Source organism: Mesocricetus auratus, unplaced genomic scaffold, assembly GCF_017639785.1.
Source record: "Mesocricetus auratus isolate SY011 unplaced genomic scaffold, BCM_Maur_2.0 Super-Scaffold_4256, whole genome shotgun sequence".
Taxonomy (NCBI): domain Eukaryota; kingdom Metazoa; phylum Chordata; class Mammalia; order Rodentia; family Cricetidae; genus Mesocricetus; species Mesocricetus auratus.
The window spans coordinates 48,407,758-48,532,891 of NW_024429182.1; the positions used below are offsets into that span (position 1 = coordinate 48,407,758).

General features: G+C 45.5%; 4 protein-coding genes and 2 long non-coding RNA genes across 11 annotated transcripts in view; 5 read left to right on the forward strand and 1 right to left on the reverse strand.

Moving 5' to 3' along the window:
- The window catches only part of Ms4a8 (membrane spanning 4-domains A8), an 18,949-nt gene extending 13,042 nt beyond the window's left edge, over nt 1-5,907 (forward strand). Inside the window, exons 6-8 of one of the 3 annotated variants that reach the window (XR_005877827.1) lie at nt 474-587; nt 1,225-1,398; nt 5,764-5,907. Coding sequence is in view for 2 of the 3 variants with exons in the window: in XM_005063272.3 (XP_005063329.1) it covers nt 474-587; nt 1,225-1,329 (219 nt within the window). In the remaining variant the exon portion in view is untranslated. Of the gene's footprint in view, nt 1-473; nt 588-1,224; nt 1,727-5,763 lie in introns of those variants that run through there. The other 2 variants (XM_040747401.1, XM_005063272.3) reach the window with 2 other exon arrangements.
- A 13,610-nt stretch (nt 5,908-19,517) lies between these two features.
- LOC121140880 lies at nt 19,518-66,909 on the reverse strand. The gene is made up of 3 exons (XR_005877830.1): nt 66,674-66,909; nt 66,049-66,185; nt 19,518-19,607 (listed from the first exon to the last, which is right to left on the reverse strand). It is a non-coding gene; the product is annotated as an uncharacterized LOC121140880 (long non-coding RNA).
- On the forward strand, nt 28,598-34,871 carry LOC106022816. The gene is made up of 4 exons (XR_005877829.1): nt 28,598-28,778; nt 31,555-31,649; nt 33,468-33,637; nt 34,731-34,871. It is a non-coding gene; the product is annotated as an uncharacterized LOC106022816 (long non-coding RNA).
- Ms4a18 (membrane spanning 4-domains A18) lies at nt 54,610-72,048 on the forward strand. 2 transcript variants are annotated; one of them, XM_005063273.4, is made up of 7 exons: nt 54,610-54,761; nt 56,317-56,787; nt 58,965-59,081; nt 61,208-61,264; nt 67,356-67,466; nt 68,658-68,771; nt 71,666-72,048. In XM_005063273.4, the coding sequence occupies exons 2-7, from the start codon at nt 56,329-56,331 to the stop codon at nt 71,849-71,851; spliced, it is 1,044 nt and encodes a 347-aa protein (XP_005063330.1). In that variant the 5' UTR covers nt 54,610-54,761; nt 56,317-56,328; the 3' UTR covers nt 71,852-72,048. The 2 variants fall into 2 exon arrangements, with proteins under 2 accessions (XP_005063330.1, XP_040603349.1); XM_040747415.1 differs by having other exon boundaries at nt 56,317-56,772.
- A 4,358-nt stretch (nt 72,049-76,406) lies between these two features.
- Ms4a15 (membrane spanning 4-domains A15) lies at nt 76,407-93,443 on the forward strand. Of its 2 annotated transcripts, none has more exons than XM_013112094.3 (7): nt 76,407-76,797; nt 84,407-84,645; nt 87,636-87,758; nt 90,170-90,226; nt 91,027-91,119; nt 91,450-91,563; nt 92,387-93,443. In XM_013112094.3, exons 1-7 carry the CDS (start codon nt 76,731-76,733, stop codon nt 92,501-92,503), a joined length of 810 nt encoding a protein of 269 aa, XP_012967548.2. In that variant the 5' UTR covers nt 76,407-76,730; the 3' UTR covers nt 92,504-93,443. The 2 variants fall into 2 exon arrangements, with proteins under 2 accessions (XP_012967548.2, XP_040603375.1); XM_040747441.1 differs by having other exon boundaries at nt 76,739-76,797; nt 84,471-84,645.
- Nucleotides 93,444-96,697: 3,254 nt separating this feature from the next.
- Ms4a10 (membrane spanning 4-domains A10) lies at nt 96,698-111,660 on the forward strand. 2 transcript variants are annotated; one of them, XM_013112557.3, is made up of 8 exons: nt 96,698-96,769; nt 104,083-104,259; nt 104,591-104,710; nt 105,669-105,725; nt 107,326-107,457; nt 108,406-108,516; nt 109,078-109,162; nt 110,461-111,660. In XM_013112557.3, the coding sequence occupies exons 1-7, from the start codon at nt 96,725-96,727 to the stop codon at nt 109,117-109,119; spliced, it is 684 nt and encodes a 227-aa protein (XP_012968011.3). In that variant the 5' UTR covers nt 96,698-96,724; the 3' UTR covers nt 109,120-109,162; nt 110,461-111,660. The 2 variants fall into 2 exon arrangements, with proteins under 2 accessions (XP_012968011.3, XP_040603392.1); XM_040747458.1 differs by lacking the exon at nt 104,591-104,710.
- Nucleotides 111,661-125,134: the final 13,474 nt, after the last annotated feature.

Here is a 125,134-nt window from a genome sequence, read left to right on the forward strand (position 1 = left end):
TGATTCCCACTTTGTTTCCCATTGCAAAGTGGATCCTAGCCACTGCATCTGTCACCTCAGTCACTATAACAGTCCTCCCCTGCCCCGCCCCCGCCCCTGCCCCTGCCCCTTCCTCTGTCCCTGCCCCCCACCCCCTGCCACCCTGTCCTCCTCAAAGCTCTCTTCAGCATGGCATCCAGCCTGATCCCTTTGACATACAAGGCCATGTGTATTCTCTACTCAACCTATTTCATTAAAAAATTACCTCTGATGCAACCTTTTTTGACATTTCCTTAACTAATGACTCTCCCTCCCATAAAGGCTACTACAGTAAATGATAAATAGCCATTTTCCACCCACACTTTAGCCTCACAAAGACCTGGGACACATTTGCACCCATAAGGCTAAGGGGGAGAGGCTTTGCCAAGGACACACAGATTGTCCATTGCAGAGTCTTGTCAAAGTCCTAGCCCTCATATTTCTTCTGATTCTAGAATACAGGTATGGCTATTTCTGGTGTGCTGCTCATCTTCTGCCTCTTGGAGTTCTGTATTGCCAGTGTGTCTTCCCACTTTGGATGCCAAGTGACCTGCTGTCAGCAAAACAATGTGAGTCCTTTGTGGGTGGAAATATACCCCAAGATGATGGAAAACTACCAGGGTCTCTGTGAATTTTGTTCCTACTAAAGAGGATGAAGTGGAAAAATAATCTATAAGTGTTGGTGTTTGTCTTTAATTTACCTTTATTCCTGGGAGACCTTAGTCTACTTTCTGCTGTTATCAGTAGGTTGGGTAATTTATAAATAAAGAGGTTTCCTTGCCTCTCAAACCTAGTGGCTGGAGTATCTAAACAGCACACATCCCCCCCCCCCCGTAAATAGGTGAAGGTTTTAAGGACGTTTTAAGAAGTTGTCCTGGAGAACTTCTGAGCAGAGGCTTTCTCTGGGTTATAACAGCAGAGAAGGAAAAAGAATAGTGGCCTGACTGAGAAATGTTCAAGCATGTGGGGTAGCCTTGCTTTATTGCAACATCCTCTCATGAAACCTAGCTCTCTCCCTGAGTCAAGAATAAACCCATTCATGAAAGTAGTAATCACAGCCCAATCACGATCCCCCAGACTTCGCCTATTACAAATCCCACCAGCTGAGCCACACCATGCTGAAGTGTTGTCTTCCAGCAATGAACCTCCAGAGGATTCCTCTAGAATTAGTGAAGTGTGCATCTGCTGTGTGCCTTTGTCTTTCAGGTGGATGTGGTCATTCCAAATGTCTATGCAACAAACACAGTGGTCTTCCCAGGACCATCGAACCCAATACCAAGTTATTCCAGTGTAGTTCAAGACTCCGGATAAGTGAAGCTAAAGATTCTAGAAGAATCTTTTCACTGAGACCAACTGATGTCCTCCCCTGCCTAGGCTCCTGTAAGCTAGGTCCTTCCTTTCCTGACAAACTTGGGGAAATGTCTCTCTTACTGCTTATACTGTGGATTTGTGCTCCAATTCACCCTGGCAAGCCCTGCTGGCTCTCTGCTAGAGCAATGTGGGTGACTGAAATGGATTTCAACAAAGATGTCCTCTCAAGACCCATGCATTTGTATGGTGGTCAGATCTCTACATCAGCCTTGGTGTACACACATCTATGTACTCCCTGCCTAAGGGAGTTTTCATAATAGAGAAATAGCTACCTCATCACTGAAACGCCCCTCTGTCAGTCGTTTGATCATTTAATAAAAATGTACCATCAGAAGTACCCAAAACTCTATTCATGGCAGACATGAACATGCTATGGCTCTTGACCTCATGGATATGCAAACTGCTGGCCTGAGAAGGAAAAAAATCTCTGTTTTTGCTAATCTAGAGCAGTATGCAGGGGGAAACATGGAGATGGATGTGGCTTACTGTCGGTGATGTAAGAAGGAGTGAAGAGGCATAGAACCGGGAGACCTCTAGAGAGGGTCAACCCCTAAATTGCTGATGTCTTTGTACACTGGCACCACTGAGGTGCGTAAATTGAGTTTTAATATATGACTTTTGGGGGCACACAAATATTCAGCCTATAAGGCAGATTGTGTAAAGTGTGCTGACATGATTTCAGAGATCATGTATAAGAAACCAACATGTAAGTTGGGGGTGTCAGTTTCCAGCAATGAGGGCTGGGATCAGCAATATTAAAAGATGACTTGTCAGAATTGCAAGTGGAGTGGGAGGGACTACAGCATCTGCTGCTGCTAAACACCCACAGACCACAGCACACCCCCAGAGCAAAGAAGGCTCTGGCCCAAAATGGCAACAGTGCTAAGATTGAAAAATAAACCTTATCTTTTTTACAAAAACAACAATAATTATCTCAAAGGGCCAAGAAAGACTAGTTCTTCCAAACACACAACTATGCAGAGCCAGGCACCAAAAACAAACTATTAAAACAGAACAGATAGGAGAATCTACACTTCTTCAGTTGGGCCACATGAAAGACATACACAAACCTGATGAGGTCCAGGAGGCACCACCCCAAAATGCAGCAGAAGGCACTTGAGAAAAACCTGTAAGCGAGAAGGTCACTCCCAGCTTCCCTTATTCGTCCCCGTGAATATGGAGAAGCTCACTCAAGGGCCCTGTCCACTCCTAGAGGAAAGGCATCCTGCTGTCTAAGACACAGGGAAGACATTAGGCACACAGGTCATGTGAGGCTCACCTGTTCATCACCTTTGATCATCCTTTTTATTCTTTTCAGACGTTATTTGATTTTCTTTTATATGTATGGGGTGTTTTGCCTTCATTTATGTGTGTGCAGCAATGCATGTAGTGCCTGCGGATTCCACAAGAGGGCATCAGAATCCCCTAGAACTGGAGCTATAGCTGGTTAGAAGCCACCACATGGCTTCTGGGAACTGATCCTAAATTCTCTGGGAGAGCAGCCAGTGCTTACCCCCAGATCAATTTTTTTAGTCCAGTTCGTGACTATCCACATCTTCAACAAACCAACCACAACTGCTCCCATCATCTTGTCTTTGCCTCCCTACAAAGGTCAACAGAAAAATCATAGTTAGTAGATACATATGCTTTTCTCTTGTTCTGTCTTTCATTTCAGAGGCTTCATCCATGAACCTAGTGATGGGAGAAGGAAAGATAATTCTTCTCCTACCAATGGATAAAATTTTTATTTTGGAAAATAACGATTTTTTTCATTAAAGATGTTTATCTGTGCTGACATGAAATATACAGTTTTTTTTTCTTCTTTCTTTCTTTCTTTCTTTTTTTTTTTTTTTTTTTTTTTTTTTTTTTGGTTTTTACGAGACAGGGTTTCTCTGTATTGTTTCGGAGGCTATAGGTCCAGCCCGGCCTCAAACTCACAGAGATCCGCCTGCCTCTCTCTGCCTCCCGAGTGCTGGGATTAAAGGCGTGCGCCACCAACGCCTGGCGAAATGTACAGTTTTAATTCAACAACTAACAAGCACATCTTAGATGTCTCTGTTTTATTTACTAAGTGGTAAATATCAACAGATGGAATCCTCATAAGCTCTTTCAGAGTCTTTCGTTGATTTCCTACAATGCAAGATGTCCAGAGTTCCCAGAGTTTAAATACACTCATCTGCCGTGTTATCCCTACCCTGGTGTTTAAATACATTCATCTGCCATGTTATCCCTGTCCTAGAGTTAATATACACTCATCTGTCATGCCATTCCTATCTATGACAGCTCTACTAACCAAAGAATGAGTCTCCATTCTGGAGCCTCCCAACGCTGTCTAAATACCCTTCACTCCTCCTCCTCCAGTCAGACTCAGCAGCTCCTGAGTAAAACCCACGAGACTTAGTCATTTGCTTACTCCTTACACAACCACCATGCAAATGGCAACCAGGTCCCACTCCTAAGTGCTTGAAGGCTGGTGAGATGATAACATGTATGGTAACTGTGGTTCAAGGACACAGGACATGTCAAAGACACTCAGGACAGAATATGTGGAGGGAACAAGATTATGAGAAATGCATCCTCCCCTGATCCAGTGACTGTCCAGAGTGTAGAGTGGAAGTGAAAGCTAACTGCTCTCCCTAATCACATGGGAAGAATGTGGAAAGCAACTCTGCAGAGTCACCACTGAGACTGGAAGTGGGAAAACAAGGGAAGTCAAGAAAAAAAGCCACACGCACGCAAGGAGACCAGGTTACTGAGAAGAGAGAGGCTGTCCAGTTCTCTGTGACAGAATCAGGCAAGGGACCAGGATCTGTGTTGAGTGACAACTCTGTTAACCTGCCACCTGCAAACTTGGTTACCTCCACCTGTATTAGTTTTTTTCCCTATTGCACTGAAGAGAAATTATGACCAAATAATTTTTTTAAAAAAAAGCATTTAATTTGGGGGATCACAATTTCAATGAGTTACAGTCTATGATTATCATAGTGGGGAGCATGGCAAAAAGCAGGCAGATTGTACTAGAGCAGTAGTTAAGAGTCTACATCCAAATTCATAAGTTGGAGGCAGAGAGGAGTGAGAGAGAGAGACAGAGAGAGACAGAGACAGAGACAGAGAGGAATGCTGAGGCTTTTAAAACCACAAAATCCACCTTCAGTGACCCATCTCCTCCAACAAGGACACACCTCTTAATCCTTTCCGAACAGTTCCACCAACCAGGGACCAAGGGTTCAAATACATGAGTTGTGGGGATCACTCTCACTCAATCCACCACACCCTATGGACAGTTATGCTTTGCTGGGTAAAACTTTAGGAAAATCAGGAAGTAAATCTCCAAAGCCAAATAAAAAAAATGAAGATATGAATCTCTAATTTTTTATTTATGAATAAATAAAAGGCAGAATTACAATTTTGGACCCACTTGCACGGCCCAGGATAGCCTAGGATGGTGGCAATAGATTTTATGAGGATAGAGAAGTCTATCCCAGTTCTAGTGGGGGGTGGGGGGGGGGAGATCACTGGAATTTCTGTTACTTTCCTCAAGTGGGTGAGCTCAAAGAAACAAGTACAGACAAATACAATGGAAATCTGTTGTTGTCATGGTAGCCCCAGAGCCCTGATTAGCCTCTAGGAAAACAAGCGCATTTAAAGACAGAGCAGGGTGTCCCAGTGATTCTTAGAACCGGAGGCTGTGGCCCAAGGGCTTCTCCTTTGTTCCCCTGGGAAACACAATGACCTAAAAGTTGAAAAACTGTCCACAGGAACATTGACCATTGATACCATCTGCAGGCAGGTAGGAGCCTGAAAGTTCCTGGCAGAGTCAACAGACCAACCTCCATTGTCATTTACAACTTTGAGACATCATGGGGAACAAAAGCTACAGACAGTATCTTCCACCCCAGGTGTCCCCTTCTCTGCCCTGTAAAACCCCCAAGTCCCCCATGCCTCAGTGCACAACCTCCACACCTGTACAGCTTGCCCTCCATGGTTCTGATTAAAGGACAGTCTGCCTCTGCAAAGGGTTGCCCTGCTTCCTTTCAGTCACGTCACCTCCATCGGTCCCAATCTAACATGCTAGATGAATGTGCCAGCAGTGATTGCTACCCTGTCACAAACACTCTATGAGCTTTCTAGGGCAACAATAACCAAGTGGCACAAACAGGATACCTTATTAAATGGATCGTCCCTCAGTTCTGGAGACTAGGAGCCTGAGTTCAGGGTGTCACCAAGGCTGGGTCCTTCCGAGGACTGTGAGAAGAGTCTCCTCTAGGCTTCTCCTAACCTCTGACTTGGGGCAGTATCTAGTATGTTCGAGCATTACTCCAATTCCCACCTGCATGTTTAAATGGTGTGCCCTCCCTATGTTCACCTCTGCAGGTTCTCTAACTGCGACTCACAATGAAAACACAGGTGATGCACATCTAAGAATAAGCCTGAAGCCGTAACCTAGAAAGCCTGGAAGAATATCCACAGATACATGTACTCATGTTATTTGAACAATAAATAGGTATTTGGTGTAAAGCATTGAAATATGTCTGTTTATTCCCATAGTCAAATATGAAGCAATTGCCTAAGGCAGCACTGAACTGTTTTCCAAACAAGAAATTCCCTAGATGGGAAATGGCTACTTGAGGATGTGTTTGGGAATTTTCCTGTTTGCTTATGAAATAAGCTAACTAATTACACAAACTGCACTCAGACTGGGGATTTTTTTTTGGTCCACGTTAGCTTAACAAATAATTGTCCCAAAGCAGTTCATAAGGAAAATGAAAGTGACATCCTCAAACTTTATATAGAAACCCAAGGAGAAGACCAGAAGGCATCTGGCAGTCAACCAAGGTTGCAAGATATCTTCTGAAAGTACCTCTTTATAAGGGGAAATCAACAGTGGGTGAGTTGACCCATGGAGGGACTCAACCCAGTTTACTGGTCTTGGGGAGAATGAGTGTCATCTTCCAATATTAAAAGCTTGTATAAAGTGTATTATTATTTCTGAGTCTGTTCTTATAGAATGAATATCTCCTATCTGAGTCCACAGAGCTTGAGTCCAAGCCTGGGATGTAGGGAGGAAAAGGCACCAGGTTGGCATATGAAGGACCTGAGAACCACACACACACACACACACACACACACACACACACACACACACACACACACACACACACAGGAATTTCTGGAGAGAACTGAGCAAAGGACTTCAGCATAAGTTCCTCCTGGTCCCTCCTGGCTCTTCCTCTTTGGGATTACTTCACTGACTCTTTTTCTCAATCCAAAGTGAGGCCAAAAAAAAGGCCTTAAGTCCTTACCTCTTCAAAATAGCTCTGCCCCTTCCCAGAAGACTCTTTAATGATCTAGCTTTCTCCACATGCACAGAGCAATGGCCAGAAAACCACCCCCCTCTGTGAAGATGAGGTGTTTCGAGCTGAGCTCTTACTCTTCCATGTTCTCTTCATGTTGGCCTTGCTCCCCCCATGAGGCTCATGGCACCTCTTTCCTCTAACCGTCCCACTTTTCTGTTCTTGTCTGTAGCCTCATGTCCTACTCACTCTTACCCAGAGAAGCCTCTCTGTTTCACTCTAGGCTACAACTAAAGTTGTCAGGGTCAGAGTCAGGACTCTAACCATCCTGATTTGGCTATCAGTCCTTGATAGACCAATTAAACAAATAAGTAATAGTGACAGTAGAAAAAGTGCATCCATTGTGACCTCACTGAGAAGCATTTCACCTTTGGAAGCCTGGGTAGGGTCTGGAGCAGGTCTCTGAACTCTTATAAGGGAAAACAACACACATTTGTCAAAGGAAGAATTCACCAAGAGGATACTGCAACTCCAATCACATATTATTCTCAGAAATATAGGGGGCTTCAATACCCCATTCTCTCCAATAAACAGGTCATCCAGACAAAAACTAAACAGAGAAATGCTTTAGCTTTATAAACCAAATGGTCCAGGAACCCCCTGCTTGACCAGAGGCCAAGTCAGCCACCCAACTCTAGCCCCCAACTCTGAGGAGACCTCTTGTGTGACAAGAGGCCACACCAGCTGCCAGAATTCTAGCACTGCCCACCCTTGGATCTCTCCCACTCTCTCGGTGCCCCTTACCCTATCCCTAGTCTCCCCTCCCCTCATTGTCCCAGCCCCCAACTTGAGTAGAGACCTCCTGCACAACCAAAGGCCACAGTGGCTAAAAGACTAGAGAGGAAACATAAACCAAGGAACAAACACCCATGCAACAAAGACTAACTCAGAAATCAGCATCTAGACCTGTAATCACCCCAACCCACATGCCTAGACGGCAGCTTACCAACACAATCAACAGCAGCCAGAGCGATATGTCATCACCATAACCTAGTTATCCTACTATTATTTTTAACAAGCCCTGAAAAATCCCAACACAGCTGAAGCACAAGAAAAAGATAGTAAAACCGACTTCTGAAGATGATAGAGGTCCTTAAAGAAGAAATGAATAAATCCCTTAAAGAAATGGAGGAAAAGACAAACAAACACTTGGAGAGAATGAATAAGTCCCTTAAAGAAAGTCAAGAAAAAAAAAAAAAACAAGCAGTTGAAGGAAACCAATAAAACTGCTCAAGACCTGAAACAGTAAATAGAAGCAACAAAGAAAACACAAATTGAAGGAATTCTGGAAATGAAAAATATATGTAAGTGAACAAGAACTACAGATGCAAGCTTCACCAACAGAACACAAGGGATGGAACATAAAAGAATATACTACACCTTCTTCTTAGCACCTCACAGAGCTTCCTTCAAAACTTACTCAGTCACAAAGCAAGTCTCAACAGAAACCAGAAAATTAAAATAATCCCCTGCATCCTATCAGACCACCATGATTAAAGCTGGATTTCAACAACAACAGAAATACTACAAACTCATGGAAATTTAATAACTCTCTACCACTGGGTCAAGCAAAAAAATAAGAAAGAAATTAAAGACCTCCTGGAATTCAATGAAAAACGAATACACAGCATATCCAAACACAATGAAAGCAGTGCTAAAAGGAAAGCTCATAGCACTATGTGCCTATATTAAAAAATTGAGTTAGTCTCATGTTCATGGAGCGGTAGAGTAAACTTGGTGAAACGGCCATCTTACTGAAGCCATTCTACAGATTCAACACAACCCTGATCAAAATTCTAACACAAGTCTTTACAGACCTTGAAAGAACAATACTCAACTTCAAATATAAAAAAAAGGATAGCTAAAACAATCTTGTATAATAAAAGAACTTCCAGAAGTATCATCATCCCTGATGATGTACCACAGAGTTATAGTAATAATACCTACATGATATTAGCATAAAAACAGGCAGATTAAATTGGATTAAAATGCAGATATAAATCCACACACTGATCAACACCCAAATTTTGATAAAGAAGTCAGAAATGCACAAAGGAAAAGAAGAAAGCATCCCAACAAATGGTGCTGATCTAACTGGATGTCTGCATGTAGAAGAATGCAAATAGATCCACGTCTATCACCATGCACAAAACTCAAGTCCAAGTGAATCAAAGACCTCAACATATAAACAGATCCACTGAACCTGATAGAAGATGTGGCGCACGCCTTTAATCCCAGCACTCGGGAGGCAGAGGGAGGCAGATCTCTGTGAGTTCAAGGTCAGCCTGGTCTACAGAGTGAGTTCCAGGACAGGTTCCAAAGAACACAGAGAAACCCTGTCTCGAAAAAAACAAAGAAGAAAGAGGAGAAGGAGGAGGAGGAGGAGGAGAAGAAGAGAAGAAGAAGAGATCCTGGGGAATAGCCTTGAACACAATTACACAATTGGTAAGAAGACAACTTCCTAAACAGAACACCAAAAGCATAGACACTAAGATCAACAATTAATAAATGCAAACTCATGAAACTGAAAATCTCTGTAAGGCAAAGTGCTAGAGTCCAGCTCCAGCAGGGTTCTTGTGCTGCAGGAAGAATGTGTGAAATCGGTGAAAATTGAGGAGTCTGAACACCAGTTGTTGTTCAAACTGATGGCCTTGACTAACTCAGGCCATCTTTATTTATATAGGTTTTAATGCATTCAAGCATGAACAGTTTCTTTCTTTTGTTTTTTAATTAGAAACAACCTTACTTCAACTGTCAAACTCAGCTCCTTCTCCCTTCCCCCTGACGCCAGTCCCCCATCACCCCACCCCATCCCCCCCTCCAGTCCCCAGGGAGGGTGAGGCCCTCCATGGGGATCACATGAACAGTTTCAAATCATTTCTCTTTTAATCATTTTCCAAGAAGCATTAACATTTTAGTTTCTCTTCTTTCCCACTCCCTTGACAGCATTGACCTTTACCCCATATCAGTAGTATAGTAAGTCAAATGTTTTATATCTAGCTGAGTACATTTTATTCATACTGTGTCCTAGCCGGCAGAAAACATGTGGTTACAAAAGTAAGAGATTTGAGCCCAGTGATTAATTCTGAACAATATGAGGTCAAATGAGCATACTGTGATACATAGAGTATCATTTTTAGGTATATATCAGTTTCTAAGCAATCTGTATGTCAACTTTATTATGTGGATTGCAGTTATAATCCTACTCTTTATAAGTTCTCAAAATAGCAATGATTAATACCTAACTCTTTAACTATTGAGACTAAGTTTCTTTGTTCTTTCTGAGAATTTCTGAATGTACTTCTTCAAGAGGAACTAGGAGTTTTAGATTCCTTTATTGATTCTTTGTTATTGGAAATGTATCTGAGTGTTCATATCCTGATGCCAGAGAAATGTCTGACTTTTGTGTCCTATCTCTTTTTCCTTCTGTGCTCCTATAAGGTTTTTAATGTCATCTTTAAGAAACCGTTTTCTTGGCTCTTATGTTCTTTGAAATATATGTATTCTCTTTTTGGTATTGAATAAGCAATAACCATTAACCTTAGTGAGTTCCTCCTGCTTATTCAGGCAGGATGACTGCAAAGGCAGCCAGGGACAACTGGAGAAACTGGTTTCTGTAACAGATCAGAGAAATTTAGCTTTTTTGTAAAAGCTTTTATTCACAGTAAACCCAGGCATAATCATGACTAACAAGGCAGAACTAACAGTTTCCATAAGAATAAGTATAGCAAAAGTTAGAGAAGCCTGAAGCCCATGAGCTCCCTAAGGTTAGTGCAGGAGTTTGCAGTATTGTATCCATAGATTCTTGACAAATGGATGGGATTCTCCAAAGGGCCTTGCTGACTAAGGAGTTCCATTTATTAAAGCTTGCCTGAGGATTCAGAAAGCAAAGCCTGCCACAAGCCATAGAAACCAGGCACGCATCTTTAATCCCAGCATTAGGGAGGTATATAAGACAGGAGCAAGGTCTCAGTATCAAGCATTCACTCTCCAGCCACATTGAGGAAAAGAAGACATTCAATCTTCGGATTCTACAACCATGCTGAAGAGAGGCAGCAGAATCAGCCCATTCAGCCTGAGGTAGCGGTAAGAGCTAGTGGCCTTCTACTTTGCTTTTCTAATCTTCAGCTTGAAGTTGGAACCCCAATATCTGTCTCTGGGTCTTTTTATTTTTCATGCAACGCAACAGAGTACTAATATCCAAACTACATAAAGAACTCAAGAAACTAGACATCAACAAACCAAATAATTCAATTTAAAAAATGGGATAAAGATACAAAGAATTCTCAATAGAGGAATCTCAAATGGCTGAGAAACATTTTAAAGGTCAACATCCTTAGCTGTCAGAGAAATGCAAGTCTAAACTGCTTGAGATTCCATCTTACACCATCAAAAACACAATTAACAACTCATGCCAGTGAGGATATGGAGCAAGGGGAACACTCTTCCTTTGCTAGTAGGAGCACAAACTTATATGGAAATCAATGTGGCAGTTCTCCCAGAAAATTAGGAATCAATCTACCTCAAGACCCAGCTATATCATCCCTAGGCATATACCCAAAAGGATACGCCATTCTACCACAAGGACATGTGCTCAACTATGTTCATAGCAGCTTTATTCATAATAGAAACTAGAAACAATCCAGATGTCCCTTAATTGAAGAACAGTTAGAGAAAATGTGGTACATTTACACAATGGAGTATTACTCACCTATTAAAAACAATGACATCATAAAAGTGGCAGGCAAATGAATGGAACTAGAAAAAAATCATCTTGAATGAGGTAAAGGAGACCCAGAAAGAGAAATACAGTATGTACTTACAAGTGGATATTAGCTGTTAAGTAAATACTAATAAAGCTACAATCCACAGACCCAGAGAGGTTAAATCACAGGAGAGGTTCTAGGGGAGGTTCACAGACCTCCCTGGAAAGGGGAAACACAATAGATTCTGAGAGTGAACTGAGGGAAGGTAAGGATAGGAACAGGAAGGATCAGGTTGCAGGGAAGGATGGAGAGAGAGAGAGAGCATGGGAAGAAATGACTGGAATTGGAGTGCATTGTGGGGGTGAGGTGGAAACAGTACAGTGGACACTCCCTGGAATCCACGAGGGTGACCCTAGTAAAGACTCCTAGTAGTAAAGCCTGTGAACCCTGGACCATCCATCTTCTGTAACCAGGCAAGGCTTCCAGTAATCCATCCTCAAAACATCCCACCCACCTACAATTTGTCCTGCATGCAAGATGTACTGGGGCAATGGTGGCCTGGAATTTATGGGAGAAGCCAATCAATGACTGGTCTAATTTACGGCCCATACCATGAGAGGGAGCCCACGCCCAACATTGCCTGGATAAGCAGGAACCTAAGGCTGGTTAGGCCAGAGAACTAGGATCAAACCAAAACAGCTAGCAAAAACAAAATAAATAAATAAAATGATTCTAAATGATGTTCTCCTGTAGTCATAGGTCAATGCCTAGCCCAGCTGTCTTCAGAGAGGCTTCCTCTGGAAACTGATGAAAGTGGATACGGAGACCCACAGCTAAACAGTAGAGAGAGAGCTCAAGTTGGAGATCTTTATCAGGTCCCTCCCCCTGGAGCTTGGGGAACCCCATGTGTCACTATGGGGATGGGCTTTGAGTTCTCCTATTCTCCCAGCTGGGAGTTCTACATCTTAATCCTCAGGCAACAGGAAGTAAACTGAGTTCCACACTGAGAATAGCTTCAGAATAGGAGACCTCAAAGCCCACCCCCACAGTGATACACTTCCTCCAACAAGGCCACGCCTTCTAATAGTACTACTCCCTTTGGGGGCCATTTTCTTTCAAACCACCACAACCACACAGCATAACCAAAGTCCAGCCTGGGGGTCTGGATTAAGGTGGTCATTGTCGGCCTGGAGAGAAGCACTTCTCCCAGCACAGCCTCCAGTGCATCAAGGGGAGATTAGAACACACACACACAGAAACAAAAGCCGACATCCCTGTTGGAAAGGGAGAAGTAAAATAAGTGGTTTAACAGAAGCCAGAACTTGCTGTTAGCTGGACATTTTGACCCTGAGTTTCTAAAACAGGCTTGGGTGCTTTCCCATGGGACTTTTAACAGAGCAGATCGAAAAGGGAGGGAGCTCCAGCTAAGACGAGATGGAGGAACGCTTGCCTTGTTACACTCCCCACTAGCTTCAGTGGATGAGTCAAATCTTTCTTTAAAGAGTGTAATTGGCCCTAAGAGCCATTAATTTGACTAAACTATTCCTTTGCTTTACATATTGACTATGCAAATTATTAGTGTGTTTATACATTTAATGCTTATGAAATTTCCTGGTCCTGAACTCTTTTTTTGTTTGTTTGTTTTCTTGATTCTTTGTGTCTTTCATATCATGCATCTTTTTTTGTTTCTTTGTTTTTGTTTTTGTTTTTTGTTTGTTTTAATTTTTATTTTAATTTTAAATAGCTTGTTTTACATGTCAATCCCAGTTCCCTCTCCCTCCCCTCCTCCCGCACTCCCCTTACCCCCCTCCCTCCCACCCTATTGCCAAATCCTTCCCCATAGGGGATATCCAGAGTCTGTCATTTTACTCTTGGTAGGGTCCAGGCACTCCCCTAAGAGTCCAGGCTGAGAGAGCATCTCTCTTTGTGCTATAGGCACACGAAGACAGTTTGTATACCAGGGATAGACACTGATCCACAGCAACATAGGTTGCCCAGGCCTTCTCACTGACACTCACATTTGGGGGGTCTAGATCAGTCCCATGCTGGCCTCCCCACTGTCGGTCTGGGGTCCAAGAGCACTCCCCTGTTCAGATCAGCTGTCTCTGCTGGTTTTGCCAGCCCATTCTTTGCCAACTTGCTCATTGCTCCTCTCTGTCACTGGGTTCCTTGGGTTTAGTTCAGTGCTTAAATGTGGGTGTTTGCCTCTGCTTCCATCAGTCACTGGATGAAGGCTCCCGGATGGTTATAGACATCAAGTTCATTATCAGGAATGGGCATTCGAGGTGGTCTCTACACTATTGCTTAGCTTGCCAATTGGTGTCATCCCTTTAGATCACTAGAGGTCACTCTGGTGCCTGATCTGTCTTCTAACCTATGATTCCCTCTTCCCCCTATTCTACCCCCCCACGACCTACTCCCTCCTCCTCTTCTCCCCCTCTCTTCTTCCCAGCTCCCACTGCTCCACCCCCACCCCTCGCCATGTTCCCCATCTGTTCAGAGGATCTTGCCTCATTCCTCTTCTCTTGGGTACTATGTATATCTTTTAGGTTCTTTCCTGTTTCCCAGACTCTCTGTCAGTGGAAGTGCAGACTGGCACTATCCTGATCCATGTCTAAAATCCATATATGAGTGAGTACATACCATGTTTGTCTTTTTGTGACTGGGTTACCTCACTCAGGATGGTTTCTTCCAGTGCTATCCATTTACCTGTGAATTTCAAGAGTCCATTGTTTTTTTTTCTGCTGAGTAATACTCCATTTTGTAAATGTACCACATTTTTCTCTATCCATTCTTAAGTTGAGGGGCATCTAGGTTGCTTCTAGGTTCTGGCTATTACAAATAATGCTGCTATGAACATAGTGGAGCAGATGCTCTTGTTGTATGAATTTGACTCATTTGGATATATGCCTAAGAGTGGAATTGCTGGGTCTTGTGGTAGATTGATTCCCATTCTACATACTGCTTTCCAAAGTGGCTGTACGAGTTGGCACTCCCACCAGCAGTGGAGGAGTGTTCCCCTCTCTCCACATCCTCTCCAGCATAAATTGTCTTCAGTGTTTTTTATTTTAGCCATTCTGACAGGAGTAAGATGGTATCTCAGAGTTGTTTTGATTTGCATTTCCCTGATGGCTAAGGATGTTGAGCACTTTCCTAAGTGTCTCTTGGCCATTTTAGCCTCCTCTATTGAGAATTCTCTATTTAGTTCTATACCCCACCTTTTAATTGGATCCTTTGGTGTTTTGGAGACTTGCTTCTTGAGTTCTTTGTAAATTTTGGAGATTAGCCCTCTGTCAGATATGGGGTTAGTGAATATCTTTTCCCATTCTATGGACTGCCTTTTTGTCTTGTTGACTGTATCCTTTGCCTTACAGAAGCTTTTTAGTTTCAGGAGGTCCCATTTGTTAATTGTCTATCTCAGTGTTTGTGCCACTGGTGTTATGTTCAGGAAGTGGTCTCCTGTACCAACTCATTGAAGAGTATCTCCCACTTTCTCTTCTAAAAGTTTCAGTGTGGCTGGATTTATGTTGAGATCTTTGATCCATTTGGACTTAAGTTTTGTACAAGACGATAAACATGGACACCAAGGTCAGCTCCTTCACCTGTCCTAGGTGTTGATGGGAGGTGGTGATCTTTTCTTCACCCATTTGGCCATGTAATTTAAAGTGTAGGACCCCACTGTTAATGAAATCAGAAAGATAATTAGAGGCCCAGCCAATGCTGATAGCAGAGTAGTTAGCCAGGGGACCAAGAGAATAGAGACTTGTGTCTATTATCTGATTCATATCTCTCTCTGTCTCTGTCTTACTCTCTCTGTCTCCCTCTCTCTGTCTCATCTCTCTCTACCACATCTCTCTGTGTGTCTCTGTCTCTCTCTGTCTCTCTCTCTGTCTCTCTGTCTCTGTCTCTGTCTCTGTCTCTGTCTCTCTCTCTCTCTCTCTCTCTGTCTCTCTCTTAGGTTTTCCCCAAACATGGCAAGATTTTCTCTAATTACATCTGATCAATTAGCATGAAAACAATGGGTTTTTCCCAAAACCATACATAGTTCCCCTGTTCTGTGAGAAGTTAGTCTAAGCCTCTCTGGTTTTGTAGGACCACTTAAACAAGGGAATCTAACTGTTGTTCTAATTCAGAAACAGAAAGTTTTAATACCTCTAGGTCCTGTTCAACCTGTCTGCTTAGTTCCTTAACGTTCTCGTCTCTCCTGATAAAGGCTGACACATCTATGGGTATTGAGTTGACACTTCCTGCTCCGACCAGGAGTGGGAGGAGGACAAGCACGGTTCTTTGTTCTTTGTAGTCCAGGGTTCATATTAAAATGTATTCTCTCTTCTTCCCCACTATATCGGCTGTGTACCAAGATTCATAAGAGGGTCTTCTTAGTTTGAGAATGTACATCAGAAGAGGCACATACAGTCAAAGCATTAGTATATGCCCACCAAGTAGTTGTGGGGACCCAGTAATATTGCTGTTTTTCAGGTGAATTAACCCAAAGGCAGAAATCAAATGACATCAGAATAAGGGGAAGTGCATAGGGTAAAGGTTTCGGATATTAGTTTCCAGTCCTGTGTCAAGTCCTCTGACCCTAGTTTGGACTGTATCCAGTCACAATGAGTTTTGGCAGTCAATCAGTTGGCAGTCTGATTAATTCAGGGGCCAAAGGTCTAAGCACAACCAGCCATCTCAGCAGATTTCAGGCCAGAAATCATTAACTAAGCTGTGGATCTCTCAGCAAGAGTAGAAAATAGGAATGGAGATCTATCAGCTTCCTGGACAGCAGGAGGTGAGACTCTGGCCCCAAGTATGTTAAGCACTGTAGAGGGGAGATTTGGTCAAGGCCTCAGCAGAGGTAGGTGGTCTTTGTTAGAATCCAAAGATCTGGGGGAAGGGGCTGTCTCCTGCTAGTTTAAACTAAATTAAGAAGTCACTGAAGGACTGCTGCAAGAGCTTGGACTATGGAGTGCTGGTCGAGAAAGCCCCACTTTATACACTAGAGGCTGCTTATCTTGGCTACCAGCTAAGGCAAAAAGAGCCTGTCTCAAAGTAGGATCCCAACTACAAAGACTGAGTTCTTAGGTGCAGCTGGAATAGTTCTTTGGTGTTGCCACTGGGTACCAGAGTTTACAGAAATAGTAAGGAGGGGCATTGATCTCCAACCTGAACTGGGACTAAACAAAAGGCATTGAGGCTTTAAAAGCAGCTCTGACTTTGGTTCCAGCCCTGGCATTTCCAAGTATATCAAAACCTTTCCATCTGTTTTCCCCCAAGGCAAAAGACATTACAAAAGGGGCTTTAACCCAAAATGCCTGTGACACACCTGTCCAAATGATTGAACTCTGTAGCCCCAGGATGCATCATCTGTCTAAGAGCTATGGTGGCTACTGCTAGTCTAAAAAACAAAACAAAACAAAAAACTCTGGGTCAAGATCTTTTTATTATTGTTTTTCAAGACAGAGTTTCTCTGTGTAGCCCTGACTGTCCTGGAACTCACTTTATAGACCAGGCTGGCCTCAAACTCAGAAATGCACCTGCCTCTGCCTCCCAAATGCTAGGATTAATGTCGTGCACCACCACTTCCTGGCTGTAGGTCAAGATCTTACACTCATAGCACCCCACACAGTCAAGGATCTCCTCCAAGGAACACCAGAACTCTGGCTATCTGATGCCTGTGTGACGCAATACTGGGTCCTACTCCTGGATCATCCTTGGGTCCAGTTCCAGAAACCTACACCCATCAATCCTGCTACTCTCTTGCCTGATGACAGCCCACAGGTGCACATCCTTGATTGTCAGAAGATGAAAGATAAAACTAGATCCATGGGAGTTGTAATACTTGCTTTTACTGAATCGATTTAGGCCCACACCTTAGGTGCAGGTACCTTAACCCAAAGCAGAATTGATGGATCAGGCCTAGGCACTCTGATGGAAAAAGGGAAAGACCACTGCCATGCCCACAGATGGTTGCTATGTTTTTACAACCATGCATGTCCATGTGTAGAGAAAGAAGGCTTCTCACTAGGGGAAAGGACATTAAAAACAAAGAAAAAGTCTTGGGCCTCCTAGGGTTCATATGGCTTCTCCTACAAGATTTATCCTCCACTGCCAAGGACATCAAAAAGATGACACCCTGAGGCAGGAGGTAAGGAGGTCTCTGACCTGGCTGTTCAACAAGTGGCCCTAAGACCAGTGGAGCCCATTGATATTCTAGTGGCATAGCCACACCTGGTGTTGCCTGAGACACTATGGTACAGCCCAGAGGAAATAAGGATGCAAAAAGAAGAAAAGAAAGCTCAAAGCCACAGGTTGATGAAGGACACCAGAGGCAAAGATCATTCTCCCAGAAGAATAGACAGGACTCTGGTAACTGACCTTCAAGAGCCTACTCATCGTGGGTCCAAAAACTTTCTTAGTTACTCAGACCAAGGTATATTATACCTAGACTGGACAGCATGGCCTGGCATAGGACATCTCAGCACATGCCAGGTTTGTACTCAAATGAATCCAAAATAGAGAGCCCTTACCCAGGAAGGGATCTGAATGAGAAGCCAACACTCCAGCAAACTTGTGGAAACCAACATCACTGAGATCTGGCCTGCCAAGGGAGGATATAAACATTTGCTAGTTTTTATACATACCTTTTCTGAGTAGGTACAAGTGTTCCCCACCAGACTAAAATTGTTCAAATAGTAGCTTCAAAGGTCATCCAGGAATGGGTCCCCTAATTTGGCCTCCCCCTAACAATGGGATTTGACAATAATCTGGCTTTCATAGCCAAAAACTCTCAACTAATAGCTAAATTTTTAGACACAGATTTAAAACTTTATTATGCATATAGACCTCAGAATTCTACACTGGTAAATAAATAAATATGATGTTAAGGAAAAAGCTAACAAAACTCACATTATAGTTCAGTCAAGTGTAGATAGACCTACTTCCTTTGTTTTGTTTTGAGTTTTGGGCTCACTGAAGCACATATGGGGAGGGATTCACCCCCTATGAAACTATGTTTGGAAGAATTTCCCAACTGCTTCCCCAGCTCCGAGAACAGCAGTTGGAAAAAATCTCTAACCATTCCTTTCTCAAGTCACTACAGGTTCTCCAGTCCTTCATAAAGGTTATCCATTGGACTCTCTGGGAGATCCAGCTGACCTCCAAGGCCACCAACACCTTCCTCTTGTTCAAGCCCAGGGATACTGTCCAACCACAGAGACACATGCTAAACCATGTTTATTGTTGCTATATGTGGGGACACCAGACCTTGAGCAGAGACCCACTTCCCATTCAGCCTGGGAGTAGGCAGCTGTAAGACAATGTTTACTAAAAACATGTTTACTAAAAACAATACAATGCCGGGGCAATAAGTTCCTGGAAAAGGCCTGCCCACAGAAACCGCCCTGACCTCGACCTTGTCCAAAGACTAACCGCCTCTTCTGACACGCCCAGATCAGTTTGTGGTGTCAGAGAGAACCAGCCAGGGTAGAGGAGAGAGCAGAAGCTTTTCTGGAGGGAGCCTTTCTTAGGAAGTTTTCCTGAGCCTTTTTGGGGCCTGCTTAAAGTTTTCTTTATATCGTTGAACAAGTCTCTGTGTTGTCAATCCCCGACACCCTCCGCACGTTCTTGGACACAGGCTGCGCAGCAGGTGCGACAGCTATATTCAAAATAGTCAGAAATTAGAAGCAACCTAGATGTTCCTCAACAGAAGAATGGGATATTACTCAGCCATTTTTAAAAAAAAATAAAATAATGAAATTTGAAGGTAAATGGGTATAACTAGGAAAAATTATCCTGAAAGATCTAGAAAGACAAATATTTTAAGAGCTATGAGACCTGCTCCAGACCAGTTCCAGAGGTAAAATGCTTCTCAGGATTGAAGGAGGGTGTAGAAGATTTCTATAATAACTTCACATACAATCTGAGGGTCATGATCTTTATTTCGTGTCCCCTTTAATATTCTGTTTCTACTCTAATAATCCTGCTCTATTTCTAACTGCTCTCTTCTTCTTCTTCTCCTCCTCCTCCTCCTCCTCCTCCTCCTCCTCCTCCTCCTCCTCCTCCTCCTCCTCCTTCTTCTTCTTGTTTCTTCTACTACTCTAAAAACTCTTCTTCTTCAGGAGACTTGAAGTGGCAAAGAAGTTTCTCATTGGTCAAAAGCACATTCCTATGGGAAGCAATAAGGAGCTGAGTCATTTACCATGACAACACAAAAGGCCAAAGCCATAGGAGAAAACTGCACCCAGACAGGGAAGGCACAGTGCCCAAGGATAACTTCAAGACACAGATCTGTTGTTATTAGACTGACAAGTGAAGAATTAGCATGCTTTTCTTAGTAAGTTGGTAGACATCTGTGACTCTGGCCTTGTGCAAGCTGTAAAGCTTTCTTTTTACAAAATAACTTTAATCTAGCTTGAACTTGCTCTGAGGTATAAGTGAGCTAATTGTGTGTAGTAGTCTGAGCAAGAGAACGAGGCAGGCTGTTAAGAGTCAACAGTCCTTATGGGACAAATGTATGCAGTTATGAAGCATGTCACAGTACATATTCTATATAAAAATTATGTATCTAAGTGAAAAGTCATCTTCCATACCATGCACAGAATATGTGCCTAGCAAACAATTAGCACACTGTAGTGCCGTGGGGAAAATTCTCAAGCTGTAATGTGAGGGAAAAGACCTCCACACAAGAACCTGCAATGGGGACAACTGACACATTCAGAAGGCAGCATTCCTTATCATCTTGCAGAAAAGGTTAAGATCTGCATCTCTGATGACAATGTTCTTCATCACCTTGCTAAATGAGTTATGTCCTTCAAGAGATAAGCAATCTCTGATGGACTGACCCCTGGAGTATGTGCTGAGCTCTCACTGAAAAATATGATCAGTGCCTTGCTCAGCCATCATCAGAGAAGCTTCTTCCTGCATCAGATGAGAACAAATACAGAGACCCACAGTCAGACATAAAGCAGAGTGTGAGAGGCCTTGAAACAGTCAGCCCTAAATGGGATGTCTCCATCAAATTCCTCCCCTCAGAGCTAAGGGCATCCTGTGGAAAAGGAGGCAGAAAGTGTGTAAGGGCCAGAGGGGATGGAGGACACCAAGACAACAAGACCCACTGAATCGACATGAGCAAAGCTCATATGGACTCACAGAGACTGAGGCAGCACACAGAGAGCCTGCAAAGGCACACACCAGGTCCTCTGACAATATACTATGGCTTCCAGTTGAGTGGGGCTCCTGAGTTGAAAATGGGTGGGTTTAGCCGGGCATTGGTGGCGCACGCTTTTAATCCCAGCACTAGGGAGGCAGAGGCAGGTGGATCTCTGAGAGTTCCAGGCCAGCCTGGTCTACAGAGCTTTCCAGGACGGCCTCCAAAACAATACAGAGAAATCCTGTCTCAAAAGAAACACAAACAAACAAACAAACGAAAACGGGTGGGTTTGTTTCTTGTGCCTTTTCTTGCACTCTTATCCTTCTGTATGTTTGATTTGTCCAATTCCAAGGTTTTATTTTGTTTTACCTTATTATATTTTATTTTGTCTTATTTAAAAATTTAAACAAGATAAACCATCACTGTTATATTTTCATTAAGAAAGCTACTTAAGGAATTGATATGCAGTTGTGGCAGCTTGAGAAAGCCAGTGTGAGGAAGCTGTGAACTTACTATGCACTACACATAGGGCAGAGTGCAGAACGGTTTTCTCACAAGGTGGTCTTCTAGAAATAATTGCATAAACTACAATAAATGGATGCACTTGAAAGCAAGAACATGAAAGGAACGCCCTAGCATGTTCATATTTTCTCACGGTAAAAACAAAGCCTGGGAGAAATATTCTTGGATCTTTTCACATGAGCAAAGATGGTAGGACATAACACCATGTATATTGCCTCACTGAACTTGCATTTTCTTAAGCTAACTATAAGCAGCCCTTCATTGTTGTGGAATAATCTTTTTGTACACTGTACAGATGTGTCACTCTGATTGGTTTAACAAAAAGCTGAATGCCCAATAGCTAGGCAGGATCTGGGGGACAGAGAGGATGATGGAAGAAGAAAGATGGAGATGCCAGGAGATGCCCAGCAAGCAGGTGGGTACTATGGAGATGAGGTAATGAAGACATGAGACAAAAAGTAAATTAATAGAAATGGGTTAATGTAAGCTGTAAGAGTTCATTAGAAAAAAAGCCTAAGCTATCTGCTGAGTTTTCGTAATTAATAATAAGTCTCAATGTTGGTTTTTGTGAGCTGGAGGACCAAACAAAAACTAGTTATAAATGGTATGCAATGTGAGGATATGTATTTCCACATAAGGCCTGGGAACGCTTTTAAAAAGGTTTCAAACACACAAAAACAGAGTCAAATGTGGGTTCCTAGTCCCACCATCTCTTATGCAGCCCATGGTATGAATAGTGTCTCCAGACACTGCCTGTGGGATTCAGCCACCAGAACTATAAGCTGCACAGCAGTTTAAGGTTTTGGTCTTTCACACAGAAAAGGTTACAGATAGACAGTAAAGCAGTTTCAGATGAAAAAACAAACAAGCAAAAAACTCTAAACAGGTTACAGCATGCTTAGCAATGTGCATAGGCTTAAGGGGAAAAAAGGAAAAGGATATAGACAGCCATAAAAATAGTTTTAAAATAATAAAATTTTAAAGAGAGAAGTAAAATAATAAAAAAAGGATAAGCCACAAAAGGATGGGAAATATTATAACACGGGGAGTTTTGACTTTATATGGTGCTTTGTTCATTTTGATTTTTTTTGAATGTGTGTTTACTTGGGACTAAATGGCCATGGGACCAAGCTGGGACAGAAACTCTGTCTATAAATGGCACCCTCAATGTGGGGCAAGAATTTCCACATAAAACCCAACGAAAGCTTAAAAATGGTTCTAAACACACAAAAACAGAGGCGCACCAGAGCCGCACTGGGCTTGCTAGTCTCACAGTCTCAAGCAGGCTATGGTGCAGAGACTCTGTGGCACTGGGACTTGAACACAGCATGGTGGATTCCAGTCAAGGTACACGGAGGCTGTGTCCCCAAACTTCAGAGCATACTGCATGACAGACTTAGCTTTTACTCATTCAGACAAAAAGGATTTCTGGTCAGTGGGCTACAAGTTGCTTGATGGCAGCATAGACAAGAGTTGAGGCAATGAACGCAGCTCCCAGAGCTGGTGGCAAACTCCCCCCACCATGTTGGAAAGCCAGCAGCCAAAACCTCCACTTAAATCCTAGCCATGAAGTTTAGCAGATTTAAAGACTCATGTGGTCAGAAAAAGACAGAGATATGTGGTAAAGACAGATTCAGAGGGAAAAAACTCTAAACGATTTACAGCGCGTTTAAAAATATACATAGGCTTGGGAGAGAAAAGAACAAGGATAAAGTCCTTACAAAAGAAATAGAGTAGCGGGGTGTGATGGCACATATCTTTAATCCCAGCACTCTGGAGGCAGGTGCAAGCAGATCTCTGTGATTTCAAGGCCAGCCTGGATTACAGAGTGAGTTCAAGGACACCCAAAATTACACAGAAAAACACTGTGTTCATTTCAAAAAAATGAAAAATGAAAGTAAAAGAAATAGAGATTAAAAAACATATATGGAAATTACACAGAGAGTCTGGATACTGTATGTCATTGTGTTATCTTTGAATTCTTCGATTGCTGAGGAAGGAGCAACAGCTGATAAAAGACATTTGATTATAAATGCTGCTGGATTAATCCAACCTATATATTTTGAAAATTCATTGACTTCAAAAATTAAGTCTAAGAACATGTTACTTTAGAAAAGAGGTTTTGCTTTTGTTCCCGTAGATAAAAAGCTGTGGATTCCTTCCAGACTAATATGGTTTGATCAAACAAGACCCCCTGAAGCAGTGGCCCAGGTGATCCAACATTCAAATGCAGCCTCAAACTACTATAGCCAGGACCTGGGTTTTGTCAGAATCCCCTTGGGATTGACAGTGCCCCAAACAGCAGAAAGCTATTTGGAGAGAACTACACCAAAATTCCAAACATTGTTTATAAATATTTGTTTTCATTTAAATGGGGTTGGTTATAAATGGTTAGTGATAAAAGCCAATCTCTTTCTAAAGAAACAAAAGGAATATGATATAGAAATTAATACTTTGCATTGGTATGGATTTTGGTTTATTGATACAAATGTAGGGTCAATTCTGTTATAGATATATTTTTACTCTTGTTTAGATATTGTGTATGTACAGCTCTTTAAAAAATATAATGTATAATTAAACACAGGTTATAGATTGTCACCTATAACAGTCAAAACCTATGTTAGTTAGGTTTTCTAGATATCACAGATGTATTTCAAGTGAATAGGTATCCTTCAAAACCTGTCAAAGAACTTCAGAATGTGGCATTTAAATGGTTTATTAGGGTTTTTCATGACAAAGAGACACAACTGTTCCTGGCAACATCGATTACACCAGAGAGGAAGATGGACATGGAAGAAACTCATTATGGAGTTTGCCTTCGACATGGCAAGACTAGCCATTTGGGCAAGAAACTGCTCTTGCCTGCATTGTTTGACTGTACGCTGTACAAACTGAATATGCAGGACCCACAGGAAACTGACTTGTGAAAACAAGATCGGATCAGTCCTTCATGGTTTCTGCTTCATGGAACAGTCTACCAGACATTCTGAAGGACACAAAGAAAAATGACTGACAAACTGCCAATACAAGTGGGACAGTTTCAAATTTCCTGCTTTGCTGAGAAGTCTGTCAGACACTCTAGGCCTATAGGCTGAAGATAGATGCCCCAATGCTACAGAGGAACTTGGGGTGACTGTCTAGGCAGCGAGATGTCTCTGTCAATTCTAGAGTTTATATATTATCCTTCTGAGGTCTTTGACGAAGTTGAAGACAGATAGTTATGTTATGATTTTCCTTAGTTATGGTAAAAGATAAGTTACATACTTTAGACTCACAAAGATAGGATAGATGATAGAATATTTTCTTTAAATTTTACCAAAAGTTAATGAACTAAATATTATTAACTGTGGTTCTTACTTGATAACTGTTTTGTTATATATAATTTTACTATGTTAAAGTTAGAGCCTTTTTTTTATTTGGACAGAAAATAGGAGATGATGGGTGATATCCTTCTGTATATATGTTTCTCTTACTGATTGATGAATAAAACACTGATTGGCCAGTAACCAGGCAGGAAGTATATGTGGGGATACCAGGCAGGTTGAATTCTGGAGAGCAGGAACAGAGTGATTGAGACGCCAGGGAGATGTCATGTAGCTAATGGGAAGACAGGACATCAGGTGTTCTCCAGAAAGATAAAGCTATGTAGAAATACACAGATTAATAGTTATGGGTTAATAATTAAGAGAGCACTAGCCAATAAGAAGCCAAACAGTTTATAATTAATATAATTAATATAATAAGCCTCTGTGTGTTTTTTGGGACTAAGGGACTTCGGCACCAGGAAAGACAGAAAATTCCGTCTATAGCATAGATATTTACATCACAGTTTGGTTATGCAATCTAAATGAACTTATAAAGTTGACAGATGCCTTTTATCTGCTCAAACATAGAACAAAAATCATCGTTAACTGACTTGTGCACACCACATATTCCATACTTGTGGTAAGGCAGATATGTATGTTACCCTTAAAAGTTTGTGTGTTTTCAGAACAAGACACCAATGAAAACAGGTGGCCCAGGTGATCCAGTCTCTCGAAGTGCCTCTGTTGAAGTTCTGCATCCAGAACAACTTCAAGACTTCTTATTGAGATAGTCCAGCCTCACAGATTATTCCAACCAGGACTTCGGGTAAGCCTTGCATTATCCCATCACACCAAGACTGACTCCATCAGGACTTGGCCACAAATTTTTTTCATGGTTCCCTTGATATGGGATGTCCTTCTGTATACTGCAAATATGTGTTGCTTTTATTGGCTGATAAAAAAAAGCTACTTTAGCCCATGGCAGGGCAGAATATAGCTAGGCAGTAAAGCCAAACTAGATACCAGGAGAAAGAAGGGGGAATTGAGAAAGATGCCAGCAACTGCCACAGGAATAAGATGCCGGAGAACCATCAGTAAGCCACAGACCACTTGGTAATACAAAGATTAATAGAAATTGGTTAATTTATATGTAAGAGCTAGATAGTAATAAGTCTGAGCCATCGGTCAAACAATTATATTTAATGTTAAGCCTCTGAATGATTATTTTATAACTGGCTGTGGGACTAGGTGGGACCACAGAAAAACTTCCAGCTATATCCCCTAAAGATATAATCACCCCCAGAAAACAGGAAGCAGCCTAGAGAGCACAACACCCACATTCTCAAGAGGTGAAATGGGTAGTTTTGGGCCCTTCAGTGGATTATAGATATTTGTCATCATTTAAGGGAGTTGGTTACAAGTTGTTATTAGTAATGGTCAAAGAACATGCCCAAAGTTGTTCATTCATAGCTGCCTCATGGATAGAAAAAAATAAGCGTGCCCTGGTTTTACCTCACTGGCAGATAGAGACGTGATAACCTAAACTAATCCTGCAGTAAAAGATTCTCAAACTTCTTGCATATACCTTCATCCCAGTTTATTAACAAAAGATCTTAGCTCAGTGATTTACTGCTCCCTCCTGTTTCCCCTAAGAAGATAATGACAAGGGTAATCAGCCCTTTTGTTCATACTCAGGGAAAAGTAAACTTTGCTGAAGGCCTGTGCTGCCACTGAGGCCAGAGCACTGGAAGGTGCCAGGTTTTGTTTCTTGTGTGAATTAAACTTAGACCCTCTCCGTGACCAACAGCCCTAAGTAATTGTTGCAAAATTTTCTCCTAGCAGTTTTAGTTTATTGCTCTGTGTGTAAATCTTATCTGCCCTGCTGACCCTGAGAAACTCAACCCTGACATTGTATCGCAAAAAGAACTACTATTGCAAATGGTATATATACCTGGGGAGAACCAGAGGAAAAAAAAGACAAGAAGAGAGCAGAAGAAGAATAAGGAAACATGCAGCTTGACAGAGTTTAGAATCAGCTAGGAGATGGTTGGGTATTCCTCCAGGAGAGTCTGTGAGAACTACCAGAAAGGATCTAAGTGAGAAAGAAAATATAACTTAACTCTGGATAGAGTCATCCCATGGGGGGCCTCGGTGGAATTAAAAAAGAAAAAGACAGAGTGCCATCTGCATCCTGAGCCACCCAGATGCGAGCACTAAACTGACCTTTGGCTAGGAAAACTTAAAAGGTTAACTTGTAAATACTCCTGAGAATCAATGAGAGAGTTCAAATACTCATTTCTCTGCTTCACCAACTAGAGGTAAAAAAGCAACTGATGCAGGAAGACGTGGGAAGACAAGAAGAGTACCTGGAATAATTCATATTTTGTATATTTTGCATGACTCCTTGCCCTTGATCCATAAATAGACATGTATCCTGTAATAATTGAAATGGGTTCATTTTCTATTGGTATAATTGCTGAAACATACTAAAGAGTCTTTTAAACACTGTTATACATTTTGGTGTTATAACATCTAACTATGCTACAAGGGATGGAAAGTCATAAGGACAGTAGGAAAGGCAAGTATTCAGTTGCTTGACTCTTCAGATGTCTGGTGAGTGTGTATGATGGTTATTTAAGAACTTAGGTATGCAATCTAGTGGAGTACTGCGGAAAATACAACTGTCTTAACTCATAAATTAAGTCATCTTCTGACATTTTAACTTAAATATGTGACTTAACTAATACAATTCCATCTTCCTGTACTTAAGTGGAGAATTTTGTCTTTACCACAGATGTATACCAAGACTGAGCTGTTTGGCTAAAACATATACAAGTATCTATTGGTCCTGACTAAACGGTTATTGTGTTATTATATATATGCCTGTACATCAGGATAACTGTAATAACTAGCACTATTCAATAAATTTATAAGAGATATAAAATTTTTATTTCTGTCATAGTTGTAGATTTAGCCTTCTGAGTCAAAGCTTCTAAATCTTGTTTCAAAATTAGAAGCTTGGGCTGGAGAGATGGCTCAGTGGTTGAGAGCACTGGCTGCTCTTCTACAGAACTTGGCTTTGGTTCCCAGAATCCACATGGCAGCTCACAACAGCCTGTAATTCCAGTCCCAGAAGGACCCAATGCCCTCTTCTAGCCTCCAAGAACACTGCATTTGCATGGTACACAGACATACAGTCAGCAAATATTTGTACATAAGATAGATAGATAGATAGATAGATAAGATTTCCAAAAATAAATGCTTATTCATGTATTTTCTCTTTGCGTGTGTACACATGTGTGCACATGTACACTTTATTTACTTTGTATGCACGGGGGAGTATTTGCCATGGCACTTGCATGAATGTCAATGTTGTGCCCAGGTTTTCAGAATCCCAAAGACAACCCAAGGAGTTAACACTTCTGATGCAAAAGCAAGAGGTTTCTTTTAATTGTTCAATTTAAAGGGAAAAAAGGGAGGGGGAGTCCTGAGACTGAAAGTCTCAGTTCCCAAGGTTCCCATGGTTACAGAGATTACTTAGCACACAAAGTTTCCATGCAAGGTTATCATGAAACAAAGGGCCTTGAAGAAGGCAGTAACTGTCACCTGGTTAGGTAAAATTCATTGGCATATCTGTGGTCTAGGGGCTCATGACAGGAGCACATCCTGTGATCTAGAAGGTTGTAAAACCAGTAGGGCAAGAGGCTATCTGGTTCCCATTCCTCTGAAGGCAAGTGGGCAGTTGTTGACAAAGCTGCTGGAGGGTTCAAGCTTCCTTTCTTTCTGGGATCCATCTGTGGTCTCTGGTCAGAGGACCCTTGTTTAGCTAGGATCTTTTCTTATTTTTCCCACCACAGTCAAAAGACCATTTTTGAGAGTCAGTTATCTACTTCAGTCATGCAGGTTCCAGGGACCAAATCAAGTTGTCAGGCCTAACTGGGAGCACTTTTACCCGCTGAGTCAACTCAGGAGAGGCTAAAAACATCACAAGTAAACAAAGGCCAATGAGGCAAGTAGATTTGACTTTATATAAGCAGGAAAAGATGAAACTGAACTGTAGTCATTTCTTTTAAATGCTTCTGTTGGAGAAAAACGAAACTGAACCTCAGAGCCAACAAGAAATTTGATATTAGTCCCAAAGACAGTTCTCCACAGCTGATCAAGTTGTTTCATTTTGCATTCGTGTACTCTATATAAAGACTTCCCTTGGTTGAGTATCATCACTTTCTACCTCTTTTAGTTTGGTGGAATTGATTTCTGCTCAGCTAAACTTCTTAAAAATTTTGCTTTGTCCTAAACTTTTAAGGACATAAAAGAGCCAAACAGGAGACCAGTGGGTGCTAACTTCAGGATGCCTTTTGTAAGTATCTTCATTTTTATGGGGAAGTCTCAATGGGGTGGCTGCCTTTGGGAGGGATTCAGCTCAGTTTGCTGGTCTTAGGAAGAATGAATGCATACATCTAACTTCAAAACTTATGTGAAAATTCAGCTACTGTGCAGAAGTGAGATTCCCACAGGAGACAATGATTTCTTTGCAGAGTGGATATCTCCATGTGTCCACAGAACTGGATTATGGTCTGAGGTATAGGAAGGGAGCGACATTCATGTCTCAAAGGGAGCTGGATCTTGCTCTAGAAGTTGTGCCTGTCACTGATCCTTTTATGTCCCCTGTAATTGCAACCCTTCCACCTGCACAACCAACCATAACCTCCCCCATTCCTCTTCGGTGGCCACTCCCCACCCCTTTTGTAAAGCTTGCCATGTCACACACTCACACACCACACATACCAATCCTCTCCACACATGTCAGAACACACACACAATTTTAAACATATTCAGATGAGAGCATTGGAGACTTGAGAGAAATTTACTGACATTAGAAAGAAAAGAAAACAAGACAAGAAGGCAAGCTGAAGATCTTGGTAGCTGCTGAGACACAGGGCATGGAAAAGGAGAAAGGGACATGAAGTACCTAGTAAAGTACCTAACAGACACTCCTGGAAAATAGAGGCAGAAGCCTAAGGCCTTTTGTCCTTACATTTTACATTGATGTGCAGATTTGACCTCTTCTTAGGTGACATTGTCCTAGTTTTAGAGGACAAGACTGGGCCCAGATAGTCCTAATTAAGCTGAGCTACTGTCTTCAAGATGTCAATTAAGATGACAGTTGTGAAATGCAGAGAAAGATTTGTTCAACATGGCTACACTAACAAGAACAAATAAAGACAACCACCAAGTTCATCTTTCAGTTGTACATGAGATTTATAAATAAATGGTGTCTCTCTTTGGAATATCTTCTCTCCTTCCAGGTATGTGTCTTTGACCCATAAGTGACAGTCCAGCTTTTCAGGCCAACCAAAGAGGAAGTAAATAATCTTACTGTTTTGTTTGTTTTGTTTTGTTTTACACTTGTAGTCAGCTAAAAGTTTCGTTGTGTAGCCTAGAACTCAGAATTCTGCTTAAGACAGAATAATTATTACTCATTGCAATTGATTTACCTTTCACTTTTGTTAGATTTGGGTCAGGAGGGAATAACTGAACAGCAATGATTACTATCAATTTACATTATACCTTTGTTAACTTCTGCCATTAGTTCATCTTTACCTTGAGTGAGTAACAAACAGCTTTCAGATCTTTAGCACTTACTGAGATCCAGTTCAGGTCCATTTTCTAGCAATCGAAGGGCAATGCTTGAATATGCCTCATGAACATCTTGGAGATCTTCCATTATTGCTCTTGAAATCTGATCTCTCTTATCTTTCTTCTAGTTCCCTTTCTAGCAGGGCATTGCTGATAACTGGTCATGCCATTTGTCTCTGAGGACATATACTCAGTGGTTCCTGTGGCTTCAAACACCACTTCCATTGGTTTCCTGCCTGCCTACTATCAGGTTTACATTCCTCTTGTTCCCTCCTCTGCTAAGTTAGTTCAACTTAGGAATCACGTCATTGGATCTTTCTCACCAGCCAAAGGGAAGCCTCATGTAGGAACCCATCTTTGTGAGGCTTCAGTCAGATTCAGCCAACTTGCCTGGTTCATACCTGAGGGGGACAGGGTTGTGGATTGAGAAACACCAGGTAGAGATGCTAAGAAAAAGACAGAGATACAGAATAGAGTCAGGAGGGCTATCCACTGAACACTGAACACCTCAAGTTTATTTCTCATTTTCTAAGATACCCAAGTCAAAAGGGGGGGCAAAAAGACTTCTTTACCATGATACAAGGAACAAACAGACTTACTTCCTTAACTCTCCAAACATTCAGTAATCATACCTTAGACTGAATCTCTCATTATCTGGATTTGATGGTTAAGACATCTATACCTTAGACCAAACATCCTTCAGTGGCTGCAACTTAGGCCTTTAGGTCTTATGGCTTTAACCTTGAAAGAGTAAGGATAGTTTTGGACCTTAAGTCAAAATGAAGTAGAGCAATTTTATGGGCCCTGACAGCCTTACTTCTTCCAACTATCCCCCTCAAAATGTCACTGTCCCAAGTAGGCAGATTGTCTCAGGATCTGGCTTCATCTGGAGGTTCAGAGCAACAGTAGAGGTTTACATCAGGACCAGAAAACTGAAGATGTGGCACCTTAACAAACGTTGGAAGTCTCCCCTCCCTCATGAGGTTTTTTTCTGCAGGCCTCCTTTTCCTTCACTATTCTCTGTGTCCTTTTTAAAGATTTATTTATTATACAGTGTTCTGCCTTCATGTATGCCTGCATGCCAGAAGAGGGCACTAGATCTCATTCTAGATGCTTGTAAGGCCCCATATGGTTGCTGGGAACCAGACTCAGGACCTCGGAAGAGCAGCCAGTGCTCTCTCTGAGTCATCTCTCCAGCCTTTCTCTGTGTTCTTATACACAACATCAACACTATTCACTTCCTACACACAGCACTTTCACTGTCTCACTGACTCCAGACCACACTTCTCTACCTGAACAAACCAATGATACTCAGAAGTAAAATAAAATTTTAAAAAAAAAACTCTTTTCCACCCACACTGGATTCTCTTAAAGACTCAGACAGACATTTTCCCCCAATGGGACTGAGAGATAATAAGTCATAGAGACAGGTTCAAAATCAAATTTGTTGGTGTCCAAACTTGTTTTCATGCTCTTTCTGTTCATTTTTATTCCAGATTGAAAGACTGTTTTGGGAGGGACTTGTAGGTGGAATGATAACTCTCATCATACATGCTGTTTTGATCCTGGCCAGGCCTGGTAACACACATAGGTGAGTGTAGTTTAAAGGGGGTCTTTCTGTTTCTCATACCCATACAGAAGCAGGTAAAATCACACAATGTCTAATCTCTCTGAGCATGACCATCCTCCTGTCATTCAATGTTCCTTCTTGTGCCTGTGCTTTCCTGTGAAACAGATCCTGCCCATGACTCAAATAGAGCCCAGAAGACATATGGAAGCCATTCAAAGAAAAAATCACCCTGTAATTAAGCAAATCTAAAGATTCTAGAAGGGTCTCTCACTGAAACCCAAAGAAGTCCTCCTCCTCCTGGGTTTTCATAATCCAGGGTCTCTCTTCCCTTACAAGTGAGGAGATAACTTACCCATTGCTTGCACCTTGAATCTTGTGACTTGATTCAATTTGATAAATCATAGTTGATTAAATAAATAACATTTGATATGGGATTTTAGCCAACAGGTCTTTCCAAGGCATTTATAAATGTGTGGTGTAAGCATCTATTGAAAGGGAAAAATTAATAAAAGTCTAATAACTTAGACTCCAAAAGCCCAAATATAAAAGGAAAAACTCTTAAGCCTCTCTGAGTTCCCAAAAAGACAACCCAATAGATAAGGCTAAACAAAGAACTTGATACATGACTAGAGGCCTGGGAACAGACAGCACACCCCAACTATGTCAACATTTCTCTGTCCTAAAGGAGATCAGATGGTGGCGCACGCCTTTAATACCAGCACTCGGGAGGCAGAGGCAGGCGGATCTCTGTGAGTTCGAGACCAGCCTGGTCTACAAAGTGAGTTCCAGGACAGCCTCCAAAGCCACAGAGAAACCCTGTCTCGAAAAAAAAAAAAAAAAACTAAAATAGCTATCAATTTGTGGTTGTACAAGTCTCTGGCCAAGGAGATAATCAACAAATTTGTTTCTTCTACAGCATCCTGCTTAATTGCACCCTGCCTGAAATATACAGTTATTGTTTCATCCTATGTAACCATGAAAGCTTTGTAATCTCAAGACACTCAGTCTTTTGCACTTTCTCTTTAAAAACCCCCTCAGCCAAAAAGCAGCATTCTGCTTGTTCCTGAATGGGCAGAATCTGGGCTGCAGCTTGTAATAAAAAGAAACTTTTGCTTTGACATTAGTTGGATGGCTTCCTTGGTGGTGGATTTTGGGGGTTCCATGATCTGGGCATAACATTTGGTGTATTGGCTGGGAGCCCCAAAACCCCTCCGGCTTCTGAAGGTTTTGTCTTCTAACCAGTTGGTGAGTGTTCTGTGTTTGCTAAGTGTGTAAATGTCCTGTGTTGTCAAATGTGCGTTTTTTTATAGGTACAATAGTGTCTAGGTAAATCCAGGCTAACAGCTCCACCGTTCCCTTGACAGATGTGCATTATATGGGCAGGCCTGTGGGGAGCATGGGGATGTCCCTACTCCTCATCCAGGGCAGGGGTTCAGCCAGCTGAACTATCCTGCACTCTAGGAGGGGACCAGATCAGGGATCAAGTCGCCCTATATTTGGCTAGCCATCTGAAGTGAAGGTTCTTGCAAGATTCTGAAGATTCAGAAAGGGCCCCAGTCTGTGTTTGTACTGTGTTGCTCGTCCCAGTTTTTACTGTGTTGTATGTTTGTGGTGTGTGTTATTTTTCGCCTCAATCCTACAGACACAACCCCTGACTAGTAACAATGGAACAAAACAGCCCTTCTCCCCTAAACGTTTCCTCCCCCGCCCTGTTCCTTCCAAACCCCACAGACGCTGACTAGACACACCAAAGCACCCGCCAGAATCCTTCCTATCCTTCAGGGTTAAACAAATGAATTTAATATCTTTCCTCCCCTCTATTCTCCCCCACCTTCACAGGAACTCAAACCCTTGGAGCAGCCAAACAGGCAGAGCCGGCCAAGCACCCAACCAGGGACATGGGAGACCCTGAGCAAGTGTCATGTGGCCGCAGGGCGGCTACCCCTCAGACAGAGGCTGTAGACTTTCCCCTCCGCCCTGCGGAATCTCCGGATGCCACAGGGAACACTGTAAGAATTCAAAATTATGCTGGCCTGCCCCTGTCACCTGGCAGAATGCACTCAGGCACTTCCCTGGTCAGCCCAGGGTTCCATGAGTACTAGTCTGCACCCAGGTATAAAGACCCCTTTAAAAGAAAGACCCCCGCCCACTTATTTTCTCTTACTGTTCTTTCTGCTCTCTAGTTTCTCTTACTGTTCTTGATCGCTTGCTCTCTTATCTGCTCTTTCCGGCTCTTCTCTCTCTCCTCTCTCCTCTCTTTCTGCTCCTGTCCCCCTCTTCTCTTCTCTTCTCTTCTCTTCTCTTCTCTTCTCTTCTCTTCTCTTCTCTTCTGTCCTCCCTCTGTGTCTCTTTACCTCTTTTCTCTTTCCTTCCCCCTCCCTCCACTTTCTACTAAAACTTACTCCACCTCGGTCACCCTTGCCAGCCATGGAATCTGCCATGGTCTCCCCACGCAGACTCCCTTAAGCTTTATGCTTACCCTGAAACAAAAGAACAAAAAACACTAATGCCCACTTCCCCTCTACCTGTCCCGATCAGGATTACAACATCGCCCAAGGTAAAGAGAAACTTCTGGTCTATCATCAGACTCTGCCAGTGGGCCTCAGGGAGGCGGCACAAAAGCTGGCCAGAACGTTTAGGGTACGTGATGTTAGGCAGGGTCCAGAAAAATGTCCGTCTGAGTACCTGGAAAGGTGTGAGGAAGCCTTTCTCGGTTGCACCCCATATGATCCTGAGACAGGGAAAACGGAGACAACCGTGATACTGGCTTTCATCCATCAGGCAGCCGCAGACATTGAGAGAATGCTACAGTCAATAGAGAGACTAGGGAAAAAGAACCTTAGGGATCTAGTTGCAGTGGCAACTTCTCACAGGTCAAAAGGGACTCCAGATAAGTACACCCTTTTTTATCCCACCTGTCTGTTCCCGAGGATGGGATTTTTTTCTTCCCTGGTCTTGGTACTCCTGCCCTTCCTGATCACTGAAACTATGGACCTAGAGTGATCACTAAAACTATGGACCTAAGAGTTCCAATTAAGTACATAAATTCTAACTTCTGCTCCCAGTTTAAACATGTCTCAAACAAGTTTCTACTTCTGGCAGATGCAACCAAGCATCAGTTGAGACTACAGCCTGCTCCTAAAGACTACGAGGTCTGGACTTCCTGCGGATGTGAACACTCCCCTGTATCTTCAACAGAATCTGCGAACCAACTGCTTCTAATAAAATACTCCATTGCCTAAATTCCCTTGTTTTTTTTTTCTTTTCTTTTGACTAGCATTTCAGCCTGCTTGGGTCCCTAACAATGCCCCAAAATCAGCAAGAAGTAGAACAGGAAAGAATGCATCATCCCTTTTCCCCTGGCTAAGATGCTAAGTCAAAAGAAAACTCCCTTACATAGGAGACAGAAAGACAATAGGCACAGATGTCACATCCCTAGGAAAATCTGTTAGGTAAGGACTCTTAGGGCCTGTTACCACCCCTTTGAGCCCCTCCTTGGCCACCTTGATATCTGCCCTCACAGGTCCCCCTTCTGATACTTCTTTTACTGCTAACATTTGGGCCCTACATTGTTAATATGCTACTCTAGTTCATGGGGATTACTTAAGCACTATTCAGTTAATGGTTCAGAGATCCCAGGCCTACCAAGCCATGCCCGAGGCATCCCCAGAAGTTTTCAAATTACATGCCAGAAACAAAGGGATTGGTTTTTCATGCAGAGTTGGAAGGGGAAATTAAAGGGGAAAAGTAATAAAAATCTAATAACTTAGACTCCAAAAGCCCAAATGGAAAAAGAAAAACTCTTAAGCCTCTCTGCGTTCCCAAAAAGACAGCCCTACCTACAGATAAGGCTAAACAAAGAACTTGATACATGACTAGAGGCCTGGGAACAGACAGCACACCCCAACCATGTCAACATTTCTCTGTCCTAAAGGAGATCAGATAGCTATCAATTTGTGGTTGTACAAGTCTCTGGCCAAGGAGATAATCAACAAATTTGTTTCTTCTACAGCATCCTGCTTAATTGCATCCTGCCTGAAACATACAGTTATTGTTTCATCCTATGTAACCATGAAAGTTTTGTAATCTTAAAATACCCAGTCTTTTGCAGTTTCCATTTAAACACTCCCTCAGCCAAGAAGCAGCATTCTGCTTGTTCCTGAATGGGCAGAATTCAGGCTGCAGCTTGTAATAAAAGAAACCTTTGTTTTTACATTCAATGTGTCACTTCCTCAGTGGTGGATTTTTGGGGTTCTGCAATCTGGGCATAACACTATAAGCCAGTCATAGGGTACACATATGCTTGTATATGTGAGAGTTTATGGGTTGGAAGAACAAATATCTAGAAATGTGATCTGTAATCACTGTTTACTTAATAGCTATGTATTGAATGTTTATTTTATATGTTAAAAACTTTTTCATGGCAGGAGTTGGGTAAATATTTTAAAGATGACAATGTCCTTGATCTCAAGGAATGGAGCTTTGCAAAGAAGATACTACATGTTTTAGTCAGCTGTTCATCATTGTAACAAAATACAAGATACAGTCTAGTTATGAGGAAGAGAAATATATTTAGCTCACAATTTGGAGATTCAAAAGCATGGCCATGTATGTGCTCAGTCTAACAAAGACACTTCAGCAAATGGAAAACAGTAGTAATGGAAGTTCTTATTGAGGTGTGCCACAATTTGTCAATCCAAGAGTAGAGGACGGTGGGTGGGACAGACTGGCTCTTTTCATAACTGCCTGTAACTGTTAGAGCTTTTGAAAGGAAAGGCTTCCCCGTGGAGGTGTTACAGCTCTGAGAGGAAAACCTGCCGGGAAAGGTATCCTAGCAGTCAGGTGTTGGGCCCCAGCCCCACGGGGTCTCTGTGAGTTGCTGGTCAGCCTACAAGTGCAACCTGTTTTCCAGTCCAAGTGCTGCTTCCTGTTTTCTAGTCCTGGCTTACTGCCCCAGCCTTGACCCTCTGACATCAACATCTAGCAGGAGGAAAACACACTGTCTTCCACCTGGGGTTTTTCCACTGTGCTGTAAGCCTGTATATAAGACTGCTCCCTCCTACAAGGAAGAGACCTCTTAGCACTTGCAATAAAGACACACTCTCTCTCTCTCTCTCTCTCTCTCTCTCTCTCTCTCTCTCTCTCTCTCTCTCTCTCTCTCTCTCCTGGCAATAAAGGCAGCACATGCATTCTCTTAGTACAAACAGCTGGACGTCTTGTCTTTCTTTTCCTGATACCTTGGACTTGCTTGTGGAATGGGCGCCCCAATGTCAGGAGACAAGGAATACCACTAAGTCAGGACTCATAGTAATGAGCAAAGAAGTCAAGATCATGCTGGGGAAGCATACAGAAACAGCTGACCTGAGCAAGTAGGAGCTCACAGACTCAAACTGACAGCTGAGAACTACCAAAGGACCAAACCAGGATCCCTGAATGTGGGTATCAGTTGGGAGGCCAGGACTGTCTATGGGGCCTCTAGCAGTAGAACCAGCATTTATCCCTAGTGCATAGACTTTGGGAGCCCATTACCTACAGAAGGATACCCTTTCAGCCTAGATACATGGAGGAGTGACTAGACCCTGTCCCAAATGATGTGACAGACTTTGATGATCCCTCATAGGAGACCTCACCCTCCCTGGGGAGTAGATGTGGGTGTGGGATAGGGGGTTGGTGAGGGACATGGTAAGACAAGAGGGAGAGGGAACTGGGATTGGTATGTAAAATAAGATTGTTTTTTATTTAAATTTAAAAAGTATAATAAAAATTTAAAAAAACAAACTTCACACAAGAGATTTATTGGGAGAGACACAAGAAGATAGCTGCTTCTGCTCAGTCAAGAAGCAGCAAAGAACTGAGCAGGAGGCAGGCTTTATAGAGTGTCTGGGGAGGCAGAGCTGTCCGGGTGGCCTGGGATTAGAGGGACTTTTGTGGCTTGATCTTGGCCTTTTTTGTTGTTGTTGTTCTGTAGTGTGGGGCCTGGCCACTCTCCTACCTCAAGGGTTAGGATGACCTTTAGAGAAGTCTAAGGCATGGGACCTAGCTATCCTTGCCTCCAAGGGATTACTTTCTCCCCATTTTTTGTTTACTATTGATAAACAGTCAGGGGTCAAGAAAGAGAAAAGGAGGTGATGTTATCAGTAGACTATTTCCTGTTGAATGGGAGCATTGAAATCCTGGGGGCAAGCTTGATCTTTTTAGTGGGGGCTATAACGGGATGGGGTGGTTACAGACCTTTGGCTCAGGATCTAGGAGCTGGTAATCCTGTAATAGCAAATGATTAAAAGTCTGATTAGAAATCATTTGGATCTGTTGCTGAAGAAATTTAAACAAGAAGTTTATAAGGCAGGGTGAGACTAGTAGGATTAAGAAAAACAGAAGAAAGGGGTTTAAAAAGAGTAGTGTCCAGTTCCATATGAACTGTCAATGAGCCACTGGTCAGACAAACAAATAAGCTCTTTGTTTTTTGAGTTGTCAGATCTTAAATGAAGTTTTCTCATCTGGGCTGACAATGTCTCCCCCAAAAGCCATAGGTATGAGAGGCCACCCTTTGAATTGTTGGTCATGGTTGTCCAAAGATTCCCAAAACATTATAGGCTATTGATGTTGCCCTTGTTTTCCTCCCAGGGATGAAAGTTAAGTCCTTATTGCTGATGACATCATATATTTCAGACATAGAACCCAAAGATTCTGCGCTGAATCTAACCTAAAATTTTCCTCCCTTAAGACTATCTTACATTATAGCCAGGTGGTGCTAGTGCACATCTTTAATCCCAGCACTTAGAAGGCAAAGGCAAGCAGATCTCAGTGAGTTCAAAGTCAGCCTGTTCTACAAAGTAAGTTCTAGGACAGCTAGAGCAACAAAGAGAGACCCTATCTCAAGACAGCGAAAACAAATGAACAAACAAAAAGACTATCTTTCATGGTACCAGAAGGTTCCATGCAAGCTTCCAAGAGAGAAGAGCAACCAATAGTTCTACCCAGCTATGATGATCAACATGGCACCATAACCCTAAGGCTGTAGTAGAGGTACACATAGCTTGGAAGTAACCCAGAACACTTCTAAATGAACTTATGGTCCAGTCAATAAGAGGAAAGTTGTGCTGACACAGGAAACCTAGCCAACTACCCAAAGCTACTGAAGTGTGGGTCTTGGAGAAGAATCTACAACCACCAATTTGCTAAACCAGCACAAATTCTAGCTACATTCTAAATATTTGTGGTTTCCTACGACAGTCTCTATCTGCCACATTTCTTTGATGAGGGTGACACCTATACTTATCTGTGGGTATAAAGATAAATATTTGTGGCAGATAGAGACTATCGCAGAAAACCACAATCAAAATAAGTAATTGTGTGGAGCCCAGCCTCAACTAATACATCTACAACATAACTTTTATGCCTAAGGCTCTGGTATTACTGTGGAAGATGGGGTGGAAAGACTGTAAGAGCCAGGGGAACTTCTTTCTGTGAGATTATGTCTCCTAGAAATGTCAGGGAAGCTACACCCATGAAGTCTCACTAAGAGGGCTGCCTGAACAAGGACCACACCAACAGACAGGCTAGCACGGAAGGGAGAAAGCTCATGGGACCTCAACCCTAGACAAAGAATTATAAAACAACTCAGGACTGCTCAGAGTGAGAGAAATAGTCTTCCCTGGGAAGATAATGCCAATTGATTATCCAGTACCAAGTTATCAAGCCTGAAATCATATTTGTGCAAGTAATATTATATGGACTGTTCAGGATATGTATATAATATATATATAGTATTATGTACATACATGCATACATATATATGTTTATATATAAAGTGTGTATATATGTGTGGGTATATATAGTGTGTGTGGTGTGTATGTGTGTAACAACTTGAGAAAAGGAGGTCATATCCTGGGGGTTGCAGGATACATGACAAAGGTTAGAGGGAAGACAGGGAAAGGAGGAAAATGTATTTGTCTTAGCTAGTGTTCTATTGCTGGAAGGAGACACCATGATCAAGGCAACGTACAGAAGAAATCATTTAATAGGGGACTTGCTTACAGTTTCAGAGGGTTAGGCCATGAAGCACAGCAGCAGGCAGGCAGGCATAGCACCGGAGCAGTAGTTGAGAATTCACACTAATCTGCAATGTGCTGGCAGAGATAGACTCTGGGCCTCATGTGGCCTTTTGAAACCTCAAAGCCTACCACCCCCGGTTAAACACCTCCTCCAATAAAACCACTCCTTCTAATTCTTCATAAACAGTTCCCTGGTCCAGCCTTGATATGAGGATTTGTGCCTAGTCTTATTGTAATTTGTTATTCCACGCTCAGTTGATATCCCTGGAAGACCTGCTCTTTTTCTTTCTCTCTCTCTTTCTTTCTTTCTTTTGGGGGGAAAGGAGTGGATCTGGGGGAGAAGGGATGTGGGGAGAGAATGGGAGGAGTCGGGAGGGAGGGGAAACTACAGTTGGGATATAATGCATGTAAAAAAATAAAATAAAATACCTCCTCTACTGCTGGTGGGAGTGCTGAATTGTACTGCCACTTTGTAAATTCCTCAGGAAAATGGGAATCAGTCTATCACAAGACCCAGCAATTCCACTCTTAAGCATATACCCAAAAGATGCACATTCATACAACAAGGATGTCTGTTCCACTATGTTCATAGCAGCATTATGTGTAATAGCCAGAACCTGGAAGCAACCTAGATGCCCCTCAACTGAAGAGTGGATAGAGAAAATGTGGTACATTTACACAATGGAATACTATTCATCAGAAAAAAAACAACAGAATATTGAAATTTGCAGGCAAATGGATGGCACTAGAAGAAACCATCCTGAGTGAGGTAACCCAGTTACAAAAAGAGAAACATAGTATGTACTCACTCATTTATGGATTTTAGACATGAATCTGGAAGTGCCATCCTACAGTCCCACTGCCAGAGAGTCTGAGAAACAGAACCTTCATCCAGCGACTGATGAAAGCAGAGGCAGATACCCACAGACAAACACTGAACTGAACTCCTGGAATCCAGTGACAGAAAGGGAGAACTAATGGGAAAAGGAGTTAAGACTGGGCTGGTTTAACCCACAGAAACAGTTAACCTGAACAAGAGGGAGCTCTTGGACCCCAGATTGATGGCTGTGTGGAAAGCATGGGACTTACCCAGACCTCCTGAATGTGGGTGTCAGTGAGGAGGCCTAGGTAATCTATGGGGCCTTGGGTAGTATTTATCCCTTGCGTACAAATAGACTTTGAGTGTCCATGCCACAGTATGGGATGCTGTCTCAGCCAGGACTCTTGGGGAGGGCCTAGGCCCTGCCCTGGATGAAATGACAGACTCTTGAGATCCTCCATGGAGGGCCTCACACTCCCTGGGGATCAGAGTGGAGATTGGGTGGGGGACTGGGGGACCTGGTGGGGAGGGTGGGGGAGGAGGGGAAGGAGAGGGAGCTGGGATTGACATGTGAAACAAGCTTGTTTCTAGCGTAAATTAAAAATAAATCAATAAAAAGTCACTACTAAACCATTTTATTTCATTTTTGAGGACTTGCATGATTTGGATACCTCATGAGCACATCATCAAAGCCTTGGTCCTTGGGTTGACACTGTCAGGGGCCTTGTAAGGGCCCTTATATCATTGGTAGTATGGCCTCAAAGAGGATTTGGGGATCCTGACCCCTTCATCCTCCTTTGCTTCAGGGAACCACAGCATGTTCCTCACCGTTGCCACCATTGAATGCTCAGGTCTTGAACTGGAATCTCAGAAACTGCAAGGGAACAGTCTTTATCTTTCTATAATTAATTACCTCAGGAACTTCATTAACTAAAGCAAACACCTTCCAACGCAACACTGTATGCTGTGCTGTGTGTCAGCCCACACCATGCTGTGGTGACTCTGCTGAGCTGCTCTTCCTAAGAATGGACTAACTCACTCAGAAAGAACATCCAGATAAGCTGTTTCTTAAGGTATCAAATGGGAGTGTGTTGGCCTAGTGGTGGTGGTGTTGTTATAGTTACAATCACCAAATACCTAGAGCAGGCTAGTTAATAAAAAGGAAAGAAATAAATTTATCTTTATTGTATTGTGTAATGGCAAAAAACGTGTGGTGCATGTGTGTGCACGCGTTCTCTCTGCCTTTCCATATCTCTCTGCCTTTCCATATAAAGCCACAGGAATTGAAGAATAACAGCTCCACCCTAATGACCTGACAATCCAGTCACTTCCTTAGAGTTCCACCTTTATACTCTGCAGACACTCTGACACCTCTAAACTCTGACATCAGTTCAGGGAAACATATCATATTCAGACCTTAGGGAGATTTAAAAATGACCCTTCACCTTTAGACTTGAAGAACTGCAATGTTGGATAAGAGTCAGACACAGCCCATCCATTTGCAAATCAATCTCTGTTAGACTCAGTCCCTCAACTTTCCTCTGATTGGTCTTTCTCTCACATGCTAGTGTCAAGAACAATTTCATGTTTCATAAAGTTAAATCAACAACCAGAAGTCAATAGAGGCTATTAGAGGCTATATAACTGCAGAGGGCAATAAAGGCTGGGAAAGTAAGGTTAAAGTTCCCTTGGGTAATAGGCATAAAGGACATCTCTCTATCAGTCAAAACTGCCACATGCATCACACATGATCTATAGTAATGCTGTCCTCCTTCTGGGATGTTTAGTGCAGACATTTGTGGGATTGTTTTAATGTTTGTGTTGTTTATAAGAAAACGCCTGTGGGCTGGAGAGATGTCTCAGCTGTGGGAGTACTGGTTGCTCTTCCAGATCCGAGTTCAAGTCCCAGCACCCACATGGAAGCTCACAACTGTCTGTGACACCTTTACACTAATGCACATAAATAAAGCTAAATAAATTTTAAAAAAGAAAATGTCTGCAAGCCAGGTGTGGCAGAACATCCCTTTAATCCCAGAACTTGGAGGCAGAGGCAGGAGAATCTCTAAGAGTCATTTTTAAATCTCCCTAAGGTCTGAATATGATATGTTTCCCTGAACTGATGTCAGAGTTTATAGGTGTCAGAGTGTCTGCAGAGTATAAAGTTCAAGACCAGCCTGTTCTACAAAGTGAGTTCCAGGGCAGCCAGGGCAACATTTGAGACCCTGTCTCAAAAAATAAAAAACTGTTTAAATGTCTGCCAGTGGGTATTTTATTTTCTTTAGAGAGAGAGAGAGGGAGAGAGAGAGAGAGAGAGAGAGAGAGAGAGAGAGAGAGAGAGAGAGAGAGAGAGAGAGAGAGAGAGAGAGAGAGGTTTATTTGGCTCCCGATTCTGATAGCTGGGAGGTTGGACAGGAGCATCTAGGGAGGGTCCCCTGTGTTTATGAGAAGGGAGAGGAAGTAAGATGTAGGGAGATACAGCCTCACTCCTGTATGTCAGTCACTTTCTCAAGAGCTTGTCCACTCCTAAGATATCTAACCCACTTCAAAAGCCCACTAAGCCCTTCACAAAGAGGGCCATGACCCAGCCGCATCCTACAAGCCACACCTCTCAAAGGTCTCACCACCTTCAATACCACAACAGTAAATGACAAATCACATCCACACCATAGCAGTTTCCAATAAATACCTGATCAATTAACTCAGTGCTCTAAAAAAACAAGTAACTAACCAAGTAATTGAGTCACTGTCTACTGTGTTATTTCTGCTCAGTGTACTTTTGTCTATGTTCTATCATTTCATATTAAACAACACAGAGAATTGCGAATTCTTTAAGGACAAGAAATACAAAAAAAAAATCAGGGCTCATCAGGGTTCTGTAATCTGCCATAGTACACCTGCCAGCAATTCATGTGTTTTAGTTTGCTTTTTTGTTACTGAGATAAAATGCTGGTCAAAGGCAAATTGGAGAGAAAAGTATTTATTTGGCTTACAGGTTATAGCCCATCATCAAGGGGAGCCACTGCAGAAACTTAAAGCAGGAACCACAAGGGAACACTGCTTACTGAGTTCTTTCCTCTGGTTTTCTGGGCTACTTTTCTTATACAGCCCAGGCCCACCTGCAATACCCACAGTGGGCTGGGCCCTCCTATATCAATTAGCAGTTGAGAACCTCCCCTAGACATATCCACATGCTAATCTTATGGAAGCAGGTCCTCGGTTGAAATTCCCTCTTTCCCAAGTGGCCTGTTTGTGTCAAGTTGGCAAAAACTATCGAGCACATGGTGGAACTGGATTTCAATTCATGTCTTCTCCCTCTACAGTCCATGCTGTGTGGCTCCTGTATCCTGTCACTTCTATAATGCTGATCACAAGGGAAAACATGATGGTGATGATGATAATAAGGTCATTTTTTGTGTCCCAGTATCACCCCTTCTACTAAAACTAAAATCACACTTGTCATTTTTAATTCTTCTTTCTCTCACTAGCATGTTAGGAAATTTTACCTATATATTCAAAACATTTTCAGGAAAATCACACCACATCTACCCCCCATGTCTAGGCTACCTAGTTTCCCAACTCAGGTCATTTCAATGGCATCAAATAGTCTCTCAGATTTTTTGCCCTCCCCTTCATAAACCTAGAAGCCAGCTACATTTATTCTTTGCCTCCCCTAAGATGAAATCTTAGATAAATCCATCAACATAGGGGACGGGGGAGATGATTCAATGGTTTACAGCACTTGTTCTTGCAGAGGACCTGAGTTCAATTCCCAGAATCCACATTGTTAGCATCTGTACTGGTCTGCCCTTGGGGTTCTGACAAGATAGGTCCTCAGCTGCAGTCATTGCCTGTGTACATTCACTACATTCCCTTTTAAAAGAGTCCTGCCCACCCTCTCTCTCTCTCTCTCTCTCTCTCTCTCTCTCTCTCTCTCTCTCTCTCCCTTCCCTCCCTCCTTTTCTGCCTGCCTCTCTGCCCCCCCACGTCTCTCTATTCTCTTCTGTTGCTCCTATCCCCAAAGGCAAGTCTCCCCTCTCTCTTCCCTCCTTTTCCCTTCCCTTTCCCTTAATAAAAACCCTTCTTAATGGATGGCATCTTTCTCTCTCCTCTTGAGCCACTTTCTAAGTCTCAATATGCATGATGACTCGCCATGTGTAACTCCAGTTCCAAAGGATCTTATGCCCTCTTCTGACCTCCGCAGACACCAGGCACACATGTGGTGTGCAAACATATCTGCAAGCAAAATATGCATGCACACAAAATAAATAAATTTTTAAGCATGTAAAAAATTATTGATATGCATCTAATTATGTCACTCCTTAGTTCAGTGATCTTCTATACAGCTTTCTAATTCATAGCCATAAAAGCCAAAGCCCTTCCAATGAGGGCCAGGGCCCTGCAGAGTCAGACCTCCCTGGTTTCTCCAGTAGGATCCTCTCTGAGCCTGACTTGCATCTTGCTAGATGCTCCCACCTCAGGGAAGCCTTTTCACTCCCATTTCCTCCTGCCAAGAATGTTCCTCCCTACTTGCCCACAGACCTCTCACCATACAACATTATTACTGGCACATACTCATTGTACAAAGTCACAAGTTTTATAATGACATTTTTATTCAAGTATATCATGTACTCTGACCATTTCACCCCCATCACCCTTTCCTGTCCTACCTCCCCGCTAATTGCCTTCTTTCCCCCAAATAGTCCATGTTCTACTTGTGTGTCATATATGTGAATATAGATAGATACATATTTGAATATGTAAGACTATATATTTAATATAAATTCCAAGTATAAGAGAAAATGTGACATTTAGTTTTCTGAATTTGGCTTATTCCACTTTGCGCAACAATTTCCGGTTCCATCCATTTTCCTGCAGATGACATAATTTCTTTCTTCCTATGGCTGAATTATGTTTAACATATTTTCTTTATTCATCTGCTCATGAGAACTATCCTAGTTAGCTTAAATTGTCAACCTGACACACCTAAAGTCATCTGAGAGAAGAGACTCAATTGAGAAATTGCCATATTGACCTGTGGATATATCTGTCTTAGTCAGGGTCCTATTGCTGGGAATAGCACCACGATCATGGCAACTCTTATAACTGAAAGCATTTTGTGGGTCTTTCTTATAGTTTCAGAGGTTTAGTCCATTATCAGCACGGCAGGAAACATGGTGGCAAACTGACAGACGTGGTGCTGGAGAAGGAGCAGAGAATTGTTCATGTGGGTCCACAGGCAGCAGGAAGAGAGAGACCCTGGGCCTTGGTTGAGCATTTGAAACCCAAAGTCCACCCCCAGTGGCATACCTCCTCCAAAAAAGCCACACATCTTAATCCCTGTCAAACAGTGCCACTCCCTAATGACCAAGCATTCAAATATATGAGCCTATGGGGACCATTATTCTTGAAACCACCACAATATCTGTGGGGAGATGGTCTTGATTGCTAATTGATATGAGTCCCAGCCCACTGTGGACAGTACCATTCCCTGGGCAGATGGTCCTGGGCTGTGTAAGAAATCTAGCTAAGCCTAAAGCTACTCACAGCCATCAGGCAGCATGCCTCTGTGGATTCTGCTGTTCTCCCTTGACTGAGAGTGAGTTCCTTGATCAGAGATACTGCTTCAAGGAATACCAAGCATGCCCTCCTTCAAGTTCTGCTTTGAGTTGCCTCAGTAACGGATTATGACCTGGGAGTATAAACCAAATAAACACTTCCCTTCCCTAAGTTGATTTTGGTTAAAGTATTCTTTTTTTGCTTTTTTATTTAAATAAAAAACAATCTTATTTTACATACCAATCCCAGTCCCTCTCCCTCTTGTCCTCCCATCCATCCACTCCCCAGAGAGGGTGAGACCTCCCATAGGGGATCATCAAAGTCTGTCACATCATTGGGGCAGGGCCTAGGCCCTCCCCTGTGTATCTAGGCTGAGAGAGTATCCCTCCTTGGAGAACAGGCTCCCAAAGTCCATTCGGGCACCAGGGATAAATACCGGTTCCACCGTCAGAGGCCCCACAGACTGTCCTAGCCCCCAACTGACACCCACCTTCAGGTGGCCTGGTTTGGTCCTATGCTGGTTCCCCAGCTGTCAGATGGAGGACCTAGTCAGAGTATTTTATCACAGCAATAAGAGTGAAACTGGAACAGAAATCTAGGCTGATCTGATAACAGTATTGTGGGTAGTACTACAATAAGCAGGGATGAATCAGAGTTTGCTTTAAGAAGGAAGCATATCCCATGGATGATAACTTTGAATTTTTAAAGCATGGCAAAAGAATTCTGCTCTCACCCCAGTGACTGGTCAGGGTGAGGTGTGAAAGAAAGAGCTAATTGGTCTCCCCAATAAAGTGAGAAGGACATAGAGATTCTGGGGGAAGCTCTGCAGACATGCCAGGGGCCCTGGGACAAGAAGAAAAGGGAGTTGGGGGGCTCTTAGAAGCACAGGGGATACCAGGGTCCTAAGAAGAAAAAGCTTGCCCCAGTTCTATGGCAAGAACAGGCAACAGATTGGAGGCATCAGTAGTTCTCAATGCAGAGTAAATCACCCTGATGTCCTACTGTGCCAAGCCCCAGGCTCCACATACAACCACATGGACTTTATTTGATGAATAAAGCTTTGGGAAAACCCAGACAGGGAGTTCTTGTTTCCTAGGGCTAACGAAACAACATACCACAAACTGAATGACTTGTGAATAAAGTCCCATACAAAACCCAGCTCTCATCTCAAAGGAAATAAGAGTTTATTCTGGAGCCAAATATGAGTGACTGTGACCCAGTAATATGGATTCTGGTTACTCTGAATAGTATGCACCAACATGGCAACAGTTTCAAGTTTTTAGAATGACAGAGTAAAGAAAACTATATGTAAAGGCACTTTTAAGATATGCCGATAGAAACATCAGGTATGTTGATAACAGCAAAGTGAGGAAATTTCTGCCTAAGTCTGTGATGCTATCTGATGACATTCTTAACTTTGAACCTAGGGAAAGCTAATTGTTCATTAATATATAGTTACTGTATAATCCAAAAGGACTTGCCTAAGAGTCACAAGAAGGGCAAGGCAGGTGGGCAACGAATTGTCCCACAAGAATTTGGCTCCAGTTCTGCAATAGCTCAACTCTCCACTGTCATTATGGAAGTCCTAATCATTCAACCATAAGTTTTCATAAACCTCAATTATGTAAGTTTGCTGTCCCACTGCAGTATGAGAAGAAGGTGTTTGTGTATTTGGGTTCTCTGAAAGCAGGAACAAGAACCTACTGTGTGCCTCTCTCCTTTCTCTTGTTTGTGGCAGTACCTGGTATTTCTTGACTAACAGAAGCACTATCCACTCCCTACCTTTACGTTCCTAGGCAAAGTACTCACACTGAATCCTCTGTGTCTAAACTGCACAGACATAAAAGCAAAAAAAACCATCAAGGTCTACACAGGTGAATGAAATAAGAACATGACTGACGGGGAAGGTTTTCATTGTGCATATGAGGAAGGGAGCAGCCAGAGACATCTGGAAGAGTCCACAGCAGGGAGAGAAAGGAGTAGAGTGAACATGCCCAGCAGACTGGACCAGTCATGGGATGGGGAGATGCAACCGGAGAGGAGAAGAAGAGGGAGGGGACGAGCGAGAGAGAACCAAGAGAACACATGGCTGAAATGGCAGGTCTTTATAGGAATCAGAAGCTAGGGAAGGGAAGGCAGAGGGAAGGGTAGCCTCTGGGTGGCATGACAAGAGATGAGAGAGGCCAGGATTCTGTAACAGGGCTTTCAATATAGAGAGAACCTGGAGGGCAGCAGGAGCTTTCATGAGCTAACAGTTCCACAGTTGGCTATTTGGCTTCTTTTTACCTGACTGTAGGAGAGATCTTACGTATCCACTAGGGTGTGGTCACAGGTACATAGAACATATGGGGAATAACAGGACTGGGGGGAAGGAGACTCTCTCTCTTTGGGTTCCTGTTGCTTTCCAGAGAGCAGTGAGTGGATCTTTGGTTCTCATCTTTCTTGACTTTTCTTGTAAGTGACTTCTCCCTCAATAAAATATCATCGGACATCCCTACTTTGTGTAGCTTAATATTTCCACAATATCTGATGTCAAAGGCCTACAGCCCGGAGGCCCTTCTAAGTCAGTGGGGTTTCACAACTCAGTCTTGTTATCCTGCTCCGCGCAGTTTCCTTTGGTCAAATGGAGTTCCATCTCCTTTGTTCTCCAGCCACTGCCGGCTCCAGCCCCATACGCACCAGAGTTGCTGAGTCAAGCTTCCACCACCACTGCAGAACCATGAGAGCCTGCCCCAGATTTCTTAAGCAGCCGTGTTCTCCTTTAACAGCGACCTAATGAACTTGGCCCCTTTCTCCCAGCAGGTTTCCGCAGTCTATGTGAAACTCTTTTCCCTTCCTGCTCGCTAAATTTCTGTAAAAGTTATTTAGGATTTTTCAGATTCCACTGGGAAAATACAGAGCACCCATGACAGAGCTGTGTTTGGCGGTACATCTGCACCACCTGATGAACAAATATAGTTACTGCAAGTAAAAATCCACACCTCAATCCAAGATAATTTGAGTAAGCATTGCATTCTGGTACTTTAAGCTGGTGATAAGATTACCTATTTTATACCATGGTAGATGATCTTATGATGCAGAACGTTAGGTATCTCATTGCTTTTTACATGAATGACATCCTGTGAGAGAATTATGACATGCCCCAAATGTATTTGTGTCTAATGCTAATGATTAGCTTCATAATTCATAAAATATCCTAGAAGAGAAGCCTTGATAACAGGGTGGAAAACAGGGAAATTGTGCAAACTACTGGAAAATTAGAGACAAAAATTCAAAATCTTGAGGTCAACAGGGAAATGTCTAACAAGATAGATAACTTAGAACTTAAAATAACAACCTGCAAGACAGGATTGGTTCCATGACTACTGCCCTAATGGCCAAAATAGGATCAATTCAGGAGGACTTTATCAGGCTTGTAGAAACAACTCATTCTATGTCTGATGACCTGATTAATAGAACTCAAATACTGAAACATCAGATTGATAAACTTACTGAAACAATTACTGACTTGCTATCAGATAGAACACTGTTCCTAGAAGGCCACTTACATGCCATTCAGGTAATATCTAAGGACGAGAATATTAAAAGCTTGGAATTATGAATAAATGATGAATCCAAGAAACTGACAGGCTCTATGAAGTCCTTAGAAATTTTTTTGACCCAGGAAGTTCAAGTACTCAGAGAAACAATGGTCAATAGACTGCAGGTCTTAGATGATCTCCAATCTGACACATCAGAATCAGAAGTACTAGCAACCGGTCATGACAGAGGTTTACCTACACCTCTCAGATGCTGGAAAGATCTTCCTAAGGTCGTTATGCCATCTCCTATGATCATCCCAGTATCCATGACTAAAAAACCAACAACAAAGAAACATCCGAATGGTTTTGTTGCTTATCAGTGGGAACCAATACAGATGAAGGACTTGAAGGGAATCAAACAAGCATTGTTTCTTATGGTATTCACTCCCCTTATGTCAGGGAGTTACTGAATTCTTGGGTGAGTGTGAATAGGGTGATCCCAAAGAATTGGAGTCAATTCATCTCAGTGGTGCTAGAAAATTCATCTCAAATGCAATGGAGGGCTTTATGGAGGGAGGAAGCAAAAGCCCTCAAGCTTCAAGGCCTCAAGAAAGATTATGAAGCTCCCCAAGATATGATTCTTGGTGAGGATGCTTAGGCTGACCCACAGGTTCAGGCTGCGTATGATGAACACATCTTGTCCTTATGCTGTACAGCAGCTCTGAATGCTTTAAATAAGGTTCATGAGCCAAGAAAGAAAATAGAACTTTATATCAAGGTGGTACAGGGTCCAAGAGAAAAGTGAACTGAATTTTTGGAAATACTGTCCAGAGCAGTAGAATTACAGGTAATTGACTCAGATTATAGAATCTCTATCTTATGAGAATACAAATCCACAATGCAAGCAGGTACTTTGGCCATTAAAAATCAGATCAGCACCATTGGATGAATGGGTCTTGTATACAGCTAATATCGGATATAAGTATCAAGATACAGAAGCTTGGGTAGGAGAGGCAATTTCTGAAGGTACCAATATGCCAAATACCTTAACCATGAGGATACAGATACTTGGGTAGGAGAAGCAAACTTTAGAGGTTTAAAAAGACATTGAAATACCAGATGTTTTAACTGTGGCAGAATAGGACATCTGAGAAGAAATTTTAGACAAAGCATTCATAGAGATAATGTTCCTCCTAGGAATGATTCAAACAGAAGGCCTCAACCTTCTAGATTATGTAGGAGATGTGACAAAGGCTGACACTGGACCAATGAATGCAGGTCAACCACAAACAGACAAGGTAACCCTTTAAAATCTGGAAACTCATTGGGGGCCTTGGTGAGGCCTTCAAGAGGCCCCCATGTCAAAAGTGGTCCAGTCATTCCCAGTCACTGTGAAGGACAATCTCTCTCAGAATGATTAGAAGATCCATTACCTATTGTAAAGAATAATACCACTCTGGATGATAGATTAGCTACTGATGATGAACCAATTGTAATTGGAGGGAAAAAAACATATATTTTGGCAAACTTCTATACAGGGTCACAGACCCAAATTACCAGTTACAGTAAATAATGTCATTATTGGCCTTGTGGACACTGAAACTAATGTCACCATCATGACCCAAAAATCCTGGCCTTCCATATGGCCCCTACACGAAGTAAATGTTCAATTCTTAGGGATTGGAGCCCTATCACAAGTAAAACAAAGAACAAGATGGGTTGACTATACAGGTCCAGAAGGACAAAGAGGAAGACTGCAGCCATGTGTTGCAGGCATCTCTATAAATCTCTGGGGTTGTGATCTATTGCAACATTGGGATACCCAGATTAACATTCCTCCTGTATCAGATATGGATCATAAACAAGCTCTTGGTGGTAGAAAAAATAATGTAAGGCACTACATATGTCTCCATCAAATTGGAACAGTTTTTCAAATGTTATAACATAAAAAACAAACTGGCATACCTTACAATCCTACAGGACAAGCAGTGGTTGAGAGATCTAACCACACATTAAAAGCAATGCTCCATAAACAGCCAGGGGGAACAAAGACCCCCAAACACAGATTACATAATGCTTTATTAATATTAAACTTTCTTAATGCTAAAGAGAAAGGACAAACAGCTGCAGAAAGACATCAGACTACAGAAAAAAACTTCTGAACTAAATCAGCCAATATATTTCAAAGATGTAATGACCTCAGTTTGGAAATCAGGATATGTGTTATGTTGGAGGAGGGGTTTCACCTTTGTTTCCACAGGAGAAGAAAAGCTTTGGATTCCATCAAAATTGATCAAGATTAGATCCAAACAAGAGACACCTCGGGAGGAGGAAAGATGACAGCTCATCCACAAAGTCATATTCCATGAGGTACATGGAGACCTCACAAAAGGAAAGGAAAGTGCTTTGTTCTTGTCTTCACAGGAAAACCCTTCTCCAAACAGTGAGAAGACACTAAACGTGTGGATACCTAAAGAAGAGAGGATGGCTAGCCAAAAGATCCTTCAAACAGAAAAGAATCTGATATTTGATATCAATGTCTAATTCTCTTAATTTACATCCTTATAAAATCTATTTCTCTTTTTTTCCTAACATTCTTTTGTTCCCAATTCACTTAAACCAAGGCTGGCTTCGGGGTTGGATTTGGCTCTCCTCCTCTAAATTCAAGCATGTTGTTAAAGTAAAATTTGAGTTTCTGTATTCTATCAAGGAGCCAATTGATGTAAGACAGAAGAAAATAAAATCTAGGGACTGCCATCTGTTTATACTTGGTTCTTTCTCTGCAAGTCTAATTTCCCTCATATTTACTATCTTCCTTATTGTTGCCTTTCCCAGTATGCATACATATAAAAGTTGAAATTTCCTTGTTGACATTAACATTTGAGTTTTCCATAGAGAACAAATAATTTCCTAACAGCAATCTTCAAACACTCTGGAAAGAAAATGGGCCCCCACTTCATCGATTCCACCTGATCCAACTTGATGCATCTGAACTGACAATTATGACCCTGAAACAGATTTGGGACTATGTCTCTCTAGACAACTCCAGACTGATATGGTGCACCTTCTTAATACACTCTATCCAGAGCCTCAGACAAGATAAGAACTTCAATCAAGAATTTCAATCAAGCATCTCCCTCCAAATAGAGACTGGGTACAAATGTTGCAGCTAGTCCACTTAAGACTTTCACTACACTAATATTTTCTTCATACAGAATCCCATTTGGTTATTGTCATCCCATTTCAGCAGGAAGTAATTCTGAGAATACTATGCCCCCTTTTCCTAGTGTTGATATTACAGGATAATTTACACCTGTTAGAGTTAGTTTTCAATTATTTAGGGTTGGGATCGGAAGGTATTCAGACTTGGGCATCTCTTTCAGATAAGCTTAAGGTTTAGATGGGATAGATATGCTTAGGATAGGATATAGGTAGATTATAATTTGTTTATCATTGTCTATGTATATATGCTTTATATATGTTTGAGACAATTCAGTTTTGTTTTAAGTCCAAATCTTTTCTTTAGACAAAAAAGGGAATTGTATGGAGAGATCTTACATACCCATAGCGCTGACCATGCCTGTTTGGGCATGGTCACAGGTATGTAGAATGAATCGGGAGGGGACAAAAGAGCTGGGGGGAAGGAGGCGCTCTCTCTTTGGGTTCTGGCTGTGTCCTGGAGAGCAGCATGTTGACCTTTGGTTCTCAGCTTTCTTGGCTTCTCATTTAAGTGACTTTTCCCTCAATAAAATATCATAGGGCATCCCTACTTTGTGTAGCTTAATATTTCCACAATACCTGACAATAGATTTAACCCAGATGGTGGTCCTAGCACTGAGGGAGTAAGTGGACAGAGGCTCCCAGCCCCAACCAATAACCTATCTGCAACTGATACTCACTGGCAAAGGAAAAACCAATTTTCTCCAGTGGCATCTCACTGGGTGTATTAACCACATTTCAGGGTAGGCCCCATGCCCAGGAGTAGTTGGCCAACACAAGACAAACTCAGTTGTATTTTTGTACTTTTTGTCTCATTTTGCTTTGTTGAGGCATTTATTATCTTATTGGTCCTTTGCTTATATATATTTGTTTTTCCTTTTTGTGAATATGTTTGTTTTCTTTTAAGAGAGAGAGAGAAATAATATAAAGTTGGATAGATATGGAGGTGGGGAAGGTCTGGGAGGGATTGTAAGACAAAAAAAACATGACCAAAATATATTGTCTAGGGGAAAAACTATAACTGAAAAGAATAGAAAAGGTAAAAAGCTAAAAGGTCAAAAATCAAAATCCCCTACTCCAACAAGCAGGTACTAGCTTCCTGGAGCCTGCCCAGGCTTGGGATGTCTTCAACAAATAACTTCAGCCTAACTCCTCAAGAGACCTGGTGCCTTACCCACATGGCTGGTCTTGGGAAAGATGAGTGGTGTGATATAAAATTACTACTCAACAAGACAGTTATCTGCCAACCTACAACTTCTTCCAATGCAACACCACACAAACAATCTAAGGCAAGGCCAAATAACTCCTCCAAACTGTCATGAAAAGGGGCCATTCCCCAAGAGGGGTGTAATTTGTTCTCTCTCCTTCTCCCTGTCTCCTTCACCCTCTGCCTCCCCACCTTCTCTTTCTCTCCTCTCCCTCCCTTCCTCCATGTTTCCATCCACAGTGTATATTCATTATTAAAACATTTATACCAGTTCTGGTCCAGTGACTACTTCTACACACACACACACACACACACACACACACACACACACACACACACACACAGACACCATGCCTTGGACTCATGGCTGCTGGCATGACATACATCTGCTTTTTGTAAAGACACCATTCATGCCAGTTCAGGTCCCATCACTTATTGTAACTTAATTCCTTTTTATAAGGTTCCTATCTCCAAAAGCAATCATTCTGACATTCCGCATGTGACACTTTCTCAAAGTCAGACTTTGGAAGGAATGCTCCCACAGAATCCTATGCTGGACAAAGCCATAAATACTCTGAGGGGCAGATAAACTCCAGGTGGGAGCCTAATGTTTTATTCATTGGCTCTCGGTGAAACTGCAAGGAGGACTTTGGAGCCTGAAAGAGAAACCTAAAATTTCTTCCCTGTGTTTTAAATTTCCAAAGAAGCTGCAGAAACTGCCAGAGCCCGAGGAAGACAGACTTGCCTGGACTCAAGGTAAGACTTCTGGGCACTCCTTCACAGGGTCTTGACAGAACACTGTCAAAAGGGACCCAAGACCTGGACAAGCCCTGAAAAGATCCTTTAGGAGCTGCAGCAGTCAGAGGTCCCCTATAGACAGTGTGCCAGAACATGGTGGGAGCTCACAACAACCCAACCTTGGAGACTATTGCTGCTCAGCCACCTAGCAGGCTGCTGAAGAGTCAGAACAGGTTCCTAGAGATGTTTCCCCTCTACCCAAAGCAATCCCAGGAAAGAAGGCTGGACATTGGGGGGGGGTGCACTTTCTGGCTGACCTTTCTCTGGGTTCATCTGTTAAATGCTTCATGGTTGGGTTTGTTTAGGATCTCATCCTCGTCCAAGAACAACCTCTTTTGTTCATACGTTTTCCTATCAGGTCTTCTGCAGCACAGCCCAGGGCTTAGTTATCTGTGTCAATTGCCATGTCTTTAATGATACTGTCCTTCACACACTGAATATCTAGGAACCTTCTCTGGAAAAAAGTGGGGGGGGGAGGAATAGAGCTAACCTGTTTTCCCACAGCATGGAACAGAGAATAGATTCAGCATAGCATTTACTTTGAAAGAGAGACAGACAGATGTTTTATCCAAACCATTTGTATCTCAATTTCAGGCTAGGGCTACAGCCCCATTAGCAGAATGTCTGCCTGGGCTACACAAAGCTCTGGGTTTGACACACACACTCTCAGCTCCATGTAAACTGCTCATGGTAGTGAATGACTGTAGACCCAACACTTGGGAGATGGAGGCAGGAGGATCCTTAGCTATATACCAAGTTCAAGGATAGCCGGAGCTTCATGAGACTCCTGTCTCAAAAACAGACCTCAGCCTCAGCATTTTCCGCAAGACTATGTTCAGGCTAGCTAATTTCTGTAACTCTCAGTTCATCTGCAAAATATCCATAGTAATAGTACATGCTTCATATCTCTAGGACTGTGGGACATAAGCATCTATAGGTACTACAGTTGTTGCTATTTGCCGTCTCCCTTGAAAACTTGGAGTTCCTGGGAGAAAGCAACAAATGCTAAAAGTTTAAGGAGAAGTGGCACATGGTGCTTGAGACAGTATGTTCCCAAAGCTGAACATTCATGGTTTGTGTCACCTGACAGGCACAGAAGTTAAAACATAGCTAGTAAGGGTTAGGCCACCCTCCAACTCCCCAGTACCCTATAATAGCAGTTGAAACAGATGCCAACAAAGTGTCCACGTGGTTCAATTCTCAGCACCCACAAGACAGCTCACAACCATCTGTAACCTCTTCTATCTTCTTCAGGCTCCAGACACATTTATGGCATACAGACATACATGAAGGCAAAACCCATACACATAAAAAAATTAAATTAAAAAAATTTAGAGACCTAGATTTTCAAGTAGGCCCAGATCATTTGAAAATTGTATCCCCATAACATGGATTCCCAGGGAACAAACATTGTGCAGCGGGCTTGCATTTTTGTGAAGACAATGACAGACATAAGGGGGGGTAGAAGGATTGTTGATTTATCAGTGAAAATTGTATCTTGTGTGTTTTGTAGAAGCTCTACATCATGATCAAACAGGAGAGCGTTTCTGCTGTTACTGTCCCAGGTAATGGCCACGTCATCCAGCCTACACATGCTGTAGCCTCTGGAAGCCAAGAGAAACCTTTGGAAATGACTGCTTACCCAGCATCAGCAACCGTGCTCCATTACAACACAGGGAGTGCAAACTTACAGAGCCCACACATTGTAATCCAGAATCCAGCTGGAATGACAGGCCTGCAGGCCCAGCCCACTGTGCTACAGTATCCAGTGGGAATGGCTGGTGTGCAGCCTCCACCAGGAGTGATCCAGTACTCACCAGAAATAACAAGTATCCAGGTCCTGCCTGGAGACCCTCAGAATCCCCTGAACACTGTCCCGGGACCAACACAGACCTCAAGCAATCCTCAGTGGAACATATCCTTTATGCCCTTTCCTGGATTTGATCCCAAGAAATTCATAAATAAAGAGGTCAGAACATTAGGGGTGAGTATGATATCATCTCTCCCGCTTTGTAAGCCCATTTCTGGTCCCCCTGGGCTCATAGGGCAAAGGAGGGTAGCAGCCTCTAAAGGCTAGGTCTGGGACAAGCCCACAAATGGCAGTCCCACCCTGTATTCCTCTGATCCCAATTTCATTCTATAGGCTCTTAGGAAGGCTATAAAATTGACCAGCTATCCCTTTCCTAGCTATCAGGGCGAGGGTCAACGGCAGTTTCACTAGAAAGACCATTGACCGGGGTGAGTGATGCAGGCTTCTTAGAGCCTCAGCGACTACCTCTCTAGTAAGCTAGCTCCCACAAGCTCTGAGGTTACTGACTTCCTCTTCCACCAAGGGTTTTCATGCCTCTTTCTGGCATCCTCTAGTTTCATTTGACACTTTGAAAAGCTCAAGTTCTATTTTTTTTCTGAGGTAAAAGCAAGACTGGTCCTATGCTCCGCTAGATGCCAGCCAACTCCTAGCAAGATGACTGGCTCACAGAATGACTGCTTATTGCAAGTTCTCCATCTCAATGCACTTGTTCACTCAGCATGGAGGACACTCTGAGGAGACAGATTCAGAGATGACCAAGCCATGGTCCTCAAAGACTAGGGGGAGGTGGGGGAGGGGCGTTTGGTAGTAGCTATTGTAACTGTGCCTTCTTGGCAATCTCCGTGAAGACACGTGCACAGCTTTGCTGCTCAAGGAGTGCGGACAGCCTAGCTTCATTTGAGAAGTCACAACCCTCCTAGAGGTGAGAGGACAAGGGCAGGGTTCAGGAAAGAGAGGGACTCATCAAAACCCTACTCTAATGGGGATATGACTAGGCTACGCCCTGCAAGGTTTCATATATGTCAGAAGCTTTGCCTCCAGTATGGTGATGTTGAAGGATGCCAGAGCGCCTCTGAGAGGTATGGTCTAGCGGGAGGTATAAGTCACTGGGCTAGCCCTTGAAGAATCTTGCCCCAACCCCTCTGTCTTTCTGTCTCACTGTATAATCTCTCCCTCTTGCATATACTCTCATCATGATACTATTTACCATTTAGTGACACAGTCGGGGTGCCCTCACCAGAGCCAGCCTTATACAGCTTAAACTGACAGTCCCAAACTGTGAGCTGAATAGACTTTTTTTTCAAATTACCCAGCATTTGGTATTTCATTTCAGCAACAGTAAATGGACTAATACATACCCCAACCTCTCCCTCCTAGTCTATCTGCAGAAATAGATAAGTAGATTGAGCCAAGAACAGAGAGCATTGTTTGTGGCCCCAATTAATCAGAGCCACCTCTCGGACTAAAGTCTGAAAAACTATATCAGGAATTCAAATGCCTATCCCAAGGACCAAGGGAGACTTTAATTGTATGTGCGAAGGTGATGTCGTAATGTTACATAGGCACTGTAATTCTGAATTATGCTTTTTATTCTGTTTTAATACCACTGAGATGTGTATTAGTTCTGGTGGCCGACTATGTGAAGGCATTTGGAAATGCAAGTTCAAAAGAAAACTGCTGTGAACCATCTTACCCTTTCTATTACCCAGGTACCCCCTGGTACCACCTGTGGAGATCTAAAACACAGGTGAAACAGACCCCAACAGGAACAGTCTAGACTAGATGTTAGTCTAGGTGAACCCCAGTACCAGTCATACCTCAGATGGCTCTGGAGCACAGCCAGGGTGATAAAGTACAGCCCAGTAGCCTGCAGCCCAGCTTCAATCTTGTGAGAAGCTGGTTTTGCGAGGCTGTAGCGGGAGCTAGCCGACTTGCCCATGGTTCATAACTGAGAGGGAGGGTGTGGACTAACAGAGGCTAGCTAAAGGAGTTAAAAGAAAAGAGGGAGACACAGGATAGATGTCAGGAGGACAATTCAGTCAATACTGAGCTCCCGAGTTTATTCTTCAACATTCTTAAGTACACAAACAAAAGCAGGGACAATGGCAGAAGATTTCTGTTATCATGTAGGGGCAAACAGACTTGCTTCCCTTAATCCTCCAGGTATTGGTAGCCACAGCTGCCACCTGGCCCTCAAGGTCAAGAGTAAACACACCTGAGCCAAAGTCTATTGTTTTTAGATAAAGACATCCCCTACTAAGGCTAAAACATCCTTCAGCAAGATAAAATGGACCCCTCCTTATGGGTCCTGACACACTCTCTCACCAGTTTGCTCTCTGCTCTCCCCACAGGGCATCCAGATCCTCATTGGCATGTTTCATATCGTCTCTGCAATGAACCCTCAACTATACTTTGCTACCCCTCTTGTGTTGGGGTTGATAGGATACCCAATCTGGGGAGGACTGTCTGTGAGTACAAGGCCTTGTGGCCTTCTTTCTAGATCATCAGAGGGGGCAGGAGTGTAAAAAGACTCTTGAGCCCTACTCCCAGTCATGTAACCCTTACAGCTTCTAAGTCTGTGGGCTTTGCTGAGGGCTGAAGACATCCTGGCAACACCCCCCTCCTGCCTATAAGGTTTTGACTGCAAACATTCATATTATCATCAGAGTTTTTAGGGTCAGAGCCTGGGCTATACAGCACTAACAAGCCAGCCTCCATTACCCACCTTTTACAGGCCAACTGAAGAGACAGGTCATAGCAAAAAGGAAAATAAAAATGATTTATTCCCTGTGCGACCACAGTGAGAAGAGGAACAGATAAAGAGATCCAGTGAACCTCCTCCAAATCCACCTTTGGTGTTTAAGTATCCAATAAGGACTACACATAACTAAGTAGTTATGGTCAAGGTGTAGCCCTAGTCATCACTGGCCCATCGTTGCCTCAGCTACAATCAGTCCTGGTTGGCAGAGGCAAGCTCTTCCTCTGGCTGGCACCAAGCTTCAGTCTTTTTCTCCCTCCAGCTTAGAGCAATTTTAATCCCTGGTATACATTGTCTTAATGCCTTAATACATGTAAGTCAGAGTCCACAGAGTTCCGTGTTGTACACAGCATCTGCCTCCCACTCATAAGAGCAACTGCAAATTTTCAAGAATTAATTAAGCAAGCTATCCAAACATTTGGTGATAGGAAACTGGCTATTACAGATAAACAGCCATGATCAAGGCCTTCCCCTGCATATAAGAGACCTCACCAGCAGGTGGCAGACATTTGCAAGTGCTGCACTGTGTATATGAAAGCCAAGGGACTAGGAGAAACGTTCAGAAAGACAGACTGTCTCCTGAGGGGCTATTCTTGTAGTTTTCTGAGCTTCCTGTGCTATGACACCCACACATATACACACATGAATAAATGTGATGTTTTTTTAATTTGTATGTTGTTTTAGATTATTCCCCAATCATTTTTCCTTGTTTGTATGAGTATGTTTTTGAAGCACATCCTCAAACTGTTTGTTGGTGGTTTATGATGATGTAGTTGACTTTTTTTTAAAGACAGGGTCTCACTAGGTAGCAGCCCTTGGCTAACATGCAATTCACTATAAACCAGGCTGGCCATGAACTAACAGAGATTGGCCTGCTTGGCACCACCACCCCAGCTGAACAATTGGCATCTGACTTAGATCTTCTATCTAGTGAAATAACTATACTTTCTTATTAATTCTAGTGACTTTCAGGTCTGCTGGAATTTCTGTGTAGTTTCTCATGTCATCTACTATGGAAGACACTGTTAGAGCACATAATAGTTTTAGTTCATTCTCTTATCCTATCACACTGGTTTTGTGGCCCCTCCTGAGTTCTTGGGTTTCAGATAAGTGTTAGGTTTCAGTCCCCCAAACTTAAGGATCTAGGGGGACCCTTTTTTTAAGATTTCAGACCATCCAGTTTAGTGCTCCCTTCTGACTATACAAGAGTAGTACCATTTAGAAGTGTTTCATCTCAGTGATCCCTCAAGAAAGAAATGTAGGACTGGGATGTGGCTCAGTGGTAAAGTTATTTGCCCAGAACATCCAAAGCCTTGGGCTCTATCCTCAGTAGTACAAAATAATGGGAGTAGGAACTGTTGTTACTGCAAAAGTCAAAAGAGGGAAAGAGCTTCAATAGTAATTCACAGAGACCAACTGTGGGAAAACAGGGGCCTTACTAGGTCTCCTAGGCTGGTCTAGGAGCAGCAAGATGAATTAGTAGCAGACATGCAACAGGAGCCCCATTGTCCTCTCTCCCAACCTCAGGACAATGACCACTATGCACCTCTACCCCTAACTTCCAGAATAAGATCATATTCAAGGATAGGACAATGTCAGCAGTGAATTAGTTTGGACAATGGTGTAGCCCACTATGCACTTGAGGAGACCCAGTCAGACAGTGATAATAATGAATGACTTAGGGCATCCTACAAGACCTGTCTGGATCGAGTACCACAATACTGAGTACTTAAAGTTTGGGACAGTGATAATGTCGACAGGAATCTCACAGATGTACATGCATGGGAAACAAGATGTTTGCAATTTAAAGACACATTCTTTTTTATGTCTATATAGTTTATCATCTCTGGATCACTCTCAATCTTGTCTGAAAAGTCTGCTAGCAGTTGCATGGTAAGTCACGATGCCATTTCTTTGATGACCCATGAGTCTTAAAGAGGTATAGTTGGCCCTAAGGACCATTAATTTGACTAAGTTAATCCTTTATTTTACATAATCGGTCATGAAATTTACAGTGCAGGGCCCCACTATTAATCCAGTCTATTTCACAACCTCAATTTTTACAATGGGAACTCCCTGGTTCTTGGCAACTAGGGAGCCTAGCCTCAGGACATGCATAGAACTGTAAACTCTACATTCCTATCTCACATCTTTTTTCCAATACTATCAGACACTTAAAGTGAGCATCAGTGATCAGTGGTCAAGATGGAATATGGTTAGCTATCACCTCTCCTATATATGTCTTTCTCCTTGGTTCCCACATCTGGACCTGGTGGGGGTTGGGCCATGACCCTGTACACAAGTCTTAGGAGGAGACAAAGAGGCAGGGAGTACAAGGGCCAATGCCCAGTGAAACCCTAATTTTAATGGGTCCATACTCTGGAGACAGTCCATTTGGCATCATCATTAGTGGCTTCTGCTTTCTTGACCTGGGTCTGGTGGATCTGTGGTATAATGTCAGCTACCTCCATTGCCATAGAAGTGGAGAGAATCAGTGTGTAGAGGTCTTTCCAAGCTGGTTCCAGCTCCCCTTTGGCTATCTGTTTGACCCAGACAGTATCCCTGGGCTTGAACAAGAGGAAGGTGTTGGTGGACTTGGAGGTCAGCTGGATCTCCCAGAGAGTCCAATAGATAGCCTTTATGAAGGACTGGAGAACCTGTAGTGACTTGAGAAAGGAATGGTTAGAGAGTTCTTCCAACTGCTGTTCTCGGAGCTGGGGAAGCAGTTAGGAAATTCTTCCAAACATAGTTTCATAGGTAGTGAATCCCTCCCCATATGTGGTGTAGTGAGCCCCAAACTCAAAACAAAACAAAGGAAGTAGATCTGTCTACCCTTCAATCGATTATATAATGAGGGTTTGGTTAGGGTTTTGGTTGTTTTTTTTTAATATCCTGTTCATTCATTTTACCTGCCCAGAATTATGGGGTTTATAGGCCCAATGATGTTTCCAAACTGTGCCTAAAGCTTTAGGTATTAATTAGGAGATTTTGGTTAATAAAGCTGGGCCATTGTCAAACCTCATTGCTAGAGAGAGGCCAAATTGGGAGACCAGTTCCTAGGGGAGCTTTTTAGCTACTATTTGAGCAGTTTTAGTCTAGGTGAGGAACACTTTTACGCACTTGGAAAAGATGTGTATAAAAACTAGCATGTACTTCTATCTTCCCCTTGCAGGCCAGATCTCTGTGAAGTCAGTTTTCCCAGAGTTCTCTGGGGTGTTGGCCTCTCATTTGGACCCCTTCCTGAATAATGGCTCTCAGTTTTTTATTTGCTTGAGCACAATCCTGGCATCTGGCTGAGATATCCCATGCCAGGCTTCCCAGTCTAGGTATAACATACCTTGGTCTGAGCAACTCCAAGTTTTATGAACCCTACATGAGTAGCCTGATGAAGGTCAGTTACCAGAGTCCTGCTAGTTATTTCTGGAAGAAGATCTTTCCCTCTGGTGTCCTCCACCAATGTGTGGGTCTATTATTTTCATCATTATTTCCTCTCAGTTGCACCACTGCATCTCAGGTCAAGGTATATCACCAAAATTTAACAGAGTATGAATAGACTCCAACGGGTCTTGGAATCATTTTTCTGGCAGGCAGGCAAGTCAGTGGCCCAGTTACCTCTTGCCTCATGGGAGTCATCTTTTTTTGGGGGGGGGGTTGAGACTGGGTTTCTCAGTATTGCTTTGGAGGATATCCTGGAACTCACAGATATTCACATGCCTCTGCCTCCCAAGTGCTGAGATTAAAGGTGTATGCCACCAACGCCCGGCTGGAAGTCATCTTTTTGATGTCCTTGGCAGTGGAGGACAGCAACTCATAGGGGAAGCCACATAATCTCTAGGAGGACCAAAATTGTTTTACTTTGTTTTCACTGTCCTCTCCCCTGGTGGTGAGAAGCCCTCTTTCTCTGCCACTCATATGTGAGCATGTGTGGTAGTAAAAGCAGATTGGCCAGTTCTGCCCTCTGGGCTGAGGTACCTGATTTGAGCCCAGATAATTTCATTTAAAGTAATTACTGCAACCCCTATGTACCTGGCTTCATCTTTAGTTAAGCTACTCCCAACTGGGTAGAGCACTGCATCAAGACCTTTCAGGAGCCTATCACCTCGAGGCAGCCATGGGTACACACCTGCTAGTCATTATCAGTCAAGAGAAGGGCAGGATTGATGGTGCCAGATTTTCCGAACCAGACTCGGGCATGGTCCAGGAGAGGGACTTGGTATTGGTTCACACAGGCATGAGCCAACCAGAGTTCTGGAGTCCCTCACAGGAGGGCCTCAGCTGTGTGGGGTGCTGTGAGTCTACCAGAGCTAACTTGCTTGCTTGGTTTCATTAGACTAGCAGTAACCACCGTAGCTCTTAGACAGATGGTCCATCCTGGGACTACAAGGTCTAATCATTTGGACAGGTATGTCAAGGGCATTTCCATGGCCCCAAAGTTTGAATTAAAACCCCCTTTGCAATGCTTTTTCTGTTTCCTGGACAGACAGATGAAAAGGTTTTGAAACATGCGGAAGTACTAGGGATGGAACCGAAGTCAGGGCTGTTTTTTAAAGCCTCAAATGCCTGCCGTTCGGTCCAGATTAGGGACACAGTGCACCCCTGTTCTGGCGTATAGAAGCCATGCCATTTCTTCAAGCCCTGGTATCCAGGGGCAGCAACGTATAGGAACACTCAAATCTGTCTCTTCGTTTTTAGACTTGAAATCAGAAGGATGGCAGCAATCCCACTCTGAGACAGGTTCCTTCTGCTTCCCCCCAGCAGGTAGCCAAGATAGGTAGTCTCTGACGTATCCCACAGTCTGTACCTCTTGCAGCAGTCCTCCAGTGGCCCTTTTACAATATATCTTAGGTTTATTTGTTTAGAGGCTAGGAGGAAGTCATAACCATATTATAAAAACATGGTCCCAGGAAACCTCTGACAGAAGGTCATATAGTGTCTCACCAAACAGGGTTGAAGAACTTCTAAATCCTTGGGGCAACCTGGTCCAGGTAAGCTGCCCACTGTCACCTTACCTCAGCCAATGGGTGTATCTTTCAGGTCCAACATAGCATACACCTGTTTCTCCAGAAGAATCAGACTCATGACAGTGTATGTTTTATGATTGTGGGATAGATAGTCTTGACCTTCTTAGCCCTTTCCTCAGTTCCTAGATGAATCCATAATCAAAGGTCCCGGGTTTCTTCACAGGCAGGAGCGAGCAACATATTCCAGGGTGACAGACGGGCACCAGGAAGCCTGTATCTCTAAGTCGGGCAATATGGACTGCAATTTCCCTTTTTGCTTCCAGGGTTATTCATTGGGTATTTAAACAATACCCAATACCCAATACCAGATTAAACATCTGGATGGAGGTAGCTGAACTGGTTAGGTGGACCATGTTGAACCAGTCCTGGGAGCTTGGTTTCTGCCCATAACCTGGGGTGGGGGCAGGGGGATGGGAGTTGCAGTGAAAAAGCTTTTATGTGTTCTACCCAGTCCCCCTGGACCTGGTTTCTTTCCCACTCGCAGGTCCCCATAGCCACTTATAAAATAACCCTCTGAGCCTTAGTAATATCAATTACAATTGTTTGGCCAATGTCTCAGGCTTCTTATTGACTAGCTCTCACAATTAAACTAACTCATTTCTATTAATCTGTGTATTGTCACGAGGCTGTGGCTTCCTGGTGACGCTCCAGCATGTTACTTCTTCAGCGGCTACATGGTATATCCTCAACTCTGCCTTCCTTCTCTCTCATCTTTGCTTGGAATTCCTGTCTAGCTATATTTTGCCTGTCCATTGGCCCAAACAGCTTTATTCATCAACCTATAAAAGCAATGCATATTACAGTATGAAAAGGCATCCCATATCAGGGGGTGTCACACATCAGAGAAAGCTACTGATCGATACAGGGAAATAGAAATGACAGAAATGCATAAACACAGAGAGAGACACATAGTAAAGACAACCAAGGTGGTCACCACACATTCACACACCTGAACAGACTAGGGGACTCCAGGGACATGTCACACAGATCCCAGACACTGGATCATCAGCCATGCCCAGTCTTTCTTTTGTGTCCTAAACTGAAGGCCCCTTAACTAGAGTTACCTTCGGAGATGACAGGCCAAATAACACTTTTTGAAAGAAATTTAGTCAGGGTATTAGAGAGGCCTGGACTTTTATAAGCACCAAGACCAAGTTTCTAGAACAAGCCTGGGTGCTTTCCAAAGGACTTCCCATGATAGGGGTGGGGTGATTTCAGGTTGAAATAAAGATGGCTCCAGTTGAGACAAAATGGAGGAACTTTTGCTCTGTCACAAGAAAAAGGTCAGGTTTTGCATCAAATCACAGAGTGAATATGTAACAGAACTGGGATTTGAGTTCAGAATTCTCTGGTTCCAAGGCTTTGCTGAAACCCATCACATGTGCTACTGCTACATATTGAATCAGGTCTCAAAACAAAACAAACAAACAAAAAGCAATTAGCAATTTGGAGAAGTCATGATATTTTGCTGTGCAATACCCTGGGGGTGTTCTGCATTAAACAGAAAGCCAGACCTGGGCCAGATGGAGATGAGCATGTATTTCAGCCATCTCCTCAAGGCATTTCCTATGTTTTTCATTAGCTGGACCTAAACAAGTACTTCTGGAACAATTGTAGCCCCAACCATACGGCATAGGCCCCTCAGTCCCCCATTACCCTTGAAGTGGCATTCCTCAGCTAAACAGGCAGAGAAGAACCTGGTCTTCGGACCTGTGCTGCAACCTTCTGGAGCCTCAGCAGAAATGCAGAGCTGGTGCCAGGACCTCCTTCCCCTTCCTTTCTCTGCATGGCTTCTGTCTCTTAAGGAAAGTGGTAGATGAAGGCAGGGGGATTCACTAAAGCGGTTCCTGATTTCTAATCCCTGATCTGCAAGGCAAATTTCTGCTCCCCAACATCAAGTAACCTCCCATTGTCCTTTAATATCCCAACACGACTGGCCAAACACTGCCCACACCCTCCCTCCGGGAAACACAATGCCCTTGCAAGCAAGGGCTGTGACATTCCTGGGCCTCTCCGGACTCTGTCTTGCTGGGCTGTCTGACTTCTAACTGAAATCTCTGCTTCACTTTCTATGTCTGGCAGCTGCCTCAGACTCAGCCCAGATGTGACATGTTAACTCTTCTTTATTTTCTTCCCCAGAACTCCACTAAAGGGAGCAGCCTGAGTAGAGACAGGCAGTAAACAAAGCCTGTTGACGTCTCAGCGAGGGGAAGCAGAGCCCTCATATCTGAAAATCTTCCCCAGACAAGCTTGCCAACCCAGGCTCCAGCCCCAGGCTCACCCTCAGCATTCTTAGGCCTCTTCTCAGGGCAAGCTTGGCATCCCTGCTTCTTTCTTCTGCACAGCAGGCCAGCAACCTCCAAACAGCCTTCCAAATCTCATTGTCTCCCTCAGCTGCTTAGCCAGGTGTTGATACTCTCCCAAAGTGACGAGGGATGTCCTTCTGTATGCTGTGAATGTATGTTTCTCTTATTGGTTGATGAATAAAGCTGTTTTGGCCAGTGGACAGGCAATATTTAGGCAGGTGGGAAATCCAAACAGGGACAGAGAAAGGTAGTAGGTGGAGTCAATGAGACACCATGTAATTGCCAAGGAAGCAAGAGATCCAGGCATCACCAGAGATACACAGATTAATAGAAATGAGTTAATAATTAAGAGAGAGCTAGTCAATAAGAAGCCTGAGCCATTGGCCAAACAGTTTATAATTATTATAAGCATATGTGTGCTTTAAACTGCTGCTGACTGGGACTAACAGAAACTTCCATTTATACCAGTGGGTGGTTCCTGCCCTGAAGAAACACAGCATGAATAATCATTATCTCACTAGCCTGGGGTAAACTAACAGACTTCTGCCCCCAACCATCCTGGCCCTCTCCTTTCTGCCCTGCTCCTCTTGTCCAGAGTCTTCCCAAATGCTGAGCTTTGACCTTTGCTAACCATTCCCCTCCCTTTATGTCCTTCAGGTGAATGCCAGCATCGGCATGAATATCGTCAGCTCCATCTTCTCCCTTGTTGGTATCATCGTTATCATTGTAGATCTGAGTATTTACAACTCTGGTGTTGTTCTGCTAACGGTGAGCATTACAACTGATTCATCCCAAAGCTCCTTTAGGATCAGGAGAGTTTACACAGCTGTTTCTTGAGTAGGGAGGAATTGCAACAGAATTCCATCCTAATATGATCCATAAATTACATCACTTCTTCCAAAGCCCTGCAACTGCTAAAACAACCACAGTGTACGTCACACCACAGAGAGGACTCTGAGATTAAGAGGCAAATTGTCTCGGGTGGATATATGGTTGCTTGTCTCAAACTGCAACCTGGTCCTCCTTCAGGATTAATCAAGCAGACCAAGGAAACCTGGCAAAGCAAGAGACCCATCTAGAGTGGTGAGGACTGTCCTCAAAAGGAGAGCTTCCCTGTAGGAGGCCCCAGAAGAAGCCCAGTCCATCTTGAGAGGACATAGCAAGAAACCCTGCAAGCTTGTTGGCATCTGGAGTCCAGCCCCAGGCAACAAGATAAACTCACAAAGAGGTAGACTGATCATGTAGAGCATCAATTTAGGATTCCAATGGGCCTGAGACCAAACCCTGGGGTCCCATCTTCTGCTGAAGGGGAAGAGTGAGGAGAAGAAGTATTCCTAGAACCCTATGAACTCTGGGTAGGGCTACAGCAGGAAGCACACTGAGCTCAGCCATGCTTTCAAAGCTCTGATTCAGGCAAGACCAGAGATTGAGCTAAGACAGCTAGAAGCCAAGCAGAGCTGATGGTCCTTACCTCACTGGTACATCACCAACTCACAGTAAGGACCCCAGCCCCTCATACAGGTTCACAGCCAGGGTACTTGTTAGGTACATCACAGGTAGGGGTCATCTCAGAAGCAAACTTTAAGACAAGTAGTTTTGGTAGAGAGAGGAAGTAAGCATGACCTCAGGGCAGGGAATCAGGGGTATTTACACACCAACCCTACTAGCCATCAATGGAAGACTGCTCTCCAGAGGGTTGTTTGAGCTTCAGGCTTGTGGTATAAACAGCAATGTGGACTTCTGAGGCCATAAAAGTCACAATAAAGAAATGCAGTGGAAATTGAGGTGCACTGACGGGATATGGCAAAGGTACAACTTAAAGGCAGCATCTATGCCAAGACATCACACGCAGGGGGCGTCTCCAGGACTCCAGATAAGGCATATGGCATTTACTTTAGGGCAGCTGCCATCCAGTCAACCATGAAGCCTGAAATGCTCCCATTTCCTCTCTGCCCCTAGGATTGTCTGAAGGCAATCATTGGGGGTCTCCTCCCCTTCGCCCTCCTGGAATTCATCATCACCTGTGTGGTCTCTCATTTTGGGTGCCAGGCTACATGCTGGACCCATTTTGAGGTGAGTATTGGGCTTTATTCCATGAATCAGAGCCGACTCCAGGGAGGTTTAGCAAGAGATGACTAAGAGTTTGAGAAAAGTGAGGGCTGAAAGGGTGTATCAGGTAAGTTTTGCTGCATAACAAACTACCCCAAAACCAAGTACCTTAAACCACTAAGCATTTACTTCAGCAGTTCTCAACCTGTGTGTCATAGCCCCTATGGGGGTCACATAACAGATATTTGCATTACAATTCTTAATGGTAGCAAAATTATAGTTATGAAGTAGCAACGAAATAATTTTATGGTTAGGAGGTCACCACAACACAAGGAACTGTATTAAAGGTCACAGCATTAGGTTGAGAACCACTGATTCACTTGGTTCTTGGTTCTGAGTATCATCCATTTGTATGGTGATACATGATTTGCTCCTCAATTGGTCTCAGATGGACTTGCTCTTTAACTGCAGCCAGCTGCCCAATGGGCTTCAGGAAGGCTGGTGTTCAGGTCTCTTAGTGGGCCAGCTCATCTCTCCTGTGTTAGCTCATCCTCCAGTATGCCAGCTTGAGTTTCTTCACAAGGCAGCTGGATTCCAGCACAGCAAGACATGTAATCCCTTACAGACAAGCACTCTAGTCCTTGCTTGTACCCTGCTTGCTGATGTCCCATGACCAAAGTCACTCAGGTAACCAAACTTACAGTCTGTGAGCAGAGAAACAGCTCTGGCTCTAGGAAAAAAAGCTACAAAGTCAACTAAGAGGAATAAATAGGAAAATAGGAGGACTTGGGGGGGGGTTCCATCAAGTTATTAACACTTCTAAAAACAAAAACAAAAAAAGCAAACCATGTTTATCCCCATCCCAGAAATCCTAAGCACCCCACCCAAATCTATCACCATGCTTGAAGTCCAGGATCCTGTTTTGTCATATGGATCTTCTTGACACAGCAACCTAGAGACCAAAAACAACTTTGGGGCTGAAAATGAAAGGCTGAGAGTTCGGTTGGCATACAGGAAGTCTTGGATTTGACCACCAGCATTGCATGAACCAGGCATAGTAGTGTATGCCTGTAATACCAGAACTTGGGAGGAAAAGGCAGGAGAATCAGAAGTTCAATGTCATCCTTACTTAGCAAGTTTGAGGCCAACCTGGAATACATGAGAATCTGTCTCAAAAAAATGACAATAATAATAAAAACAAGTTCCATTAACATATACAACAGAGTCTAGTGAGACAAGAACCAGATAACTCAAATATACTCTCTTATTCAATAGAAAAAGACCTTATAAGAGGCCCAGGACAGTCACTGCTCCATAAAATTCTAAAACCCTATGAAGGAGTCTAGAGACATGGCTCAGTGGTTAAGAGTACTGACTGATCTTCTGGAGGACCCAGGTTCTATTCCCAGCACCCACATGTCGACTCACAAGTGTCTGTAACTCCAGTTTCAGGGGATCTGGTGCCCTCTTCTGCACTCTGCAGGGCACCGGGCACACATATAGTGTACATTCATACAAGTGTACACCCATACACACAAAATATTTTTTAATGTAATCCTAAGAAGCACGTATTGCTTGGTTAGGAATCAGTTCAGATTTGAGGAAGGACGGGTCGTTATTTTGTACTGCTTCCTGGATGTGTGAGTCTCCCTAACCCACTGTTCTCTGGGGTCTCTTGGCTCTACTATCAACAGCACTTTCCCTTTCTCATAAGAAGGGGCCCATCTTTTCCATCTTTGGAAAGGTGGGCAGTTATCTAATATTTTCACTTTGAGTAACATCAGTTCAAATTTAGTGGTCTTTTTGCTAACACAAGTCCCTCAGAATCTCTGGGGACATTTTATGCACCAGATTATGGCTTTTTCAACCCTACAAAAGCCTCATCGTTAGTTATGTTCTAGACAGACCTCTCTCAAAATCTACCAGCACCTACTTTGGGATCAGATCTCTCCAGAACCGAGCCCATAAGATTTTTAGACGCTTTTCAGTGTAGCCAAGGGGCCTCACTAAAGGCTGGATACATGGTTCAGTCAGTAAAGTGCTGGCCTTACAAGCATGAGGACCTGAGTTCATGTTCCCTAGCACTCATATCAAAAGGCAGGCTCTATAGCGCTGGGGGTCACGGAAGGTGAGGCAAAGACAGGTAGATGGAGCTCGCTGGCCAGCCAATATGGCCAGCCAATCAAACCAATCACTGAGCTCCAGTGATTCAGTGAGAGACCCTGTCTCAAAAATAAAGTGGAGAACAGCTGAGTAAGACACACAGCGTCAATCTCTGACCTCCATACACATGTGTACATACAGTCACACATGCCCCCATGCACTTGTGCACATATCCATAAACACATACACAGTCTTACTTAGCACAGGGTTGTGCAGACACAGTCCTGTCTGTGTGGGTCTAACCCTAATTTGACATTTGTTGTTAGTTCTAAAATTTGCTATAAATATCATTTATCATTGGTAACTTCAGAAAATACAGCCCTAAAATGTAATAGCTCACACAACAGGCATTCAGCTCATGCTCCTCTGACCTTGCAGACAATTCTGATCTGCTGGCATTACGGAGTCGACAGTTGGTTGCTGAGATACCTAGTGGTTGTGTGTGTGTCTGACAGTTGGCAAACTGGCTGTGAACAGGAAAAAAAAAACCTCACTATTCATCAAGTCAGCCCTGACTGCTTTCTGTTCCAACGAGTAGCAAGAAAGATCAAGCCCCTGTAGGCAAACACTTCACAGGCCTCTGTTTATATCCCCATTGCTATCATCTCCTTAGCCAAAGAAAGTCATGTGACCAAGCCCAGCATCCATGAGAGAGGGTCTACCCCAGGCGTGGAAGAAGGAAGGGAAAGAAGTTACTGCTTTTCTTGAAGTTCACTACAGAGGACACTGATGCCTCCCTGGCCTTTGTCTTTCAGAACATGACTGTGGTCTCACCTATGTTCAGTAGCAACACGGTCAACACGACCAATGGACCTGTCAACACCACCAGCCCAGCTAGTGCCACCAACATCCCAGTCCAGGCCACTGTCCAGCCCACCGTCCCCAGTAATGTTTCCCCTGAAAACATATACATAAGTGGAGCTAATCTTGCCCAGAAATAGCTGACGGAATGCCCACTTCAACGACAAGGACGTGCCACTGTAATGGTGGCTTTGCTTCCACATGAAACACCTGAAACCTTGATGCTGGCATCACCACCAGGCCAAGGCGAACACCCATTTTGCCTCCTCTTCACTCTGAAGCTTCCCTTTGGATTGGTTTAGGTGTCTTCTAACTTTAACAAACTACATATAAGGTTGCATTGTTCTTGTTCTATTGCTCCACTGTACCCTTACTGGTGGGAAGTCAGTTCTAAACTAGTAGACGGGCCAAATGTCTGCCAGTTCAATTGCCCTCCTCCACCTCTAATCCTGAAAGGCAACTCCCCACCACCGAGGAACCTGGGGGCAACACAGAGAGCATGAACTGCCCAACCCTGGTTGGTATGTGTCCCCAGCACTCCTGAGTGTGTGAGTGAGACAGCAAATGGACAGCATACTGCCTGCTGGAACTATAACAAGAAAGCCACCCAAGCCCAAGAAAAAGCTGTCTGGGTTGAGCAATGGTAGAGATGCAAGCTTAAAACCCTCTTTTATCTGTACAAAGAGGCTCTACAGCAGACCTTCCAGACCACAGTGGTCCCGCATCACTCTCCAGCCCCTCTTCTGTCCTTCTGTCTTTTCCTAGAGTCCTTACAATGGACAACATGCACAAGTGACAGGATCCCAGTTCCTGGTACCACTCAACAATATGACCATTGCTCCTATCCGATCCACAAGGCTGTTTCTAGCTAATCTACAGAGATCAAAGAAACTTTCTTTCACTAGTGTGACCCTGGCTCCTGACACTACTTCATTAAGTGCCTATGTTCAAGCATTTCTTTTTATTTTACGTATGTGTGCACATGTGTTTGATGTGTACACAGGTACATACTGGCTCACAGGTGTGCATGAGTGTGCTTGCACATGTATGTGCATGCATGTAGAAGACAATTTCAGATGTTTCTCAAGCACTTTCCTCTTCCCCTTTCTTGAGACAAAGTCTTTTTACTGGCTTGGAATTCACCAAGTATACTAGGCTAGTAAGCCTGTGAGCCTAAGAATCTGCCTGTCACACCTCCCCAAGCCTAGGATAACCATTATGTGCCATCTTGCCTGACTTTTTCTTTTTTTTTTAATTTTATTTTCCAGTTTAAATTGAGGTAAGAAACAAGGTTGCTTCACAAGTCAGTTCCAGGTCCCTCTCCCATTCCCTCCCTTCCTCCCGTGCCCTCCCCCCAACCTCCCCCCCCCCCGTTATCCCCTCATTTCCCCAGGGAGGGTGAGGCCCTCCATGGGGGTGTGCATAGTCTGTCATTTCATATAGGGCAGGGCCTAGACCCTTCCCCAAGAGTTCAGGGTGAGAATGCACCTCACATTGTTCTATGGGAGTCCAAAGTCCGTGTGTATACTTGGGATGGGTACTGATCTGCTGCCCAAGGCTCAATAGATTCCCTAGGCCTCTTCACTGACACCCAGATTCAGGGGGTCTTGATCAGTCCCATGCTGGATTCCCAGGCTGATGTTGTCTACAGCCATACCACCCTGAACGCGCCCGATCTCGTCTGACTTTTTCTTTTTAACACCGACATGGGGATCAAATCAGGTCTTTGTGTTTGCAAAGCAAGTACTTAGCCAACTGTCTCTTCAGCCCCTCAAGCATCTCTTTTCTGCCTGTGATAACGAAGGGTAATAAGGGTCAAAAACTTCCATATTGCAACATCCACTATCCTGAAGCTCCCCATAGTCATTACCAGTCACCAGGGCCCTGCAACTGCCATAACCTTTAAAGATGAGGTTCTTAAGTCCACTCAAAGGCACTCTAGTGCAGTAGTCACAGCACCGGAAGTAAAGGGCAGTAAACAGCCAACATGTGAACAGTGCTTCTGCTTCACTGTTCACAGAGACTGAATGACCAACAATAACATAGAGACATCCTCAGTCCATCACTCAAGAGGAAACTGACACTCGGAGAGAAGATGCTCTGTTTTGCCTGTTGCCATGACAAACACCATGGCCAAAAGCAACTTGGGAGAGGAATGGGTTTATTTCGGCATACAGCTCCTGGATCATGGTCCATCATTGAGGGAAATCAGGGCAGGAACCTGGAGATAGGAACCATGTAGCAATGCTATTTCCTGGCATGTTCCCTGGCTTATACATGCCTAGCTACCTTTCTAATGCATACTGGAGCTACCTTCTTAGGAAATGGCACTGTCCACAGTGAACTGGACCCTCCCATATCAACTAAGACAATCCCTCAGAGACATGCTCATGGTCTAACTTGACAAAGGCAATTTTTCCGCTGAGACTCTTTTGTTTTCTAGGTGATTCTCAGCTTTTTAAGTTGACAGTTTGTAACAGGCCCCCAGACCTTAGCACTACTGACACCATGATGGAAGTGTCATTCAGGCCATAGGAGCCAGGACATAAGCAACACCTGTCAAAACTAGAACAAAGTTCATAGTTCTGGGAAAGGCCCCAAATGTACTATGTTGCTTTTTGGCTTCTGTATTTCCACTTCTGGCTAGCTGTTCTTTCTACCTGTGGAGTATTAACATACGATGTGGGTTTTGTCCTCAACTGCTCACCCTGAGAAAGGCTTGGGAGTGCATTTGGGTCCTGAACATACAGTGTAGTCTCTGGCCAGCTAATAAAGACTTTCCAGTGGCTCTTAAGCCTTGTCCGGGTAGTCTTTGGTGGATACCTCACAATGACTTAATGCTAACTGGGACAGGAGCCCTTCTCTTTAGATGTAAAATAGGATTCCCTGACACCTGGGCCACAGACCAGCTCCATCTACCATACCACGATAGCTTGCCCTGCGCCCCCTCCCACCTCCCTAAAGTCTGCATGTCTACCCCAGGGCAGGACAAGCTAACACACACTAGCTGGGGAGTTGTCCCTGTGGAACCAGTTTGGGGCTCATTCCTCAGAGTGTATGGCATATGAATCCTGGGGGGCGGGGGCATTATCATTCCACCATTAAGGTAAACCAGTTCCAAAGCATTCCACTTAAAACTTCCTCTGCTATTTGATGTGAGTTCTACTCAGAACCTGTACCTCAACCCACCCCTCTGCTCAAAGCCCTTGTTCAGAGCGTGCAGGGAGGGAAAAGTGTGGTCACATCCATTCCTATATGCAACAACTGTATACTCACCGTGTGTCCGGTGCTAGCCATGAGGGTAAGACAAGTAGTGGAGATAAATGGGCAAATGCTAAACTGCTGAGGTAGCCATTAATACTTTAGCTTTGGGGTCACAAAGTGGACAGGAGTCCAAGGAGCAGCAGAGCGTGTAGGAAGACACCTCTCAAGGATGAGGACAAGCAGAACGAGCGTAGCCAGTCTGCTATTCAGTATTTACTAGCAAAGCGTTAGCCCAGTGTGCAAGCAGAATTAACAGACTCAGCCATATCCAAAGAAAAAGCAAAGACAAGAACCAGTCAGCAAGAGAGGGAGATGTGACCATACTGGCCGAATCATCCAGATCATGGGGAAGAGGCATCAAGATTAACATGAGAAGTCAGTTGGCAGAGCCTGGAAACCTCCCTACCAAGGCTACAGGGAAGGAACAGAGTAGCACCGCATACAGATGACAAATGTGGAAAAGGCAGATTCTATGCAAATGAACTATAGTGGGCCCTGATGCTGGAGTGCCTGACACTTTGGAGACCTGAGCTGCCCCAAGTGTCCATCCTACTTCCATTCTCAGAAGGACTTTTCTCTTACTTAATAATTGTCCCTGTCTATCACTACCCATGTGACCTTGGCCTAATTTCTCATTCAGGGACATAAGTCTAGAATCTTATCACGTGCCCTCTAGACTCAAATCTATGCCTATAACAAAGAGGCAGACCCTCTGCTATACCACACAAAAAAAATTCATTTTGTTCCTGGTCTACTGTTGCCTGGGTATGTCTGTTCTGACTTGGACTTGGCAGAACTATCTCATGCATTTGTGTTCAGTGGAAAGTCAGCTCGTGGCCTTGCTGACCACAGCTGCATGGGTGGGGCCTCACCAGGGACAACTGGGTTATGCCATGCACATCAGCCTCCAACAGGGAAGCCAGACATGGTCAGTGCTAGGTGCAGAGCTCACAGCCTCCTATGTCTCAGTTCGGAACTGATCACTCCTACTTCTGTTGGCATAGGAAGTCACAGGGCAGCGATAGACTCAGGAGAACAACCCCAACCCTCTAAAGGTGTAGACACACATTGGCCTGGGGACTAAGGCCATTTTTACATTCAACCTGCCATGCTGATCTGTCCCAGGGTTAGCTGTGAGCTGGCCCAGCCCTGTCCCCCGGATGTCTTGAGCCTATAGGTCCTACCCAGTCATGTGACTTTCTTAGTTGCCTCATAAGACATTCTGTGAGATCCTGGACCCAGAAACTCATAGACTAATTTTCCAAGTACTTGAAGGGCACTGTGTATACAAACACACACACATACTAACACATGTCCACATGAATGTTCATGCTTAGACCCTCCCTCCCACCTGCCACCGGAAACCTGTGAGCCTCCTGGGCTCCTTGTCTAACTGTGGCCAAACCTGGAAGGACAGAACACAGGCAGCCTAGTCTTCTCAGAGCATCTCAGTGGGGTGAAGGGGAAGGAGAAAGCCTTAGAGATCCTCATCGCAGCTCTGACACAGTAGTGGGTGCCAAGCAACTGACTTTCCTCTCTGGGCCTTGATGTTCCCTTCCAGAGACTGAGGCAGGGGAATGGGATGCTCTTGGGCCCTTCGGAGGCCAGCGACCACACAAGTGGCTGCCTCTGGCCCCCACCTCTGGGAGACAGGCGGAGGCCTTAAGCCGGGGAAGGACTGAGAACCTACCAGAGGAGCAGCTCCCAGACAGTGATTTCTAAGCCCCACAGGAATAGCAAGGTTTTCACAGGGTAATGTGTGAATGTGGGAGCGCAGAGGCAGAGGGGAGCCAGCAGCCTGCACAGCAGCCGTGGCAAGCCGGTGAGTACCCCATCGTCCTTCTAAAAAGGCCGCCCGGGGGAGGGGCGAGAGGGGGTGTAGGGACCCCCAGGGATGGAGAGAGAAAGAGATCATTGACAGAAACCTACCTGGCACTAAGACTGGGAAGGAAGGAAGATCCCAGGGCCACTCGTTCTAGCTCGGGAAATGAGAGACCCACTGCACAGTGAAGAGGGACAAAGGAGGGGTATCTGTCTTCTCTCCTCAAAGCCAGGGCCAGAGATTACTCGGGTACCTGCCAGGGACTCCAGGGAGACAATCACCCTCCCGAGGAGACTCTATTCCTCCAGAAGCCAACTCATGTTAGGGGTCCAACCAGGCACAAGTGTCCTGTCTTCCCCTTCTCTGAGGGGAGGAGAAGGGCATGGCAAGGGTCACTGCTAGAAAACTCTTCTGGGCAAATACTGTGTCATTTGCACATGGGACGCATTAGTCAGGGAAAAGCAGAACTGTCCCTGCTGCCCAGTCTCAGGGGAGGGGCACACGAGTATAGCAGGAAGAACTGTCCCTGATGCCCAGTCTCAGGGGAAGGGCACACAAGCATAGCAGAAAGAACTGTCCCTGCTGCCCAGTCTCAGGGGAGGGGCACACGAGTATAGCAGGAAGAACTGTCCCTGATGCCCAGTCTCAGGGGAAGGGCACACGGGCATAGCAGAAAGAACTGTCCCTGCTGCCCAGTCTCAGGGGAGGGGCACACGGGCATAGCAGAAAGCCATTGGGTATGTGAAGGCCAACCTGAGGGAGGGAGAAAATGACTGAAATCTGCTTCCCCGTGGCAGGTTTGCACCTGGTAGCATCACTTCTGGGACTTTGGGGCGGGCCTGGGCTGTCCTAGAAAAGCTGAGGTTGGAGACAAGATGCCTGGTGCCACAGGGCCAGGCTTACATAGATGCAAGTTTTTGCCTGGTCTGAAAAATGGCTGCAGACACCTCCTCAAACGGTAGCTTCAACAGGGAAGTAAGCAAAGCTGCTTTGGAACCTGGATGAGAGTCACTCTCAGGACAAGTGCTGGCTGCTGGAGAGTGCTCCAGCCAGCACACTGGGGCACCATTACCCCTGCCACTGAGGCTGTGAAGGCCTCCCCCCCCCCACACAGGCATGAGGCCGGACATTGCTAGGTGGTCCTTATTCTCTTTGGCAGATCTGTTTTGTTTTGTGGTTCCAATCAAGCCCAAGGCAGAGTGTGCTCTGTGAATGCTAATTCTATTGAATTTGGCTATTGGTTCTTTTTTATAGGATGCGAATCAAATGTTTATGTTCTACAATGCAAATAGGTATCTATTTCTAAGTAAAACTGTTTACATTAATTTTTAAAGATTCACAGCGATTATAGCTGAGTGACACTTAGGCAATCAGTCAGTGTTTTCCAGTCAGTTTCGGGCCAAACCACAGCAATTTATCAATTAGCCTGCCTGGTCTTGTGTTGTGTCATGTTACCACCTGGGGCTGCTCCTCAACCCAGGTCCAGCAAGTAAGGAGGGTGATGGATGGCTGTCATCTTTTCCCGTGCCTTTTCTTGCTCCCCACCCCCTACCCCATACAATTAGTGGCTGACTAACAGTGACATCTCCAAGGCTGGGCAGTGCTAAATGAGGACAAAGGACAGGGGCCATGTACCTGTTAGGTGCTTTGTGAGTTGCTATCGTCCCTCCCCCCCCCAGTTAGGCATTTCTCTAAAAGGGTGTCTCTACAGAGTCACACCCCATTGCAAGGATCTCCTGTGTACCCCTCTGCAAAAGAGCCCTCGCCTAACCTAGGAATCCGCAGGTCCAGTGAATACAGCCTACATGTGGCTTTCTCCCAGCCAGTTCCTCAAGGAAGCCTCTACCCACAGCAAAAGACAGCCAAAGACATGTGCTCTTCTTCCTGTGGGTGTCAAATCTACTTTCAACCCCACTTGCAACCCTAGGAAAAGAGTATAAAACCCAACCGGCAGCTTCTCAGCCACCTGCGTTTTGCAAGTCCTCTGACATTCCTGATGACATCACTCACTTCAGGGTCTGCTCTCCAACCAACACATCAGTCCACAGGGCCCATGACCTGGCCCCACTTGCTTCTGCAAAATAGCCAGCAAAACATCTCCTTCCCAGGGCCACCCTCGGATCTGTAGGAGAGATCCTTATAAACTGTTAAGGGCTTTGCATGAAGGGCTGTTATTACTACATCTCATTCAGCATAATTAACACAGTTGTCCTGAACTTCCAGGCAGCTGTTCGCTTAAGGCAGGGTGCAGTGGCTTTCCTTCTATGCATGTACGAGTGGCAGATATGTTGGCTGTTTGTTAGTGAGAAATGGGGGCCACTGAGGTGGAAACACCTGGAATACCACAAGGGGATTAGTCACTGGCTTCGGAGGAGCTGGGGGAGGGGAGTGTGAGAATCTCAGGACCTGTGTCATGTGTTCCTGCTTGGGTTTACCACTTACCCTGCAAGGGTGCAAAGCCTATTTCTGTAGGTGTTTCCTTCTCCTGAGGGTCACGGGGCTCTGTGTTTGATCATATTTCTCACCACCCACCTGGGAGAGATGCTGTTAATGACGCAAGTGCTCCGTGCTGGGTGGCTTGAGCCCTGTGGGAGCTGAGAGTTCTTCTGACCCCAGAAAATGTCCCCAGTACTCATCACGGCCCTCAGACATGATCTTTGCCTGTCCCTGGTGAAACAACAACTATGAAAGCTAGTGTGTTCTTTTAGCCTAAAATTCTGTCTTTTCTGACTCTGTCCTTACTAAATTTTAAATGTCCTTACTTAGAGAAGTGCTGCAGTGGCAGGCTCCCTCAGCCCCCTTTGGTTTATAATTTGATCACCTGTGAATACGGAGGGGAGTCAGATGGCTCTCGTCTTTAATAATAATGGCTCTCCTATATACATGTATACATGCAATGCACATGTGTGAGTACATATACAAGTGTGCACTCATACATGTTGAGGCTAGGGATCTGCATGGCTTTGCCGCCCCAGCACTGGGAGTCTAAGAACGACACTATGCCCAATGTTTTTCTGTCTGGGCATGGAACTTGGGATCTCCATCCCCGTCGTAGTGTCATAGGACAGCAGAGAGGACTCACTTTCTCCTATTTCACAGCCCAGAAGAAGTTACTCACTTGGGAACCCAATCAGATAAAGTAGCCTCCGTCTGCAGGATGGCTAGTTACTGTGACAATGAGGAAAGACCCTCCATGGTTCCCTGGACTAGTCACTAAACTCTTACCTCAGAAGTTGTGAATTTACTGTCACTCATATGGTCACATGTCCACCCCAAACTTCAAGGCACACAGAATGTAATAGCTAGAACAACTGAACAAATAACAGAGCCTGTCCCTGGAAGCAGCAAGGAGGGACAGATACAGGCTGCGACACAGACAGACTCGGGCTTGAATCCTTGCCTCAAATTCACTAGCTGAGTCACCTTAAGCATGTCCCTTCTCTGCCGCAAGCCTCAGTCATCACACCAAGAAGATAAACTGTGGGAGTTATCAGGTCACTGTAAGGGTAAGAAGCAATGTATCAGAAGCATCCAGAGACAAGGATGTCCTCCAGAAACAGTTAGCCCATGCTGTTAATCCCATAACCTGGGGCAGGGTGCAGCTGGTGCCTCGTGAAGACTTCAGAACGTTTCAAATGTCAGTGGTGGTCTAGAGCTGACGGCAGCACTGCTTTGAAACAAGCCCACCCCAGCCCTTTGCCAGTTTCTAAGGACACTCTGGTCCATTGTTATCCTCACTGCCAGCCTCTGAGACGAAATGAGCGGCAATGGCAATGCCTGGGGTGATCGGCCTCTAAAGAGAACAGGTTTGTTCCTGGCTCAGTCCTGTGTTTTGAACCTGTGGGGAGGTAGGGCATGGTAGCCAGAGTATGTGAGTAGTAATCCAAGAAGAAGCCAAGATCCCAAAACCCCCTTCAAGGACATGCCCTGACCCCCAAGGCCAAGGGACCCTCCACCAGCCTCTGTCTCTTGCATGTCCATTGTGGCTCGTGTTCCTTTTGGTCTCAGGCTGGTGACGCTGTTTTAGAAAGACGTGGGATCTTAAAGAGATGGAACCTCTCTGGAGAAAGTGGCTCGCTGGGGCCAGGGCTCAAGGTTAGCAGCCTGGCTGTAGCTCCTGTCCACTCAGGGCTTCCCCACTGCAGGTGATTCCAACCAGACGCCTCACACTCCTGCCGCCATGGCTTCCCCAGCACGATGGACAGTGTCCCCCTGAACCCTAGGCCAAAATAAACCCTCCTTGCTTTAACCTGCTTATTTTTCAGTATTTGGTGACAGAAATAAGAAAATTAAGTAATTTGAGGTTCTGTTACCTGACAGTCACATCATCCTGGGGACCAAGTCTTTGTCTAACACGTGAACCTTTGAGGGACATTCAAGATCCAAACTCTAGTCACAGTCACCACAGCCAATTGTGTAGCAATATTTGCTAGCTCGATGTATTTTCCTTCTTATTCCAAAACACAGAAATTAATGTAAATGACATTTAAAGCAACATGTAAATTCCAGTGACCATTTACTATGGTCCAGGCAGTGTTTTAAGATTGGAGTTGGAAAACTCCAGCCCACCATTTCATATCAATAAAGCTTTATTGAAACACAGCCCCACCTATTTATGCATTCATTGTCTGTGCCTGGTTCACAGAAGCTTCTCCTACTTGAAACAGAAACTACCTCACAAAAGTCCAAAATCTTTACTAGCTGAGTGTCTGCAAGGAATGTTTGCTGGTACTGTCCCAAGCAGTGTTCATGTCTGCTAAATCTTTACTAGCTGAGTGTCTGCAGGGAATGTTTGTTGGTACTGTCCTAAGCAGTGTTCGTGTCTGCTAATAATCATTTCAGTGTGAGGGTCAGAAAACTGGAGCCCCAACTAAATCCCACCTTGTGGGAAATAATAGCACTATTCCTTGAAGTCCTTGAAGATGGCAAGAGATTTCTGCCACTCTCTGTATGGGATTGTCATTCAATAACACTATTTACCTGAAACATTTTCTTTTTTCGCATATGTGTGCATGAATATCTGTATGTGTACATGTATATGCATGTTCATGCTTGTGCATCTGTGTGCTTGCATGTGTGTACACATATGCATGTGCATTTATATATGCAAGTCGGTGCATGTGCATGGAGGCCAGAGGTCCACTTTAGGTGTCACTCTACCTTGGAGGTAGAGTAGACAGCTACCTTGTTTTCTGAGAGAGAGAGAGAGTCTCTATTGGTCTGGAGCTCACCAAGTAGGCTGGACTGGCAGACCAGAGAACCCCCAAGGATTCAATTGGTTCTATCTCCCCAGCACTGGGATTACAAGTATGTTCTCCCATGCCCAGCTTTTTATGCGGGTTTCTGGAATTCAGACTCAGGTGGTCTTCATGCCTGTGCAGCAAGTACTTTACCGACTGAGCTGTCTCATGAAACAGTTTATTAATCACCTCCAGTGAATAGAAAATGCTCATACCAGCAGATTTTACCTGTGCCTCCTCTGCCATCCCCATGGAGGTACTCCAGCTGCTAGAACCCTGCTTCACTCCTTGTGGGGACTCAGCTATGACTCTCAAAGGCAGCCCCAACAGGACCCTTGCCCTTTATATTCACCAATATGGATCAAGCCCGTCATAGAGCAAGCAGCACAGAGGACACTCACGTGGCAAGCACCATCACCCAGCATAGAGATGCACATCCACTGAGATCCCTCACAGAGCCACAGGAAATGGGCTATGTCAAGATCCTGCTATTTCAGAAGCATAGACAGACACATTTGTGTTTTCCATGGGGCCAGAATGTATTGACTAACAATACATTTACAAGCCGAGTCAGTTTCATTTGCTGCAATTTGCCAAGTACTCCTGATTTTCCCTTAATAGCTGGCTGTTAACTCTCAGATCACACACTTTACTGTGTGTGTGTGTGTGTGTTTTACAAGTTACAGAATGACTATAAAAGTACAGAGAGGCCACAGCACAGTTCCAAGAGGCCTTACCAGAGGCTGTGAGCTATTAGAGACACAAAAAGTTGCTGCATTGGTTGGAAGTGATATTAAGAGCCCCAGCTGGAGAGCTGAAGACAGGGGACTGCAGAGACACAGGACCATGGAGGATCAGGGCTGTTTTGGACAACGAGACAGACTGGCAGTAGTTTCAGGAGGCTGTGTCAAGCAGTGGAGACCCCACTGAGCTGAAGTGCCAGACAATCTGCCTGGTGGCCCCATGACACACACATTGGGTGGTCAGGTGCCAGGGCAGTGGGGTCCCCACCTCTACAGTGATGGTGTCTTCTTTATAGGGTCCAGGTGGTCCTTTCCATCCTTAGGTGTAAATAGTTTGTGCCTTGTGGATGGCACTGACCGGAGGTGGGTATCTACCTGCACAGTGAGACACAGAGTCATCTTGACTCATTGCGTGGACCCACAGAGTCACCTTTCAAACAGAGTCACTCAGGACAGGGCACAGCCCAAAGCCACTCTTTTACACAATATGAAGTTACTTAGAGCATAGCACAGCCTGATCCCCCACAAGCAGTGAGCTACAATGCCTCAGGAACTCAAACCACAACCCTAAATCAGTGGGCAAAAACACATTTGTGCACTGAATACATGAGGTTTAAAAACATACTCCAAGTGAAGATGCTGGAACAATTCACTGTGTAAATCATGGCCTTTAACAGGCCTAGAATGAGACAGGGTCTAGTGCCTTTACCCCTACTCTTGGTCAGGAAACTGAGGCAGGAAGAGGTGACCATCTTGCCCCTTGTCTCATAGTAACTACATGGGCCAGGATTCAAATCCTGTCTTCTGTCACAAAGCTGTGACTTGGACTGCTGGGTTCTTCACCACATGTGAAAGCCAGCAAGGAGGATACTGTTTTAATGTCTTATAGTCTACTAGATTATATATACACCTTGGGAAGCCGCTGTCGGACATCTAGCTAAAGCCAGCAAGGAGGATACTGTTTTAATGTCATATAATCCACTAGATTATATACACACCCTGGGAAGCAGCTGTCGGACATCTAGCTAAAGGGTCAGCATTCATTCCCTAGAGTGTTTTCCTAGGCCAGCCACACCTAAGGTTTCCACAATCCGTGTTTGTCTTGGCTACAATAGCGTTACTCCTAGGGTAGACACACAGGGAGCAGGATGGGTTGCCCTGGGGTAATTACTACCCACAGTCACCAAATGTAGGTCTAGAGGAAGGAAGGGCTGTGTGTGAGCAGTCACTCACCCTCTCTGGGGAAAGGAGGATGTTTAAATACATGCTCCTCTCAAAGGTTCCACTTGGACTGGGGTTATGGTTCAGCAGTAGTGGGCTAGACTCGCTTGTGGGCTGGGTTCCATGGGCAGCACTGAAAAAAAAAGTTCCTTCCATATAATGTAGGAGTCAAGAGCCAAAAAAGCTTAAGATTCAAGTCAAAAAAGCCCCCCGCCTTTCACCAGGAGCTTACTTCTCTTTTGGGAGTCTTTTCTCTTTTCCCAGTTCTAGTCGGGAATTTGGGCTCAACTATCTCCAGGCCTCAGTAAGCAAGAGCAGGAGGAGCTCCATTTATCAATCGACAGCCTTAAGCAAATGTGTAACCACCATTACTGCCTTGTTAACTCCTGAGCCTTCGTCCCCCAGGCTCTCTGAACACGATGTCCACACCTCCTGCCAGCAATGGTGTCTTTGTCGTCATCCCGCCCAGCAACGCCAGCGGCCTCCGCCCGCCTCCAGCCATTCTGCCCACCTCTATGTGCCAGCCTCCAGGGATCATGCAGTTCGAAGAGTCACCGCTGGGGGCGCAGGCGCCCAGGGCCACCCAGCCACCTGACCTTAGACCAACAGAGACGTTCTTGACCGGAGAGCCCAAAGCTTTAGGGGTAAGAAAAGCTCCCCCATGTGACCTGAGATAAAACGTCTGGGCAGGTAGTGAGCCTCATGCTCTACAGGGAGGGGCGCAGACAGAGGATAAATGTGAGAATTCATTCGTGCACCAGACAGACAAGGCGCTTGGAGCTCACCAAATAAGCCAGTAAACAAATGACCAGAACTCCAAAGAGGATGAAGAATGATGGATGGGGGTGTGCAACACTAGTAAGGACAGAAAGGTCTCTCTGAGGAGATGACACTGAAGCTAAATCCTGGGTGTTGAAGTCAGCCTAGCAAGAGCTGTGTGGAAGGATGGGTGGAGGGTAGGGTTGCCTATACAAAAGAGCAGCAAATGCAAAGGCCCTGAGATGGGAACGGGTGCAGCTCACTAAGAAAGACGCGGAACACTGACATAGCTGGAACTTAATGAACAAAGGAAGGTGACGGGCTGAGAGTGAAAAGGTAGATCTGACAGTCCAAGAAGGGTGGCGCCCTCCTCTAATCTCAAATGGCCTTGGATAGTGCTCGCTAAGAAGGAATGAGACAGAGATGAAGGGTAGATAAATGGATAAGACAGAAGATAGATTAGATAGGTAATAGATAATGAAAGACAGATGACAGGTGAGTATAGTTAAGAGGATAAGATAGATGCGTGGATGATAAATAAATAGGATTGGTAGATGAGATTGGTAGGATTGATAAATAAGATAGGACAGATATATAGGTAAGACAAATAATAATAGACTAGATATATAGTCAGTGGTGGTTGATAGATAAAATGGATTAAATGATAGGTGATGGATAGACGGCATGTAAATTGCTCAAAACAAAGGCTTCAAATTCAATTGAAGTGTTTTAGTGTCCAAAATAATGAGTTTCATAATGCTGATTTTAATGCTTGCATATCATTGTTCTTTGCTCATAATCATGGGCCAAGAACTCATGAAGCCATGGAGGCCTCAGAACCAGAAGTTCAAGCCCCACCCAGCAGTATGAGCAGTAAGGAAGAGGAGAGATCACCTGGCTGGCTACAGATGGGCGGTCTCCTGCGTGAACAGTGATGACAGTGGACATTTGCCTAATTTGAGTGTAATCTGATCCTTAGGATGCCTGCGACTGCTGTGCTCAGCTGTCTGTGTTGGGCTAAACTCCACTACTTATTTAAAATATATGCCCCTAAGTTGGGTTTCTATTTGTTTCCATACTAAGTTAGGCTGCAATTTGTTTGCTGCATAGGAAGAGACATTAATGGTCTCCTATTAAATCACACATGTAAATTATATATGCATACATATATTTCTCTGTGTGAACAATAGAAACAGTGTTCACAATGGTGACAGTGACGGCTCTGAGAGATACCTACACTGTATCACATCATCTTTTCAAACTCTCAATTCTCAGCACTGCCTTCTGAGCCAGGAACTCCCATTCTTATTGGAAAGACTAAGAGCCCAAGGCTTGTCAAAATAAGTCATTTGTCCAAGGCCAGACTGCTGGCAGGTGGCATCCTGTAACCCAGGACAGCCACTGTTTGGTCATGCCAGGACCTCTAACTCAAACCTGCTAGAATGCAGACTCCATCCTAAAACTGAATCAAGGTTATGGTAGATAAAGTGACTGGGGATAGCAAATTAAAATAAGATATTGGCTGATGGCAGCAGTGCACACCTTTAATTCCAGCACCCGGGAAGCAGAGGCAGGCAGATATCTGTGAGTCTGAAGCTAGCCTGGTCTACAGAGCTAGTTCCAGGATAGCCAAGGCTACACAAAGAAACCCTGTCTTGAAAAAAAAAAAGAAGATATTGTTTCTAGAACCCTGAAACCACAGAGAAGGCCCTGGGAATTGAACTCTCTCTCTCTCTCTCTCTCTCTCTCTCTCTCTCTCTCTCTCTCTCTCTCTCTCTCTCTCTGGTAAGACAAAGCAAATCTGCAGGAAATCTAAATAAGTGTCTAGGAGTATGAGCCAAAGGAAGAACACCAGCTATCTTAGTCAGGGTTTCTGTTGCTGTGATAAAATACCGTGACCAAAGACAAGTTGGGGAAGAAAGGGTTTGTTTGGCTTACACTTCCACATTGCAGTCTATTGTTGGAAGAAGTCAAGACTGGAAGTCAAGCAGGGCAGGAACCTGGAGGCAGGAGCTGATGCAGAAACTATGGAGGGGTGCTGCCTACCGGCTTGTTCCTCATGGCCTGCTCAGTCTGCTTTCTTATAGACCCCAAGACCACCAGTGAGGGATGGCACCACCCACCATAGGCTGGGCCCTCCCCCACTGACCACTAATTAAGAAAATGCCATACAGGCTGTAGCCTGTCTTAGAGAGGCATTTTCTCAATTGAGGATGCCTTCATTACTCTAGTTTGTGTCAAGTTGACATAAAAATTAAACAGCACACTAGCTTTGGGGTTAGCTAGCCCACTCCTCCATATCTGTGGATTACTGAGTGTCTATAAATTCAGTTTCCTGAGCCCCAAAATTAAGATGTATTCACATCGATGTATTGGTTTTAAAAGAGGACAGATCTGAAAGTAGCCAGTACTGTGCTGTGCTGACAAGCAGCTGGCATTTCACAGGACTTATTCCAGGGGCAGAAAAAGATGGCGTTGTTGGCAGTGGGACACACACACACACACACACACACACACACACACACACACACACACACACACACACACACGATGGGCTGGGGAAAGACTACAGGCAGAAGGCAAGCTAGGCATTTTGGTTACCAGAGTGCTGAGAGGCAAAGAGCCAGGGCTTAGAAAATCAGACAAGCAGCTCAGAGCTGTGCTTGACAACTACAACCCCATTCACACTTTATGCTTTGGCCTGGAGCTCCTGGTGGGCTGAGGAGAGTTGGCTCTATCTTGATTTAATGCTCTGGCCTCAGCCTAAGGGAAGCCAAATCTGCGGGGATCGGCCGCTCTCCTGAGAGGTCGGCAGGGGGCGCTATGGGGCTCATGGAAGGAGGTCAATAGCCTGAGCCCTCGGTGCCTCCCACAGACGGTGCAGATCCTGATCGGCCTCATCCACCTTGGCTTCGGCAGCGTCCTGCTCATGGTTCGCCGAGGCCACCTGGGAATGCTCTTCATCGAAGGTGGCGTCCCCTTCTGGGGAGGAGCTTGCGTGAGTGCGGGGAGTTGCCATCCTATGCTGGGGAGTGGTCCTGCCCAGGTCACCTCTAACATTTCCCTAGCCTTAGCCCATCCTGGGTCAGGGTCTAACTCGCCTCCCAGACTAACCTGGGCATAGCAGTTATTACTGACTCCTAACCTTCATTAGAATCCACAGCCTGACCCACTCCTGGCAAACAGGCAGAGTTCCACCAGAAACTGTGAGGATCAAGCAGGCCAGAGTCCTAATCACAGCCGGGCTTCTGCGGCCCAACACCCATTCCACACCCCACACCCCACACGTAGAAAAGTCTCAGTTGCCGGGCGGTGGTGGCGCACGCCTTCAATCCCAGCACTCGGGAGGCAGAGGCAGGCGGAACTCTGTGAGTTCGAGGCGGGGCTGGACCGACAGCCTCCAAAACAATACAGAGAAACCCTGTCTCGTAAAACCAAAAAAGAAAAAAAAAAAAAAAAAGAAAGAAAGAAAAGAAAAAAGAAAAAAAAAGAAAAGCCTCAGTTACCTCTGTGAGTCCCAGCCCTGTCTGAAGTGATCTCCAGGGAGTCTCCCTGCCCTGCGTCCATTCCTCTGGACATACCCCACTGGAGAACCAAATCAGGGCTTCCTTGTCCGTTCCGGGGTGCCAAAGAGCAGGAGTTTGCAAGGTAGCACTTCTGTCTGTGGCTCTACCAAAGGTGCCAGTGCTCTGGTGGTGGGGAGCCTCCAGCTGCCTCCAGGAAGCACAGGCTTTGGGGATCAGCCTAATGGGGTCTACACGGAAGCTCCTCTGTGGAGGACGGTGGAGTCCCTTCTATGCATCCCAGGCTATCTCGGCAAGAGCTCAGAAGCCCCTAAAAGCTGAGCTCAGAGAGGCCAATATTGCTGACACTCCACAGCTGGAGCTAAACGTCTGGGAACAAACTTTTAAGTACCAGCTCTACTGGTCCATAGTGGGCCCGAGTCGGAGGAAAATGTTGGCAAGCAGAAGTCGAGGAAGGCACTATTGCCTCAGGAAGAAACAAGGGTAGCAGTTCTTCTCTGAGCTCCCTCCTGCTTCAAATTCTGTCACACGGCTGCCCCATCCACATGGTAGGAGGGGAAAAATAAAAAAGAGTCATGAGGCCTGGGCAGGGCATGTGTACCTCAGCATTCAGTCTTTATCCTAGAACTTCACGGGGCTGGGGAGATCGCTCGGGGTGTACGCACCTGCGCAGCAAGAACGAGGGCTTGAGTTGTGTCTCCATCGCCCTTGTCAAAAGCCAACCTGAGCTTGCAACCCCAGGGCTGGAGAGATGTAGACAGGCAGCCCTCCCTGGGTCTCACTGGTCAGGCCCACCAAGTCCAGGTAAGAGAGCCTGTCTCAAAGGTCAAAGTAGGCAGCTCTTGAGGAGGAATGGCACCTAAGGTTGTCCTTGGCTCACAGGTGTGAGTACACACACACACACACACACACACACACACACAAATGTAGGCAGATGTTTCTTTCCCAATCCCAGCCACCAGTCCCAAATAACCAACATAGAGGCTTATAATTAATTGGATATGCTCGGCTGATAGCTCAGGCTTGTTACTAGCTAACTCTTACACTTAAATTAACCCATAATTCTTATTGAGGCTTAGCCACACGGCTTGGTACCTTTTCTTAGTATGGTATTCTCATCTTGCTTCTCTGCATTTGCCTGCAACTCTCTGACCCCGCCCTTCCTCTTCCCAGAATTCACCTAATCTGGCTCTTGAGCTCCTACCCAGCTATCAAGCAATCAGTTTTTATTAACCAATGAGAGTAATACATATTCATAGTGTACAAAAAGAATGTTCCACAGAACGTAAAGGCACACATGCACACGCATGGCCTTGCATCTGGGGCTGCTGCCCAAATGATATCAGCCCCATGACAGAAGGATCCTTTCCATTTTGTCCAGATCTGTTATGTTTTTGACACCCAACTGCTGCTTGGTAAATATTTCATCAGTGAATATTTGAAGGTTCATGCCCTGTGAGGCCTTAGTAATATGTCAGTGAAAATACATACCTTGTAAACTATTGTTTGAGGTCTCAAGACAGAGGCCTCTTTTTTGTTGTTGTTGCTGTTAGTTTGTTTGTTTGTTGAGACAGTCTCTATTTGTAGCCCTGGCTGTCCTAGAACTCATTATGTGGACCAGGCTGGCCTCAAACTCACAGAGACTTCCTTGCCCTGCCTCTTAAGTGCTGGGATTAAAGGCGTGTGCTACCACGCCAGAGGACAAAGGCATCTTAGAGAGCACTAAGACACCCTTAGAAATACACACAAGATGCCTGGCCCGGATGCAGACAAGAAAGCTTATGGTTCCCCGCCTACACCTGTGTCTTCTTGAGGGAATCCAGGCGTGATGTGTCCTGGTCAGTGTCCAGCCACAACCTCACTGGGCCCTCTCTTCCCCACACAGTTCATCATCTCTGGGTCCCTCTCGGTAGCAGCTGAGAAAAACCACACCAGTTGCTTGGTAAGTCTGAATGGAGACACAGAGTCGGGACTGGAGATGGGGCCCACTCATCTGGGTGCCCCTCGGCTCCCCCATCTGCCCCTCGGCTCCCCCATCTGCCCCTTGGCTCCCCCATCTGCCCATTCATTTGGCCCATTCAACAAGCATTTCTTGGGGGTTTTCTAAGTGTCCGTGGAAGGAAGTTAGACATTCACATATAGAAGGAAGAGATGGGAAACTTGCAAAATGCCACCCAAGGTTGTAAGGGTCTAGAGATAAAGTGGTCATAGACATTCAGGGGAAGCCAACACAGAAAAGGTTCCCAGAAGAATAGTCACCAAACTGTCTCAGTGGGTGAGCCTGGGCCTGGGAGAAGGGAAGTGGGAGAGGGGTGCAGGCACCTGCTGCAAACGTGGTCCAGGAAAACCACCAAGAGGGTCAGGCCTCCTCCACAGAAGCTCCCAAGAGGATGCAAGAAGCAAAAGGAGGCATCGGGGCCTCTCCCTGGGTTCCCAGAGACAGAGAAGAAAAAGGAAAGGAGAGGAGAGGGGAGGGGAGAGGAGAGAAGGGAAGGGAAGGGAAGGGAAGGGAAGGGAAGGGAAGGGAAGGGAAGGGAAGGGAAGGGAAGGGAAGGGAAGGGAAGGGAAGGGAAGGGAAGGGAAGGGAAGGGAAGGGAAGGGAAGGGAAGCCAGCTGTGCGGGGCTCATGGCTGCAGCCCTGGGGCCGTGGGAGGGGGGATGCGGGAGGCTGGGCATAGTGAGCTAACTACTCGTGTCCTTTCTCCTCTTTGCCTCTTCTTGGTGCCCCTGCTCCTCCCACAGGTGAGGAGCAGTCTGGGGACCAACATCCTCAGTGCCATGGCAGCCTTCGCTGGGACAGCCATTCTCCTCATGGACTTCGGAGTCACTAACTGGGTGTGTTGGCAGATGTCCCTAAGAGTACTAAACCTGGAAAGACAGGACTAGGGAAGACCAAATTGTCCGCAGCCCTAGGCTATTTACAGAGCCTGCTGCTCCAACGGACCTCATGAGTGTACTGACACTGCGACCCCACTCCAGGATGGGATGTGGGGGGAAGGGAGATGAGGCCTGGTAGAATGGAGGGAGGGGGCGGGAGGGGGCTGGAGTCCGGAAGGCCCGATCCAGGTGCACCCCTGCCTCTTGGCTGAGCAAGTTACTCTTGGCCCAGGGGTTCCCTTTACTTTTAAACTCTCGCCTTGACCTGACTGTGGTTTGGGTCCCCAGGATGTGGGCAGGGGCTACCTTGCTGTGTTGACCATCTTCACCATCCTGGAGTTCTTCATCGCTGTCATTGCCACCCACTTCGGGTGCCAAGCCACCCGTGCTCACACTAACGCAGTGAGTACTCTCACACCACGCATGCGTGTCCAGGGCCCCTGAGGAATGCCCGTAGCCTGGGAAGAGACTGCGCCTCCAGACCCCTCCCATTTCCCCTTTTGGAGTTGAGTTGTGATGAGCTTCCAATAAGACACTGGGGCCCAAAGTTGTGAAATGGGACTATTTACCCCGTGGCCACATGGGAACGCCCGCACTAGCGGCAGAGCTGAGATCCTCCCGGAGGACACGGTTGGGACGGGTAAGGGGCGCACCTTGCACAGAGGTGTCAACAGACTGTGAACAAGTGGGCACATCGGAAAAGACAGTATGACTCGGTAGAGGTTAAATTCATTTTTCCCAGGGAAAGGGGGGAGTGCGGGAGGGGGACAAAATGAGAATGGGAAGGAGGGTACTGATAGTACAAAGGCTTGCCTGGGCAGGAAAATGCAGCCAGGGGCTAGCGGGTGCCATTTAAGGTTGGAGCAGGGGCGACGAGATGGATTCGAGAAGTACAGTGAAGGGCTACCGGTGTGGAAGCAGCCAGGGACCAGTGCTGAGGTTCAGACGAGAGCTATAGAGCCCCGGACTCAGTAGTTGCTGTCAGCTTACTAGCCCCTGGAGAAGTGAGGTTTGCCCACTTTGCTCACTGCGGTATGTTCAAGCCCTGGATCATAACTAACCCTAGAAATGTTTTCTGAAATGATAATTAAACGATGCTGGGGGGGGAGGGGCGGCAATTCAGTACTAAGGCGCTGTTCTCAGAGTGCCCACTGGATGGCACTGTTGCAACACTCCCGGAAGACCGCAGAGCCACCCGGGATTGGGGTTTTCTGTTTCTTTGCAGTCTGTGATTTTCCTACCCAACGCCTTCGGCACGGATTTCAACATCCCCAGCCCAGCAGTCTCTCCACCCCCTGCCTATGATAATGTGGCATACATACCCAAGGAGTCATCGGAGTAGTAGATCGCAACTCCTCTTCTTCAGGTTGCAGTCCAGGCTTCCCACTCTACCCAGTATTTCTCCATCCTCACCTTGTTCCTTCTGAGGCAGCCTTTCCCCAACCGGGCCCTCCAAGTGGCATACACTGTGTCCCCGAGTGATGTGTTCCATCAGTTTCCCATTTCCTCCAGTAGTGTCTTTCTAAAAAGGACATACGACTGATGTCCAGGGTGCGTGTCCCTAAGAACTACCCAACCCCAGCCTTGTCAGCTGACATGGATGTCCCCTGCGCGACTCTGCAATGTCCTCGCTCAGCTCATCGTGGGAAATCTTGGCATCACCGAGGTCACACGGGTTTGCCTTCAAGAAGACTATTAAGCACAGAGAACTCAGAATGTTCCAGAATAAACTGGCATTTCAGAGGCTCTGACCCTACCACACAGCAAGACAGTAGGCCTGACTGACCTCAAGGCTCCTGGACCCCGAGACCAGCTCTGTCCTTTGTCATCTGCTGTTACATCCTTGGGTTCTCATTTTCTCACCTGGAAACTAAAATGCTAAACTTCATAACCAACACTCCTGGGCTCCCTGGGGTCCCTGGGTCTATCTAAGCTGGGTATTGCCCCACTCCCTCCCGGGACCTCCTTTTCCTGTTTCTAATGGGACATTGGTATTGGCTCTGGCCCTTCCCACATCCTAGGTCAGGAGGTTGCAGAGGAGACTGGCTGACTCTTGTACCCAGGTCATCATCCACAGGTGCACAGGGAAAGCCTCTCTGACCCTGCTGTACCCATACCTCACCCCTACCTGAAAAGCAAGAGTGTCCCTGAGAGTTACCATGGGAACAGGGCTGGGTACCAACAGGAATAAGACACCTTCAGCCCAGTGTTCATAGGCCCTGGCATGTAGCTTGTTTCATCCACACTGTAGAGAAAAATAAACAGTGTTGCTTGGATTTTGAGTTGGTCTCAACGTAGTGGCTTTTGCTTTTTACACTTAGGGTCTCCTGAGGGCTGTCCATGGCTAATCAGAGGTTTGGGTAAGTGTCCCACAAAGAGCAGGCAGGAGGTAACTTCTTGCAGCCAGGGACATCTCCATGCCTTGACTTCGATGATGATAACACAGGTAATTACCTATATGAAAATTACCTAAAGTGGAGACAGGGGAGATGGCTCCATGGGGAAGGACCCAACCTGAGTCTGGATGCTCAGCACACATGTAACACGACAGGCACGGTGACAGGTGTCCATATCCCAGCACTGGAGAGGCAAAGACAGGAAGAACCCTGAATCCAGCTGAATCTGTGAGATCCAGGCTCAGTGAGAGACCCTGGCTTACAAAGAAGATGGGCAGCCGGGCGGTGGTGGCACACGCCTTTAATCCCAGCACTCGGGAGGCAGAGGCAGGTGGATCTCTGTGAGTTCGAGGCTGGGCTGGACTGACAGCCTCCAAAACAATACAGAGAAACCCTGTCTCGTAAAAACAAAACAAAAAAAAAAAAGAAGAAGAAGAAGAAGATGGGCAAGGAAGCCCTAGGAAGCTTGAACTTGGCCTATAGTCCTTTCCTCAAATACAAGCAGTCTGTGCGTAAAGGGTAACTCTAATGAAGTTCCATAACACACATAGCCAAACTCTGACATTAGCCACAGGACCAATTGTACTGACCCTAATTAAGCACATGAAAGTTCTACCAGACTTTCCCAGGCTCCCACCCCAGTCTAGTCTGGATGCCCATTTTCTGGCCTACCTAGATCCACATAGCTTTGTTCCTTTCCCAGTGTCCCATGGAGAAACCTCCCAAGATTCCCTTCCAACTTCCTCATGTCCAGATAGAGGACTCAGAATGCATGCTAACCTCTACCAAGTTTATGCTGAGACAGATAGGAATGTCAAATCTCAAAATACCATCTGGAAATGGGCATTTCCGTGTGAGGACAATGAGCAAAGATTTTGGATAACAAATATGAGAGAAAACTCAGTCCAACAATGGCAGAGCATGTGTCAGCATCTCTTCAACAGTTTCTGTAGGCGAATCACAGCACACCTGCCTCAGGAGCTCTGCCTTTACAGAAAGATGCTGTAGTCTGCTACCAAATGCCCAAGTATACATAACATTCAAAATAAAAGGGAGAGGTTTATTCACTTTACAGTTCTGGAGACTGGAGATCAAAAGGTCGCACGCGGCGGGGGCCTTCCAGCAGAGTCTAAAGGTGACACATGGCAAAAGACGAAAAGATCATGCGTGTAGGTCCGCTTCATCTCCTTTTCTGATAAAGCCACTAGGATTCATTTATGGGGGCCTCCCTCTGATGCCCTTGAAATCCTAATCGCATCCCAAAGGCTTTACTACCCCTCCCACTGTGACTTTAGTATCTCATAGCTGACAAAGAGGATGGTACTTCAGCATGGGAACTTGAGCGGGTGCTCTCACAGCTTCCCAGGAGCTCTTACTTAGCTCCCATTTGGTCAGTTCCGCAATTGTTAATACTGTACTTAATAATCAGAGGGGGTGTGGCATGGAAACTGACTCTTGGCATTATTCCTATGATGAAGTCAGTTCCACCCAGAGAAGGTAGAAAGTATTTGTAAGAGCTGGATTCTTCCTTTTTTTTTTTTTTTTTTTTGGTTTTGGTTTTTTGAGACAGGGTTTCTCTGTGGCTTTGGAGGCTGTCCTGGAACTCACTCTGTAGACCAGGCTGGCCTCGAACTCACAGAGATCCGCCTGCCTCTGCCTCCCGAGTGCTGGGATTAAAGGCGTGCGCCACCACCGCCGCCGCCGCCACCCGGCTAGATTCTTATTTATTTCTTTAAACACTATTAGCTTTGCCTGATCCTAAGCTTCTCACAAGTGGAGTTATATAGTATATATATATATTTCTTTGTGTCTGGATCATTTTACTGAATAAAATGTATGAGATATTTATCTGTAACATCTTGTACTTTCATGTTATTGTTTTTAACAGTTTTATAAACATTTTTGTTTTATTCTATCACTTTAATTGATTTACCTATTGATGGATAACTAGATAAATTTCACTTTGGGGCATCATCAATAAAACTCAACTTTCTTGAACACACACACACACACACACACACACACACACACACACAGTTGGAGAACAATTGCAAGAAGATACCCAACATTGACCTCTGGCTTCAACATATAGGTGTGTATATACTTCTACATTCACACAAACATATACCACACACACCCATGAATGCACATACACAGAGAGGTATGTACACACAAATAAGCCACACACTTATACACACAAATTAACCCAAACTGGGATGCTTCGTGCACTTTCATGTGTGTTATTACCTCTATTTATAAAAACTGGAAAAAAGATAAACAGAAAAAGCACAGGTGTTGCTACAGCCTGGATAGACTGAAGCCACACACATTGATTGCCTCACCACATCCTGGTCAAGATTCAGACATGCCTTTGATGGGTTCTCCTCTTTGAGTCCCACAAGCTACAAGTTTGGTGGCAGCTGGACTCCATTCTCGGGGTGTCCTGTTACTTGTGGCCCCATGACCACAGTTTTCAAATCCATAGCTTTTAAAGGTAAACACAAACATGCTTACAAAGATGACCATATATCTGCGTCTTGCTTACCACCAGAGATCAAGGTCAACCAAGAGGGACACGGTGGGGGGGGTCATAATGCTAATCTCTCTACTGTGTGGATACTTGGGCTTTCAAAACATTAAAAAGATTCTCTCAGGGGCAGCAATATGACTCAGCTGCTAAAGTTACTTCACAACCTGGCAACATCAGTTCAGTCCTTGGCATCCATGTAAAGGTAAAGAGAATAAATTTCACAAAGTCAAAGCTGTCCTCTGACCTACACACTCACACACACACAGCAAGGGTGCCCACACACACACATACACACATCAAATGCACACATAGAAAAAAATTGAAATTTCTAATAATCAAATCACTCAACCACTGACTCCACCAACATGACAGATGCCTTCCATCAGTTCTGCTCCACAAACTGTCTGAACTGTCAACATCCAACATTAACTGTCGAAAGGAGACATAAGGAAGAAGATTCCGATTTTCAGCTGCTCTGGTTTGGAAGCAACACAGTTTTAAAGGTTCTGGTCCCCACACACAGCTCTCTTGAGCTGGGAGCTTGAGCAAGGGGCGGTCCCTCGAAGGAAAAGATCCAAAGTCTAAAGCTGTTAAGATGTTCTGATTTCCTCCTCTGGCTCTGCTGAGGCAGCTCTAGATGGTAAGGCAAGGCCGAAGCCCACAGCAGAGGTTCCAGGTACGGGTGAGTACCCCCCTCCACAGCAGAAACAAACAAGGGGTCTTCAGGGCCTCACATGGGATTCAACCTCAGCAGGAAACCAGCCTCTTGGGCTAGTCAGTCCATAGTTGCCAGCTGGAGGTGAGTGGCTATAACTTAACACCTCACCCCAGAAGGGAGCAGGGGTGCTGTTTATGAAGCAACAGAGGCAGTAGCTGGAGAACCCAGGTTCCATGCTATGGCACCCTGGAAAACAGGATTGCCATCAGAGTCTCTCCAAGGAGGAATCTGCTACTGAGCCAGCCAGCTGCCAGTTGGAGATCCTGGGAGCTGAGAGAAGTGTCACCTCTTCCCTTCTAATTCTTCTAACCTCAAGCACACAGAGAGACAGGCTTGAGAAAGCAGAGAGAGGAAGGGACTTGTGGAAGTCCACTTTCCCAGAACCACGCTTTACACCAAGAATCTAGCTCCCAGACTAGATACTGGGAAAGGTTGTTTTGTACATGCCTGGGCTGAACTAACGGAACTAAACACCACATCTTCTTAGGGTGGCTGCCAGCAGCTTCTCTGTCGCAGGACTCCATACCTCTCAGTTCCTTTCTCTGCCTGGCATGCCATACACACATGCACATATATGCACACACATTACATACACATATATATATGCGTACATATGTCTGTGTAAACACTGCCCTCCCTGTTCTCTTGGCTTCTTCTGTACTGTCTAATTAGGGTCACATACATATCAAGATTTTCTCAACCTCCCAACCCAGACCTCCCATGGATAGATCTTACCCATCCAACACATATTCCCAGGTGTCCCCTCATCGCTCTGCAGACAAACCCTGAAGGTCTGTGTGGGCTCCCAGTTCACTTTCTCCACAGACCAGATACTCTCCCCTCTCCACAGCCTTCCCAGCCAGCAGGAGCCCTTAGCTGACTCCTCTCCCTGCTCAGAGCACAGATCAGATGGAGGCAATGAACTTCCTACTCCTGGTAATTAGAGTGGATCTGACTGAGCAGAGAACAAGACAAAGGTCAGATGACATTCTAGCTGTCGGGCAACTTGATGGTATCACTGGCTTTTATTGCTAAATTCCAGCCTCTGCACCTGGCACCACGTAATCCTCACAGCCCACCCTTGAGCAGGCACACGGGAATGCCGGTGTGCCCATAGAAACAGACTTAGACACTGAGATGCAGGAGTAGAGCCAGGGGTGGGCCTGGATTGCCAGCTTAGAAGTTCATGTTCTGACCCACTGAAGAACTGAAGGGTCCTCCCAGCTGGCTAAAGAAAAGGAGGATGTTTGCAGGGTCCAGACAGTACAAGGTAGTACAAATCACCAAGACCCTGACATACTAGACAGATATGTCTGTGGGTCCTCAGCTCTCTAAGGAGCCTGGGAAAGGGGACAAGTAAAGTAATTTTCCCTCATTCTGCCCGTCCACCTTTATACCCAAGGCAGTTCTGCCCGAGTCCTGGAGGCAAGATGGACCAGGCAGCAGGGCACAAGCATTCTAGAGGCTTGTAGCCAACAACAGCTTTAAAAGATGGACTCCTAGAGAAACCTGTGAGGGAAGGGTTGGCGTGGGAGGAAAGAGAGGCACTATTGGGGAGGCTAGCAGCCTGGTGTGGTGGTCTGAATAAGAATGGCCCTGATAGGCTCATATATTTTCATGCTTCGTCACCAGGGAGTGGCACTATTTGAAAGGATTGGAAGGATTAGGAGGTGTGGCCTTGTTGGAGGAAGTGTGTCACTGTGGGTGGACTTTGAGGTTTCAAAAGCCCATGCCATCATGCTCCCCGCCATGACAATAATGAAGTAAACTCTGAAACTATAAGCAAGCTGCCAATTATATGCTTTTGCTAAGAGTTACCTTTGTCATGATGCCTCTTCACAGCAACAGAGCAGTAACTAAACTAAAAGCTAGTACAGAGAACTGGAATCTTACTGTCACAGGCCTAACCATACTGTTGAAGAAATATAGACTTTGGGACTTTGAACTAGAAAAATGATTGAACACTTTTTTTTTTCGAGACAGGGTTTCTCTGTATTGTTTTGGAGGCTGTCCTGGAACTCACTTTGTACCAGGATGGCCTCGAACTCACAGAGCTCCGCCTGCCTCTGCCTCCCAAGTGCTGGGATTAAAGGCGTGCGCCACCAACGCCCAGCGGTTGAACACTTTAAATGGGGTTCCATGGGCCATAGTAACAGAAGCATGGAAGACAGAGGTGCTGAGAGCAATGTAGATTATGAGAGCTGATTCAAGAAGTTTCAGAAGGGAAGAATATGGTAATAAGTGGCCTAGACACCGTTCTTGTGATATTTTAGCAAAGAATGTGACTGCTTTCTGCCCTTGTGCTAAAAACTCTGCCTGGAGCTAAACCAAAGAGTTTTGGATTAAAGGTGTTGGCAGAGATGATTCCAAGACAGCCCAGTGTTGGCTATGTCGTGTGGTTATTAGCAATCACTTTTATGTGGGTCTATAATGGAAAAGAGTACATTGGACAAAGAAAAACACAAATGTACAGTGTGAGAAGAAAAGGAACACTAGGATAAGTGATGTTGGAGCCAAGTCCAGTACTCAAGGAGATAAAAAAGGTTTAAAGAAAATCCCGAAACTAAATAGAATATAGGAAATAGTGACCCCACCAAGCTAAGCTTCCAGCTTTTGAGAAGGAATTAAAGAAACGCTTAAGCAGTAAAAGAGACCAACAACAATATAAAGCTGACGCAAACATAACTGAACAAGGGGGCCAAGTTCCAGTCCCATCAAGCAGCAGAACTTGAGAGTTTTGGCCACGTGATTCTGGCTTTAGAATCAAGGACACAGGAAGAGGATTGTGGAACCTTCCTCCATGGCTCAGAGAAGCCACTAATGTGGCCAAGTATGTGTCAGGGGTGTCCCCACATGGATGCCCAGACACGCCATTGAGTAAAGCCTTGGAGACCTCAAGGTGGAGATTCGAGAGTCATGGGGTACCTACCAAGAAAAGTTGCAGACTGGGTGTGGAACCAGCACGAGCGAGAGAAGTAGGTTGCAGTCAACAAAGATGAAAGGAGTTGGAGATCTGAAGAGCGTTTTAACATCAGATGTGAAGATGCGGACTTTGGAGTTTGCCTGCTGGTTTTCGGTCTTGTTTTGGTCCATTATTTCCTCACTATGCTCTTTTTCCTCCCTTCTGGAATGACAATGTATATTCTGTGCCATTGTATGTTGGAAGCATGTGAACTGTGTCTTGATCTCGGTTCTATAGGGATTACAGTTTAGAGATTGCTATGAGTCTTAGAAGAGACTTTGAACGTTGGACTTTTAAACAGTGTTGAAACTGTGAAAAACTGTGGGGACTTTCGAAGTTAGACCAAATGCATTTGTATTATGATATAGCTATAAGCCTATGTTGGCCAGAGAGCAGAATGTGGTGGTTTGAATAAAAATTTCCCTTCAATAGACTCATATATTTGAATGTTCAATCATCAAGAGTGGCACTATTTAAAAGGATTAGGAGGTGTAGCTTTGTTGGAGGAGCTATGTCACTGAGGGTGGGCTTTGAAGGTTCAAAAACCCATGCCAGACCCTCTCTCTCTCTCTCTCTCTCTCTCTCTCTCTCTCTCTCTCTCTCTCTCTCTCTCTCTCTCTCTCTCTCTCTCTCTCTCTCTCTCTCCCCCCCCAGGATCAGGATGTAAAGCTTTCAGCTACTTCTCCAGTGTCATGTGTGCCATCGTGCTCCGTGCCATGATGACAATGGACTAACCTCTGAAACTATAAGCAGGCCCCTGACTAATGCTTTCCCTTATAGGAATTACTTTTGTCATGGTGTCTCTTCACAGTAATAGAACAGTGACTGAGACACCTGGGAGAGGGGACGGGCTAAGGTCTCAAGTTCAGGTCTAGGCAAGTGGGGGATTTCACTAGAAGGTCAGGTTAGGAACTACAGGTGGAAGGCAGAAATCAGAACAGTGATGGTGATCTCCTAGTTGTGTGGTCCTTGTCTTTCGGACATGGCTTAGTCAGCAGCCTGTGTTTTGTAGAGCAGTGATGAGGACCTCTTCATGGCAAGGCCCTTATCTTAAGGACATGATTCTGGAATGAGAGTGAATTCTAGAGCCTGGACATGAAAACGGTAAAAAGACACAGCAGGATGGAGTCACCATAGGCAACAGCCTGCTGCCATCATACACTTCATCTTAGAAAGTGTCAAGGGACTTCATAGTCCACAACCCTTCCCCTCTGGTGTCTAAGGTCTGCCACATCTGGCCCCTCCCCGTCAAGAGTACACAAAGTTCCCCTTAGTGCTTCTCCATTCCAATTTGAAGTTGGAAGTAAGTCTTGAGGTCAGAGCCCAACCCTCTGTCCCCAGTCCCACTGTGATACACACCCATGAAAACAGCAACAGGAGGGAACAGATACCCAAAAACCTAGAACCAGAGGTTTGGAAGTTTGTTATTTAACCCAAAGCAGGCCCACTGAATATCAACTCTAAGGAAGACCCTACAGAAATGAAATATAGAAAATGTCCTTAGTATCAAAGCAGGGAGCATCCCTGCAGGAGTCCTCGGAGCCTTGAAATAGTAAGAAGAAGGTGACTTGTTAGGTTTCCTAAACTTATTTAACCATGGACCCCTTTAAGGCAGATCCATTAGGACCAGTGGTCCATGGGATATGCTTTGGGAAAGGATACTCTGTCCTCTTGAGTTTAATTCCTTACTGGATATCCAAACCATTTCCACTGCCACAGCTCCCACAAGCAAGTGTCCAGGTGGATACACCTCTCATCCCCAGTGTCCATATAGTCACTGTCTTAGTTAGGGTTCCTTTGCTGTGAAGACACACGGTGACTATGGCAGTTCTTCTAAAGGAAAACATTTAACTGGGGTGGCTGGCTTACAGTTTCAGAGGTTTAGTCCATTATCATCATGGTGGGATGTGGTGGCATGCAGGCAGACATGGTGCTGGAGAAGGAGCTGAGAGTTCTACATCTTGATCTTCAGCCAGCAGAAGCAACTGTGTGTCATACTCAGCATACCTGGAGCAAAGGAGACCTCAAAGCCCACTCCCACAGTGACACACTTCCTCCAACAAGACCACACCTACTCCAACAAAGGCTCACCTCCTAATAGTGCCACTCCCTATGGGCGTCATTTTCTTTCAGACCACCACAGTCACCAGCCCTGGACGCCACAGTTCATCCCATCTCTTCTCCTAAGAAGCTTCATCTGAAGTCATAGCTGCTTCAGAACTGCAGACACTCCAGGATCAGCTCACAGAAATGAGCCACACAGCCATCTCTCTGGGCTCAGTGTCACTCAGCCTCCCCACTAAACTGGGGTCTGTCCCTGCAGGATAATGGAGATATCAACCAGAGGCTGCCACCAGCAACCCAGGCCAAGAACATGGGGTGACGAGGTCAGGTCACAAGTAACTTTAATCCCAGGTACTTCCTACCATGTGACTACAGCCAAGGCACTAGACCTCTCTGAACCTTGGCCTCCTCTTCTATGTAATGGTGCTGATGTCCTGGAGCTTCAGGGGGTCAGCCTATAAAACCCCACAAATGGTTCTGGCATCAGGGCCACCACCTGGACCTTCCCTGCCCTCACCCACCTCCCAAGGTTCCTTCCCCCTCTGTGAAAAGAAAGCAATCCCCATACCTCCATGGAAGCACAGAAATTTTTATGAATTCAAAAAGGATCCTCTGAATTCACAAATCAAACTTCATCCCTTTTTTCATAATAAAGAATACAACAGAGGTGCTAGATGGCTCAATGGGGAGCAAAGCTCTCATCACAAAAGCCCCAAGCTGAGGACCATTGTTCAGATTTGCAGAACTGACATAAATGTCAGTCGCTTGTTATCTCAGGACACAGCAGACATATGGCCACTGTGGAAGGCTTTAAGTCCACGGGCTCTGGGTCAGCCTACTATGCTTCCAATCCCATTTATTGTCTGTGCAACCTTAGGCATATGACTTAACTTCTCTGAGCCTTATCTGCCAAGTTAGGGTGAGGACAGCGTTTCCCTCACAGGACTGGGATGCAGACACCTTCAGATGTTGTATCAGTGCTTGGAACAGAGAAAGGGTACATGAAGGTTGCTGTTGTGGACAGGGTTAAATACTGATTCACTGGCTCCATGTGGACTCAGAGTACTCTCTGTCTTTGAGCTTCTACTGCTGTGAAGAGATATCACGACCCCAGTAACCCTTATAAAGGAAAACATTGGGCTGGCTTATGGTTTCAGAGGTTTAGTTCATTATCGTCACGGCAGGAGGCATGGCAGCATGCAGGCAGACATGCTGTGGGAGAAGGAGACAAGATCTACATCTGGATCTGCGGCAGCAGGAGACCGACTGTGAGCCTCACTGGGCATAGCTTGAGCATAAAGCCCACCCCCATAGGGACACACTTCCTCCAACAAGGCCACATCCTAATAGTGCCACTCCAGATGGGCCAAGCATCCAAGCACATGCGTCTCTGGGGGCCATTCCTAGACAAACCACCACACCTTCTTCTCTCCCCCATTTCTCCAAACCCAAAAGACAGAGGCACGGTTTGGGTCCCATCACCTTCAGTTGTCTCATTCTAAGCCACAAAATGGGGACTGTTCACAAAATGCCTACACAAGCCAGGCGTCTGACCCCTAGCTCCTGGCAGCCTGCAGTGTAGCCAGTAGGAGCTCTCTTGAAGTGTTTATCTAGTTATTCTTTATCAATAAAAACTCCGGAGTCAGATATCGGGGTAAGAACCTGAATGGTCAGAGAAGAGGCAGAAAAGCAGTGACTTCCGATCTCTTTTGTTCTTCCATCCTAAAGGGCAGAGACCCTCGCTAAGCCCCACCCTACTACTTCCTGTCTATCTGTCCTCAGTCCTCCAAAGCCTCCATGACTAATTTTGGTCAGCTAGTGGCTAGCTCCACCCTCGGATTCAAAGCAAACTTTATTGTCAGAATGTGATCAAAATATGACACAACACTCTCTTATAGTGGGTATGAAGTTCATCTGGTCTTCATTTCCCTGCAACTCCAGAGAAGCTGAGAATAGCAGCTATTCTCCACTCCAGGTTCTAGATTACTTCAGTTTAAATCAAAATGGATGGGCTTCCACTTTCTGAGTCCCCACTGGGCTTTGTGGAGGGCCTTTTTCTGTGTGTGCTTATTATATGTGTGTGTTTCCCCACCCCTAAACAAAAGCCTTACTTTACCATCTGTAAATAAATCAAGGTCAAAAGCTACTGGACAAGGCCTCCACTTTCCAGGGGGCAGAGGTGACAGTGAGAGTCGCGTTCCGTCCTCAGACACAAGCTGAACTCTGACAAGACCTTCTTCTTGGTGCACAGCCAATGGCTGCACAAGCCCCCGCGGTGATTTCCAGCAGTGGCAATGAGAAAGGCTCTCAGCGGCAGGGCCTAGGACCTGCCCAGCCTGTGCAGAAAGTGGCCCAACCCCAGCATCGGGCTCCAGATGGGCACCTTGAGAAGCCCCAGGAGAGAAGTGGCCTTCTGCAGAAGTTAGGGGTGAGTAGGAAGGTGACTCCCAGGGAGGAGGTTGAGGGGGAGCCTCCAGCTTCCGTTTGCACTCATCCTAAAATCAAAACAAACCCAAGGGGAGGCTGGTGCTTTGTGGGATGTGAGCAGGGCCCAGGATGCCAGCCCTACAGAGCCAGAGCAGGACGGGGTTTTGAAATCTGTCACTGCAGCAGGCGCTGAGGAGGGGTCCCTCCTTGATGACCAGGACACAGAGAAGTGTGGAAAGGAATTCACCACCACCAGTAGGTCCAGGCGCTGACGCCCATGCAGGTCCAGCCGTCTGCCACCTCACTTTAGTCACTTCTGGTTTCCCACCCAGGGTTTTCACATCACCATTGCTTTCGCACACCTGGCCTTTGGCAGTTACCTGATCTCCACAGTTAAAAACCTTCACTTGGTGGTGCTGAAGTGCTGGTATCCAGTCTGGGGCGCTGTCTCTGTAAGTAGGCGCCCAAATCAGTGGATACAGAGGTACACGGGGCCCTGGGAGACCCTGGCCCTGGAGGCATAAGCCCACCCTGTCTCCACCTTCCCTCTCTCGGCTCTGTTCCCTCAGTTACACTACACATACCTGCTTCCTGGGGCACCTGTCGCTAGTGGGCCCCGTTGACTCTCCTTTAATTGAAGCATGTATGTTGAACAAGCAGAAGAGTCAGTATGGGTAGGTTCACAAGGCTTCTGAGCACCCAGGCTACCTCTGTAGCCAAAGCAACCCTAGTGCCCTCCATCCCTATCAGGCTGTTTCTACAGCCACACGCAGTTGTGATCCACAGCTCTGTCCTTGGGATGTCAGCCAGGATGAGAGACAATAGGAGACTCACACATACACACACACTGTTTCCCTAGAGACTCCATGCCCCTCCAGGACTCCAGGGCCTCTGTCCTGGCCCTGAAAACTGCCTTCACACTTAGCCCCAGCTCCATAGTGTCCTCTTGGGCAAATGTTTTCACCCCATCTCCAGTTTCCCCTCAGACCTCCATCACCACTGTCCCAGCTTGGCACTCCCACCATAGAGACAGGGCTTTCTACACATGAAGTGCCTGTCACCCTGTGCTCCCCAGGATGGGCAATGGCGAGGACTCAGCATACATGAGAAAGACAGATCCAAAATACCCTAGACCTGAGAGCCAAGAGCAATGTCCTCCCAAGAGTGGGGAAAGGTGAGGGAGGAGAGGTTACCGTGACCCCAGCTGTGGGTCTGCATGAGGTCTGGAGGTCTGTGTCCTCCATGAGTGAGCATGTTGAGAGCAGAACCTGGAGCAGGCTTGCTTCATCTGCAAAGTGGTGTTCTCTGCCCCACCAGTCACAGGGGTTTGATTGCTCAGAGAGTAAAGGTGGCTTTGTGGGTTTGGAAGCTCCTCAGCTCTCTCCTTTGACCTTCACACCTGGTCTGCAGTTTCTCATTTCAGGGATCTTGACCATGACAACAGTGGCATTTCCCAAGACCTCTCTGGTGAGTTGGCACCTTGAGATCTTTCTCTCAAAGCTAGGGGGAAGGACAAAGGCATCTGTGTACAGGGATGACCAGCAGGACTGGCCAAGAGCAAGCACTTCTTCAGAACGGAAGAGGTCATCTGAGAGGCTCCAGGTGCAGACAACTGACTAGATTTGACAGGGAAGAAGGGGAGCCCCAGCCAGAGCTCCTGGCCTCTCAGGAATGGCTCCAGGGACCCATCCCTCCATCTAGACCAGACTCAGCTCCTCTGTTAGTTGCTTTTCTCTGTGTGTGACAAGATACCTGATAGAAAGTGACTTTGGTTTAAGAGGGCACAGTCCACTGAGGCAGTGGAAGCGGGCGGCTGCTTGCTTACATCTGAGTGGATCGGAAGACAGAGAGAAAAATGCTGGTGCGCATCTGATTCCTTATTATTCAGTCTGGGCATCCCTCCTGCACCCGTGGGTTGGCGCTACTCACCTTCAGTGCTACCCCTCATCAGTTAAAACTCTCCAGAACACCCTCAGAGAAATGCACAAAAGTATGTCTCTACTCAAGTTAACAATGAAGACTAACCATCACAGCTTCCTTCCAAATCTACCAAGGGTCTTTTTAATTTATTTATTCTTTCACAGTTTCATGCATCTGCTTTATGTACTTTGATCATATCTCCCCCACCATTTTGTACTCTCCTATGACTTCTCCCTCCCATGAAACCCTTTCTTCCTCCCTAAAAGGTCCCCTCCTTCTTTCCTGTCTTCCTTTGTTTTTGCTGTTTGGGTTTTGTGTTTAGAATCCACTGTGTTTTAATTAGTGCTGCCTACATGGACATGGATGGGCCTTATTTGCTGGAGCAAGGGCAAATCTATCAAGTTTTGACTTCACTCATTACGTGGCCATCCAGTCCCTAAGCCAGCAGCTGAGGACCACTTGGCTCTGCACCCCTTCCCCGCATCTTAGGGCTGCTTCTAGACAGCCCCTCAGCTCCACACCTTCCCCAGTCCACACCCTCTCTTAGCTCCCTTGTATCCCCATCAAGTCTGATCTTGGAGAGTCATCCCACACTGTCTCCTCACAGCAGCCCAAGGGTTTGTTCTGGAGTGTAAGTCCTACCATGTCACTGAGCTTCTGGGGGGTGGTGACCCGGCAGAGGCAGGAGATACCTGGAAGAGACCTGCATGACAGGATGGGGCCTATTTCAGGAGTCCGGCAGGATAGATGGATGGAAAGGAGGAAAGACTATGGGCTATGAAGGGGCAGGACACCTGCAGGTTCTTCCTGCTCTTCCCTGTGGGGTCCTCTGGGTGTTAGACTCAGACAGTTGGCTTGCTTGATGTAAGATGATTGTTGGGGAGTGTGTCATGATGCATTCTTCTTTACTGTAAGTCCCATGCACCAGCAGCAACCCTTGGGTCCTTCCAGTGTGTCCTTAGAGGATGAACATGCCAGGGCCTTCCCAGCAATCAGGAGCCCAGAGCTTGGTATGCAAATTAGCAGCCTTGAGCTCAAAGACAGGCAGAGTCCCCAGGTGTAGGGGGAGGGTGTCACAGACCAAGTTCCTGGAAGGAGGAAGCTTGAGCTGGATCGCTAAGCTCTAACATTTCATCTCTGCTTGCAGAAGATTCTGTGTGTGGCAGCAAATGTCATCAGCTTCTTCTGTGCACTGGCTGGCCTCTTTGTCATGGCCAAGGACCTCTTTCTGGAGAGTCCTTTTCCATGGCCCATCTGGAGACCATACCCCAACAGCACAGTGAGTTCCCCTCCCCTCCTGAGTCCTCTGACTCCCAGGGGGAACAGCCTTGAGCTTGCCTGAGCAGAAACAATCATGTCTCAGAAAGCCTGTCCTGGAACCAGGCACTGTCCATTTGTACACACCCCTCCAGTGGAAGCAGCATGGCTGACCCTCTCATGAGTCCACATTGGGAAACCGGACCATGCTTTGAGTCACCATGCCCAGCCCTGCTTTTACACATGGGAAAACTGACGCCTAGAGAGGGGAAACCTCCTCGAGGTACTGAGCAGCAAGTTGACTGCAGGACCACACCTTATAACTGCTGATTCCACAGCTAAGGCTCCTTTTTCCCAACAGCTTTGCAGAACTGGCTCAAACCACTCTGCTACCCCCATGGCAGTGAACACTGAGGTTCACAAAGGATAAATTAGTGTCCAGAAGTCTAGAAGCAAGTCTGGGGAGCAGTGGAAGGAAGTTCAAGCTTTCAACAGTGAGTCCAGTGGTCTTTCACTGTATCATGGCTGCCTATACACAGGAGGAGGCACCGCCACTCTAAGTTAGGTGCCTCCTGGCCAGGCTCCATGGCGACACACAGTACATGCACACACGTTTCCCTAATAAATGTCAACTCACCCTTCTCTCACCCCACTATAAAACACTTTCTCTCTGGGCCCAGACAACCCCACCAGCTCGGTAGAATTGTCCAGATCACCCTTAGAGCCACTTCCAGTTCTCCCAGGGTCTTGACAAACTCTCTGGTCCTCATACTTCGGGAAACCACTCATCCCTATGTGCTAGGCACTAGGTATGAGGAAGGATGGAAACAGCCCCAATCCCTCAGAGTCCCTCCCCACCCTCCTGGGGAGCCAGAGCCCTGCTGCTTCTGCTGTCCATCTGCCCCGGCAAACCCAGATGACAGGCAAGTACCAAGGAAGTCCTGTCCCATCTCCCTGTCACTCCCTGCAGGTCTATATCCAGAGACTGGAGCTGACTGTGTTCTGCTGCACCTTCCTGGAGATCTTCCTGACAGGGCCCACAGCCATCACAGCCTGTAAGATAGAACGCCTTCGTGTAGAGGTGAGGCCTACTGAAGACAAACCCACGGGACATGGGGATGTTGGGCAGCAGAGAGCTCAGAATGGACAGGCAGCAGGCAAGGGTCACAAACTGGGCACTTACAAGATATCGGGACCTCTGTGGAACACTGTATGAATCTCCACACGGTTAATATAGCTATGAGCCATAGTGGCACATATAAACATAGCTTTACTTCATTTTCTCATCACACTTTCAGGCAGGTATGTTCTTTCCACTATACAGAAAGTAATCTGAGACTTAGAGAAATCACACCAACCTCCTAAAGCTAGACCCAGCCCAGGCCACGCTGGGAATCCCAGCTGTGTGAGCTGCTTGCCCACAGTTCACTGGAGGTGGAACTAGAAGTCAGATCCCACCATCTAGCCCCTGTAGATCTTTCTCGATCCGTGTTGGAGAGACGGTCACACATAAGTCTCTGGAAGTTCTCTCAAGCCACATATGGACCTTGTGACTTCAAAAGTGACTCTGCCAAGACACATTTTATAAATAGCTGATCATGCATGTCCTGGGCCAATGGGAACAGTAATTTCTCATTTGCAGGATGATACCCCTCTCGTTCCCGACACACCTGTGGAACTTTAAGGTCTGTCAATGGAGCCACCATCCTATGAAGCCGTGGTCCAAGGTAACACACAAATGAGCAAATTAAGAGGTGAGGGGGTTCTCAGCCTGGGCACCACCGTCTCTTCTCCCTAGCACAGACAGGAGCCACTTCCCCTGGGGGAAGGACAGACAGCGCTATTGTTAAAGCAGCCCACCTAGGAACAGGTGTCGGTCCCTTCCCCTATGCCACCCACCCTAGCCCAGATAACTTGAGTCTGACTCAGCTGGCCAGAGCCTCCTCTGTTGAATCAGGGTAGGACCAGATGCCCTCCTTGTCAGCCTCCAGGGTAGCTCTTGGGTGAGCCATCCTACACCAATGTCGTGAGACTTTCCTTTGGGCCACCAGTTCACAAACAACACAGAAACCAATTACTAATTATGAAAGCTCAGCTTTAGCTTAGGCTTGTACCACTAGCTCTTTTAACTTAAACTAACCCACTTATTTTAATTTACGTTCTGTCATGCGGCTTGTTACCTCATCTCTCCATACTGCCCATACTGCTTTCTCTGCATCTGCCTCATGACTCCACCTTCTTCCCAGAGTTCTCTCTGCCCGGAAGCCCCACCTATACCGCCTGCCTAACTACCGGCCATTCAGCTTTTATTACGCCAGTCACAACAATACATTTTCACAGAGTATCCCACAACACCCAGCCTCCTACCCACTGTGGGTGTACAATGGCTGCCCATAGCCTGATGGATGTCATAGGCTATTTCCAGGGTAATCATGAATCATGCGATTTGGGGACAGTCAGAAAGACATCAAATCAAAAACCATACAAGGTCTCTGTTTCTGGGACCTCCTTGTCTCCATCTATAAACATTGAGGGGAAGTGATGGCCGTGATCCTGGAGGCTCCCGTAAGCCCAGGAACCTGAGATCAGAAACGGAGTTCAAGATGAGACCTTGGCCTGGGAATTTGAAACCTAGTCATGCTGGTAGGCAAGCTAAGGGAAGGACCCGCCTTCCTCCCCTCACAACCTTCAGTGCTCATAGGAAATCATTGGTTGGGCTGGCTTAGTTGTGGGTCACACTGGGTTCCTTTGGTTTCTTTAAATTGATTTGTTTCTTATATTATTTTAAGTGGTCTCTTTTTAGCCATAAACACTTTAATAACCAAAGTAAGCCCCCAGAATAACAAACATGGTGAAACTGAACATCACCAGATTCTTGACCTCTCTGCCATGACCTCACCTGCCGCTCACTCTGCTGCAGGCTTCCTAAGGAACCCTGATATTGCCCAACACACAAGCGCACCCTGCCTGAGCCATTACCCCTGCCCTTCCTAACCTGGACCTCCTGCTCTTCTCATATGGGCAGAGCTTGCTCTGAGTTTTTCCTAGGCCCCCAGCTCTGGACCACGGCTGGCCTCACCGATGCTCTCCATCAATCCCCACTTCACACGAGCCCCAGGAAGTTGAGAATCCTCTAAGCATGCTCACTAGTAAACGCTAATGGAGCTCCAAACTGAAGTCCTGCTCCACTGATGACGCACAAGGTGGCACCAGCGTGGCTCTGGCACTCCAGAAGGGACATCTCAGTGAGAAGGACAGACCAGTACTTTCAAAGGAATACCTGCAACATCAGCTCCCTTGGCTCGGGGGAGCTCTGTCCTCCCAGCAGCCTGTCTCCCACACAGCAAGGGTTTAGCACAGATCAGTCCTGATTTTTCACTGAGACCCCTCTGGGATTGTGGATCCAGAAAACACTCAGTCCTTGCTATTGACTTGAAGGAACCACCAAGTTTGATTCTAAACCCCCATACCCTATTTGATTCTAAACATCAGTTGAATTGTAACAACACGGGTCCATTTAAAGAAATGTATTATTACATGTGCATGGTAAGCGTTTGTAGCTCAGTTGGCAGAGGGTTTTCCTAGCTGGGAAACAAGCAAAGTGGATCTCTTAACCTTACTCAGTTTGCAGGAAAAAAAAAAACATAGAGATGAACTCTGACTTCAGCTACAGTTCCCATGGCCCTTGAACTTGGAACTCTGCTTTGAATGTCATCAAACTGCTATGTTAGAAGAATCTTTGTGAATCATCTCAGTTAACCTCATGCCACAGGATAAACCAAGGCCGGGATGGGTGGTCTAGGCTCACTGAGTGTTACCCAGAAGGTGGCTTTGATGGACATGAGGCTGGACCCCATGTCTGATGTTATTGTCTCCCCGGCCATGAGTCCTCTGCCCTGTCCCACCTGATTCCTGGGATCCTGAGAGCTGGAAGAAGATCACCTCTTGTGCCCAGCGCCCACCGTAGCTCTCCTCCAGTCTGAGACTCTAGCCCCACTGGAACCCCAGGAACATTGAGAGAAACCCCACAAGCGGACCTCCTCCAGCACTGAAGAGTACCTCAGCGCTGAGACAGGTCATGGAGGCCTAATGGTTATTCCTTTGTCCCACTGATAAAGACTGAGTTCTTACTGTGCCAAATCCATCCCCTCCTCCCAGTGGCCGGACTCCAGTGTTGAGACAGACACGCCTCGCATAAATAAATGTATAACTCCTATAAAGAGAACTGCGGTGTTCTGAAAAATGTGATGGAAACAGAGGGAAGTGGAGTGGAGCTCTGTCGAGGGAAGCCTACAGGTCCAGCTGCCCAGACTCTGGCATTTCTTTCCTTTCCTTTTCGTGTGTGTGTGTGTGTGTGTGTGTGTGTGTGTGTGTGTGTGTGTGTGTGTGTGTGTGGTGAGCATGTGTGCATATGCATGTCTGTATGTGTGGGGCATGTGGGGGTATGCATGCATGTGTGTGCACGTGGAAGCTAGAACAATGAGATCTATGCTCATTCCTCCCTCCCCCTTATTCACTGCAGCAGGTACTCTCAACTAACTCAGAGCTTGCCGATATGGCTTTCCTTCTGGCCAGCCTGCTCTGGGAATCCTGTGTCTCTCTGCCATCTAAGCCTGGAACGACAGGTGAGCCACCATGCCCTCCCACCATCTACATAGGTTCTGCCTAGTTTTATGTCAACTTGACACAGGCTAAAGTGACCTGAGAGGAAGAAACCTCAATTAAGAAAATGCCTTCATAAGTTTGGGCTGCAGGCAACCCTGTAGAGCATTTTCTTAATTAATGATTAATGCGGGAAAAACCCAGCCCGTTGTGGGTGGTGCCATCCCTGAGTTAGTGGCCCTGGGTTCTATTGGAAAGCAGGCTGAGTAAGCCATGTGGAGCAAGCCAGTAAGCAGCACCCCTCCATGGCCTCTGCATTAGCTTCTGCCTCCAGGTTCCTGTCCTGTGTGTGTCCCTGTTCTAGCTGCTTTCAATGATGGACTGTGGTGTGGAAGTGGAGGCCAAATAAACCCTTTCCTCATCAACTTGCTTTTTGGACGTGGTGTTTCATTGCAGCAATAGAAACCCTAAGTCACAATTCAAACTCCAATCCCCTCGTTGTGTTGCGGCAAGCACTTTAACCAATCAGCAAGCTCCTTACAGAGACTTAGTGCTTCCCAGACAAGGCCTAAGTCCATTCCTTCTCCTCCCTCACTACTCCCTCTGGCTGTGATCACCTCCCCCATCCCTCTTTCCTTCCAGACTCTCCTGGTGCCTGGTATTGACTCTGAAGCAAACTAATTGAGTGTGCCAGGCCCCTGTCAAGGGTTGAACAGTCACCCACCCTGAGGATACAAGCTGAGATTTAGTGCAAGGCATTGGCACATGAGATTACAGAGCCTGGCAGAACAAGTCCTGAATGGGTGGAACAGGCCATCCACAGGGCAGGCAATCTGCAAGGATGCAGTCTGGAAGGCTGGAGCCACCACCCACAGGGGACTTCCGGAGACTCATAAGCCTCTGTCCTCCCTCCAGGAGGCAAGGTTTCTACTGGGAGGAGACCAGTTCTGCTTTGTTTGCCTCTCCACAGATGTAGTCAGGTCCATCGTGATTAGCTAAGAAAGTCTCTCTCAGTCAGTTACAGACTTGATCACAGCCTCAGAACATCTTCACAACAAAAGCCAGACTCTACTCTCCTGAGTAGCTGGACTGCGACATGACTTTCTTTGAGAACCTGTGAACAAACATTTATTCACTGCAAACGGGGAATTGATGACAAAGCAAAGAAAGGATCCTGCCCAAATAAAGCAGTGAGTTTATTGGGGTCACCTGCAGAGGAGACTCAAAAGCAACTTGCCACCAGCGTGGAGACACAGTTCATAACAGCTGCATCCTTGGGGCTCCCTGGGCAACTTGGCACCAGATCCAAGGAAACATCTCCTCTCCCCAGTGGCTGTGTGGGCTTTATAACTCAGGCAGGGTCCTCAGAGTTCCCTAACTCCCTGGATTCCTTGTGTGCTTCCCAAGTCATATGAGAGTGCCGCCTTCCTCCAGGTAGGAATGTTTAAGAGGAAACAATAGAAGAATCTTACCAAGGCCACCTACCAAAAGCCTGTCATGGTCACACAGAAACAAAGCAGCAAAAGACTGGATGATTAGACTAGAATCTACAGAATCACCTCTGCAAGCTGGAGGGGACTGGCCTTCCAACATCCCCACAGTAAGCTTTGTACTTCAGGCCACTAACGATCATTTATTGCGTTTTTCTCTGTGCCAGACACCATTGTAAGTACTTCTATATGATATTCTTACCCCCCCCCCAAAAAAAAAGTCTGAGGAAACTCAGGCAGAGGGAGGTTAAGTCATTTCCTCATGGTCACACGGTTTAAAGGAGAAGTACACTCCTCCTGTAGTCAGTGTCCTGCAAGAGTTCTCACCTTCAGGCAACTTGAGTGACTTGCCCAGGGAAGCACAGCTACTGTCCTAATAACGTTTGCTCAGCCAGAAAAGGGCCCAGTGCACATGAGAACAGATTTCTGAGTTTGATTTGGGGTAGCTTCTCTGACCCTGTAGTTACTTCTAATGTACTGACACTAGGTGGCACTCTAAGTCCAGGTTTACATTGATTATTCAGTAGCCTTAGAGTCATGTGAAATAGAGGCTAACAGGTGAGGTGAGGCGTTGGCTTTTTTGTGTGTAAATGCAATATCCCTGCTAAACTTACAGCTCATAAACTCCTTAGTCATCAATCTGGACTTGTCAGAGACATTCTTTGTGTTGTTGATGTTGTCTCCAATTAAAAACATCCACCCAAGAAATTCACACAGCAGGTGCACAAAATTCACAGACATTAGGAAGGCAAGAGTGTTGCCCAGGGGTCCAGAGCATGACTAAGAGTGGTTGGTCCCTCCACAAAGCCCTGTCCAGGAAGCAGGGGCTTTGACATCCCCAGGAGATGGAAAGAAATTTAATCTCAGTCTCTTTCCGAAGCACTGGATCTGTTTGCAATTTGACAAGAACTCCAGGCTGCTTGGTCAGATTTGAGGAACATCTAAGCATCTGAGAATCTTTAGAGACCACCTTCTAGAAACGTTGCAAGCCTTACAGAACTCTGGGAAGAGATAGAAATTGCAAATGCCCTTGACTCAAAGAGGCATTAGAGGGACCACGGTGGGCAGGGAAAGCCAAGGAAGGCCCCTTGAGGTGGCAGCTTCTTGTTCCCAGAGACACTGCAAAGAGAAATTGTGGGAAGGCACAGGGGCAGGTACCTAAACAGGGCCAATGAGGGAAAGGGAAGGACCCAGGGGACCTATATAAAACCCAAGCCAGCATCCCACTAACAGGCTTACAGTCTTACACCTCTCCCATCCCGAAGCTGTCACTGTCCCTTTCTTAAGAGCTTGATCATCTGTCTTTCCCATAGTTGGTTCTTTTCTTTTTTAATTGAAAATGTCTTTGTTCATTCAATATATTTGGGTCATGTTTTTCTTCTCTCCCAAATGTTCCCAGATCCTCCCCAACACACTCTCTCTCTCTCTCTCTCTCTCTCTCTCTCTCTCTCTCTCTCTCTCTCTCTCTCTCTCTCTCTCTCAGAAACATTCCTTCCTAGAGGAAAGGGGGAAGTTCTTAAGACTCAGGAAGCTAAAGAGCTGGAGAAATGGCAAAGCGGTCAAAAGCATTGGCTGCTCTTCCAGAGGATCTAGGTACGATTCCCAGAACCCACCTTATGGATAATGACTATATGTAACTTCAGTTTCAGAGAGTCCAACACCCTCTTCTACCTCCTTGGGCACTGCACACATGGTGCAGAGGCATACATGCAGGCTAAACACCCATACACATAAAAAATAAATCTAAGTCTAAAAAAAATTGTAAGGAAGTTGGTGAAACTTAAAAGGCTCAAGAAGCACAGAAAATGAAAAGACTCACCAGTCCCCTTTCCCAGGCAATAGAAGCAGTGAGCAGTAACTTGGGAGAAGGAGACTCTTCTGTGGAGCTGCCTCCCAGGTGGACAGGGAACTCCAGGGATGCAGTCAGCGCCTAGGCTGACATGGACTTTTTGGTGATGCAACTGCATTCCAGTCACCCATGTTCCTAGAAGTAGTTTCTTGCCATGCTCCTGGAAGCAACCCTAATAAACTCACTGATATACCAAGCTGTGGTTTTGGGGTACTCTGGAGTTACAAGTTCCTGGGATGTGGTCACTTCTGATATGTGTCCAGTTTAGTTGAGTGGGGAGAAGAGAAGTCAGTGTCCCTTTAATACAGATTATAGTCCTCATTATAGCCCTTCCCTACCTTGCTGTTACCCTAGTCTCCTCATTCACAAATCACATAGCTGACTTACAGGAATACAATAGTAAGGCTCATTTTATATATACTTTTCCTGGTTTGGAGGTGTTGTGGTTGTGACTTTTTTCTATGCTCGTCCCTCTATCATTTTCTTTTGCAAAAGATGACTTTTTAAGAAAATGTGCATGTATGTCTGTGTGGGGTTATATGCCCATGAGTGCAAGACTTCTTGGGAGCCACAAGAGGGCATCAGATCCCCAGAGCTGGAGTGACAGGCGCTGGTAAACCACCCAATCTGGGTACTAGGAACAGAACTCAGGTCCTCTGCAGGAGTGGCATTTATTCTTAACCACTCAAACACATCTCCAGACCCCAGGTGATTTTTTTAGAAAATGTTTTAAAGGCTAATAGATTCCTTCTTGGCAAATGGCCTTTTGCATAGGACATCTGGCAGCTCACTGAGACCTGAGACCTGCCCACTGGTAAGTCCTGGGCCAGGCTGAGCTGCCCATTGGTAAGTCCTGAGCCAGACAGGCAATTGGTCCTGAATTTGTGAAGCATGTTATAAAGTCTTCCCACAGAGGTGGATACTGGGGCTAGAGAAGGCAGTCTTTGTTCTTTCCATGTAAGGGATTATCTAGCTTAGGAAAATAGAAACACTAATGTCCCAAGGAAGAGGACTCCAATATCTTTTCTCCCTCTGGGTGAGATCTTCAGGTAGAGCCTGGACCACATGAAACAACTTCTTGTAACTCCATGGCCCTAAAAGACGACAAACCTCAAGGATCACAAAACACACAGCAGGGTCTTCTCTCTCCAACCAGACTCAAAGAGCTCAAGGTCAGCATCTCTACCATACACATGTGTGTGTAGTCCCTGTTTCACCAGTATACACCATCAACAAAAGAAGTTTCCTGAAGCCAGGAGTTGGTGGCGCACAACTTTACTCCCAGCACTTGGGAGGCAGAGGCAGGTGGATCTCTGTGAGTTCGAGGCCAGCCTGGTCTACAGAGTGAGTTCCAGGACAGCCTCCAAAACAATACAGAGAAACCCTGTCTCTAAAAAGAAAAAAAAGTTTCCTGAACTAAATCCTATGTTGACAGGCAAATGCTATCAGGGTGTCCAGGAGCTAATGCCTTACAATCTTTGGTGTAGACCTGAAAATGAAAATATGAGTATTTTCAATTTCTGTTTGCCTTTTTCTTTATTTAAAATCGAAGCCAGGTATGGTAACACATGCCTATAATCATAGCAGTCAGGAGGGGCAGGATTGCTGTGAGCTCGAACCTACCTTGGGTTCCATAGCAAGTTCCAAGCCAGTCTAAGCATCACAAGACTATCTTTTTTAGGGGGAAGGAGAGGGGAGAAGAAGGGAAGGGAGGGAGGGAGGGAGGGAGGGAAGGGAAGGGAGAGAAGGAAAAGAGGAAGGAAAGGAGGGAGGGAGGGAGGGAGGGAGGGAGGGAGGAAGGAAGGAAGGAAGGAAGGAAGGAAGGAAGGAAGGAAGGAAGGAAAGCCAGGTTATGGTGGCCCATGCCTTTAATCCCATCACTTGGAAGGCAAAAGCAAGCAGATCTCTGTGAGTTTGTGGCCAGCCTGGAACTGTGTCTCAAAAAAACAAAACAACTGGAACTCTTATTATAAAACTATTATTCCCACCATAATATGAACTTGTCTTTGCCCAGGATATGATTTTACATAATCATAGCAGCTAGAACATGATGATTCTAGCAAGATGCTCTTAAAGGATTGTTTTAAGCTTTTCATGTTTATTTTTATTTATTTAGTGTGTACTTGTGTGTGCCTGGATGAACGTATGTGCATGCAATGCCTATGGAGCCCAAAGAGAGTATGGAACTAGAATTACAGATGGCTATGAGCCAACCAACATGGCTACCAGGAACTGAGACTGGGTCCTCTGCAAGAGGAGCCAGTGCTCTTTAACCCTGAACCATCTCTCCAGCCCCAAGGATCATTTTTTAAGATTTAATTATTATTTTTTGTGTATGAGTGTTTTTCCTGCATGTGTGTCTGTGTACCACACACATGCCTGATATCGACGGAGGTGAGAAAAAGGCATCAGATCCCCTGAGTGGAGTTGCAGATAGTTGTGAGCCACCATTGTGGGTGCTAGGAATCTGGGTGTCTCTGTAGGAGCAGCAAGTACTTTTAACTACTAAGCCATCTTTCCAGGTATCCCCACCCCAGCCAATGTAGTATTTCATCTTCGCTCATTCTTTAAACAATTACTTATGATTATTTTCTAAGTAGCAAATACTACTATGTATTTGAAGTATGTTTGAAGAATATAGCAACAAGGAAAATAAGTAACGAAAAACTATGCACAGTAAAGTGGCATTCTAGTAGGTCTGGTTTTGTTTTGTGTTTTGTTTTTCAAGACAGGGTCTCTCTGTGTAGCCCTAACTGTCCTGGAACTCACTCTGTAGACCAGACTGGCCTCAAACTAGATCCACCTGCCACTGCCTCCTGCATGCCAGAACTAAAGGCATGCGCCACCACTGCCCAGAAGTGACATTCTAATCAGTGAAAAACAGACACAAAGAAGAAGCTGGGACTGTAACACACACACACACACACACACACACACACACACACACACACACACACACACTTGTGCACCAGGAAAACCAGTAGAATATCTTAATGTATTATGGCCAAGGATCAAGAAAGAGCTTGCCACCCAGTCAGCCTCTGATGAAGTAATACAGTGATGCACCCCTACCCATCACCTTTTCCCTAGGAAAAGGTGCCAAAAAGGCCAGAGATGTACTCTCCATACCAGTCACAATTGTTGCTTAACAAACCATCCCAAGACTTAGTGATGAAGTAACTGTGTTGAGTTTGGCAAGACAGATATGGAAAGGGAGAGAGTATCTCTGTTTCATAATTGTATAACTTTCTGGGAACTCTGATGATCTCAGGCTCAAAGTTAGGAATGGCCTGACCAATGTGGCATAGAATCGTACAGAAACATCTCCACTCCCACCTGGTAGACGATGAAGGGTGTTGGCAGCCTGGTGGGCTACCAAAGACAGCTCCAGTCTCTCCACATAGGGTGATTTGTACTTCTTCACATGTCGGCTGAGTTCCAAGGGCCAGCATCCCATGAAAGCCAAGCAGAAGTACTCAGCAGCCCATGATTTAACCTCAGAAATACATAACAACAATTCCATTGTGTTCCATTAGCTGGGGCTATCCTGGAGTTTGAAGGATGGAGGGACATAGATTCCAGCACTTGAGGGGTATCCAGGTCATACAACAGAAAGATCACATGGATGGGAAGACACCACCCAGGTCAGCTTTGGAAAACCCAGTCCTCAATACCTTTCCAAGAAAGTCTATCTAAACGATGGCTGCTCCTCCTGTGGGGCCACCCCCACTCAGTCTTACCTGTGTTAGACCTGGTTTCTACCAGGATGAGAACAAGAAACTCTGGATAGTTGGAACCTCTATGACCATCATCTTGTAGCAGGTGAGCAGATTATCTCCAGGAGCCCACCCCATCCCCCTTCTCCTTGAGTTTCATCTGTCTCCCTAGGATGTTGTAGCAATATTCTCTGGTATTATAGTGGGGACAGACTCAATGTTCTGAAAATTAGTGGACCATATCCAGATTGGTGTCACAGGGCAACTGGTCCTAAAGCTGGAGGACTGCTTTGGTTTCCAGTTTAGCAGTCCCTCCTTCCCTACTCAGCACTGAACTTCAGATGATCCGCTTCTGTGAGCCTGGCCTATCTGTGTCCTGAGCCTTCTGCCTTGCTGGGCACACTTCCAGCTTTCTTGCCTTCTTTGTGCCTCTGATGCTGACCTCACAGTTGGTCCTTCTAAAGACCCCTCCTCCCTTGGAACCCCTCCCCTGGGCTCCCAGTGCAGCGTGCCCCTCAGGTGGCTCTGATCTGAAGGTGCCGGTGGAGCAGGTATGGATGGGAACTCCATGCCCTGTGGATCTCTGAGCCACCAATGCTGGCTGGAAGTGGACCTGGTGCTGGGCACAGGGCTCTGTGCTCCGTGCTTGAAGGCACAGTGGGGTGTGCACAGGGAGCATCTGGTCACTTCCCCCACGTGCTCAGTACTTGGTTCCCAGAAGTGATGCTGACCCTAACCCCCAAACTTGTTTCTTTTTAACTAATTAAACTGTACTTCTTTTACTTTAAAAGAAAAAAGAAAAGAAAGCTTGTCTAGATCTTTGCAGAGTCATTTTTAAAGCAGAGAGTAAAACCACACAGCAGAAAATGATAACATCTGAGTGTTATGTGGAGAAGCACAGAATAAAATATCACTCTGATTAATCTGTCCTTATCGCCATAGAAAGCATGCTTTTATTTTACTTAATTAATTTAATTTAACTCACATATTTAAATATCCAAGCTGGCCTCCACCTCCTGATATTCCGCTCTTACTCACCAGGCCCCACTCCCGCCTCCCGACTGCTGGGATTGAAGGTGGGCACCATCACCCTCCAGCTCCACCATCTTCCAGCTGAGAAGCACTTTTAAATACCTGTGACTTCTGACTTATTTATGAAGAACCACCAGCCTAGGATAGAGTGGGAACTTGCTCTAACTTTAGATCAAGTGCCCGAGACACAAAGGCAGAGAGAGAGGCGTGAGTAAAATCACAAGTGTTTTTAGAAGCAGAGCTCTGGATTCAAACCCTCACTGGACTACTGGCCAGCTCCTATCCCTGCCCCTCTGAAAAATGAGGTCACCCCAAGAATCAGACAAGACCTGCAAGCACCACCCTTAGGTGCTAGATTCACATAGAATCTTGATGTCTTAAACTACCGGTGAAACTGGAACACTTCTATGACTTTCTAATCTACCACAATAAAATGCATTTTTATCAGTATTGCTGAGTCTGTGGAGGAAATGGTGTCTGTGGAGGAAAAAAATCTATCCGTTTGTGTGACACTCTTTCCGGTAGAGAGAATCAGAGCATCTGAGATGCAGACTTATGATCACAGGGCACACAGTCAATCAGTTCTTGCTGGTTAAGTCAGTGATAGGATGATAGTGAACTCTGGTGCTGCCCTGTGATCCTGGGAGTTCCATAGGCAGTCCTGTACCTAGGTAGGATAAGACATTTGGAGAGAGACTCAGTTCACCCACCTGAGGCTGAATGCACCATCTGAGTGAGATCTGGGGCTGGTCTGAGCTACTGCAATGTGAGTGGGTAGAGAGAAGAGAGATTCCCACTACTAAATCAGGGGCCAGTTTAATATATGGTTCATCTGAGGTTCAGGGAAAGGGACCTCATACTTTGTTCTCAGATGTTTTTCCTTGGCCACCAATTCAATGTCTCCAAGGGCTGGGGGGGGATGACTCAGTGTTACAATCCTTGCTTAGCATGTATGAAACCCTGGGTTCCATCCCCAGAGGTTGCCATGGAGATGAGGCCATCATGCCAACCAAGAGGGGCAACCACCACTGACGTGGAAATCACACTGTGGCAAAAGTGGAACTGTCAAGAAGCCAGATATGGAGGAAATGAGAAAGCTGGCTAGTAAACAGGGAGGGAGAGGAAGGAAGTGACTTATTCTGAAACTCTGTCATTGACCAGATCTTGGGAACTGAGAGTCTGATTGTGTGCAACACTCAGGCATGTTCGCCTGTCTTTCGGATGAGCTCTCCATTTGTACTCAAGCTCCAGCTGACACCCTCTGTACAGGGTCTGTCATTGTCCCATTCAAGGCCAGCCCCAAGCAGTTCTGGTGGTGGCTCCCAGCTAGGCGATGGAGCCAGATCTCAGGCTGAGGAGTCTGAGTTAAAGTCACATTTGAGTGACTTTTCAGGAAGCCTCATGGCCTCTCTGAGATGCCATCGCCTGTTCATTAGGGAAACTCATTCCTGCTCAGACGACCTCAGGGCTTTCAGATTTACATTCTCCAGGGAATCCCCTAAAGTGATATAAGTTCTACCAAGGCAGGGACAGTGACTGACTACCTGTTCCCCTGATCAGGTACTGGGAAAATAACTAGTTCTTGGTGAATAATGGAATGATGGTGAACCCAGTGTCCGCACTGTGTGGAAGACAAAGGCAGCAGGCTCTTCGGGTTTTGTTCATCCTTTTCTCTGGGACATTGGTCCTCAGGGTGTGGGCTGTGTACCACTACCACACTAGCAGCACCATGGCCACCAGCACCAGCACCAGAGAATTTGCTGGAAATCCAAAACCACAACCCCATCCCAAATGTACTGAGCCCTAATATTTGGGCTTGAGCACGCCTTGCATCTGACTAATTCTCGCTGAAGCTGAAGAAACGGTGTTGTTAGACGCACTGAGAAGTGGGTGGAACACCTTCTTAGGGTCCCCACTTCCACCTGCTCAGGTGTCACTGTTAGTGCCTTCTCTGACTTGTTCAGGGCAGGAAGCATGCTATGGAGACTAGCAGGGACTGAAGAGAAACTAGCTCCACCCACCCACCCATAAGTGCTCCCACCCTCTGCAAACCAGGATGATGGCTGCAGTGCCCCTTCCTCTTTCAGCACAACCTGCAGATGCTTCCAGAAGATAAGCTCTACATACTCTCCTCCACCCTGAGCAGCAGGTGCCAGAGAGCTTTCGGGTGGCCATTCCCTCTCCCAGCAGCTTCCCAGAACCCTGTGAGTGCCCTGCAGGTACAGCTGAACCATCCTCTCCTCCCACTCCTGCCCTCCTCCCCATCTCAAGAGTCAAAGGGGATGGGGGCTGAGATGAGAGATTTCAATAAGAGCTGGCCCCTGTCCTGCTCCATGTACTCTATAGGACCAATTCATGCTATACACCTGAAAGCAGCTATTCACACCTGTCAAAAAGGAGGGGGACCAAGGGTTATATGAGGAGCCAGACCTCAAAGATGTCAAAAGAACGAACCAGGAGTCCTACACTAGCCAGGCATGATGGCTGACACATGAAGCAAGCACTCACGAGAAGGATGAGATAGGTGGATTGCCATGAGGTCCAGGCCAACCAAGATGGCTTTGGGGAGGGGGAGAAAAGGGGGACAGGGGAAAAGGGGAGGAGAAGGGAAGGGGAGGGAGGGTATCTTGTAGTATCTAAAATAACACCGAGAAACAGCTGGAGCCACACGGAGGGTTTCCACTGGAGGCCCACACTGGGGCTTACTGCCAGGAAGAGCGTAAGGGCAGGGTGCAGGTCATGCTGCTGGGAACTGTGGAGTAGGGAGATGATGAATCCACAGTGCTGACTGCCATCAGTTCTGGGGGAGGGAGGAGGGAGGCCTCTGGAGAGCTGGGGGACAGTTGGAGAGACAGGAGATTTCAGTCTGACTAAAAGATGATTCTAGAAAAGCTACAGGAAATATGTCTTTGAATATGTAAGCAACCCCTGAGTAGCAGAGAGAGAAGCCTGCTGCCAGGTTTTTATGCACACAACCCTGTTTACTCTGCACAGCCACTCCAGAAGGCAGGTGCGCTGATCTGGGGACTCTCACTTTATTAATAAAGAAACAGAGGCACAGAGCGGCTTGGACACTGGTGACAGCCAGGAAGCCAACGGGTGGTAGAGGTGGGAGCCAGCCCTGGCCTGGCTGACTCGGAAGCCTGACTTTCCACAGCAAGTCTCCCTGTTCCCCAGAGGTAACCAGGGCAGAGAAAGGATATGGCACTTGGCCAAAGTCAGGCAGTGAGTGACACTGGGAGCCAGGATTAGTCACAGAGCTGGAAGGTTTAGCTGCCTGGCAACTGCCCCTCCTGCAGACATTCCTGTTCCTGACTGCCCCTGGCCTGCGCACTGGAGGGGCATGTTGCACATGCCATGAAGTGCTGACTGGGCAAGACCTGGCTTATTTATGTAACCTGAGATCTGCTGACTGAAGGAAACCAGTGCCCACAGATGGACCCATGATATGGATCAGACACTCCCCTAGGCTTCAATCAGTCACCCAATCAGGGCAGCACAGTTGAGATTTTTAAATCCCCAGCACAAACTAAACACTTGCTGCCTACCAAGGGTCTCCTGGTGCTCTTTTAGTCCCCTGGAGTACCAACCCAGGAGGATGATTGTCAGTTCTAGTGCAATGGTCTGCATTGACCAAAGCATGCGCGAGCGCGCGCGCACACACACACACACACACACACACACACACACACACACACGAATACATACACGGGGGTGGGGAGAGCACATGTGATTTATACAGGCAGGAGCACACAGCATATGCATGCTTGAGCCAAGAAAGTATGAAAGACAAGCCCAGACAGACATACACAAAGAGACAGACCTCCATTAGCCCCTGCATCTCACTGTTCTGCCAGGAGATTCAAGGTGTAGCAGATCTTTCATACAGTAACAGGTGCCAACTCTTGAGATGAAGATGTATATTAAATAATGTTTCAAAGTGCCTCCCCCACACTCCAGAAGCAACCATAAATGAATGGGAGAATGAACCAGGGAGAAGCCTGAGGGCATGTGAACTATTAGGTTACCTTCACAAAAGCCTGGAGCTGAACCCTGCTCAGGTCTTTGGGAAACACAGAAGCCCCTTCCTATCCTAGGACTTGGTTCGTAAAAGTAAGGGAAAAAGCAACTACTCTACATGTAAGCATTTCGGGCGGATCTGGGATGGGACAGGAGTGGGTCAGGTATTCCGGCCTCGGGAGTCACAGGATACTGAGTGTTACACAGCTCAGGTGGAAAGGTATCCTGGAGCTTGGGAGCCCAGGACCACCACAGGTTACAGTAAGCATAGCAGCTTACAGCTCAGCCTGTCAGGGAAAGGCTTCCCCAGTGTATCGGCTCAGCTCCTGTAGGACAGGGTCTTCCAGCTGGGGATGTTCACCTAGTGTAGCAGTTTTGCTCGGCAGGAGGTTTCTCGGGGGAAGTTGCTACAGTTGAGCTCTGCTCCTGGAGGGCAGAGAGCAGAGGGCGGGGAGAGGAGTGTAACAACTCTGCTCTGCCAAGGGAAGGTTCCCCGGGCAAAAGTGTTACAGCCCTGCTCTCTCTGCTCTGCCCAGGGTCACCGCTAAAGAAGATCTTCACCCAAAGCTCATCCGAAGGGGTTTATTGGAAGGAAGCAGCTGGACCAGCCAAGCCGAACATACACAGGGTTTATATAGGGCTTCTTGGGGGCGGGAAAGTTTTTCCAGGGTAGGGATTGGTCCGATTTCAGTGCTGCGCTCAGATTGGCTAGAGCTCTGCTCTGGGATTGGTTACTTTTTTACACAGGATTAGGGTCAGATTTGGCTCTGGTTTCAGGGCCAAAGTGTGTTTCTTTCTCTGGTCCTTTTTAGCCTTTTGGCTCCAATTGTAAGGCCAGGGTGCATTTCTTTCACCGACTCAGATTCCAGGGACAAAGTGTGTTCTTTTGGCACTGGTTTCAGGGTCAGGGTACATTTCTTTGGTTCTGGTTGCAGGTCCAAAGTGTATTTCTTTGGCTCTTCTCAGGGTGTGTTTCTTTGACTGGCCCCT

Bases quoted from the DNA above. Each gene is read 5' to 3' on its own strand.
- Ms4a15 (XM_013112094.3), top strand. From the start codon at position 76,731: ATGTGTGAATGTGGGAGCGCAGAGGCAGAGGGGAGCCAGCAGCCTGCA. The intron at 84,646-87,635 runs GTAAGAAAAGCT...TGCCTCCCACAG, and splicing joins GAGAGCCCAAAGCTTTAGGG to ACGGTGCAGATCCTGATCGG. The intron at 91,120-91,449 runs GTGTGTTGGCAG...TTGGGTCCCCAG, and splicing joins ACTTCGGAGTCACTAACTGG to GATGTGGGCAGGGGCTACCT.
- Ms4a18 (XM_005063273.4), top strand. From the start codon at position 56,329: ATGATCAAACAGGAGAGCGTTTCTGCTGTTACTGTCCCAGGTAATGGC. The intron at 56,788-58,964 runs GTGAGTATGATA...CTCTCCCCACAG, and splicing joins AAGAGGTCAGAACATTAGGG to GGCATCCAGATCCTCATTGG. The intron at 59,082-61,207 runs GTGAGTACAAGG...ATGTCTATATAG, and splicing joins CAATCTGGGGAGGACTGTCT to TTTATCATCTCTGGATCACT.
- Ms4a10 (XM_013112557.3), top strand. From the start codon at position 96,725: ATGGTAAGGCAAGGCCGAAGCCCACAGCAGAGGTTCCAGGTACGG. The intron at 96,770-104,082 runs GTGAGTACCCCC...CTTGGTGCACAG, and splicing joins AGCAGAGGTTCCAGGTACGG to CCAATGGCTGCACAAGCCCC. The intron at 108,517-109,077 runs GTGAGGCCTACT...TCTCATTTGCAG, and splicing joins TAGAACGCCTTCGTGTAGAG to GATGATACCCCTCTCGTTCC.